The sequence below is a fragment of the Cygnus atratus genome, chromosome 3 (assembly GCF_013377495.2).
Source record: "Cygnus atratus isolate AKBS03 ecotype Queensland, Australia chromosome 3, CAtr_DNAZoo_HiC_assembly, whole genome shotgun sequence".
NCBI classification, from domain to species: Eukaryota; Metazoa; Chordata; class Aves; order Anseriformes; family Anatidae; genus Cygnus; species Cygnus atratus.
Window position 1 is genome coordinate 68,986,105 of NC_066364.1, and position 144,179 is coordinate 69,130,283.

At 42.2% G+C, this 144,179-nt stretch overlaps 2 protein-coding genes and 2 long non-coding RNA genes across 11 annotated transcripts; 1 reads left to right on the forward strand and 3 right to left on the reverse strand.

The window, feature by feature from the left end:
* The first annotated feature begins 2,837 nt into the window (after positions 1 to 2,837).
* ZC3H12D (zinc finger CCCH-type containing 12D) lies at positions 2,838 to 12,724 on the forward strand. The gene is made up of 5 exons (XM_035538760.1): positions 2,838 to 3,154; positions 7,177 to 7,316; positions 8,307 to 8,541; positions 9,816 to 9,922; positions 10,414 to 12,724. Exons 1-5 carry the CDS (start codon positions 2,853 to 2,855, stop codon positions 11,379 to 11,381), a joined length of 1,752 nt encoding a protein of 583 aa, XP_035394653.1. The 5' UTR covers positions 2,838 to 2,852; the 3' UTR covers positions 11,382 to 12,724.
* LOC118244068 (uncharacterized) lies at positions 12,724 to 18,958 on the reverse strand. Its single transcript, XR_004777442.2, has 3 exons — positions 17,574 to 18,958; positions 15,791 to 15,927; positions 12,724 to 14,201 (listed from the first exon to the last, which is right to left on the reverse strand). It is a non-coding gene; the product is annotated as an uncharacterized LOC118244068 (long non-coding RNA).
* Positions 18,959 to 22,370: 3,412 nt separating this feature from the next.
* TAB2 (TGF-beta activated kinase 1 (MAP3K7) binding protein 2) lies at positions 22,371 to 90,719 on the reverse strand. Of its 8 annotated transcripts, XM_050709532.1 has the most exons (8): positions 89,780 to 90,055; positions 82,573 to 82,715; positions 46,850 to 47,039; positions 40,765 to 42,277; positions 32,892 to 33,052; positions 32,198 to 32,291; positions 31,227 to 31,307; positions 22,371 to 29,967 (listed from the first exon to the last, which is right to left on the reverse strand). In XM_050709532.1, exons 3-8 carry the CDS (start codon positions 46,949 to 46,951, stop codon positions 29,822 to 29,824), a joined length of 2,097 nt encoding a protein of 698 aa, XP_050565489.1. In that variant the 5' UTR covers positions 46,952 to 47,039; positions 82,573 to 82,715; positions 89,780 to 90,055; the 3' UTR covers positions 22,371 to 29,821. The 8 variants fall into 8 exon arrangements, with proteins under 8 accessions (XP_050565489.1, XP_035394655.1, XP_035394659.1 ...); XM_035538762.2 differs by lacking the exons at positions 82,573 to 82,715; positions 89,780 to 90,055 and adding an exon at positions 90,308 to 90,719; XM_035538766.2 differs by lacking the exons at positions 82,573 to 82,715; positions 89,780 to 90,055 and adding an exon at positions 90,062 to 90,265.
* Positions 90,720 to 94,360: 3,641 nt separating this feature from the next.
* On the reverse strand, positions 94,361 to 99,542 carry LOC118244184 (uncharacterized). Its single transcript, XR_004777488.1, has 3 exons — positions 99,280 to 99,542; positions 97,073 to 99,158; positions 94,361 to 94,699 (listed from the first exon to the last, which is right to left on the reverse strand). It is a non-coding gene; the product is annotated as an uncharacterized LOC118244184 (long non-coding RNA).
* Positions 99,543 to 144,179: the final 44,637 nt, after the last annotated feature.

Sequence of the window (144,179 nt, forward strand, 5' to 3'; positions counted from 1 at the left end):
CTCTTGGACTTGGGCACACTCCCGATTGCTCACCGAAGTGTAAGCTAGTGATTTTATTATCCGTCAGTTCTCCCTTTCTAAGGGTGACCAAGGCTTTCATCTCAGGGTTTCAAACGTGCTGATTCTGTGGTGAAAACCCTGCAGTCACGCTATTACTCACGTTTAGTATCTGGCCAGACAGCAGCAGAAATGCAGCGGCTAACTTTGCAGAAAACCCGGTCTGGCCAGGAACGCCGTGCTGGTGAGCAGCCTTCCTTCAGCGAACGCTCGCGGGGCTGCGCGGTGCGGTGCGTGCGTGAGACAGCCGTGGTCACTGCGCCCGCTGCAGCTGCAGACCTGCCCGGGGAGGTCGTTGCCTCCTTTCTGATGGAGTCCAGGACCAACACGCAGAACACAACGTGATGCTAACGTGGGATATTGCTCTGGTGCAAACCGTACCCGTCAGGGTGCGTGGAAACACAGCTTTAAAATATAACAGTGATGGCTATTAAAATATGCCTTGAATGTGTTCTTTTTGACCTGAGGACAGATAACAATTTCAGCTTTTCATTTATGATAAATTATTCAGATAATCCAGACATCAAAACAAATGAAGTAGCACGTGTCAACTTGACAGAGTGTTCAGAGCCCCTGGCTGCGCACCTGAAAGCAGGGTTTGCTGCACTGCCAACCCAGCCGTGACAGCTTGAGCTATTTTCAGGCACAAAGTTATATTTCTGTATTTCAGCTCAGTGAGCAGTTATTTCAAGGCTGAGAAATCATTTCAGTACTGAAAAAGCAGGGAAATTCATTTTCATTGTCAGACCGGGAACTGAAAACAAGGATTAGAGGTAAAGTATGCCACATTTCTGAAGTCTACTGTAGGGAAAGCCTGTCAAGTCCACCAGCTAAAATAAACATCACTTCCTATTGTTTAGATGGAAAAGTACACGTGGTAACTGCTTTCCCCTTATGTATGTGACATAATCAAGGTATTTTCTGTTTTGCTGATGCTGCTCATCACTTTAATAGCTCAAGATTTCTTCTGCAGAAAAATACCTGACAGTTAAAATGCTATGTAGGGAAGTAAAGGTCAAAGTTGTACGAGGTATGGTTACTAACTAATTATCGGGTTTTCCTGTTTCTGGCTGAACAAATACTAATTGGTTTTAAATTAACTGAGTCCAATGCAGATTTCTCTTCCACCACCCTGGGAAGGGCTTTCAATGCCTTGGGGAGGAGCTGCGGTCACGGTCCCCTCCCATAGGCTCCTTCCTGGTGGCTCCATCTCCTCCTCGAGAGGATTTCAGCTTCTGAGCTCCCCGAGGGGGCAGGAGAAGCGGCCAGGCGAGCGCAGATCGGGCTGGGAAGGGGAGCGGATGGGGGTGCTGCGTCTGGCCAGGAAGGTACTTGTTTGGTCGGATAATTCTGGGCCATTTGCTGGCCACGACGAGGCTGTTAACCTTGGCTTTTACCATCACAGAGCAAACTGCTGATGGACCGCAGTGGCCCCGGAGCCGCGTCCTTCCCAGGGCTGAACGCCTCGCTCTCACAGCTCCAGAGTTTGCTGCATTTTCTTCCCCGTGCACTCTGCACCTGACCTGTGAGCAGCCCGCACTTGTTCTCCCATCAGTGACGGTGCTGAGAGAGCTGCAGGGAAGGGAAGACGGCCGCACTTGTGTCCTACACATGGGTGGGGGAACCGGCCATGGCTGTGATTCTGGTAGCACCAATAGCCGCAGAGGTGCGGTGAGGGAAGCGTCAGTGCAAGCACGTCAAACGTAGCTGAGAGCATTTGGCCTGGTGGATGAGTAGTCCCCATGTGTGTCCTTGTCTTGTTTTGCTCGCTAAGTTGAAGTCATTCTGGGCATGGCTGCTTATGCTGCCCATCGCTTTCGTTTACGGGGCAGAGCAGAAATGTAAATAGTGAAGTTCTGGAGAAGCTCGAGGTAGCTTTCTGCTGCATCGGCACACTCATTTCTGAAGTAGCTGCTTCTCTCGACAATAAATCTAAGTGAAATTGAAACCACTTTTCAGATTGCTTCCAACCACTGCTGATGACAGCTTTCAAAAACCAAGCTGCTTCTCCGAATGTGAATACCCTCACTGAAATAGAAAACAACAGGAAAATATTAACTCAGGTATCACTGGAACGGATGAGTGATAGGATTTCAGAAGGGTTGTCCGTGCATGCACACAGACACATACTAGGAAACACTGCCCTGTAGAGAAGTTCAGAGTTCCTGGTTACTTTGCAAATAATGTGTTTCCTTAAATCACTTGGTGAGATTTGCTGTGCATGTTAAGTTGCTATGGCATCTGAGATCATCCAACAACATTTGTTAGATTTTTATCTGCGGCTCGTTAACCACACTGAGCAAATTGAAAATCCCCGGTTACACTGCGCTTTATATCATATCCTGTCAGATAAGTCTGAAGAACAAACTTCACGCATGCAGCGTGACTGTGTACGGCAGCCTTGCAGAGCTCGTGAAGTAGGATGACACCTGTCTGACATAATGCCCGGGGACCGACAAACGTTGCGTGGAGCACGCCGCTGCTGTATAAATAGGAGCGGGACAGAAAAATGCTTAAATGTTGAGAGAAGGCTGGGATGGTTTCTTCAGAGAGAAGACAGCTGAGCAGATGGCCTCTGCTGTGTGCTAGACAACTTGCTGAGCTGGTACGTTCTTCCTTAAATCTTGTGCTTTGTTATTTCTGATCTTTCCCCTGCCTGAAGCTGATGCCTGCTGGACGAGGCTGGGAGGACGGCAGCGCTGCGTTCGAGAGGAGCATCGATGCCCGCTGGGATGGCGCTGGCCGCTTCTAGCAAGCCAGCGCCACCACGCTCCAGGAGAGTTTCTGCAGCAGGGATGGAAGTGCATCACAGCAAGCTGGACTTTTTCTGCAAGCTGGGCTACAGTAAGCAGGACATCTGCAAAGTGCTGGAGAACCTGGGCCAAGAGGCCCTGGAGGACGATGTGCTGAAAGAGCTGATTCGGATGGGGAGCAAACCCCAGGCTCTGGAGAGCCAGGCTCAGCCCTCCCTGCCAAAGCTCGTTGCCCGGGGGTCCTGTAGCACTTCTCCAGTGCCACAGTGGCTTGGGGGAGACGAAAGTGATTCCTCCAGTCACTTGAGACCCATTGTGATCGACGGCAGCAACGTCGCAATGAGGTAAGCTGTGCTTCCTAAAAGGGATCTCCCTTCCTCGGTGGCTTTTGAATTGTAAAGCTGGTGGCTTGAAGCCTGCTTTTTCCAGGTGAGAGGTGCATTGAAGTATTTGATGTATAATATATGAAGCACTGCTTGTTCCTCTTCTTTGGCTGAGGCACAGCTTACAGGGACCTTCTGTCTCTAAGCCCATAAATACATACACCTAATGCAGTCACTAGCTTTCTCTGCATTTTGACCTTTTATAAGGTAATGTCAGTGTGATTCAGCAGCTCTTTCCCTTTTAGCTCACCACTGATGTTTCTCTACCTTTTCAGATGGGTACCTAGGATTTTTAGGTGGACAGAACAGCCCCACTTACTTAGGAAGTAGAGGGAAAATTGAAGACAGGTGGCTGTGGTCCCTAACAAAATCACAGTTGTATTGTTTTCACTTGCAACTAAATCCCAATAAGGCTCCTGGCTTGTATTTTTTTTTTGGTTTGGCCACATTTTATAGAAATATCAGGAAAATGATAATTGACTTTCGTATTAAATAGTCTTATTTCTTCCTTAATTCATTCTGTTTCTGGGAAACGTGAAAGCAACGCGTCCTGGCCAGTTATATTTCCTAAGTAGCGTCCTGACACCGTAGAAGCACTCATAGTGATGCAGAGGCTGGCATTTCCATGTGGATGGGAAGTCCAGAGGCAGCAGCGGGTTGGCCTCCGTTCATTCCTCCGAGCAGTGTGAGCTGCCAGAGGCCCCAGCAGAGCCCCGATGCCCTGGCTATCCACCATTCCTTCCTATCGGCCTCCCTTTCCTCTCTGCAGGGCCAAGCCCGTCCATGCACTTTGGAACAGAGCAGAGGAGGGCTTCCTGCTTTGGTCGTCTCGGTGTGAGGTGAGATGAGACCACATCCCCTCTGGTTAGAGGGCAAAAGGGACACATCCAGAGCAGGTGATTCTGGAGGCTAAGCAAGTTGTGCCATCTTCTGGATGAAGGGAGAAATCTCTCCCGAAAGCAAGGGGATCCTCAGGGAAGCTCACAAGTAGTGAGAAATACACAACAGCTGTCCTAGGGTCTCCTGTCTGTTTGCATTTTCACCCTAGACCCACCTTAGGGTGTCCTGTCTCTGTGCGAAATAAATGAGCACCAGCTTTGACGGAGCAGCTCACCGGAGCATTCACTCTTTTGTCATTTTAGGGGCAGTGATACCTGTGGCTGGCTCAGCTCTGCCAGCACAGCCGTGTCCTTGCTGACTTCCCGGGGTTTTTAGAGCAGGCAGGGGGGGACAGAACAGAGAACAGCGCTGTCTGTAATGCGGCAGCAGCTGCAGCCTTGCCATGTTGACCGCATGCCCACCAAAATGGTTTTCCAAAAGCCACCCGTGCTTCCAGCATGTGAAACTTAAATCTTTTTAAGGATAGTTTCCAAGATGCAAGGCAGAGAGATGTTTGCCTGCCTAGATTCTTGAATGCTGGTGTTTTGCCATGGATTCCTTTTCTTTCACCTAAAAGGAATTAGAGGAATGTGCAGTAGTTTCCAGTTTCGGAAAGGCAAAGGTTTTCCAGCTCCTCTCAGGCATCCCCAGGCTCTGCCTTGACAAAGACTACTTGGCAGAATGGAGAAGACTCCTGAGCTTGTCAGCTCATACCGAACTGATGCAGACTGGAGGGAGCTGCTTTCCTGTCCTGGATGTCTTTCCAAAGTGGAGCTGGATGACATTTGCCTTTGGATAATGGGCTGGGCTTGGTGAGTGCTTTTGGTAGGCCCGTTTCAATTTTTCTGGTCTGCTGCTGTCAGAAGGAGAAGGGCTGTTTGCAGCATAGTCAGGAAAGGGGATGTTAGGTTTCCTCGCTGGAAAAACATCATCACCAACACCATCACCAAAAAAGCGCAGGAGAAGCAGCAGCTTAGGGATGGAGCTATTAAAATGTTGAGGCTTGGAGAGGGACTTGCCTCTGTGGAGAAAAACATCCTGAGCATTTGTATTCCTGTCTTGGGACTGCTGTTTCTGGAGCACTTCAGAGTTGGCTCCGAGGGCCCATTGCGGGGTGCAAGGTTTTGCAAGAGATTAACGTGCCCCAGTGTAATAAAGCAGTTGGATGATCTGACAGTCACCAGGCAGCCTATCCATACAGACTGAATGGAAAATAACCTTGCCTTCAGCCAGTCTCAAGGGTCAGACACTTCAGTACGCTTTGTATTTCCATCGGGTGCTGTTAGAAACTTTGGCACCTGCCCGCTGGTCCATGGGAGGTGCACGGGGTGGTTTAGCAAGGCTGGTGGGGGAAAATGAATTGAGTTAGGTTGGTATGAAAGGGGAACCAGTGTAACCCCGTTCACTGCACACTCAAGGGGCTACCTACCCCATGCTTGCACTAAAGTCTAGTTTTTAAGCTGCGATACGTACAAAGGCTTTCTCCTGGGCCAGCTGATTCCTGCATTAGGCTCTTAAGTTCCCTTCCTTAGGCTGTACTTGGTTTTCAGAGGTAATCAGTGCTGGATCTTGGCAAGTAATTTGAAAAAGTCACCTGAACTTCCAATTCACCTGTCCAGGTTGACTTTCAGTCTGTTCTTGGTAGACCCTAACCATGAAAACCAAACAAAGCTGTTGTTTCAGAATAGAGATTAGAAGTGTTGAGCACTACAGCTCATTTAATATAGGCTTTTTTTTTCTTTTCCTTCATAAGACTTCCTATTTCCTGGGTTTCTATTAATAGATAATCAGATCTTATCCTCCCAATTGTACCATTTTTCATTTGTGGTCACTATTTCAGCAATATAACTTTCATTAGGTGTAGAATGCAGCTTTGGCTATAAGGTTGATATAAGCAGAATCTGGACTTGAATTTCTGGGGGCCAGGGGGGAAAAAGGCTTTTAGGACTGTGGCATCTTCCTCAGCTGGTCAATTACTGCAGGTAGGTGTAGTAACTGAGTGTGAGAGTCATTTATGTCCACGTTTCACACAGGGGAAAGCAGGAGTGAGATTGTGGTGATATTATCCAGAAAGCTCAAAGTACAAGGATGAGGTTTCTGTAGATACTGCTGGGGTGTTTATCCATTTCAGGACCTTTGTGAAGAGTTTATTTTTGTTTCCTTGTGCAGAAACAATCAACAAATTGACTTCCTTTACATGTGCACTGCACTATAGTCAAATTTTAGATAACAGACAGGTAGCACGAACTTTCCACAGGGGAAAGAGACTTAGGAAGGCTATCACCCCTATCTATTTTCCTTGGGCATACTTTCTGTGTCTTGTTCTGAACACTGATAACTGTCCAGAACCCACTTTGCCTGCATCTGCTACAGTGCACATCCTGGGGGTTTCCTACCCCTCTGTGCAATGAAGACAAAAATCTACCAACTTGGGCACGACAAAGACGGGCCAGAAGCATCCTTGGCCATCCCAGCTGAGGGCTTGTCCCTTTTTGGGTGTCCTGGGTAAGATTCCCAATATTTCTGATCCTATCTCTTGCAGTTTTTCTTTCTCTGTATTTTGACGCCTGTTTCCAGAAGAGGCCAGCAGCAGAATGACCTGCAATCACACTTTAGCCACATAAAAGTCTGTATGTCACTGCTACCACAGAAGGAAATCCCCACGTTTTGTTTCATACAAGAGAGCCTCATGCATTTCTGCACGTGCTGGAAGAAACTCCATCCTCAAACCATCATCAGAGAAGGCATGTGAAGGGTCTGACACAACCTAAGGTCTTGCCGGTACTTTAGGACCCAAGTCCATCTAGATACAGATGAAAGCAACAGACTTGGTTAGCAGGCAGGTCATAGAAATCTGGGACAGAATATCTCTGTCTTAAAGCATCCAAACTTCGTCAGAAAACAAGCAGTTCTGCTGGAGGAGGTATTTGGGTCTGTCCAACCAGGATAGCCTGCTCAGGACTGGAGGGTTATTTTCTTGGAAATGGGTGAATGACACAAAAGCTGTATGTCTTGCCTTTTCGTTACTGATTCAGTTAGAGACCTCTGTATGCTTCCTGAAACTTTGCCTCACCATCCTCCTCCTATTTCTTTTTCTTTTAAAGCCATGGAAACAAAGAGGTCTTTTCCTGCTGGGGGATCCGTCTGGCGGTGGACTGGTTCCGAGAGAGGGGGCACACCTACATCAAGGTTTTTGTCCCACTCTGGAGAAAGGAGCCCCCTCGACAAGACAGTCCCATTGCAGGTAGGCCACCATCCCGGGCATAATTTGGCAACCACTAGGTGCAGTTTGGAGGCAGAGGTGCGAAGAATCCAGCCCTGTAAACACGCAGTGCAAAGTGTCTAAGGTCTCCATCACTTAAATGAGTCACTAATTTATTGCCACATGCTCTTGGCTAGGAAGTAAAACTGCAAACTGGGCTTTATTACAGTGCTTAGAAGCCTTCTGCTTCGAAAGCACCAGTTTCTGCCAGCTGAGTTAAAGAATAATGAATTAGCTCACAACAGGACTGCAGAACTTGTACGCCAGCCAGTAAACAGCGAGATTGTTTCTGAGGAGATATGTTTCACGCGTTATCCAGAAGTGTCAATGTCCAAAGCGTTCAGCATTGCACAACTGCTCTCAGTCTATCAGCTAGCCTGTTACCCTGATACAGGGGCTGCACGGGTCCCTCTCCCAGGAGAAGAAAGTGCGTCGGCTGAGGTCTGTGGTGGAGATATAGACTGTATGGAAATAGATTGGCAAGATGTGTGCCTGCAGCTTGATGTCTACAGCTGAGAAGGCTAGCAATCCATCTCCCTGCGAGGCAGGAATGGCAAGAAGTCAGTGTCCTCAGTGGCAGAGAAATTAATTTATTGATTTTATCAGGCACATTTTATCTCCCAGTGATACTCATACCAGGGCTGGTTATGAGCTTTCTAGCATCTACTGGGGTAAAAAGGGAACTACAGGGGTTCACCATCTTTTAATGGTTAAGACATAGAAGTCAAGAAAAGGCACCTCAAATTTTATGAGTAGGTGCTTCTATAAAATACTTAATTTTGTAAGCTGCCAAACTACCACTAGGTACCACTGCACCTGAAAATCACACCACTGTAAGTTGCCTGAAGTGCCGAAACATTTCTAAATTCCTGTAGGTTTCTAGCATGACTGATATCAGGTCACCATTAATTGATTTATTTATTTTTTAATTAATTTTTTCCCCCTTTCTCTTTCTGCCAACCACTCCACCAGATCAGCACATTCTTGAAGAGCTTGAGAAGCAATCGATCCTTGTGTATACCCCGTCTCGGAAGGTGAAAGGCAAGAGGGTGGTTTGCTACGATGATCGCTACATCGTGAAAGTTGCTTATGAGAAAGACGGAGTCATTGTCTCCAATGACCATTATCGGGATCTCCAGAATGAAAACCCTGAGTGGAAGTGGTTTATCGAGCAGCGGCTGCTCATGTACTCGTTTGTCAGTAACAGGTAAGGGAACATCGCTGTTTGTTGTTGAGCAATCTGTAATTTAAACATTATGGGCCAAGACAGCTCAAACATCGCTGCACCTCTGGCTAGCACTGGTGTATGTGAACCCTGTTCAGAAAGGAATTTACCGCAACTTTTCTTATCTCATTTCTTCAGTTCCTGCTCCCTCAGCTTTGGTTGTAAAAGCCCATGTCACTCCTCAGTGAACTTCTCTATTTAAATGGCAATATTAGTGACCAGCTTTGCTTCTTGCCAGTCCAAATTGAGATGTTCACCCAACACCTAGAATGTGTTTGGTTCTATTTCATAGCAGTGTAACTGAATTAAATCAGAGAGGGGAGGCTGGATAAGTATTTTTAATTCCCCTACAGGGCAGGAAAGCACTTCTTCCTGTGCTTTTACGATCATAACTTTCTAATAGAAGAGAGAGGACAAACTGGTCTCTGGCCCCTTGAGTATCCCCACTGGAGAAAGTCTTGGTTGACACACTTGTGCTGTGTTCACGAGACTCAGCTGTGTGCTCCTTGGTTTGCACAGCGAGATCTTTGTACACAGTTTTGGGAGTCCCTTAAATAAAACAGCAGCCTGAAAGTGGAGGTTTCAGTCCCATCCTGTGGATAAACAATCTCCTTGCCTCCCCCTTTCTCCCGACCCGCTTTGTGCAGTGGGAAATGTGGTGGGGTGAAGGTTCATTCTGATCAGAGATACATTATTTGGTTTTCTCCCTGAAGCAATGCGTTCAGGTGCTGACATAGATGAGTATACAGTTCATCTGAGCATTTTACAGGCCTTGTAGCACGAAGCCTTTCCTGAACCCTTGAAAAGGCTGGGCTTGTTCATTTTACGAGCTGTGTACAATGAACTGTAGCTCTGAATTAAGGAGTGGCTTCAGACCCCATTCTCCTTTAAAAAAAAAAAAAAAAGGAAAAAAAAGTGAATTTTGTGTGGAAGGGAGCTGATGGGTGGAGGGACTACAGCGGCATTTGCTGCTGCTTCAGGGGAAAAAGGAAGCGATACTGTGACATCCTGGGGCTGCTGCCAGGCCAGGGCTGTGCCAAGCCTCAGCGTCTTTCCAGTTGTTTGAAGTTATTAGGAAATGAGAAGAGCAGCTAATGTGAAGGTGAGGCACTGTTGGCTTGGCAAACGAGGGATAATGCAGCTCCTGAAGGCCAGGCCGTGAAAGCATCACAAGCCTGTCCTGCCCCGAGCTTGTGCAGCAAGCTGTGGCAGCACTCAAGGTACTTCTGTTATTCCTGTGACTTCTCCTTTTTCAGGTTTATGCCTCCTGATGACCCCCTAGGCCGGCACGGACCCACCCTTAATAATTTCCTCAGCAAAAAGCCAGCGCTTCCCGAACCAACGTGGCAACCTTGCCCCTACGGTGGGTTCCCTTACGCCCCTCCAGGGCCTTGCTTCCTCACTGTGGGGGACACATGCACTCCCTGCTTCACCCTCAGTGTGGTAGAAGATGGGGATGAGGCTGCTCAAGTGTGTGGTGCTCCCACTGCAAAACAGCTCTCCTGAAACTTGGAGGTAGATCTCTGCACCATTTTTCAAAGCCGTCCTCTGTAGCAGTAGGTTTCCCAGCCCCTCGAGTGCAGCAACCAGAACATACACGAACTTCAGACGCTACCAAAATAGAGTCTTTACGCAGAAACTTCCTTCCGCTGCTGCACCCTGCTATTTCGGTCAGCAACATGTAAATCTGGGGGTCAAAAGTATTATGTGGGAAAGTGGCACTTCCCCTCTGTGCTGCTGGAGCTCACCCCAGCCTTGTGGCCACATAGTGCTGGGGAGAAGTCCTGGGTACACGAATTGATGCTGGCACTGATAACAGTCTCCTGTTGAACTATATTTTTTTAATTCTTTCAGGTAAAAAATGCACCTATGGCAATAAATGCAAGTTCTATCACCCAGAGAGGCCACATCAAGCTCAGCTGTCGGTCGCTGATGAGCTCAGAGCCAAAATAAAGGCACCCGTAAGCCTGGGGAAGGAGGAGGAGCCATGCAACCACTCTCCATGCCGGACTGGCCGAGATCCCGTGCCTCCTGACGCTGGCACAGAAACGCTGCAGGGAGCCGGCAGCGGTGTGGGGCCCTCCTGCTACACGGCCTGGTCCCCAGGCAGCTACTGCCCACGGCTGGCTGACGCCAGGGCCATCGGCCTTGACGCTGCCCTGGAGCAGGACCAGAGGCTGCCAGACACCCTGAGGGACGGAGCCCTCGTGGAGGAGATGTCGGCGCTCTCCATCAGCGACAAGGTGTTATGTGGAGCCAGGCCAGCCCGCGCCCCCCAGGACCGAGAGGTGGCCGACAGCCCCCGGGGCTGCTGTAGCCTCAGGCACGGCCCCTTCCTGCTCCACCACCACCACCCCTCGGACTGCGCCTGGAGGCACGCGGAGCACTGCTGGCCTCAGGAGCGCCCACAGGGGCCCAGGAGCCGCTGCCTCCCCACCACGCCTCAGCACGGCCCAGCCCTACAAGCACAGCAGCAGCAGCACCTCCTGCCGCCCTCCACTGTGCCTCCAGCTGGGCCGCTGCAGGGGTACGGTGAGCAGCCGGCACTGCCCGGCTGCTGCTTCCCCAGCCAGCCCCTGCTGCTGGATGCCAGCAGCGGTCTCGGCTTCTTCCAGAAAGCCTACACTTACCCTGATGCTGCTTACTGCAGTTACTGGCCGCCCCCCGCTGCAAGACCTCCTTGTGCCCAGCAGGCGAGCGTCCACAGGGAGCTGTGCACCATGTTCTCCTGCGCTGAGGTGAACCAAGTCATGGCCTTGTACCCAGACATCAAGGACATCGCTAGTTTGACTTTACTCATTCAAAGACACAGGAACTTGTGAAAACTCCAGGGTAAGCTTCCCAGCAACTGAAGAGCTGCTGTTCTGAGGGTTATCTGAGTGTTATTACAGGGCTTTGTGAGCAGGGTTATGGCTGTTCAAGTAGCACGCATCTAAGCCTCAACCAGCTATGGTGCACGGGGTATCGAGTCAAGGCAGCTGTTGTGGTTCACAGCAGTGGGGACCTCAGTCGCCTTGCTTGGAAGAGAATAGGAGGGCTTGGGTGAACTAGCTGAGCTGTCAGCACATGAACCTCCCTGTGGCCTGTTTTTTAGGCTGAGGTAGCTCACTGTTAATTCCTTGAAACACTAGACATGTTTTCAAAGTCTTAATGTCCTGGTCAACTACCCTGGAAGAGACATTCTCCATGGGTCTCGTTAAAGGGCTCCTCACAGACCTATCATGACTAGCAGAAAAAGTAATTTGGCATATTTCCCCTAACATGTGGCTGTCCTTTCTGCTACAAGGCGTCTTCGGGTCCATGTCAGTGCCTGATGGCTTTTATCACTAAAGCAACCCTGTCCTACAGGCGCAGCCCTGCATCTGTGAGCTTTAAAAGAAGCAGCTAGTGTTTACGAACCAATGCTATGAACCCATAAGATTACTGGTAGAAGTTGTGGAGAGACTCCAAGCTCTTGGAAACAGCTGCAGGTATATTTCTCAGGGCTCACGCACAACATAAATCAAGTCAGGGAAGTCATTGTTAATATAAGTCCTGCTGTGGACTGAAGGCTCTGGACTGTTTCTTCTTATTTGAGTTAACACAGACAATAGCAAGGAGGAAAAAAACCCTAACAACTTTAAAGGGCCTCTGTTCTAGTGAACAAGAAAACTGTTGTTGAATTAACCCTTAATTACCAAATGTGGTCCCATAATGCCATTATACAGATGATTTATGATTACAAACATTTAAACTGTGTTCTGCTGGGACGTTCGATTTTCAGTAAGCTGTAAAGCTGCTAATCTCTGCATTACTCCACTGACTTCTTCAGGGTATAATTCAAATGTTAAGGTTGATCCTGAAAGTTTTTGGCATTTTACCAAAGTCTGAGTATGTCAGTATGACATGTTTTAAAAATTATTTAGCACATTATAAAATGATCACCTAGAACAGTTTGCTCTGAATATGTCTGTTTGTATGCCTTTTTTCGAAAGTATTTTTATTCCATTCCTTTTAGCACTGATGGATAATTAGGTCTAATACTCAGGTGGGATTTACAAAATTTCTGCACTCTATGTGGCCCTGCACTCTAGGTTAGGTTCTTCTCAGAAGTACAGTCAGGCCAGAATTAAACAGATCTTGCTGAATTCTCTTGTTTTTGAAAAGGTGACCAAGGAGAAGTAATTTACCCTTAGTATCACTATCAACTATCAAATGATTCATCTTGAATGTCGTGCTACTTTAACCTGTTTCCTTCTGGAAACCACCAACACCTTTTTATTTTTTTATTTGCTAAAAGACTGATCAGCAAATTAGTACAGAAATAAGCAAACTGTATCAGCTGAATTGCTTGTGGTCACATGGTGGTTGACTCTGTCAAGAAATAATTATAGCTTTTTCCTCATGTTATTTTCCACTAGTTATAGTCATTATAATAGTGATTTTTTAAAATAAGTTGCCTCATTCAGATAAACAAGTTTTGGATCATCAGAACAGTTTATCAGTTATCCACTGGAAAATGCACACAGATTAGAACTGATGTTAAACCAAAACTATGGAAAAAGTATCCTGTGAACTGCTTTGGAAAGTACTTAAGTTCTACAGCCATTGTTAGTTGCCATAAAATATGCACACACTGCTTTTAACACATCAAAGTGACCAGACAGGCTCACCGGATTGCCTCACGACCTGTACCAGAGCTTTCCAAGCTACCTGCTTGCACATCGGCACACTCAAAAAGTGCCATGCAGAGTGGAAAAATACCTTCCAAATGCTCAAACAGCAAGTTCCAAATGCCAGCATTCAGAAAATACACACACGACACGTATGGTTATAGCCTGCTGCAGTGCCAACATGTTTTTATGTCTGGAATGTAGGTAGGTTACCCATTTCAATACAGAAAGCATTTAAAACATAGAAAAAATGGCATGGTGCCTTTATATAGTGCCCTTGGCTTGCTGGCAACACGTACGTAAGCTTTTCTCCTTTTCCTTCAAGAATGCATTGGAATTTGGTGCTTGTTCAGAACCTCTCTCTTAGGTTTAATAATTTATTTTGCGTTCATTTCTGCTATAGTTACTAAGAAATCTTTCAGTAAAATACTTAGAATGTGCATTCTACTGAGAAAGCGTCTGAGAAAATAAATCAGACTTTGGTGCTAAACAGAACTTGATTTCTCTTGGCTCATCCACTCAGAGGGATTTTTCTCATGAAGTTTGTGTTTCTAGGGCAGAGCAGCAGCAGCGTTACGTCATTGAGTGCTGCAGAGGAACTCTGCCCTTGGCGAAAAGCCCACGGCAAGCAAAAACCGTTTTGTTATTTTGCCACTGAGCAAGCATGTGGGACTCAGGACCTTCTGCTGCAGTTTTTTATACTTTCCAAGACAGTAGGATTGCTTTCTGGCTTGAGAGGTAAGGGAAGAAATTGCTAACAGAAAGGCATAGGTACCTCTTGTGCAGACACGATAGATGGCTGTTGCCATTTGGTGTCTCTGCTGAGATGCATTTGAGTCCAGCTCTTGCTGCCAAGTTGAAAATGAATCCATAAATCCCAACAGCCTGAGAGTCTCAGAAAGCCCTTGATGTTCTTTGCTCTTTGGTCATCAAGACTCTTTTAGAAGACTGAAGCAGTGGGAGCAATCCTCCAGGAGCCTGGCTGCTTTCCTAAGGGAGATTTGCAAAGTTGCCAAATTTATTTTAAGACTTAAAAAACAAAACAACAACAACAAAAATCATAGAAGAAGAGCCTCTTCCCTTCTCCAAGCTCACTCTTTCCCCAAAAGCTAGGAAGCCAAAGACACCCCAGTGTGTGAGTGGCTGGGGAAGCTGGAAATGAGTATTTCACTGCAGGGTTGTGGGCATTTCCCTGGCGTGAAAAGGGCACCGGGCACAGCCCTGCCCAGCGCTGCTGCTGGAGCCCGCTGCTCCTCCCTCGGCTTCCCTAGAGCAAATGCTTCTCCACGAGCCTACAAACAGTCTGGTGAGTCTAGATGCCGTGACAATTCACACCATAGGAAGGGCTATGAAGTAGGTGATCTTGCTCTGTATTCAACACTTGGTGTATTTGCCAGTTATTCAGAGTTTTGTTACTATTTTAACTCCCTATGAAAACTGGCACAACTTATGAGCAAGTATTTAAACTGATCACAAATATTTAAGCAGGACAGGAGTCGTAGCCTCTCTCCTGCTTAAAAATGTTGGATTGCTAGGAAGGAAGGAGAAGGTAAGTACCTCAGGGAGTGCGACAGACCACCTCTGCAAGATATAAAAATATAACCCTCTGGTTATATTTTTATATAAGGTTATATAAGCCTTTAACAAGCAGACGCCTCCCTTGGCCAAAGGTACTTTATGTTCTTTATCTCTGAGACGACAATTTAGATAGTTTTTTCTTCCACCTTTTGCACGGACTTTCCCCAAGCCAGGAGCCGGCATGCCTCTGCTTCAGTCCCACGGCGCTGGTGGGAGGGGCAGGCCTCGCGCAGGCCTCGCACCCTGGAGCAGGGTGGCACGACCTGGCAGTGCCTTTTGTCACCAGCCTCAGTACAGTGTTCTGACCTGCTGCCGACCTTTAAGGGGCTTTGTGGCATTTTTGTCCCGTCTCCACTCTGGACTGCCATCGCCACCTCGACAAGGTGAGGCCCTGCAGCAGGCCGGGGGCACTGGCACCACACGAGGTCAGGCAGTGCCACCCTGCCCCTGAGCCATCATGCCCTTCACTGGGAAGGGCCCAAATCACAAAAGTTCTTTTGAACCTGGCACAGACATCTTTGGCTTGGCAGAGTCCTGACGTGCTCAAGCTGTTTTCCCATCCTGCCTTATAGCAGGCCTCCCAACAAACACTCTGTGCATGGAGACAGAGGCTGTGTTACACCCACGTTTGCTTGTGCTGACTTCATACAGCTTTCTCTAAGGACCTAATGGGTTGCTAGCAGAACCTAGCAATCATACACTCTTAACTACATTAAATCCTAAAACCCATCTATCCTTCCACTGCCACCAAAACAGTGTGTTTGAGGGAGTTACTAACAGTACTGATTTCATACAGAAGACAAATGTGTTTTACAGCACTACATGGCAGAATAAAACCATAAATTAGAAGCTGACAGCAAAGCATGGATGGCATAAAAACAGTCAATCCAGATAAATGGAAATCAATTTTCACGTAGAAGACCAAAGAGGTGTTAAATAAAATTATAGCAATGTCAGGCTGGTAGAAACAAGCACTGTATATTACACAGGGTATGATTTACCTCCAGAAGATACTGCTCTGCGAAGTAAGCCTCAAAAGGGTGGCTGACATCCATCGGCATACTTGCAGCACTCAGCAAAGTGGGTCCAGCTCTCTCCTGTGATCATCACCTTGCTGAATTTATCCACACTGCAGACACTGCAAACAAATGAGGAGACCACTAAGTACAGAGTGGTATCAGCTACAGTAGCTGCTGACAATGAGAGTGAGCTGCAATGCTGACTGTGGAAAAAAGACAAGGATACCATTAGTGCCCAGCAATTTCGTTTCCAGATTAATGGAATAATGCTATCCTCTTACTGTCATCCAAAGAGCTGCAGACGGACGAGAGCAGCCTAGGAGGACTGAAGGCCAACCAACATTTGCTAAATAGGCTAGCAGGAGAAATACAGAGGAATGAGAAGGCTTTTACCACTTTAAGTTGTAAGTGGCAAAATGTACTTCATAACTAGTACCACATTCTGCAGCTTCATGGAACCCAAATACATAAATGCCATGATAAGCTGGGCAAAAGCTATGGTCCATCTGACCATTGCTCCAAAAGCAGTGCTGAAGAAATTTTTAGCAGGGAAGCAAACTTGAATGTGATTTGTTATTGCCAAAAAATACACAGCCATTGGCAGACAATTATAAATGGTACTCAAAACTATCATCAGAATGAGAAATACTAAGTTCTCCCCACAGGAGGCCCTGTTAGGAAGAGACTGAAGGGAATACAGAAGCTTGTAAAAATGTTATTTCCAGCAGGGAAACATTCTCGGATAAGAACTTCAGCATCTGAATATCCTTTTGCTCGTAATGACTAGCTCTGTAATATATGACATGGTGGATTTGGAGCCCTGTCTTCATTTAAAAGAGCATATGGAAGATCTTTAACCCTTTAGAGCATCTTTTTAAAGTTACAAAGAACACATTTAAGACTTGTAGAGGAGGAAGAAAAGATGCAGATATCTGTCTAACCTGAAGTGAAAATAACAAGAGTACGGAAAAAGGGGCAGAGAAACAAAGTTCTATATAAGTTTAAGAAAAAGAAGGAAATAATAGTCCGCAGTGATTATTTCTGTTCATCTTCCATGCTATTGCAAACACAACTGGGGATGATACCTGGGAGATACTGCTTTAGGGCAGCATCTGCACTTAGATGTCCTGATGTTTTTATTTGTCCTATGGAGCTTAAGCAGTGCTGTTTAAAGAAAAGTATAAACAGAAGGGGGAAGCATCTAAGAAACGTCTAGCAACTAACATCTGAAACGTGTATACCAATCATCCTGCAGTAAGAAATATTTATAAAAATGTGATGGCCAGCTCCACCACAAGGTGTCAATGTGGTAGCACTAGAAACAGAGGAGTCGGCGCTCAGGGCTGACTTCCACAAGCTAGCACCTAAGTCCTGGCAGCAGCCCCATTCTTTATGGGCAAGAAGATTGCTAGCCCCAAAGGGGCACGATGCAGTCCGATTACCCACACTGTTGCTCTCAGCTCCAGGCAAGCATTAGAAATCACAGAAGGATCTCCGTGGGGATCCAACACATAGTTGGGTCAGGAGATGGCTCCTCCAAGCAGACCCCATGCTGCATCTTTACTGCGTTTTTTTTTTTTTTTTCTTTTTTTTTTGGTTTAAGCAGCCCTAAAACTGCATGCAGCAGCTCAGCCTTTGGAGCTGCTGCACCACCTCAGACCGCAGAGCGGGGAAACCCAAACGTGGGGTCATCCAAATAAAGGGTTTTGGGAACAGGGCAGGGTACACAACCCACCCTTTGCTTCCCCTTTTACTCTCCCCTCACCTGTGGCTCCAGTCGTCGCTGTGCTGGCATCCGCCAGGCGTGTTTGTCTTGGCGGGCGCCCAGGCGCCGCTGCCAGGCTTCCCTCTTCAGGCAGCAGCGCTGGAAAAGTCACGCCGGGTTAAGTTTAGAGTTCCAGGTTGGCACATTCTTAACGCAAGCCAAAAATAAGTGTGAATGGGGATCAATTCTATGAATTTGCTGAGCTGCCAATTGTATTTTAAAGCTGAAATTTGAGACTAGGTTTGCCAATTGGGTAAGTATCACTGCCAGCCCTTAGACAGAAGTTAATTAGGGAAACACTTTCTATTTGAGTCCAGAGGGCACTGCCTTACAAACTGTACCTCTACATTCTTTCTAGGTATACTTTGGATGTTATCGGTTTGGTTGAGCACAGGGGACTTTAACTAATCAAGTTTATCATCTTGCATAGACGGGAATCAAGAGTTAAGCAGGGATTTCACAAGTATTCCAGGCATGCAACTGTAAGGCCCCATTGAAGGAAAAAAAAAAAAAAAAAGCTTTTTCCAAAGAAATTCCAAGTGCCACCACTTCCTATTGCATTCCTTTTACACGTTTGCCCCTTGCATTTGGGGAGCAGGTTCACACAGCTCCTCCACGCCTGCCCGAAGCTGCCGGCTGCAGGCCGCTCCCCCGTGCCTCTTGCGCACGTCTGTCGAACGGGGAACTCTTATGCTTCGGTATTTTTAGTAAACTTCCTCTTGAGAGATCGTCGCAGGGCAAGCAGAAACCGCAAGAGGAATTCAAAAACAATGCCTCAATTATAACTGATTTCTTGAAAAATTTGGTTGAGGAACTGCTCAGCTATACAGGGTATGAAATCCCACGCCATACAGATCCACCAGGGAGCTCCCATAGCAAGTTTTTCGGAGTACTCAGGTGACATTTAGATGTATACATGCTCTGCACAAAGTCAAGCTGCATCGCACTGACACAGACCCCAAGGGATGCCCAGCCCAGGCTGCACAGGGGCTTAGCTTCAACACCCCAAGGTTGCTGCTGCTGCCTGGTCTGGAAGCGCTGCTCTCCAGCAAGCAATGTCCAAAGTGGGTCATCCGCATGGGAGGCAGCACGCCAACCACAGCCACGGTCCCTGCAGGCCGGCCCTGAATGCAGGGACGGAGCTACTTCTGTAGCTAAGTGCAATGCAGCAGGGCTCGAGGGCAGGGAATGCCCCAGGAAACCAGCTCCTTTCAACATGAGCGGTAGCTGCTGTTTGAGAGGATCACGCAGGAGTTGCTGACAGATGACTGACGACGGCCAAAACAAGCCTCTGAGCAAGCAGATTAATGCCACCTACCTCAGGCTTTTATCCACAACTTCTTCCCTGGTGTGTTTTACTCCTTGGCCTTTTGTAAGTGTGCAGAGAAATGCTTTTGCTCTCTAAAAAAAGAGAAGAAAAAAAAGAATTAGGCTACGGAAGTAACAGCAGAATCCAACTGTGTTGTAAAATGAGGCCCTCTCAGGTCTCACCTTTCTGAGACCTGGCTGAAGACATACAATTAAAATTCAGAAAATAATATATATGTATATATGTTTTAAATAAAATAAGATAAAAGTCATTTATATAATTTATAAATTTTTATTATATATATGTTTGTACATATACATACAAAATTCAACGCTTGCTAACACCTTCCTTTTGGTCTGAGAATTAAAAGCCCTTCTGCACTAGTTAGAAAGCAGCAGCTGTGACCAAACTATAGAGAATCACTAATCTCAGCATTGCCTGTCACCCCTAGAGAGGGTGTGCCATTCCGATGCCAAAACACAGGATTAATAGCTCCACAGAGAACAGAAGTATCACGAAGCACAACTCTGCAAGCTAGTAATGAGGACACTTCCAGCTGGGGTGATGCAATCCCTGCTCCAAAGCATTACTAATGCATTTTGTCTTAAAGTCTTATGAGTTTCACATGTGAAATTGAAAGATATTTAATAAGTTGAAATCATCGCATAGCAGCCTACCACCTACCGAGGCAGTTTGAGAACTAACAAAAATGTTTTCAAAAAAAGCATGGTCTCCCTGGGATGACAGACAGATGTTCAAGAGCAATGGATGCTGGTTCAAGTTTTAGCTAGAGCACTGAACGCAATTAGTGATCAACAGGTTCAATCCTGATAGCAGGATGCAGGTATTGGTCCAGGAAGAGAACAGGATGAAAAGACAGGAGATTATCAAATAAATAAAAGACAGTGAACAACAACATGAAGTAATAAATCAGGAGGTGAATATGCGTTTCATTGAAATTGATGCAAGACGTACTTTTGCACGTTACTTACCTTATATCCACATTGAACAAAGCTGGGATCTCCAGGTGGGAAGGAGGTAACAGCACTGCGTCACCTGCGAGCACGTCACACGGCACAGCTATGCCTGGCAGCTATCTTGGCTGCAATTAGAAATCAAGTGAACGCACAGCTCCACTTCTTGAAAACCTTAACGTTCAGGGACACGGATGACCCCCTTAAAGATCTGATGAACATAAAAGACATTGGAAGAGGTATCTGCCTCCAAGTGCTTCCCTGGTCGCAGGGGAATGGCTTCAGAAAGACTGCAAAATGAGGAAGGGAATCCTGCAGCCGCAGAACGGTCAGACGGGGAGCTAGGGCAGATAACCTGGGTAGCTTCCCCCAGAGCACCCTGCAGGTTTGCAGCACAGCACAGACCTGCATCCAGCCTTCAGGTTCTAGCCTCGTTCCCTGAGGATGGCACCCAACAGCTGCCTTTCAACAGGAATTGCAATTTGTAGAAATGGGCTACCAACAAATGACTCCTGCAGACAGAAGAGGTATCACATGACAATCGCTTCATAGTTGTGCTAGGTGGCTGTCAGAAGATAGTATTTTCTTTACTCGGGTCTTATATAAAGTTGAATTCTAATCCCAAAGGAGAGGGAAGGAAAAATCTCACGAGAGAAGGCAAGATGCTGCGTCACTTTAGCCCTGGTCTTCACTGTGGATACTGGGTAACTGCAGCAAAACACAGTGAACTTGTCTTGTGGGGCTGTTCAAGTCTCTCACTGAAATGGGGAGAAAGGCAAGCTGAAAAGATGAGAGGCAAAGATAGGGACAGTGAAGAATGAGGGCATAGGGGGCAGCAAAGTCTTGGATTCACATTTTGCACGCTGCTCAGGGCAGAGCCATCAAGTCACCAGAGGGGTATCTTCTAGAAAGGGGACCTGTGACTCAATAATACGGCTGAGATAAATGCTTGGCCTCAGGCTGCTGTGGTGGTGCTGGCACCTGAGGGATCTTTACGATTTTTGTTTTGTATCTTCTGTGACCCTTTGACTATTTCTCCAAGTTTTGACTCTTTCTTTAGCCAGCAGCAAACACAGCCCCTGCAACATAAGGACTAGGAGAAAACAATGTTTTTAGGATGTCTTTGCAGGTTATTGTAGTGGGTTTATGGGGCAAGGCTTTGGTGGGGGGGGGGGGCTGCAGGGGTGGCCTCTGTGAGAAGAATCCAGAAGCTGCCCCATGTTAGATAAGGGCCAGCTCCAGCCAGCTCCAAAGGGATCCACTGCAGCCCAGAGCCAAACCAATAAATGATATTATTTGTGCCTCTGTGAGAGCAGATTTAAGAGAGGGAAATAAACTGCACAACAGCAGCTGGGAGAGAGGAGTGAGAACATGTGAGAAAACCAGCCCCGCAGGCACCAAGGTCAGTGCAGCAGGAGGGCAGGGGGTGCTCCAGGCAGGCAGCAGCAGTTCCCCTGCGGCCTGAAGAGAGGCCCCTGGTGGAGCAGGCTGTCCCCCTGCAGCCCATGGATCCCACATGGAGCAGATCTCCACGCTGCAGCCCGTGGAGGAGCCCCCGGTGGAGCAGGTGGATGTGGCCTGGAGGAGGCTGCGGCCCATGGAGAGCCCCCGCAGGAGCAGGCCCCGGGCCGGAGCTGCAGCCCGTGGAGAGGAGCCCACGCAGGAGCAGGGGGGCTGGGGGGAGCTGCTGCCCGTGGGGGACCCGTGCTGGAGCAGTTTGCTCCTGGGGGATGGATGGACCCCGTGGTACGGAGCCGTGTGGGAGCAGTTCTTGAAGAGCTGCTGCCTGTGGGCAGCCCCCGCAGGCTCAGTTCGGGCAGGACGGCATCCCGTGGGAGGGACCCCACGTGGAGCAGGGGCAGGGAGTGACCGTGAGGGAGCAGGGGAGACGAAGCCTCAGGGACTGACCACAGCTCCCATTCCCTTCCAGCAGCTGGGGAAGGTGAAAAGAGGTGGAGGAGGTGAAGGCTTTTTCGGTTTCTTTCCTTTGTTTCTCATTTCTCTAGCTCGTTAGTAATAGGCAATCAATTTTATGAGTGTCCCTGCTCTGAGTATGTCTTGCCCATCATGATAATTTTCATTGCATTTTCTCCCCCCCCTTTTCCTTTGAGGAGGTGGTGCTTTTTCACCTCAGTAAAACCACCATGGTTATATATGAGACAAAGCACACAAACCCTGCAAATCCTAGAATGGTGTCAAATCTTCAGTGAAAATAAAGCTCGCGAAGCTCTGGATGCATGTTGCTGCTTCAGTTGCTGCTTCAGTTGCTGCAGAAGGTTCTTCGCCCTAAAGGTTTCTCAATTTGCTACCCCCATCTTCTCCAAGGAACAAGTCCCTTTAAGCAAACTGTTTTGGCCAAAGGCCTTGCGCAGGGCACTTCACATTTTTTCTCGACTACCCAGTAGGGCACGCAGGCTCCCAGTCAGCTCCAGCCCCAAAGTGCGCTGAGAGGGTGGGAAGGGGCACAACACAGCCCAGTTGCTTCTGCATTTTTTTTTTTTTTTTTTCCAAACGGCAGCTTCCCAGACTGGGTGACAGTAAGTCTCTGCTGCAATACTAGAAGACTAAGCAAATCACCCTGGAAATGCAACTAACACAAAAATAATCACACAAACCCTAAACAACAGAAGGAAAAAATGAGAAATTGAATGTTGGAGAAGATGATAAATTAAGAAGAGTTCGTGGGTTTCTTTGTTGTTTTTACATCTGTCCAGTTACATTATACCCCAGATAGATAAATCAAATATTAAAATAATAAAACCAGAGAAGTGCCACCCCAAATGCCAGAGACTTACAGAAATGCAGAGTTACTACCATGAGTGAAGCAACATTTGTAAATGAAGTAGTATCTTTTTCTTCTCTTTTGCTTTCTGGTTAGAGATGTTCTGTCCACACAAGCTTTTCTTATCATCTTAGATTAATATAAGCATAAAATCATTATTAAGTTACTTATTTGAAGTTTTTAGTCTGGTAATTTTCCTGATCAAGTTTTTACTCCAAACAAGCATTAAACCTCTTATCCTTTAAGATACACGTTTCCTGTCACATCAGGAAAAGGGATCAATAGTCACTAATCTCCATTTAGAGCTCACTTCTAGGCTTACTACCTTAATGAGAAACCAACACATTTGTAAGTTTGCTATTGTGGGAGGATCATAAAAAGCTAATCCATGATTAATGACGCATCAGCCTTCCTTTTGTGACCATAAAGTGTGTACTTTAAGGAAGCATCCAACCTCTGAACCTGTAGGATCAGAGTACCATCAGAGTACCCCATTTCACCTGCAGGCCACTATTCCTTACCAGCCCTACGAGGCGTTCTGGGGGCTTGCTGCCCACTAACCCATTTTTAGGAGGATCTTGTGAACCTTTCCTTGGCACATCACCAAACATGTGGAACTTGAAACCCCAGTGGGTGATGGACACTTTGCTGTCATAGCAGACATGTAACAGGGACACCTGCACGTCTGTTTGGTAACAGTAAGGAGTTTTGTGTTAAACTGGTTTTGGGTACCTCCTACCTGGACAGGGCACAATGCTGTCTCGCAAGTGGGTCTGACAAGCTGGCCATCCCTTCCTGTAAAATACATAGAAATAGAATATTCTGATGTTGCTGTTCCCTAACTTTACCATCCTCTCTTCTGCTGACCTCACTTAGCATTGTATTGTAGAAGTCTGCTAAGAAATAGAAATATTGTACATCTCTACCCAAAACGTATGTGGTCATTTTGCCCAGGAGCATTAAACACATCAATCAGCTCAATCAACCACCTTGAAAATAATGAATCCTCCTAAATGACTGGCTCCATGATGTGATAAATCCACTTACTGGTACCAACAGACTTTTGAATTATCGCCACTTCAGACCAAGCACACAAAATGACTTCACAGTCTATGTTACATGTACATACATATGTACGCTATGTACACTATATTCCCTGATTATTTACAGCCTTTTCACCTCTGAGGTTCTGGACTTATGCTTTCCACATCTGAGTTTGTGCTTTGCAGCAGGGTGCAAACACCACATATTTTCACATACGAAGAACAAAGGACACAAGATTCCTTATTCTTTTCCTCCACGTCTCCATCACCTCTTTTCTCAGCTCTGACTCTCGATTGTAAAAGAAAGTTGAATTTAGGCAAATCTTATCAGTCACAAGCAGAGTATGGTTGCTGAGTGTCAATTAAGACAATATTAAGACAAACACACATTAAAATGCTCAATATACATTTCCTCCGTTTGTTACCAAATCAACTACATCAGAATTGTATTGCCACTACGCTCCTGTAAACAGTGTGGAAAAACAGCACACAATCACAGAATATAAAACCTTTAACAGAATACACATCCATAAAAAAACAGGACTAGGTTTATACAAGCATCTCAAATTGCTTATTTGTGTAGTACAGTTAGCATATGCAAATTGATATGCTACTTTTCTCCTACAAAGTGTGCACTCACATGCAATATGGCAGTGTTTTATTATTATTTATAATGAACTTGCACACAATATGCAGTTTGAACAGAATCACACAGAACTGCAGACCGGCTAAGGTTGGCAGGAACCTCTGGAGGCCACCTGGTCCAAACCCCTGCTTAAGCAGGGACACCCAGAACAGGCTGTCCAGCACCATGTCCAGGCATCTTCTGAAGATCTCCAAGCGGAGAGACTCCACAACCTCTCTGGACAACCTGTTCCATCACTCCATCACCCACATGGTAAAGAAGTGCTTCCTGATGTTCAAAGGGAACCAACCTCTTGTGCTCCAGTTTGTGCCCATTGCCCCGTCTTGGGTCTGGGCACCACAGAAAGAGCCTGACTCTGTCCTCTTTGCATGCCACCTTCAGGTGTTTACATACACTGAAGAGATCCCCCCGAGCCTTCTCTTCTCCAGGCTGAGCAGTCCCAGCTCTCTCAGCCTGCCTCACAGGAGAGGTGCTCCAATCCCTTCATTATCCCTGTGGCCCTTTGCTGGACCCTTTCCAGTATGCCCATATTTCAAACCCATGTATATAAATCAAACATTTTGGCTTAAAGTTCCAGGTGACTACAGGCAGACACTTGCAACTTAAGATCACAGAATGGTTGAGGTTGGATGGGACTTCTGGAGACCATCTGGTCCAACCCCCCTGCCAAGTAGGATCACCTAGAGCACATTACACAGGATGGCATCCAGGCGGGTTTTAACTATCTCCAAAGAGGGAGATGTCACCTCTCTGGGCAGCCTGTTCCAGTGCTCTGTTGCCCCTACAGTAAAGAAATGTCTCCTCACATTCAGCCAGAGCCTCCTGTGTTTCAGTTTGTGCCTGTTGACTCTTGTCCCGTCGCTGGGCGCCACTGAAAAGAATCCGTCCCCATCCTCGACACCCTCCCTTCAGATACTTGTATACATTGATAAGATCCCCTCTCAGTCTTCTCCAAAATCAATGAAGAGAACAGAACTCTGGAAAGAATATTCAGCTAAGATTATGCCTGCAGCATTGTTATACTGGCCTGAGATTGTCATATTTTGATTCATTACTGCACATTTGTGTACCCACTTGCACTGCTGGCAATTAAGATGTCTAAAGTCCAGCTGGAACAAACGTTTCTGTGAGTTCTACCAGCGCTGCCCCTCAAGGTGGTAGCACCTGAGAAACTCTAGGTAACAAGCACATCACTGATGCACAATTGTTTGATCACAGAAAAACAAGAAGTATTGAGAATTGTATCACAATAAAAAAAGGCTGAAATTTAGTCAGATCACATCGTTCTTGATGCTCATCACCACTGTCAAATGTTTCTACAGCACTTAAGTTCATCATGGAGCCTGAAGCCCTCAAACATTTAATACTAACTCCTGTTCTCTCATTCTCCAGTAATTTTTAAGTAGTTTGCACAAAATATAGACCTCATGAGGCACATTGGACTACGTAAAATCAAAGACTGTCCCTAAAAACTAGGAACAAAAAACCTACTCAAGCATAGTCAAGGTTGGATAAAGGAATGCACTGCAATCATTATACTTTCTAGAATGAATCAGAAATTTAAAACTAATATTGTGTTTTCTGTTCACATTACACGGAAAGGTATTTTTTGAACAATCAATAAAAGATAAGTAAGTCAAAGCATTACCATGCTATCTGAAATTAGAACTAAATATTAGTAAGAGTTACCATGGCTTCACAAGAGTCACTAAAGATCCTGTTGATTAACTGTACTGCAAAATTTCTGCCATGATTTTAGCAATACTCCAATTTTAGAATATCAATATATACTGAAAAGGGCAGATAATAGATTTTTATATACATAAACACACCTGTTTTTTAAATACGCTTGTTCAACATCTTTAATCAACTCTTCCTTTAATTTGTATCCGGGCTCCAATGTACATACAAAGTAGAGGAATTTGATTCAAGAAATGCAGCACTAATAACGATACTTTCCTTAAAATGGAAAATGTATTCTCCCTGGGCGTCTACAATATACATTGAAGGTATGTATTTCAAGATTAAAAATAGATTCTTAAATTCACAAAAATAAAACAAATACAAACAGACAGGCACAAATATTGGTCATGCAGTTTTAAAATCATTAGGTGAGACAGATGATACCCAATCTCACAATTAATCTGAAATATCACCACACTCCTGGGCAACATAGCTCTATTGACTGGAGACTGCAGAAGAAAAATGCAGTTTCTAACTTGCCTAGAAAGCCAGCAACATGAACTGAAACCAGTTCCACAGAACTGACATGCACCAGCACCCCAGTTACCATTCTTAGTCTCAGTTTTGTTGCCTTCATTTTGAAGTTTGACCAAATGATGAATATTTCAGTCACGAAAAATAAACAGGAGCATCTATAAAAGCCAAGAAGTCTACTTTCTTTCTGCTAAAGAATTTCATCTATTTGTTTTCACAATTACAGACATCCCTGCCAAAGACATTACAGAAATGTAAAATCCTAAATCAGTATCCACGATGAACTACTGATGCTCGTGAGATGAAGATTAACCTCACTGCACCCAATCTTTCATATTTATCTTCTAGGAGGAAAAGGGGAAAATTCAGCAGTGAAATCTGGTTCTACTTCAGCCTTCGAAGCTTACACCCTTAAAATCCTACCCTTGAAAAATATAATACTGATATGTCTATATAGTGTTATCAGTTTAAGGCAAGAGCTAATGGCATACATAACATGAAATACAGAAAGCACACAAACCCCTGAGGGTGAAGGTAAGAGTCTGTGGAATAGAAGACACTGGAGATGTCATTTCTCTTGTCCCTCTATCCCAGGATCAGGTACTGAAAATGCTGCTGGATACACTCTTATACTAATGTGCTGATGGCTAGCAGAGCTAGCTGGAGTTCCAATGTAAACAGACTTTTTATTTTCCTCCCAGAAAATAAGCAGTAAGATAAGTGCAGAGAAATAATCAGTTAAGCATTTAGTAGGATGAACAGAATTCCTTTTCACCTATTTCCCAACATGCTTTTTCCACTCACAGCTGAGATTAGACTTTTGAATTTTGTTCGTTTGTTTTTTTAAATTACTGCCCTCCTCGCTCCAAGCATTATTTTACACATGGTGGATCGAGGCAATCCAGCTAATCGATTTATATTAATGAATGTTTTTGGCACAGCATCACTGTGTCTCAGGAAAGCCCACGTACCATATACCAAGTATTTGTCTAGACAGGGTCCAAGTGGGAAAGACATGTCCAGGAACACTCCACATCCACATCTGTTATAATATACATTGCAACAAAATACAGCTTAAGCATATCAATCCTTAATACACAAAGTATTTCATATATTACCTTGGACAAAGTGGTTGTTCATTCTGAATTAGAAAAATATTTTAAAAGTCATATACCCTTAAAGCGTACGGATTATCCCTCCTGCCCCCATTAAAATGGACAATACATGGGAGTCAAGATACAAGATTCAACAAATCAAAGGCTTACATAAAACCTGTGGTCATAAGAAATCAGCCTGTTTTTAATACTGCTAATACTTATTGCTCTGTTGACTTTTCTGTTACTCCACAGCATGGAATAAGTAAACAAATCACAAAAACAAACATTAGAATATAATTTTTTTTTTAATTTTTATAAATAACTTATCTGTTACAAAGACAGTTTACCCAGCTAAATCACAAAACCATCAACTCAAGATATCCAAATTAGGTTTTATTAATAAACAGGTAAAAACTGATTTGTCAATCTTCACATAGAACTGCAGATGAAGCTGAAAAACAAGGCCTCATTTTATAAACAAAATGCATTGAATGCAAGTGCTTTGGGTCTACTGCCTAATTACCTGGGATTGGCATTTTCTTCCCACATAAAAAAAATGCAAAGCCTTCAAAACAAAGGCCTTTGTGCATTCACATAGATCACTTGTAAAATTCCTAATGACAATGTCCACTGGCAAATGTTTACAGTGGGTGACAGTCTACTTTGTCTCTTGCTACATTGTTAGCACTCCCTCCAGCCTCACTCTAAGTGCTGCTACATGATGTGTGCTGTCTTTCATACACACTGCACTGTAATTCCATTTCCTTGATCTGTTAGATACATTCCTGATCACGTGAGTATTTTCCTTAAAAAAATAGATCATCAACATAAAGAGATGCTTGAGGTTGCTTCAGTGTTCAAGTCTGTTTGATTTCTCTTTTCCAGCCTTTATTTCAGTTGTCCTAAATATTGCTATCCTTGTTTTCTATAAATATGAGACTTCACCACAAAGTCGGGTTTAGAAACTGGCTGCCAAAACAGGAAAGCATTTAAAGTTCTTGAACAAAGCTGTATGATGCTGCTGCTGTTGATTTTGGCACTGTGTGTACTTCCCCAACGAATCTCTCCTCAGGAGTCTGCAAGATACCCAGCAGATGAAGCAAGCTTAACTCGGATGCTGATCTGTTGGTGGGTTGAAAAGTTTTAGTTTAAAAAGTTTCCTCATGCCAGACAAAATGCTACCTTGTGTCACCCACCGTAAAACTCAGTGTACAGAGTGAACTATATGCATAACTCTTCCAACTTTTCCTGCATTTTTACCACGCTGCATCTGCAGGTCTTCACAGATCATCAGCATTTACAAGAGCAATGTACAGAATGAGCAGAGGAAAGCTATTTTGTGCATAGTTTCTTATTAATGCTCTTATTTTAAGGCATTGCTTCTCTCAGATAAAAGCTTAAAAAAAGGGACATGATCGTGCTTAATCACTTAAAGGGAAAAAAAGTTAACAAAAAGACTATTACACTATACATACAGAAGTACAAGAAAATAATAAAGGTGAAGAAAAGAAATCACTTAAAGCAGGCTCTAGAGCTATGTACAGTAGGAAAAGCTTTGGGGTATTTCACTGTGTATTGTACAGACAACGCATGCAGTTTTTCCTTTTCATCTTTAGATGTGATTGTACTGATTTCTGGCTTCACAGAGATGTTTTCAGGGAAGACAAGGCAAAGAGTACCACTGTTTTGTGAAATTCCTCCCTTTATCAAAGGCACTATGTGGCAGCAAACAGTTTAAATAGTTAAACCTTGTTCCTTTTAGATTTCCTCTGTGCATGTAGTGTTTCACTGAAAGCTCCGAAAACAAAAAACGCTAGCACTCTGTTCCTTTCCCCTGTCAAAATTCAGTAGTGACATCGGGGCAGAGAAGAGGATGGGCAACACCCAAGCACTGAACACGGCGTGTTACCGGGATACTGGTAATACTGCACATGGTTTAGGCAGCTGGCAACCGAGTCTTTCAGCAGATTACCTTTCAGCCGATGAGTTTCAACTGCCTGTGACACAACACTGAGGTATTACTAACTCTGTGGGCTGACATTTAACATTAGCAAAACACCATCTCGTCACACCTTCAATTTTACAAAATCCTACACATATATGCTTTTTATGCCCCCCAATGACTGGATAGTTCCTTGTACGTTTGCTGTGGTTTTACAAAAGATAACGGGCCTGTTGGCTCAGAAATGCCTGGGCATTTCACACTGTTCACAACGATTTAAGGCCGGGTGATTTAAAAAAGTACAGGCAGTACAACTCCACTGAGCTCCCTCATCTTCATCTGTGTCTGGAACAGTCTTTGGTGTTTTCACAATGGACCTCTGATCTGTGACATGAAAGAGATAAGATAAGCAGTTACTAACCAAGAACAGCATGGAAAGAATTTTGAGATGATTTTTCTCAGTAACTGAGAACTATCTTGTTCCTCTGAGAACTGCACAGTTATTACTAGCGACAGAGGCAGCTTTTTACCACCCCCTTGACTACAGCTTGATTGTAAGTCAGCCAAATGGCACAACGTGAAACTACAAAAAGCAAGTTTCCCATCCCTTCACTCTGTTTTCTTCCCTTCTGGTTTCAGCTCAGAGCTGTTGCAGGAAAATGAGATGAAATTTACAAGTTCATCAGCATAGGAAACATGCAAAAGATTTTTAAGTATGAAGTCTATGGAGAAGTCCAAATTATTTTTATGATAGAAAATAAGTGCTTTGCAACCTTTTCATGTATTTAACATTTTAACCCTAGAGTGGATATTGAGAGTTCTTCCCCAAACCTGATAACCAGATACACTAAAGAAAAATCAAAGCCCAGCTCTGTCATGCTGTACAGCAATCCTCCCAAGCATAAGAGTGCATCTTTTTCCATGGCATGTTAGACAACAACCTTAAGCTATTTTAGAAGAGAAAAGATTAAAAGTGAAGAGATGAAAAAGATGAAAAGAGAGGAGTGATTCCTGAAGTTAAGGGTTCCTTGTTTATACAACTGCAGCAAAGTCTTTTAGCCAATTATTTCAACTGGAGAACCCCTCATTAGCAATCATCCAATTGCAACTTCTGCACGATGACAGAGAGCCTCCCTGAGGAAGTACAATGCTATATAGATCACAATGGTAAAAAATTATTTTTCATTTTGTGGAGAGTGATAACTCTGGTCTAAGTCTACAGTCTGCATCACACTTAGTGAAACTTAAGATAAAATGAAAATTAAATTTTATGAAGGATGAAGATGCAGTACTGATGAATTTATTACAAATTTTATTAGGATTTTATTAAGAAAAGAAGGGAAGGACAGAAGGGACTTTAGAGGCTTATAAACCAGTTAGAGTTAGCTTTGTGTTTTCAAGAGGGCTAGTACCAAGTTATTAGACATTTAAATTTGTGAGTCAATGCAAACGCTAACAACTAGTAAAAGGAAATGAAAGTTAATTTCCTTCTATGATAGGCTGGCAGATTTGTATGCTCTTGTACAAGTAATCTATTTCACAATCAACATTTAAGTTAGAATCACAAGAAAGAACTTCGCATTAGATGGAAACCAGATATTTCAGATATTTAGCATTAAATCCAAATTTTACCAATACAGTACCTTTGGGTTTTGGTGGCACCGGACCAAGAAATCCAATATTATCATAAAAATTATGAATAGCACTGGGATTAAAATGTGGTCCTAAAAATGAAAAAAGAATGTGCAATAGTTTTTAAAATAAAATTGGATAGGAAAGCATATCAATTTGTTTCAGTAATTCCAAGAGACAGTACTATGATTCACTTATCTTTTATATAAAGGTGTCAGTGCAAACCAGAATGAGATATTAGTGGTGTCAAGAATACACAGAGAAACTTACTGCCTAAAATACACAATATAAAATGAAGTCAGAAACAAAATCCAGGAGTCCTGACTTCTACTGCCCAGCTCTTCTTAGCTGACTGACCAAGCTCTTTAAATATGACTTTCTTCCCCACTCTTAAATATTTACGAACATTTTATTAGTTCGGCTGAGACTTTAATTGTAACTGTATGATCTGCTATGTAGTATATAATACAGGTTTGGATTCGATACTTAGAGGAACTCCTAACTCCAATTTGCTGTAACACAGATATAGAATCTGAAATTTGAAAGAGGAGAGCACATAGAGTTACAACAGCACTTTGGTTGCTAACTAGAGATGCTGAATACAAGACAGAAACAGAAGATGGGAAAGAAGGACATGTACGTATGGGTATATTATTTAGAAAAACTTCTTCCCCCTCTTCACTGATATTCAAGTGACCAAAGAGATTTTTTTCCAGCATTTATTATATAAACGGTATTGCAAGTCTCCCTTCTGAGCCAAGTATGAGATAGGAATGACCACGGGATTAAGAAGAATCATAAAGCCAACAAAAACAAAAGGCTTAAAACAGTTACTTTCATGGTTCCACTCAAACTAATGTGATGATTTTGCAAACAGTATGTACACCCATAATTTAACACCCACTTTTGATACATGCAGACAGTGAAAGGAGAACATAAAATCAACATTTACAGTTGCCGATGTACTAAGAGCATACTGTACCTCTTGCTTGAAAAAGATCAATCTCTTTGGTTAGGCAATCTATGTCTATCTGCAGCTGTCTGTTACAACTTCTTAACTGTTGCATTTCTTCCAGCTGAAAAAATAAATCTGCCTGTTAGACTAAGTTTTCCCATTTTATCATCAGTTATCATTCACACATAGGTAGATAGCATTTATTTAGTTGTTTTAGAAGTGAAGATAAGAGAACCTTCCCTTGCAATGACCTTTGTTCCAGTCCAATCATAACCCTACAAAAAGTTTTCAGACCCACTGAACTCTTATCAGACTTCAGAGCTGACTGTACAACTCCAGATTGTCGTTAGAACAGAGCCAGTGGTCCCCCAGATCAATGGCTGATCTTCTGGCACTAAAAGCTTTATCAGTTTCTTTTGAGACTGGGACACGCATGAAGAACAAAAAAATACTGTGCAAAAAGCAGTACGACTATTCAGTTGTAGACTGAAACCTTTTGTGACTGCCTTCAAAAGCAACCCTTCACAAAGCAGTTGAACCGAAAATGCTGATGGCTAAATAATGCATGTTTAGTTTCTAAACTGCACTGTTCACCAGCTCAGTTCTAGCTGTACTGCCTATCACTAGTATATTGTCAAGATACGAGCCACTGTTCCTTTAATTTATTATGACAGACCATGCTTGTGGTTTATGTTTATAGCCTACAGACGTTTCAACTTACTGATGGAATTTGGGAAACAGAATTCGATCTTTTCAGCCGCCTTCGTGTCAGATTATTCTCCATTTCATTGACCTCTGATTTTAGTTTATCCAACTTTTTCTTTTGAATCTCAAGTTCTCGTTGAAGTCGCTCCATCCTGGCCTTCTGGTGTACCAGTAAAGCTGCAATACATAAAGTCCCGTTTTATCTACTTTATTATCTTTCATATGACAACATCAGTTAAAGATGAAAGTTAGTATTTGGCAAAATATAGACAAACGTTTCTACAGATTGCTTTTCCATTCTCCTCACAAGAAAGTCTCTGACATAAAACATTAGATTTTTTCAAACAGCACAAATCAATTGCAGACAACGAGCAAATACAATGAGAAAGTCATACCATGTGATAGATAGATGACCATGCACAATTTAGCTGTAATCTGTAAAAGTCTTTTTCAAGAACCCAGCAAATCTACAAGAACAGCTACCAGAAACCAACAAACATTTCCTTGCATTGTGTTCTGCTCCATCACTGTAAAGGAGATGGGATGAATGAAATTCCGGAGAGAGCACTGCACGGCAGAGCACTATATATGCGAGGCAAGAACTGAGACCTTGACTTTTATTACTGTTTGGATTAGAACATAATCCAGTGTTCTTTTCATAGCAGGAGACATCAAGCGAAACCAAAACAGAAAGTACTACAAGCAATACTGCTGGTAAACATCAGTTATATTTATCACAGAGGCTGGACTGCATGCCATGTATGTACCCCCGAACTGGGGTGCAGAACCATTAGCTCAGCTTCTAATTTCTATCGCTGCTTTCTATTCATACATCAAATAACATAAGGAGGTCTAATTTAGAGACAGCAACGTTAGCATTTAAACGAAATCTTTTTAAACCTATGAAGAACATAAATAGAACATGCAATTAAATTTATACAAGAGTTTAGCTCATTAAAGATAGGTATACTGTTAAATATCACCAAATGAGCACATAACACCGCTCAAATCAATGACGACTTTCTATACAAATGAAAGAAATATTTCATTAAATAATCTCAACAATCATTTCAACTTCTGCATAGCTGTTCATCCATTAAATTAATAAATCGTGTAAATACGGACCAGCTTCGCAGACTACAGCACTGTGGAAATTATTCAGAAATAGCAACAAAAAAAGTATTAAAAAAGGTAGAAATTTGCCTCTGAAACAAAGCATTTAAACACGACTGGCTAGAACATGAGGTTTCATTCACCACAGTGTCTTTCAGGTACCAGTAAGGTCAAAGCACTAATTTGGCTGGTTAGGTTCCCTGAGTAGTAGCAGCAGAAAAAAAAGGCACATCGAAAAGATGAAACTTTCCACATCTTCAGCAGGTAGAACTGCCCTCCGTTGCAATTCCTGCCTGTTCGCTCACCCACGCACCATACTTTCTCTCTCGGGGGTTCTTCAGAGGGAGGAATCATGCCAAACTATTTTTGCATTTTTGTACAGTGTTAGAGAACTGTAAGGCCTTACTCAGATTCAGTCCAGGCTTTTAAGCCGCACGTGTTCAAAACATATTGAAATGACAGAGCTGTACTGGTTTCTACTTGTTTTTGTTCAGTTTAGAAGTGTTTATATAGATGGACAGCTTTATCTGCGGTAGCCACACGCCACGCTACAGTAGAAGGTGCAGCTGTGCTCTCCCATAGTACAAAAGCATTGCAACTGAAATCCCAAGATACAGATTTTTGTTGAAGACTGAGAATTAGCAGGTAAGTGGTCTCAAAATACAGCCTCCCCTCTCAAACAGCCTTTACAAACAACTGAGGAAAAGAACTTTGTTCTGCTGATGAACTCCAGGAGCCAGAAACATAGCTGCAATGATACAGAAAGGAAATCAAAGACTGCCTTGCCCCTACCCTACTCTTGCAGGGAGATCACAAAGCCTTTTTCCTCCTGGACTTATTTTCTACTTTTAGACAAGTCCCTTCTGCTTTCATTGCCTCGGTATTACTGGTGAACCAACTCTTCGAAGGCCAGGTTATTGGGATGTGACCCGCAGCAACACAGCTGCACTCTACCAAGCAGGCCCAGGACTCTTCAGACCTGCCAGAAGTACAGATGCAGGCTGTCGGTTAGCAGCGATTATGCTGCACGTGCAAGGCGAGAAAGAGTGCTATCAGAGTATCTCCAGGACACACGGCATGGCACGGATTCAAGAGCAAGGCTTTGAATAAGACTGCCTCTTTGGAAGACCTTTTTTTTTTTTCCTAGCTGTGCTCCTAAAGGGCAAGCAAACAACTCATTTCGATATTCTCCAACATCTGCGGTTGACAAATTCAGTTGTCATTACGGAATTGCACGGGGTGCGGAAAGCACTGATGGATGCCCACAGCATTTTCATTTTCACATCACTTTCCAGACACTATTCAATTTTTTTCTCCTAGCTGCTTTGTGACTGTTTTACCGTTTTAAATCCCCAAATATTTTGTTTTAAACACACTTATTACAAAATTACCATTATGATTAAAGAAAAATAATCATTTGCTATTGCTATGCTAAACTTCTACTAAAAATAACTTGGATAAGGAACTGACAAGACATTAGTTCAAGTGCTGGCTTTTATACAGAATTTGGCAATTTTGCATAAATCCTCATTTGGCAGCTGTAGAAAAATAACGGGGTGACAAATCCCCCCACCAGTACTTATTAACGACGAACAGCAATGTAAGTAATCGGCTCCCCCTAGTGTTGATCAGAGCTAGTGAAAATGTTAACAAAACTGCAAAGGGCATCTCTGAATTAAAGGAGATTCAGGTACTAGGTCTAGTGGAGAAACGTATTTGTCTTTTTTGATAATCCTGTGTTACTTGCAGGGATGGGATTCCACCTGTGCAGGCAGCAGAGGCACATGCCAGTTTATTCTCTATCGGCTAACTTGCAGTACAAAACAGAAAGGCTCAGGCTTGCACTTACATATTCAGACATCCTTAAAAAGAAGCTATGTACTGTCATCACCATAGCACAAGAACTACCAAGCCTGCCTCCTTGACTCACTGTTAGCGTACCACAATTTGAACAGATTTCATGGCCGTGTTTCATATTTCATTATGTGGAAATGGGGTACTGTGCACCCTCAGTGATTTCAGCTTTGCATTCTACATTCAACAGATTGGCATGAACAGCGCACTTCCATTCTCTGACAACATGCACATCAATGTCTAAGGAAACAGTGGCACTTCCCACTAAACAGCTGCAAACCATTTTAATTATAGGAAGCATGCAACCTGGGAAGACAAAAGACCTTTGCTCCTTCAGAGACCCATTCTAACAGGTATTGAATATAATGTGTTTGAAAATGTATACCTAATTGTTTTCCCAAAGCATCTGTGAATGTGAATTTTAAACAATTAATGCTTTAGATGATCTTTTGTTATTTTAAGTGTACCTAAGAAAAAAGCTAATACAGGGACACAATGATTCCACCCTACTCTATAGACCTATGAATTTTCATTCTCAAAATTTCTTAGTTGTTACAATGTGGAGAAAGGAGAATTCTGGTAATGCAACTCCTCTGTGGCAACAGGTTTGTGAAATTCTTGAGGACAAACCTCTGTTCATGCATACTTTCAAAATCTGTACCTGAAGCTCCACAAAATCCCCTTATTTAACACGCAATTTCAACACTTCATACTGATTTCTGTTATCCTCCTCTAACGCCCTTCCCACTTTTTTTTTTAATGCTTTGAACGAGAGCTCTACTGAGGGTGCATATGCCTGATATGCAGAGCCAAATATAATGCTGTATGTTTTCTTATGTCACATTATGCAATGAACTTAAGGACTCTTACAGCACGGGGCACAGCTGTATCTCAAATCTCTCTTTTTTAAGAGCATCTGTAAGGATTGGTTAGTATTTTAAGAAATTTGCTGCAGCCTTTTTCCCTTTTTGAAAACTTTAAAAAGCTCCAAGAAGTGAGAATTATGCAAAATGTTGAGTTACTAAACTAGTTTTGCAATGAATATATTGACATTAAAAACACAGTGGCAAGAGTTGCTAAGTAAACGTACATCCACATAAATACCTATACACCTGGTACAGGTGATTACGTCTGTAACTATGTATACCAACCCCTCCTGAAGTTAAAGAAAAAAATACGGAAGTGTCAGTCAAAAGCCAAACAGTATTGAACTAAGGGACTTAAGCTTTACTGTATGACAACATAAAGCTACAAATTATGTAATAATTTCTTTTCTTGATAGCACAGTTGCTTGCCCATTACAGAGGCTGAAAGCTCAGCAGAGAATGAGCAATTACTCAATAATTGGTTAGCCTCACTATTCAACATATGCCTGCAAGCATAAACATTTCCGAGCACTGAATTCTCAGCTTCTATGAGAGTATCGCTGTTTGTCATCTGTAAGGCACTTATATAACATACTGAAATCTCTGTTGAGTATATTAGTAAAGTTGTATTACACACTGAAATCTCGTAAGTAATGGGAATTGATACTCTTGTATATACAGGACACTGATACTAAATAGATCAGCATAAAAGTTTATCCTCTTCTGGCTGTCCTTTTCAGCATGCTTCCAGTATGATTTTTCTAACATTATTAATTCTTATTGACCTCACTAGTGGATGGGTGCTGTCAACATTTCCATGAGCAAGTCCCCAGGATCTCAGACTGGAATTCCAGAAAACAAGGAACATACAATTAGCAACTGCTTCTGGAAAGTCTGCCAGCAGTCACTTCCTTGGCATCAAAGTCAACTGCAGAGAGATAACCTAGTATACTGGGGTAACACGTATGTCTTAACTACATCAGTAGTATCTGAGCATTACCCTACTTGTTTTCACATCATACAGCTTCCATTTCTGGCGCTAAGCCAAACAAAAATCTGTGACAGCCTTCTGCTACCCACTGAGACTTAAGGGAGAGAAGAGCAGAGGAAACCATGGCAGAAAACCAGAATGTAATCAAGAAAAGAATAGGCTGGGGTGCCTACACAATATTAGACTTGAAATAAAGTCCCTTGGACAACTTCGGTTCTGCAATGTCTTCATTTATCTCTAGACTCACGATTTTGTAACTTGTATGAATACAGAACTACACCTTTTGTGTTTGCCTTTTTAAAATCCTCCCTAAAGAGAAATCTGGAAAGATAAACTCCATCATGGAGAACTACACTGACTTTCCTGTGGGACATCAGAGCAAGTTAACTGGCGGTTATGGACAAGCTCCCAGGCAGACAAGCCCTATGCTTTACCAGAGAGCCCCACGTCTATCCGCTGGCAGAAGAACGGCGTTCGTGACCTGCTCCAGGTTCTGAGTGAGCCCAGTACTCTCTAGTGGCCAGAGGCCATTCTGCTCTTAGCTGGTGAGACTTGAGGTCTTTTTATCCTGTTACTGCCCACCTGAAATCCTTGTCCCACACTATTCTGCTCTCTTCGGGAAGACTGTTTCATCCTGCCCTTTTGATAACAAGCTCCAGTCCTCATATTTAGGTATTCTAGTCAGGGCCGTACTTCTGTCTGAACAGAAACAAAGATGCCAGAATAAAGAAAAGAGAACTCCTGCCATCAGTTCCCTCTGCTTTTCACCAAAACAACTATGCTTACAGGCAGCGCTTGTCTGTAAGAAGGTCCAACACCTTCTATTCTCCTGGGCTGGACCATGCTTATGAATCTGTTTCACTGGAACAAAGTGAAAGAGATCTCCTTGATTTGACACCAAATCAACTCTGCTTTCCACATTCCTTCTACCCCAAGCCAGTTTTAGTTCTCCCTGCCAAGATACGGAGCTTTCTGGGCTGAAATGGAAAAGCTGATGAAAATACATTTTTCTCTAATCAGAGCCAGAGAAACTACTCATCTGTTTTGGCTAAAATTAAAGTGAGACACGCACCTGGTATGGATGGATTCTGCACAACCTTGCTAAACTACATATAGCCTAGAACATGGCCTCACAATGGAAAGCACCAAGTAACTTAAATCACATTTAGTATGTACAGAAAACACAAAAACAAAGCCAACCACCTCTAAGAAAAAGATCCATCTCTAGAAGTAGTAATTAGGACTTCCAGATAATACAGTCATACCAGTAAAGTCAGTCATAAACATCTCAACTTTCGAAAGATTAAATCGTAACAAAAAGAAAAAATACTGCACTTATTACAGCAGAAATGGAGCTACATATGCCAGAAGTCCCAAGCACTTCTGAACTTGGGAAACATGAGCGTGCTTTATGCAAACTAGTGAAGGACACAAAAGGAAGGTATTTCTCCAATGTCAGCACTGAAACAAAAGCTACACCAGCCCACAACATGCATCTACACTACTAGAAACTGTGTCTACGCCTTGGCTTCAGGAACAACTGGGCCCCACATGAGCCAGTCAAAACTTCCGAACGCAAGGCTGCACGGCAGAATTGGGCTTCATGAACTTGCCTCAGCTTGGTAAAGTAGATGCTGATGCCCACTGCTTGTAGAGACAACAGCAAGTCTGTCTAGAGCAGCCATTGCTATTGGGGGAACAAGAGATGAAGAGCTGGACCTGGCAGAAGTCAGTCCCCCAGTCAGAAAAGGGGAACAGGAGAGAGGACACCCTTCCCCAACAAACAGCTCAAATGCAGGGTGCCTGTGAGGTAAGAGCGTTTACAGTAGTAAGGATGAGATTCCTCTTGCTTCATTTCTGCGTACCTTAAGTTACCTAGAACTAAAGTAGGCAGGAAAGAGTAAGGAAAGGGGAATACCACTTCTAGAGGGCATTTGTTTCACTTATCTACATATGAACCCCATTCCTAAGTTCTTTAATTCTTCACACATTGTAAAACACTGCCTAGGATGATTTAGTTTCATTTAGTTTCGACACCTAACCTTTAGATACTTGAGTTAGGATGGGCCATTCTCTCACCAACAATATAATTGCCTCCAGAAGTAGTGCATAAGCTAAAATCACTTTCAATTCACTTAATTACTACAGTACTGCAGATGTGCACCAGCCTTAGTGTCCTGATCACTGTACTTACACAATGTCTAATCTGAAGCGTATTTAGAGTAGTCATGGAACAAAACAGCTTTTTAATGCCAAATTATTTGCTGAGTCCAAAAAGAACCAATAAGTTGAGAAATGATTTTGACAATCCATTCCGAGTACTGCAGAGATATCCTAAGACTCATTCAACGTCTTCACCCAAAAGGCCCACAGTAGCTTAATAAACCATCAAGATGGTAACAAAAGCACGTAAAAAATATTAAAACAGAAGAAAAAGATTAACAGATTGGGTTGCTGTATCACATTACGTTTTACTCTCCTTTCACACCACTGATCCTTTCCAATAGCTTTCTTTGGTGCGGTGCTCCATCTCAGTTTACAACGTAACAGAAGTATCAAGGCTTTAAGCATTTTATTGCTGGGCACACATTAGGAAACAGAGGCATTAGGTCCCACTAATTGCTTCTGAAGCCTGCTTTTCTTAAGTAACATTTGCAAAAACAAATTGTAATTTTTATCCAATGGAAACAGTATCTCAACTGATCCAAAAATCTGCCAGTAGACTTGTAACTTTAAATCATCAGGACAAATTGAACAAGCTTAGACATTTCCTTCAGAACAACAAAGAAACAAAGACACTATGACTCCACTTCATTAAACAGATAACGTATCTACTTAAGACAAACAGAAGAATTATCTCCAAATATTCAGTTGCATGTCTTTGCCATAAAAAGAAATCTACGACTCGCTTATAGACCTTTTATTTATTTAGGAAACGCTCAAGAATGCTAAAATTGAAGATAACATTAACATCACAAAGGTTATCAACTGCTTCACGTTCTGTAATCTACATACTGAATTGACAATGTGGTTGAAATCTCTACTATTTATATTAAGAATATTACCTTGCGTGTAGGCAGCATCATCAGATCCCATACTCAATTTCCGTGCATCACTGATCCTATCCACATGTGCTAAAACAGGGTCAGTAAGATGCTGGATACCCTCTGGTTCAACATAGTGATCGGGAAGGTTTAGAAGGTTTGTAGGTTCAAAGGTTGGGGAGACTACCCCTGGGGAAACTGCAGGGGGCTTATTTGGAGAAACTGTAATTTTAAAAGTATATTTTGTGTTAGGCTGCGTAACCACCACTCGAGGAGAGGTTGCAGTGGTGCTGTTGCCCACTGCTCGACTCTTGGGTGGATGGTGATGAATAAATGCAGGACCCATGCTTACTTGACCAGACATATTCCTAGAAGTGGCAGATACTCCAGGATTTGTCGATATGAAAAGCGTGGGCTGGTTCCGTACAACTTGATCATCTCCTGCTGTGGCATTTGCTGAAATGTAGACCTTAGGCTGACCACGTGTGATCACTTCATCAGTATTTGGAGGACTGGCCGATATGTAAACAGTGGGCTGACTTCTACTTAATGTCTGGCTGTTGAGGGAAGAGGGAGTAGTGGAGGTGCGAGGGCCAGTTGAGCGCAACTTAGAGGAACTGTTTCTTTGCGGTGGTTCAAGTTTGATTTCAATTTGGTTTTTGCGAGGTCCTGTGGATATATTCTGAATGTTGTATTGGCTATGAGCAGAAGACTGAGAGCTACCAGATGAATGAATCATAGGTGCTTGTGGAGTAGTAGGAGAACTGATAGGCATATAGACATGAGAAGTCTGGTGGCCTTGCTGGTTTGGCTGCGTTGAGTGTTGCGATGAGGTATGTGGCGTAGAACTGGATGTAGGAAGAGTAGTCCAAGGACTTGGCTGCGAAGGCTGGTAGACTTGCTGAGGGTGCATAGGATTAAACTGAGATGCCCAGCCTGGCTGCTGCTGCGTCTGTCGAGTTGTACCACTAGGAGCTGTGATATAAGGCCTAATATAGATAGAATTTCCCTGTGGACTGTTAAGTACGGGAGGAGGTACACCATGTATGTGCAAAGACGTAGGGGTATTGCGGCCAGGCTGAATGTTTGGGGCTAAAGTTACCATAATGGGGTTGAATCTGGGTGTTTGTTGAGACAAGTTAGATACTCCTTTGCTGCCTAGGTGAAATCCGAGGTGTTGCCCTGGATTAGAAGCACTAACTGTATTAGCCATTCCAAAGACATTAAATCCTTGTGGAACCTGCGCAGGTGCCGTCTGTGGTTCCTGCTGAAATAGTTCATTGCTGGGCTGACTGGTTTGAAGGTGTCCATCGCTAACGCTGTGAGCTAGAGTCCTACTTCCATTCATTCTACTTCCGTCTCTTACATGGTGATACACATTCTGTGACTGCAAATCCAAATTAAGAGAAGTCATGTGATTTCGTAGTCCAGGAATCCCAGAATCATCCGAAAAACCTAGGTCTCCTTCACCGTAGAGATACTTTGTGCTCTCCTGAGACAGAACTGCACAACAGGCATCCAAATTATTGTTATTCTATAAAAGACAGATGAAAGTTTAACATTACTGATAAAATACCATCATGGTTGGATATATATTTATATATGCATGAAATCATCACTGAAAAGTTAACAATGTAGCATCATATAGAAAGCTTTAGGTAGTTGGCCAGCATAGCTACTACACATGCACAAGGGGTCTGCATGTGAAGCTTACTAGTTTGAGAACAGCAACTCCATCACTGGCATCAAGGGCAGAGATCTGCATTGCTGCTGAAGCAATGACACTGACATCTTGGGTCTTGACAAGCTAACATGATACAGTATAATACACCTTGGATGAATACTTTTGCTATTCCTTCCCAATTTCAGAACAATCTGCAGCAATGACAAGTCTCCGGCTTGAGAAGAAAGTGACAGAAGGCAATTCACATTACCTGCATATTTCTGGTAAATAACTTAAAACCAAGATAAAAACACACATTTATTTTAAACATTCTTGCAAAAACTTCAGTACCCGTTATGCACTACCTCCTGCTGAAAATGAAAAGTGAATCTTGCGCAGAGAAGAAACATGCAGACCAAAGAAGTTGTACAGGAGTACATGACTTCAGAAGCAACGTAAAAAATTCAATTTATGCACATACAGCACATGATTACCCTTTTGCAAGATGAAACTATTAATGAAAACCCAGGGGACATTTATATTTTAAACCACTGTTTACAAAAAATTTTAAGTACTTGTATTTGTATAAAGTTTCTTTATAAAACTGGTAATAAGATGACTTGGAACAAAAACCACAACCTCGTTATTTTGCTTTTAAAGAACAGTTCAGAAGCAAATTAAGAGTTAATCCTGCTTCTGTATTTCCACAAATTCAATAACATTGTACTCATATCTCCACAATAGTTTCCCCACATAAGGGCTTTTAGAAGAGTGAACATGCACTGGTGGCATAACTTCAGAACACTGTGCTCTGTCCATATTACATTTTCTTAGACCACCCCGTGCCCTCCCCTTGCCCCCCACCTGAAGAAATAAAGGTTAATACTTTAAGCCAGAAGAGCACCTGTTAAGGCCCAGATGTTATTAAAATTAAATAGGTGTCAAATTTATCCAAACACACAGAACACCAGTTACCAGAAAGAATATAAACGATCAAGGCAAAAAATGCACATGCCAAGTAGTAACATTATCAATTAGTTAAAGAATACACAAGCAAGAAAGTGATTCACACTACATGCTTTCCAAACAGCTATTTTTGTTAAACTAGCACATAGTAGCTCTCATCTTTAAGCAAGATAAGAGCTTAGAGAGATGTGCAGACACAGCAAGAATGTATCAGGAAAAAAAGAAAAAAATGAAAGGACATAACAGAAGTGGGAGGACAAGCCTGAACTCCACCCACAAAACCAAAACTATGTGTTGATACAGGCCAGATGCAGTTCTGAATTCTTAAAGAAAAACACCAAAACCAAACATCAAAAAGACACCTTTAAAAAAAAGGAAAAAAACATGATTCCCTAAAGGCTGTCTAACTAGCCAGTCAAATAAAAGAATTGTTGCAGAAAAGTCTTGAGAGCGATTAAAATGGGCCAAATGATTTTTATGTATAATGGCTCTAGCTTGGAGTAAGGACAAAGTAATGAAATGAAGTTAGTAGTGAAGAAAGGAATCACACTAAGACAGAACAGTGGGTAAGAAAATATAACAACAATAGCCTTGTACTCATTGCAGAGAACAAAAGGGAGCCAGAAAAGGGACAAAGATAGGATGCCACAGAAAAACAAGCTAGAAATCTTAAAGGCAGATTTTGCATGAACTTAAGTGAATTAAAATTATTAACAGAAAGGCCAAAAATACCAAACCAAAAAGGAACAGGCCAGGCTTGCAAGGCCCTTACATTCAACTTGAATGCATTTCTTTGGACAATTTTTGTTTTCTTTTTTTTAAAGACTGCATCCAATCAATTCCAAAATTTCAGTGACGTCAATGAGCAAATTGGAGAACTCAAGGGGGAAACGGGGGCACATGGAGCCCCTGTCATCTTCTGGCTGGCAGAGGCAGAGTTTCAACCGCTTCTAGCTCTTTATAGATCAGAGAACCGGTTGATGGCAGAATTGAGCATATTCCAGCAAAACAATACCCCTCATCTTAGCTCTGCCCATGTCCCAACTGAGTTTAAAATGTTGGCACCCTGAAAGAGAAAGAAAAAAAAAGAAAGAATAAGAATGTTGGAGGGAAATGAGGAAGCAAGGAGAGGATGTAGACTTGAGGAGCAGGTGGTTATAAAATGCCCCGGCCAAAAAAAAAAAAGAACAAAAGGGGACAATGTCCACAGAGAGGGGAAGTTGCAGCAACTCCTTTAAGTGAGGAGAAGGGAACAGTTGAATGCGGGAAGCTTGCTGGGAAGAATGGAGGGATGCAAAACTTTTCAGGAACACTCAATGCAGTCAGCCCACGAAAGCAGTAAGATTGTCAACTCCCTAGATTACACAGGTTTACATTTCACCTATTAGATTTTGCTTGGTCCCCTGGTTTCAGGATACTAGATATTGCTTGGCTACTTTAACAGTGGGCAAAGAACAGCATTGAGGTATCTGTATAGTATTCCTGCACAATTTATAGTCTTCTGACGAAACTTTTGTTGTAATGAAAACCTCTTGTCACTTTTAACTGCATAAGTGCTTAACTTCTTTTGGGTTCTCTCATGTGGAACATTATACTTCCTGGTTTAGAAATAGCTTACCTCTGACACATCAAGTACTGGGGGGGGCAAGGCAAATCGCAGCATTTCTTATAACCAAGAATGTACTTACTATACTACATATTTCTGTTACCACATTTATCAGAAATTCCTTTCACCATGCTCAGCTATTAGAAGGCAGAACATGGGATGCAGACACTGTTCCAGAAGTACTGCAAATACATGTAAAAGTACCCTCAAACTCTGCTTTTCAATCTTTACCACCACCTCAAGTACAAAGTTTCTCAGATTGAAAAGGTTATTATTATATTTTTTTTTAAAAGAGGGCTATCTTAGAGTAGCATAACTAGAAGATGTTTCAAAGGAATCAGAGCTCATGAATTTCAAAGAAACACAAACCTGACAGAATTGTTGGTGAGTCTTAGAAACTCTCAGCTCTTGCATAAACAACTATTAACAAAAAAAAGTTAACTTTCCAGTGTACTGAATTAGTGTAATAGTATTGCACATATCACCTTATATGATTTCTAAGGCTCCTTTTTACATTAAAAAATCACTACTCAGTGTTACGAAGACTGAGTCTCCGAAGAGACATACACTAGCTTTTAAAGAATCAAGAATTACACCCAAATGGTGAATATTGTTGCATTCACTGTCTACTCCATTGACCTTGCTCAACAAGCAATTCTCGTTTGAATAAAAAAACCTTATACTATAAAAACTAGATGAGTCCTACAGAGAGCTAATACAAAAATGGTGAGGTACTATCCTGAGAATGAATACAGGCTATCTATAGTCCGGTTCAATTTCCCCTTCAACTAAATAATGAAAGAGAAAAGGTTAGGGCAAGCCTGAAACCTCACAAACCCTCTTGCAAATCGAAAACAATTCTCTCAAGACCTGCAGTTTTCACAAATTTTTACTCTATTTCAAACAGAGTTATGATGAGGTAATGAAAATACAAGCATTCAATTGACACAGTCACACTTCTACTCCCAACAGTACAAACAGGCACAGCACTGCGTTTGTATGCATGTATGGGTGACTATATATACTTATATATGAAGTATATACATATATGTATTTTACATGTTAAAATACATATAAAAGTAAGACAATCAGCATTCTTTATATCATAATTGTATCATAGCCACAGATGTCATAGCCATAGTCCAGAGACAACCAGCTTCTGGGAAGTCATGGCCATCTTTCTCCCAATCAAGTTGTGTATACTGTTGATCATGAGTATGCACACAATCCTCTATTATCCAGAGTACTCAGAGGCTGAATACTTTAGATAATGACAAAATCCAATCAGCATGGGTACTTTGGGATAACCAGAAATGCAAAGCAAACACATTTAAGCAAAACAGTTAAGCCTATCAGCATTTGTTAGCTCTGGGCATTCAGGTGTCCCCGTGTCCTGCTTCCTCAGGCTTTGGTCAGGCTTATTAAGTCATCTGCCAAAGTAACTAATGTGATGTTATACAGCAGAAGTGACATAAAATACAGGCATATGCAATGTTGCATTTGTGCAGCACTGCCTTAAATTACCCCTGCTGGACTCAAGTTGGCTTTGCATCTCTCTTTTTGCCACAATCGGCTTTGGCTCTTGAGATGGCCAAAAGGCAGGAGCATACTGATTGGAAGAGAGGTAGTGTCCATGCACACGCTGCTTTGGTTTACCTTGGGCCACCCCTGACTAGACACGGAAGAAGAGAGGCCAATTTAACACTTAGCTCACTAGGCAAAATAAACAAATTGGCTGTGTATATTTGTCTCACTCAAAGAGGAAAACAGAATGAAAAAAACTGCTTTCAGTGCAGACACCCACACATGATTAGTTAATATTTAAAGTAAGTATCATCACTTACTCATACGGTCTTTAACAGAACACTGACCTGTAACATGCATCTGGATACAACACCTTCAGGTACCTCAGGAAACTTCTGTCGCAGGTCATGTAAAACCTGAATATCAATTTGCTGGCTTCCTTGGGCCATTCGTATATTGCCTGGTCAGGATTGTTTTTCAACAGGCAGTTTTAGGCCTTAGTAAAGGGAGTACTCATCTCTTCTGTCCCAGCATTTTCTGAAAGAGAAAGGAAAAAATTAGGGCACTGAAAACACGCACTTCTGATATAAAAAACACCAAAAAAATGAAACACAAAAATTCCTCTGCGATTATTAATCTGTATTTTATGTCAGTGTTCTCCCACACCACATCTCTGGCTAACAAATTGCCCTTCAGACACTCAAAACCTTACGAATTGCTCATTTATAGTACATCTCTTGATCAGCTTCCTTTTTTTTTTTTAAATGTTGAACTTATAAAATATATTAGGAATAAGAGACACTTGATTAATCAAAGTATTAAAATTCATGGTTTTAAGATCAGCATTTACTTATTTAAAACATGAATAGAAGCAAAGAAGTTTACACCAAAAAAAGGGAGAAAGTCTTAATTCAGCTTGAGTGTACTTACAGTTACTTTTATCTTCACCATTACTGTTTATTACCAGAAAATTGTGGCTAGAAGCTCAGTGTTTTGTAAATTTCAAAATTTATTAGCAATATCCTACTCTTTTTTACCCAACATACCTCTGAGATTAGGACTACAAGAAAATAACCTTGTAACAATTTATGTTTCTTCAACTAATTGTTTCTTTTTTAAAAGAAATTATGAAGATTATATCACAATCAGCCAATCAACACATTTATACAAAGTATCTGTCCTGAGCTTATGGTATCCACATGTTATTACCAAGAACAGTCTCTAGCAATTAAGTCTGGAAGAACACACTTGTGCATTAAGCAAAGAAATCCTATTTGTTTTTTTTTTTAATGGTCATATTTACTTGTAATATTAGTTTATATGAAGTAGTCAACTCCAACATTGTTTTGGTTTTGGCTGGGGTAGAGTTAATTTTCTTACTAGTAGCTGGCACAGTGCAGTGTTTCGGGTTTCAGATGAGAATAATGCTGACAACACAGGGATGTTTCAGCTGTTACAGAGAAGGACTCTGCACACAGAGCCCAGGACTCTTCTGCTCCTGGCACTGCCCTGCCAGCAAGGAGTCTCGGGGTGCACCAGGAGCTGGGGGGGGGGACACGGCCAGGACAGCTGGCCCAAACTGCTCAGAGGGATGTCCCATGCCATGGGGCATCATGCTGAGCAATAAAACTGGTGGAGCTGCCTGAGCATGTGTGCAGCCACTGCTCGGGGTCCAGTTGGGCATCGGTCACTGGATGCTGAGCAATGGCATTGTGCATCATTTGCTTTGTGTATTATTATCCCTTCCTTTTTTGTCTTAATAAACTGTCCTTAACCCACAAGTTCTATTCCCCAACCCCCCCAATTCTTTAATTCTTTCCCCCATCCCACTGCAGGGGGAGTGAGCAAACACCTGTGTGGTGCTGAGCTGCCTGCTGGGTTAAGCCACAAACATTCGTTTACATCTTAGGTTCACAAATCTTCGAACATTTCTGTCAACGTATTCACTTTTTCCTTCCCTTTTCTGCCTGCTTTTCTTTCTCTTTTTCTCCCCTCGTATCTTGCCTCACACCCAACAGGCACCACTACTCCACCGCTGTCACTTACACACACAGCCTTCACCGAGCACTACACCAGCTCTTTTCCTCTGCAACATGTACGCTGCTACAAGCAACATCTTTAGTCCAGGAGAAGTACTCTAAAAATTAAATTGGTTTGGAGACATTTGAATTGTTGCCTCTTCCTTAACAGACTCTTCTTTCTGTTAAATATCTCACACACGGCTAAAGAAGTAATTTAAGATATGCTCAAATCAAAAGAAAAGAGTTCTCACAAAGCAAAGCCCACACTAAAAAAACAGATTTAGTTTTGGTGTTGATTTTATGCTTTTTTTTTTTGAAGGTAGGTAAAGAATAGGGGATGAACTAATTTTTTTTTTGTAAAAACAATGGATAAAAAATAAACACTGGTTATGTGACAGATTATTAACTTGTTTTGCTCCCTTGAGTACCTTATTTTTGTGCCATAAACGCTGTCTGGATGCACGCCCTTTTGTACAGTGTCTCTTTAAGAATACGGGTACAGATTCTTATCTCTAACGATTTCCCCTGATACTACTTTAGACCAATTATTTCCTCTCATATTTTGTCCTCATTTGGCTTTCACTTTGCTCTTTCTTCACTAGAAATTATTAGGCTAACATTCAACACAGCACAGGTTTCTTCTATGCTTAAGGTGGGTGTATTTTTATTTTTTTTTTTAAATTTTCCTTTACTTTTAGTCAGTGCTTATGAACTCTAAATGTAACAAGGACCTTCTCTTGCTGCAATGCGCTCACTCAGTGTCTATCTTTTGAGACAATTTAATTCTTTTGAGATTTAAAACACCATAAATTCCACACCAGTCTACCCCATATATTCACTGAAACTATCTTCCTCTACAAAAGCAACCAATGAGTCAAACCTGAATACGGGAACTGGCTTTTATTATTTTTCTTGAAGCAGTATTAGTATTTTGAGGTCTTGCTGAGTCCAGTGAAAAAAAAACAAACAGCATTTCCAGTTACGAAGACTAGTAGCTACTGGAAAAAACTGATGCATGCGACTGGAGCCCCAAACATAACAGACACTCCTCACCCCCTCAACATTTGCACCCCCAGTGGAGCTTCCCTCTTCATACCCCTTCCCCCTCTCCATCTCTGCCAAGGATTTCTCCTACCTGTCCAAGTAAGCTCTAACTGATGTGCTAAAGTGCGCAACTGCTGGCTGCAGGAGCTGCCCCCGCAGGCTGTCCCTGAATCCATCAGCCCAAGCTCTTCCCAACAATCCCACTGGCACACTCCCTTTGTGATATGCCTACATGCTTGTTTTCCTGTACCTCTTGTACCTCTAGGCCCTAAAAGTGGACTACTAGCGAGTTAATTGGGGAGCATTCATCCTCGTTTTCTCATTTTCCAGCGCATTAACGCTAACACCGCATTAAGCATAATGTATTGCAATGCCACGGCTTTTCTAAGACTGGAAAGATAGAGACAAAGTGCAAAGAACTGATGATGAAGCAGGAAGCACATGATTTCCAGCAGGGATCACAAGACAGGCATAAAGCCCTTCCAGGATGGAAGGCCTGAATCACTCCATTATAAGACTTCTCCAACTCTTCTGCCTTCTCTGGTCTGAACTGGTAAAGTTACCAGTCAACTGGTCATCGGCCTGCACCAGAACGCTTCCAATAATAGCTGAGCGTGGTGAAACAGCAACGCGTTACCCTTCAACTTTCTGCCAACAATTCAAGAATAGCTCTGGGGAAGAAAAAAACCCATCAAAATATATGTTACTCTGAGGACTGTCTACATGCACTACGCTTGGAAAAAAACCTCATTAGCTAATAAAATAGCTAAGGCTGAAGGTCCTAAGAATATTCCAGGAAACATCTGCTCATTATTTCAGTCCAATAAATCCCATCCTCTATGATACAATCACAATACATATTTAATTAAAAGTACGGGAAAGGACAGGAATTTTCGTTGGAATACTCAGAGATGCTTTGAGAAAACAGACCACAATCCTACCCACAGTTTTTAGTACACAACAATGCGATATTCTACTACTGAAAGCAATACAACTTCAAAAGGCCTTAACACACGATAAGTATCAACCAAGACTGTGAGAACTGGGAACTCAGATTATGCAATTCCTCCCCAGAACACACTTTCTGTTTATCTGACTATGCAAGGTCAGCTTCCCTCCTCTTCATGCACTTCATTAATGGAGACAGAGCAGCACAACTCTTTGAGATCTGGTTCCAATCAGACCTGTGCAATTAAAAAACCTCTGTGGAAACAGACAATATGAAGATGTGGGAAAAGAGTGTGCAAGGTGGTTCTGGGGTTCTTGGTCCTACACAAGTCAACTAGAAGCAGAAGCACACTTTCAACACTACCAGCCACAGAACAACTAGCTCATCTAGGACAGACACACCTGCACTAACCCTGCACAAATTTACTCTGTGTAACCCAAGAGTGCCACCTCACAGCCACAGAGAAACACTTGAGGAGACTGCTACTACACAAGGCACCCTATGGCAGCTGCCACCAGTCCTTAAGACCAACAACTTAAAGGTAGCATGGATATTCCAAACAAGCAGTGCACATACCTCAGACTGAAATTTTGATGCACCTACGAGGCCTCAGAAGCTGTAACACTGGACAAGCAGAAGATCAAAATATTCTGAACTCAAACTATACATTTGAAAAGCAACTGTGTTCACAAGTGAACTGAGGCAGCAAATCTTGGCTTACACAATTAAGGGAATTCATCCTGGGCGGAGAGGAACAGCAGCAAGTATCTAATCTGAAACCAAAACTAGTATTTTTTATTTTTTAAACAGAAAAGAGTTTTGCTGTCTAATGTTATGGAACAAATCTACATATTAAACACAACATTTACATAAGCACTGTTAAAAAAGAAGGCTAAGAATTGCAATGGTTAAAATGAAGTCAGGAAACAGTCTTTTTACACAAGCCCAAGTATCGGAGTTCCCTTTCTCTTCTTCCCCTTCATGCAGCTGGGGAAAAGCCTGGTACGCACAGCTTATAATAGACTGAATCAATGCCTCACTGAGACATTCATGTTATTTCTTCAATGGTTTGGAGTGGTAATCAGCTCTGAGTGGTGACAAAAGCAATACTATTGATACACTTTCTTTAAGGAACTGTTAAGAAAAATACTAATCTGCAGAGAGAAACAAAAAGCAACTGAAGTATTCCATTGTAATCAGCTATAACTGCATTGCAGTGCTTCTCTAATTAAAAGCCAAAGCTGGCAAAATCACAGCAAGTCCAGAACAATGCAGAATTTTGTTCAAAAGAAGGAAATTGATTTAACTTGTTCAATACCAAGTGGCATTTTTTCCATCACTCCTTGACGGAGTAATCCATTAAACTGCAGAAGAAACAGTTAAAGAAACCCTCACACGCATCCTCCTAAAACCTCTTAATTTCCCCCCCCAATTTCTCTAACCTATGTAAAACTAACCCATACCACAATACACTGCATCATTATCTGTAACTTCTATACTTCTCATTCCCTTTGTGAAGTACTAAAAAAAAATTGTGTCTACTATTTATATATAATTTCCATCTTTTGCCTGATGAATCAGATTGGCAAAACAGCATTTTCTGCTGTCTTCAAAAAGATTAATACACACTTTTCCAGCTCTTACCACAAAAACTGCATGGAAAAAAAAAAGTCATGCATCAACTGCTTTCATGAAAAACTTTTTTTTTTTGTTTATCTAGAACCTTTAAAACCAGAAGAACAAATTATTTTGTATTCTAGCTCATTTTTCAGTGTCTGGAGTCTTGATAGAATGCCCAACATCCACTATTTCCACATTTAGTACTCAGAAACAGCATTATGAACATACTTTAACAATTACCTTACATTCCAAAGAAGTGCTGCCTTTAAAGAAAACTTCCTGCACCTTCAAGAGGTGTAAGATGACCGATGGGCACCATTTAATGTTTGCAAAATGCAACTATTTGATGGTAGGATTTGGTATTTGGGAGATGTCTTATTTTATTATTATACTTTTAAGTCCCAGATGCTTACCACCAAGAAGTTGCACGCAGTTAGTGCAGGAAGAGCGAGAATCAACACCTACTCTGTAATTTTACTAAAATTACTACGATTTTTTTGGTATGCACACATCAAATTTGTCAATGTGGTGGAATATGATTATATTTGCTACAGTACAGGAGAAAATAAATGCAATAGCTCCCTCCCACTATCTTCATTTACAGATAAAGATACTCAAAGTTCTGTAGTTAATATATTCACATTCACAAAACGTTTTTTTTTTTCCTTTTCATTTTCAGCAACGACAAGGAACTCATATGGCTTCACTGGCAGTTTAGCGTACAAAAAGTGCACTTGCATCATATGAGCATTAACGCCCTACTCCAATCCTTACCTGAAGGAAAACCTACTGCCTAACAAGTACTTAGAGATTATTAGTAAGCAACACCGTGTATTGACCATCTGAATGGGCCAAAATTTCAAAAGTAAACTGGAAAATCTATTCAAGAAATTATCAGTAGAAACAGCAGAAAGGAATATATATATGGCTTTATATTTCAGCTATATCCAAGTAAATTGCTCATGCTACCCTGTAGCTTTAATCTGATCACATACGATCTGTGTTTTACTGGGTTCTAAAAGATGACTAATTGCTCCGAATCACATTGTATTACTCACACAGCTAAAAATGCTGGAAAAATAAGCATTTTAAAAGCTTATTTTGGGAACCTGGCTGTAAATATTTATTAAGAGGGTGCTATGAATGCAAGAACAAGAGCACACTTCCTTGCATTAAGGATGCAGATTACAGATCCACACGTAGGAGACCACTCTAATGACAGCAAATTCGACGCGCCAAGCTGCAATGTGAGACCAGTAGAGGTTGCTAAAGTGCCTGTTGAGACAGCAGCCAAGGGACTTTGGGCATTTCTTTTCATGGGTCTAGGAGGTGCAGAAAGACAGCAGAAATAGATAAGCAATCGTAAAGACAACAAAGAAAAACAACCCTCTACCTCCAGTTCCTTCAGTAGGACCAGCAAGCCCCCCAATTCTCCCAAACTATTCACCTACCCAATGGCTACCTCAAAAAAGGAAAGCCAGCTTCTTCCCTGTGCACCACCTCCACGCCTTCTTGAGCAGTACCTTCCCCCACATACTTCGTTTGCTTTTTTCCTGTTATCTCAACTGAACATCTATCCAAGCACCAGGTCAATAACAAATATAAAAAAACAGTCTGTTAACTCTGCATTTTAGCCAGACCCCAATTCTGATGCATCACTCCAAGTTGCTAGTTCAATTGCAGACCAACTGGAGCCCACTTTTCATCAAGGACTTCCTTACACCAAATGGCAGGAATCAAAGTAGGGCAGATATAGATATTGCTATCATTTCTTTCAGCTTTCTTTCAGGAAAATAGAGAGGTCTCTGGTCTATGCTTAGAACTGGTAATCACATCATAAACTTAGGAATCTCTACCCACAAAACACCCCTAAATGGGATCTCATTCCCCTGGCAGTAATGAACAGCGTAAGTTAATTACCAGTGTACAATTGTTATGCATTAGTACTTTCCCCATGAATTACATTTTTGTATCCTCATTGCCTGAAAAAAAAATCAGGTAAGTGCCACAACTTAAGTGCTTGCAACTTGCCTCCCCAGCCTCTTACATGACGACTTCCACACTTATTTTTCCTTTCTTTTCTTTCTCATCTCGTCCTGCAAGTCCTTGTCAAATGGAAGACTAGAAATTCCTGCCACGTGTGCCAAGAAAATGGGAAAAGAGAAAAAAAGAAATCGGGGGAAATCACTGCTTGTAAGGACACCTTACATTAAAGACAGCCTCCTAGCTCCAGGGAGGACTACGTTAGTTTTATAGTTAAAACAACAACATGCATTGGGTGTGGGGGCATTAGCAAGCCAATTCCAAGAAGAGTAGGACCAAAACTGCATGAATCTTTGAGAGATTGCAGTATAAAATACATCTACAAATTTAACAAGAAATAATGAAGTAATCTTTTCCCCCCATGTAACCCCAATACACTTTTTCTGAATGGTGATGTGGAGTCAAAAGGCAGGCTGCCCGGACATGCATTTTCTTTTCTTAAAATTGAGAGAAATTGGGTAATGGAGAAAATTTTGAAACAAGAAAATTCCACCATAGACTCCCATATTTTGTCTGCAGAAGGGATTATGTGGAACAACAGAATATAAGAGCTTACACTAACATCACTTCAAATACATATATTTAAAGAAAGAGCCCTGTGGGAAAGGATATGGGAGTTCCGACTGACAAGAAGTTGAACATGAGCCAGCAGTGGGCCCTGGCAGCCAAAAGGGTCACCCCTGTCCTGGGGCACACCAGACACGGCACTGCTAGCTGGCTGAGGGAAGGAAGTGCTGCGTGTGGTTTTGGGCACCACAATGTAAGACGGATACAAAGCTGTTAGCAAGTGTCCAAAGGATGGGTTCCAAGATGGTGAAGGGCCTAGAGGGCAAGACGTATGAGGAGCAGCTGAGGTCCCTTGGTTTGCTCAGCCCAGAGCAGAGCCGGCTGAGGGGAGGCCTCATGGCGGCCTGCAGCTCCCTCACGAGGGGAGCGGAGGGGCAGGCGCTGAGCTCTGCTCTCTGGGGACAGCGACAGGACCCGAGGGAACGGCATGGAGCTGGGACAGGGGAGGGTCAGGCTGGGTGTTAGGGAAAGGTTCTGCACCCAGAGGGTGGTCGGGCACTGGGACAGGCTCCTCAGGGCAGTGGTCGTGGCACCGAGCCTGACAGAGTTCAAGAAGCATTAGGACAATGCTCTCAGACATGGTGTTTGGTTTTTGGGTGGTCCTGTGTGGAGCCAGGAGTTGAGTCAATGATCCTGGTGGGTCCCTTCCAGCTCAGGATATCCTACAATTCTGTGAATTTCATTTTCATAAATACATTATTCAGCCTTTCTGTGGTTATTTAAGTCATTTCAACAGTCTTTATAGCATCTCTACTTGAAACAGCTTGCATTTTGGATAGGAAAATTATTCTATCTTCCACTCATTACCATTCACCTCCTAATCAAAGACAAAAAATCAGCTTATCACAATTACAGTTTCAGGTCCTATCCCCAACCTACTAAGCAGTGACACTTCTATTCAGTTATTTACTGAATGTCTACTCTGCACTATTCTCAAGCCAAACAAGGAGTACGATACAGAATACGAAACTGATTCAGCCACGTGGTCATAAAACTTAAAAATTGAAAAATCAGAGTTACAAACACAGCATGGCTAAGAGTTCACCTCCACGTGCAGTACTGGATTTAACAGTACAGCAGGCATGTATCAAATAATGATGAGTATGATCAGAGGAAGACGGAGAACTCTGCAACAGTTCAAAGAGAATCTGTTCCTTTGGAAAAAACTATTTAAAGTGACCACAGTTGGAAGAGAAGCACAAGTTGGTATTTTTCCCCCCAAAAATCATTATTAATACCCACTCCCAGAAATAAATATTTAACACATTTCATAATGTCTTTTTAACTCCTATTCTGAATAACAATCTGCTATAATAAGTCCTGCTGCAAGAATTTATATGTGAACATATAAAATACTTAGAGGTTTAATCTGTCAGGTATTTCCTTGGAAACTATGAGCACTTGGTATAATTACCAATTATTTTTCAAGGAAAATTAGTTAGTTGGGGTTGTACTTATGTTAGTCAAATAAAAATTACTTTTTAAAAAAAATGAATTCTTTTAATTTTTGCCATGTCGGCCTCGGTACTATGCACATTAAGGGTTTCTATTAATGGATTTTACAACAACTTTATAAACATATTTTTGAGGGTGGATGCCTATACAGCTAATTGAAAACGAGGGCACTTTACTGAGGGTCATTCTGTGTATTCTAACAAAGTACAGCTAACTTTTTTCATAGCTCAGCAATATTAATAAACCTTACCCACAAGCACCTTAGAAATGAGGTTTCTCAGATAAATACAACTAATTCCTCAGGACTACAGCTTCATTTCAGAAAAATCTTTCACAACAGTTATCAAGTTTGCTTTAACCTATTGTTACAGGTGACAGGTTGAAAACTGATCTGTATTTTCCATGCAATATATTAAACAAAAATCTGGATCTGAAAATTCTGAAATTTGTAAAATAAAAAAAGTTTCTATTTTTTTTTTACTGTAGACATAGATGTGAAGAAAGAAAAGCATCTCAAAGAGGGCTGAGAAGGTATTTAAAATTCTTTCTGCAATTACTCTCAAGGATATACCCATCGATTTAAGAGCAGTACTTTGCATTTGCTGTTCTCTCTGCTCTGTTCTTCCAAAACCATTAGAAGCTTTGCACTGCAACAAATACTGAACACCATATGTATCTTAAATAAAGTACTTAACGGAAAGTCGCATAAGTTTACCTCGGTGAAACATTTTCTCTACCTCAGAAGAAACCACGTGCTTTGCCTATGCCTTGCAGCACGTGTAACATGGCAAATGTAGGCTGTCATATGGAAGTGAAGTAGACAAGGTAAGAATTGCATTACATAACCCCAAACAGTGTATTTTTGTGAATTAACAACTCTAAATGCTGCCTGCATTAAGATTTCAAATCTTAGCATCCTTCAAGTCAGTTCTACACAGCTAATCAATTATCTTCACCTCTGATCAAATTTATTCCCCTTTTTATGCATCCATATATTTGCATCCATTCCTTAGCTTCCCTATGCACAAAAAAATCTTTCATTGATTCAGGAGAAGTTCAAGCAGCAAGTACTAACCTCTATATCCTTAACTGTGGTTTTTATCGGGTTTCTTTTACAGATTAACAGTATGAGAAAGCTACAAAGTGTATTCCACATTTTTTTCCTTCACAGAGTTTTCTGTATGACCAGAGCACAGCTTTCATAAAGAAAATCCTATACAAATTCACAGGATTCTACTGTCACGTGCAGGTATCAATATTTTGAAGACTACCTATTATTCCTAGCAATGTGATTTAAAAGGAGAAAAGAAAAGATGAAAGAATACCACTGTGTGCAAAAACGGAGAATCAGAGAAAGAAGCAGGAAAACACACCTACATGATTTATTTTTGTTTCAGATAGTCTGAAAACAATGACAGCCTACACACAAGCAATATTTGGTTAATTAAGCATGTTTTCCTCTCCAACTCACTTCACTAGATTTCCTTTAAAATCCTAGTTTTTGATTGATGCTTCAGAAATGAAAAATTCAAAAGCTTCCTAAAATGAAGTAATGATTTTAAACAACAAGTTTAAAATGGAATTAGACGCTATAGTCTCTTACAGATTCTCTGGTCCCAGTGCACACTAATGTAACAACATAAGAAATATTCCCATGAGCCAGACAGTCATTTTAGCCCAGTGCTGTCTCCCAACAGTGGCAACAAAAAGCAGGAAAAAGCCTGAGCCTTTTTGCTACATTGCTCTCATATCCAACAAGTATACACAACTGTTCGATTAAGGAAATTAGAGAACAAACCCCTGTCTATTCCCTTTACAGACCTGTTGACCAGTATTTCCTCCCTCAGACACATGGACCATAGCAGGACCATAGCACCCAGTACTCAAGAGGTTCACCAGGGCTTTACGCAAGAGAAAGACAACATTGCTCAAGTCCTTACTGATGATGCCCAACACCTCTGTAGGCTTTTCTGGCTGCTGCTGAACACTGAGTCGATCATGATTACAGGATCTCTGTCCCAAACTGTAATGCCAGTTCTGAACATAGTGCCTGTAAGCATCACCAGACCTGCTGCATACCACAGAACTACATGCTGCAACTTTAATCCCCCATCGCTGCTACTCCTTCCCACTTACAATTTTTTTTTTTTTTTTACACCTCAAGGTCAGAAAAAAGTGTTAAGTTTGTGGTGCAAAGCCTGTTGCACATGCTGTTTATGATCACAGTAATGAGTAGGGTAACAAGCATGGAAGCGGTGTTTGGTTTACTTTTATCCTCTTGCTTTCATAAATTTTAAATCATTACACACAGAACACTTCTAAAAGGCACTGGCTCCAGAGCAGTGTGTAAGATTTTTAGTTTTTATACCTGACCTCATTCCAAATCACATCAATGTTTTCCTTGAACAAGTTGCCCCCTAAAATGATGCAGATATTTGGGGAAGTTGCCAGTAATCTACTGCCAACAGCAGCTACAAAGTGGACGCGAATGGCAAGTTCATTCAACAGCTTCAGGAACCTCTACAATAGTTGACTGTGGGCCAAATGGGCCTACCCTGCAGCTCAAGTGCACAGAAGCACATCTCAAAATCTCTTGGCTCCAAACACACTCAATATCATGAAACCACACTCCCATTATAGCCGGAACTGCGCAGATTTCAGACTGCTGGCTCCACCACCGAAAACTGCAGCCTGGCATGACTGGCTGCTTCGGAGCTGTCAGCCTCAACCCTAGAGTCACCAGTCCCATCATGATTTCTTACCAGGTAAGATTCAGCTTACACTTGCTAAGGCCACGCAATCTTTTCTTTAAAACTCTTTTGCTACATGAAGCAGCCATCTGATAAAGCAAGAATCCGACTTCTAGGACATCGTATCTCTAGACATTTCCCAATACTTTTTGTAGCAATTTCCCAGTTTAAAAACTCAAGACCAAACCCAAACTAGTTTTCAAACCTTTAACAAGGGACAGAGGCACGTGATTAATATCAGAGGAGTCACCAAGGGACATCACCATGTGGAAGGAAGGACAAAGATGCGTGATGCTTTTTGCTTTTAAAAGCTACCTGGAATATCTTAGGCTCTCTCAATGTAAAGAAAACCCTCTTCAAAATTATACATAAACTGTTTGTTTTATAAGACAGATATATGATTTATCAGAAATAAACTTAGATGCAAATAGTTTATATTTACAACAACACAACTAAGAGAATCAAATCCACACTGACATACTCAGCTGAAAAACAATTGCTGGGTTTCAGCTGAGGAGCTGACAGGTTTTGTGAAACTATGCATTTATGCCTTACCATACAACCCTTGCAGAGATGACCCTTTACTCAAGCATTGCTGTGAAGTTTCTCACCGATCACTTACGCGCAGTTTGCTCCAACTTAGCACATCCCAGCTTTCACTCTAAATAGAGCAGCAAGACCTGTCATCGATTCAGAAGTAAATAAAAGCACTTTTTTCAGCATTCTAGTGGGAAGGCTGTCAGAGAGGCACTTTAAACCTAAGTGGTGTATTGTTGAAGTAACCGTCAAGATTTATCCATGAAAGTTTTTGAAAAAAAGTCTACAGTTTCATCACTGAAAGTACATCACTGTTTTTCCTATATCTCCAATTCAAAGACGGAAGTACACAAAAAACTGAAGTGCTAACTTACACGCATCACGTATGATTTTGCTCTCCTTTACAGTGACCTACAACTGTTGAATGTAAAATTATCCCACTGTCACATTTCCAGAATTCAACAGGAAGTCCGACAATGAACTTTATGCCCTTTTCAATTTGTTCCCATTTACAGTCATCATCATATTTCTTCAAAATTAAGATGTGAACATAAACAAGACAAGAACAGTTGTACCATATTTTCACTGCTTGGCAGGTATTTCCATTTCTGATGTGTATTTTGAATTCTTCAGTTCACAGCAGGAAGCTCTGGAGTGTCTCAGTACCCAGGCAAATATTTAACTGCAGCAGTTCAATACAGAAGCCAGCAACAGCACTACAGATCTCACAGCTCCCATTGTGAAACCCAGCCTTAGCACTGACAACTAGGAGGGCAATTGCAAGCCCCCTTGCTGTGTTTCACACTGATACTAAAGCAAGTACTCCCAGAAGTGAAGCAAATCAGAGATCAAGAGACGTGACAGCATTTTAGGTGCAACATTTCAGAATCAAAGCACATCTCTTGGCATTTGCCAATACATATAGGTGAACACCTCAAGAATGAGGTCTTTTCTTGTATTCTGAATTTTCAGGATAGCTACCCTATTCACAAGGAGAGACTAATGTTAGTCAGGGAGGGAAAGGAATAAACGTGGCGTAGCAGAAGTATCGCTTATCTTTACACTTTCTCTACATTTCCATTTAACTCACAAACTGAAAGATAACCCCATTAAACAAGATGACTGGACTCTAAGTCTTACTAGCTGAAGTTGGTTCTCAGTGACAACTGTGACAATTAACAATTCAGCCCTTCTTCCAAGATTTAGTCTTAAACAAAAAGTCACTCCTAAAAACTACAGCAATATCACAAAACCTAAGTATTCAGTGGTCAAAACTACTTCCCAATAGCACATCACTGACTTCCAAATCAAGTAACCATAAGCCTTAAGTACTAGGAAGTTAAGTAAAAATTAACATTTAAATTAAGCCACATGACATGTGATTGCACATGCATCACTAAACTCCTGTCCAACATCATGCAGTAACTTCACAAAAATGCCAGGAACAGAACTGCACTCTGATTTTAACACAGTGGAACAAAACCACTGAGACGATTTCTCTCTTTATACCATACTCTAGCTCATTCATCACCATTAATTGGTATTTCACTGGGCAAAACACTATACTTCAGAACAGTGACGTCTTGCAAACAGTCTTACCAACACGGACTCTTTGGTGATCTCATTTTACAGAATGGCAGCAATTCTAACTTGTGAAACAACACCTTTCCCAAGTCACAGAGACAAAACCTCTGATACCCCACAACCTAAGCAAGCGGAGAAGAACAGTAATACACTGCAAAATTTTCTAGCAAGGGCTCTCAAATCCGTTGTGGTCATACCAGTGCTAACAGCTTCTGGCTGTATACAATGTGCACAAAACCCTCCCACACGAATTGAGCTTGCACAAGTTATGGTTATGTACCCTTCACTGTGATTCAGAGACTACCTTGAGAACGCCTGGTTTATAGAAAACACCACCCAAAAGGAGAGTGTTGGAAGTGAAACCAAGTATCTGACCAGTTCAAGTATCAAACCAAGTTCTGACCAGTATCACTGGCTTTAGAGGAGTTTCCATCTGCTTGCAGAAAAGCCCAAAGCCACAAAGGATAGCTTAAGTGATACCATTTTGAGCAAGCCTGCAAGCTGTAACAAGTGAAGAACTGTATGATTTAAGAGCAAAATAAACTCCTCATATATCATCTTTCATGTTCTTTCCTAGGCAATATAAAAATTCAGTTACCTGAATGTAAAAACATACATTCAATGCCACGTACAAGTGTGCTTTGAAATTCCAGTGGTGGAATTTGTGATCCTGTTTACATGAAAGCCATTAATCAAGGCATTAAAATGGATCATCAGCAACCCTTGCCTGCGTGTTGAACTGTCAGCACACTGCATGAGAAGAGTTAAAGAACAAGCTGTTTTACTTCCTCCTAGCTGTCATAGCTATACTCTTCCTCGCTACACGTTCTGCTTTTTAAGACATTGGAGTCCCATCCAAAGTATAAGTGTTCAGTACCACAAGCCAAATCCTTCCACTCACATCTCAAAGCAGATGTAAACAAAAGTTTAAACTGCTTGGCTTTCATTTGTAGCTCAGTACTGCTAATTAACCTGTCAATTAAGATAACTCTATAGAACTATCACTCCCTGTATTTCAAAAGTTTCAGTATGAGACAGCAGCGAATGACAAAGTCATTCATATGTGTAATTTAAGTGGATTTATACCAGACTTGGTGTCAAGGTTAGGACGAGTGGTGTTTAGGACAGTCTAAGGTCCATTTTCTCTCGCGGGTAAGATCCCAGTTTTCTCTCCTGGACTAGGCAATACCACTTTCTCCCTTGTACAAGCACACTTGTGTGAAGTATGAAGTTAAATTACTTATGAAAAATAGATCTTAGTCTACTTTGTAACACCCTCTTTTTTTTCTTTTTTGGCTACGTTAATTTTAACCTAGATCAGTTTCCCAGTTTTGTTCATCACTCTGCCAGTCAAATGCTTGTGCCAACAAGAGCAATCTGGGCTGGCAGAAGCAGTGTCAGCTAAAACCCTTCTCAGAACCACAACGTGAAGATGAAAAACTACTTTCCAGAATACTAATGCTTGCCCTGTTCCCTGATGTTCTTCGCTAAAGAAAAAATACATATATTATTTGATGCCAAAGAAAAAAAGCTTGTGGAATGCTTTTTCAAAAGTACATCTAGCAAGACAGGTACTTTATTCTCACTTACAAACCAAATGGAAGGAACACAAAATTTAGCACTTCAAGAGCGTTCAGCTAGTGTTTTCAACCTTACCTGCAGTGTAAATTTTGTGCAGAGATCAGCCAATCATTTTTAAAGTGTTCCATTTACAGAGAAACCGGTGCCTTTCTTTAACTTTAAAGGGCTAAAACTACTTCCAACAACAGCAAACAAGCAGTTCTATTCTACTTCACATATACCAGACCAGAGAGTATTCAAAAGAGTTGCTAAAAAGCAGCAGGCTATGGGTATCGCTTCAGATTTTAATGTTTCACTGACCGTATGCTAGAGAGAATTTTGCAAAATCAAAGTAATTTTTCAAAGCAACTATTTAGCCAGATTTCAAGTATAGTTTGAAAACTTACTGACCAGACACTACTGCAGTTAAAGCAAACACCAATGCTATTAGCATCACAAGTAGCATGGATCTGTATTTCAATAGTTCAGAGCAAAAGAATATATAACCAAATAAAAGTGAAAGCTTTTAGATTTTGGCAGTGTGCTTTTCCCTTATGGACAGAACAAGCTGTCCCCACAAAACTAGTATTTACCAAACGTGGCTCGATCAAATTACACCTTCTCTGGCATTCACCAAGTAGCGAATGCATATGTCACAAAAAGCCACAAAGAATCCAAAAAGTTTATAGTAACTCTAAAGTACTCCCTCTACTTTCCACACACTCCTTTCAGAAAGCACTCTCAATTCCCCACTCCACGTGCAGAAAGCAAGTCACTTATTTTACGCATTCATATTTCAAGAACAAATCTTTTCAATCAGATTAAAAAATTAATGCAAATCATCTGCCCAGTATGGTAATGACACTGATTTTAATGTGTCAAGGAAGCAGGACTTCTCTTTCAATTCAGATTGCCAAACCAAGAGAATGATTTATGTCAAAAATGTACGTGGAAGAAGAAAAAAAGTAGTTGCTAAAGTCAGAGTTGTGCTTACCCGGATTAAAGACTCCACAGGTAACATTCATTCCTAAAGATTCATAGCTTTCTTGTTCTTCATTAATGAAATAATGACATATTTCTAGGTATTAAACTCAAGTTTTTACCAAAACAAATTATTTTTAAGGTCTTTCGTTAATTCCTACCCTTCCCCCCCGACATACTGCTACAACATGTTTTAGTTAAAATGTACTGGCTTTGACACAAACGAAAGCTGACTAGTCAACCTCCTAACGTTTTCTGATCTTCAACTCTTGAAAGTAATTTCAGAATTAACAATCTAGCTTACTTTGCTTCTGTGGAAGGAGCAGAGGAAATCTGCTGAATGGTATAGGCCCAAAAGCTCCAAGAACCTTTTCAAAACAAGTCCAGAATGCCCTCGTGGTTGTAGGTGCAAACAACGAAGCTCCAGCACCGACATTACTAGGTTTGTCAGCTGCCTCCTTTTGAGCCACAAGTCCAGAGCGCAAGGTACCTTAACCAGGAAAGGACAGAACCATCTTTAGGCGATTTTGCTCTTTCTAGCTTCAATTTCCAGACCACTTACGAGGAATCCTCAAGCCCACCATCGTAATGCACTGCAAAGATGAGACGGGCTTTCCTCTATAGAGATGGAGACTTATGAGATGGACTTTCCTCCAAGAAAAGACTTGTCTCTTATGATGTATGAGATCTGCACTGTGAGTTAGTCGCCTGGCAGTAATAGCCAACTTTGCACACTCCTTTACTAATGAAGCGCTTAGAGACTTCCGATGAAACTACACGAGAAGGTCAAGACAACTGAAAGCTTCAGCAAGAGAACATCTCTTTCCTTCTTTCTCCATCCTGCTCTCAGACATTGCAATTCCATTGTCTCTCTTGCTCCAGCCACGATACTTGCTGGCCTCTTCCATGATGAACCGATTCGAAGACAATACCCTTCTTTTGCTGGATTATTCTTTACGCTTCAGCAGCAGCGAGCTACTGCATAAGCTCAAAATGTCTTGGGTACATTTGCCTTTATCACATCCAGCAGATACTAGGGCACAGTGGAAGATCCTGGCACGCAAAAAGCCTCCCTAAGTGCATTATCCTGAAATGAAAGATGTGACCGCTAAACTAAGAGACTGACATACATTATAACTACTTTCCAAGACTCATTAAGAATTTGAATTAGAGACCCTGTAAGCCTGGCTAGACCAAAAGCTGAATACAAATAGTGAGTTATGAGCCATACGTTATATTATCTTAGCAGCTGACATTGGATCAGTGGTAATGACTGCATCATATGTATATTCCACCTCTTATCTCCACTGGGGATTGCATCTTAAACCAATTCTGCAACTAGAACAGCTCCCTAAGAGCAGTGACTGCCTAAAACAAAACAAACAAACCCCACCTACAAACTCCCAACTTCTAAGAAACATTTGAAAACATACTCTAGGAAGATCTAGCCTTGATCTACACAGTCTCAGACAGACTGGATCGATACAATCTCGGGCTGCTTTGTCTCAAGCTACCTCCAACATCATCCCTGATGACACAGTATTGATCTGGAACGTTTTCTAAATGAACACATTAGGATGGAAGGGATTTCAGGAGATCAACTGATCCAAACATCCATTCCAAGCAAGGCTAACCTGAAGTTTAAATCAGGTGCACAGCACCTTGGTGATTCCAATTCTGGAAATCCCTAAGGATGGAGATTCTACTAGTTCTCTGGGAAACTTCCTCTAGTATTTAACCACTGTCACTGAGAAATTTTTTTTCCTTATATGTAACTGGGATTTCTCTTGTTGCAATCTATGACAGCTCTTGTCCTTCTGCTCACCACCTCTGAGAAGGGTATGGCCCCCATCTTCCCTGTAATTCCTATTACGTTATCTTAACACTACACATAAACCTTTAGCCCTCTCTTCCCCACACTTAAGAGACTGAATTCCCCCAGCTTCTCCTCACATCTCACTAACCGTCTTACCGACCTTTGACTGAATTTGCTCTGGTTTGTCAGCATCTCTTGCAAAGGCAGGCTAAAGACAGACTTTCAGAAGCATCTTCAAATACTGGACAAAAGGAATAATCACATTCTACAACGTGCTGGATGTGCTCTTGGGCATGTAAAGTCCGCAAAGCCCTTTTTGCCTATGCTCTGAGAAGACTGACACATTGGGAGGTACTTTGAAGGCAATTTAGGTTCACGGCAACTGCTTGAAATATGCCTTTTTATAAGGTTAAGTAACTTGAGGCTTCTACTTGAGGCTCTCGCATCAGCAACTGTATCCTAAACAAAGTAAAAATAGTCATCTGAAGAACTATAATAATTAGTATAGAAATACCGTTCTCTACTTTTGTGTGTGCAATACTTTCAACACTTGAATCCATTTCTGATTATTTTGGGAACACACAGACAACCTGCAGAACCTGGAGAAAAGCTTTCAGTTTCACAGTTGCATACTTCAGAACCTGAAATGGGAATAAACACACAGAAAAATGAAAGTTGTGGGACTGAGTATGCTATGGGGAAAAGCTATAGGAAAAGTTATGGGCCTGGGTGTGTTTTGTGACACTGTGCCCAGATTCAATCCAAACCTCTGTGCCAAGTATTTATCTGCTACTGTTGAGCTGTATGCAGATCCTTAATAAGTAACTTATGTGAACCCCAACTATTTTTTTCTCCCAAGACCTTTAGATCCCTCTCCATTGGCATGGCATGTTTCAGTGGAATTTAGTTCCATTTGAATAAGACCGATTTCTTTCTAGCCCAGACAAATGTCCTCTGTAGACATCACAGAGAACCCATTTAAATATTTGAAATTCAAATTTAAAAAATGCTGAACTTCTTAATGCCAAAAATCAAAGCCATTTCTAACAATGTTTTTCACAGTAGGAAAGTTTTAGATGCCAGTATAGACAGTGGAAAAACCTTTTTTCAATGTCATATATTTAAGTTCAGAGAAACTATCAAGACCATCAGCGTGGGAGCCACAACTTCCCAGGTCATAGCAGCCAGCTGATCTTGCTCTGCCTTTGTGAATAAAGGCAGGATGGCCATCTATTAGTTAAGAGAACAGTAAACCTCATAAGAGAAGGAACATTTAGGTATCAAAAGGGCTACTAGGAGTTGTTACTGGCACCAGCTGAAACTAAGAAAAGACAAAACAGTTTCAGATGGGCTTTTTAACTTCACCCCCCAGCCCCTGACCGCCTTGAAAAGCAGCTTCTTTCCAATAAGGAATGGAAACTGCTATACTTTCCGTGAAATAAAAGTTACCACCATGTTGCAAATGAATAGTTGGTTATTTTAAATGAGGTGGTATAGTTAATTCCTTATGTGGAAAAAAACGATTAAAAACATTTTGAAATGCTGTGGCTTCCTCTTATCCTACAGACTCCAGAAAGCCTACTGATTAGTCTTGAAACAAATAGACACGCAATCGCTTTTGGTCATCACATGAGAAATCCTCAGAGCAAAAGCCTATGAAGCGAAATTGGAAGAATCTATTTCCTTTGAGCTTTGATGGTTTTCTACCTTACTCTTACAGCTATGTTCAGCAGCAAAAAACAGCACCCTGTCCACGTGTGGAATCAATGGAAATGTCACCTCCTCCTCGTTCCGATACAGTCAGGGTACACTGCACGCTTTTAAAAGTAGTAACAGTCCTAATGATTAGGTCCTAGAGGGAATCAAACAGCAGAAAATTCAAGGCACCTCTGAAATCTTGCTCAGTCTGCAGATGATCAGGGTTCTCACCCTCCCTTATTATACAAGGGCATTAATGACACTGACCAAGACTTCTTAACCATTTTATTGGGAGCCACCGGGGACCAATACAGCTGCTTGATTTTTTTTCCTTTTTATTTACTTTTTAAATTAGCTTGAAATAAGATTCCATAAATAGCAGGAAGCAGCAACTCCTGCACATTAGCTGAGTTAACAGTAAGGGAGAAAATCACATCTGGAGAAATTTTCAAGGCATTGCAGCATGAATTTTGACCACACTGCACCCGTTTGTGTCAATGAGAGCTAGAGCTATATAGGTTTAAAACATGACTGATTTTATTCCCTAAAATAGAGGCTTAGTGACAGTGGCCACAGGCAGCATTCAAGGAAGCAAGTGAAATGCAAAGCAAGCCTTCCACAGAATCCACTGGATTTATCATAACGCAACACAACTTATCACAAATAAAATTAACAGACCTAAAGACATTCAATTCAACAATATTAAAACACATTCTGAAACACTCACACTTGTTTCACTGTTTCAGTTACAGTAAATTCAAGCCCTTTTTACCATCAGTGAGTCACAACAGGATCGATTGCTCCAGCCAAATCAAAAATAAATGCCAGTAACGCCACCAACCTGAGAGGCAAGCTGCAGACCCACACCTTTCGGGAGCAAAACAAAGCAACGTACTCAAGAACAACAAAAATCTATCGTGAATAAAGCCATTTCAGTTATATAAATTTAGAATGAAGAACTACGAAATGCTTCTAGGCCTGGATTAATACTGAAATTAATAAGCAGAACAGTCTATTAATTTATACCAGAAGAGAGACAAAAGCCAGTTCTTATTAACTGTTAAAACTCTATAAAGACGACTCTCTTCCAAACAACAGTGGAATTTAGAAACATTATTATAGATTCAAGATGCCTTTTTTCCAACTTCAAAAGAAATTCTGCTTGAGTTTTCTTTATAGCTTTTGAACTATTGCATAACTTTCTCAAATATCAGTGATTTTAGCAATTTCACTCTTGTGCAGATCAGTAAGCTTACCCACATATTAAAATTTTGCTTCAGTGCTTAGGAAAGCTACAAAGAATCAGCAAAAACACTGCCTACAAAGAACAGATTTGTATTTCCTCTCCAAGCCACAAAACGTAGAAGGTTAGAAGCTGCTTTTTTCCCCTCCATTTTAACGAAACCTTAAACTTTGTATAATTAGAAAAAGCTCTTTCCAGTTGCTGCCATAGGATAATAAACTCTTAAAGGAATATGCAAAGCACAGATTTCTACTATAATACTAACTTGTATTTCCCAATTGATTTGTAAAAAGAAATTGTTCAATTTTAACATAACGTGATTATAATTAACATTTTATAGAAGTATTTAGAATAATAGTTTGTTTCAAAAACTAAGATTTCTCGCTGTCATAAGTATTAGAGCCTGTTCCATACCAATAACTGGAAACAAAATTGGGCAGAAAGCATTCCAAAAACTAATTACCAAATGAGATCAATAAGACTGTGTTACAGCCACATGTGAGCTTAAATATTTATCAACTTAAGAGAATAAAACAGATGAAATACTGTATTTACAGGATAACAAGCCAATTTATTACACAATTAGTCAAATATGGTTGAAGCCAGCAACTATATAGCCACCTTTGTAAATGCTTAGTGACAACAACTTAAGTCTTAAGAAAACCCCTATTATCTCCTGAAATCTCAAACCTCTCCTTCAGAGGTTTGAGATTCTTATCGTATCTACTCAAGAACTGCAACACTCATTTCTTTTAAGATTTTCTGTTCCCCTCACCTTCAAAAATAAGGATTGTTACTATCTTTCATCATCTGGAAAAGTAACAATGCAGTCAAAGACAGAAGCAACTATTTCAATGTTAGATGTATTCCAAGTAGGCAACACAGAGAAGCAAATAAAAAACCTAAGCCTTGACATAGTTCTGTCATCTCCTGAAAATCCACAGTAGCTCAAATCAGTTCACATGACGCACATTCAGAATTGACATTTTCTGAAGTGCTGTATACATAGTTTGACAACATAGAAGAATGAGAAAAAAGCAAAAAAGCACAATTATCCTTTTCTCCATGCCACAATCAAAATAAACTGTACCGATGAAAGCTGCATCTGTATGAGGAGTATTTTGCCAATGTAGTCTAACTGTACTAGACAAACAGCTAGGAAACAGATTAAGCCATAGGCTGTAGTTTCACAAGCACTTTTTTTCCCCTGCAGTACCAGCTTAAGCAGTCCTCACCCCTCAGCTGTGCTGGCACAACTGTTTGTGCAGCTGAGCAGTGAGACCGGTCAGGGAATCGATCCAGGTTAAAAATAATATTTTTCTGATGGTAAATTCCACAATCTGCTTTGCTGCACAGCCACCTGCAACAGTTACCCTAGTGCAACGGAGGGGCAAGGCAGGAATAAGCAGCTAAGGTCAGGGCAGCTCACGCCAGTGTTGACATGGAAAGAAATGCTCATGAAACTACATTCTTGGTCTTCAAATGTTTTGGCATTCCCCGAGTAAGCGCATTATCCAAACATTATCCAAAGGAGAAGAATACCACCTCACAAACGTATAAAAAATGGCAGGAGGCTTCCACCTACTTTTCAGGAAATACTGTTTAGGGGGTTGGGAATTCTCATAGAAGCTATAATTTTTCAAAAATAGAAGTCAAAAACAACAAATCACAACAAAAGAGGAAAATCAGCTGTAAGCTAAGACAATAACATCAATTTCCAGGACCTTTACATGTAAGCACAGTTTTGTGCTATAAATAAAGTAACAGGAAGACTAAAAATAACCCAATTATTCTCTCAATATTAGGTACCCTGTTTACAATAAGGGCTATACCTTATCCCCTCATTAAGGCTTTACCTTCAGCAACAGTAGGACAAGTCTTTCTTTTAGTAATCTGCACCATTTCTCAAGTTTTGCAGTCCAAAGGAGCTACTGGACAAACTCAAGGCCACAACAACAAGGTATGAATCCCTGCTGGCTGTGCACCACTGAGATGATTTCAACTCTGGGGGACAGCCTGGAAGACAACCTACTCAGGTTCACCAATGTATGAAGAAGTCTTCTAGACAGAAGCAGCTTTATATCACGTTAGCACAGCATGCGAGTCACAGTGAGCACATGCCTGTGTCTCAACCACGTCCAAAAGGAGCATCCCTGGCAGGAGCTCTTTTTCCTCCTCCTGTTTACAGCACACAGATTTTTGAAAGGATTGCAGTTAATACCTGAAAGCAAACGCTTGCTTTTGTTTAAAAGAAAAAAATACAGATTTTTGGGAACAGTCATTCGTATCTTATTCACGCACACGCTTCACACACTCAGGCAAGTTTCCCAACACCTCTCACAAAAATTATTCACTCAAATTAAAGAAAGCTTAGTGACATGGTTTAATGGTAGACTTGGCAGTGCTAGGTTAAAGGTTGGACTAGATGATCTTAGAGGTCTTTTCCAACCTAAATGCTTCTATGATCCTATAAACGTGCCTTTTCAAACAACATTGATGCATTTTCAATTTGAGAATTCAAACAGCCAAGTCAGGCTTTTATGACTTCTCTCACTGAATTTGTGTCACAGCATTCATGGGATACTTTAATGCTATCTACTCAGAGAATCAGGGAATGAATGCATTTTTTCACCTGTTAAGTTCAGATGTTTATAATCAAATTTAATTCAAACTACAATGTAGAATTTCAAGACAGGTATACCAAAATTAGTGTTACAAAAATTATTTGAAATCAGTAATTGCCAGAAAAAGATTGCACTTTCTCTTCGTCACTGGACAGTGGCAATTCCTCAAGATGGATCATGTGCAACCGATCTTGTTCGGCAGCAGATCAGGTAATAATCATGAATTTTGATGTGGCCAAATACTCAACACAAGTGCTATCTGTTTATGCACACACATCATCTAAAAATGGGCATTTCCTCTTATGTAAGTCCTACCGCCTTATTATGGTGACCTAGATGCACATAAGTTTATACGCCTTCTCAGAAGATCATACAAGGAGTTGAGCAAACAGCTCACTGTCACTTGCAGGGATTCCTTCCCAAATACCTTTACAGAGCTCTTTTGCTAAATGTCGTCAGGTTCAGTGTCCTGCATCACAACAGGTTTGTAGGCAGAGTTTTGTTACACATTGTTTAACAGTACATCATTCATTAAAAGCCAAAAAATTATCCCAAGTGAAGTTTCTTCATCTGTTTATCACACACCTGTCCCAGACAATTCAACCCAGTTCAACAGGTTGCTGCTGCCACCTATCGGAAGAGGTCATCTTCTTTCTCTTCCACGCCACCTTTTCTCTGCTTTGCCCACTCACAGGATGCTTTAGAGAGGCAATTGCATTTGCTAGTAGAGCAGAAAGCTGTTCTTTGGGGTGGGCTCTATCAGTGTCTAGGAAATTTAACTGTCTAGAAAAGGGACTAGGAAGTGTCACAATACAAGCACACATGTAGGGGGAGAGCACAGGTTGGGAATGCATTTCCCTTGTTAAAAGGAGGGAACTGTTAGGTTGGCACTCATTTCTGATCATACGCACAGGAAAAGTCACAGACCACTAGAGTTAGCAGTCAAATAACATGTTGCTAGTTATAAATGAAGTGACCACTTCTACTGCTATCTTCAACAAGTATCTTACCATACCATTTCTGCTTAAATAAACTGTGAACAAAGTTGGTTTCTCAAGCCTACTGCTTTTATATATACACACTTAAAGACACTTAAGCCTTTAAAAACAAACATTTAACTGACTTTTGGCACCTTTTGTAATTCTTGGTTTCGCATCATTTTTGATTAAGATGTCCTGTTCAACATCCTCGTAAGTTTGCAAATGACACAAACCTGGGGGGAAGTGGCAGATTCACCTGAGGCTCCTGCTGCCATCCACAGGGACAGCAGGTTGGAGTAGTGGGCTGAAAACAAACCCATAAATTTCAACGAGGAAAAGTCCTGTATCTGGGGAGGAACAACCTCAGGCACTTGTACATGCTGGGGGCCACCCAGTTGGAAAACAGCTTTGCAGAAAAGTACCCAGGAGTCCTGGTGGACACCAAGTTGAACACACATCATCAGCAGGGCGCCCCTGCACAAAGGCAGCCAATGGCTAACAGCATTCCCAGCTGCATCAGGCAAAGTATGGCCAGCAGATGGAGAGGTGATCCTTCCCCTCCACACAGCACTGGGGAGGCCACACCTGGAGTTCTGCGTCCAGTTCTGGGACCCCAGCACAAGGGAGGCATGGACATACTGGGAAGAGCCCAACGTAGGTCTGCAGGGATAATGAAGGGACTGGGGCACCTCTCCTGCAAGGAAGGCTGTGAGAACTGGGACTGCTCAGCCCGGAGAAGAGGGGGCTCGGCAGGGATCTCAGTGTACGTAAATACGTGACGGCAGGGTGCAAAGAGGACGGAGCCAGGCTCTTTTCTGTGGTGCCCAGAGCCAGGGAAGAGGCAATGGGCACAAACTGGAACGCAGGAGGTTCCCTCTGAGCATCAGGAAGCACTGCTGTGCTGTGCTGGTGGCTGAGCACTGGCACAGGTTGCCCAGAGAGGCCGTGGGGTCTCCCTCCTTGGAGATCTTCAAAAGCTGCCTGGAAAGTGGTCCCGGGCAACCGGTTGTAGGTGGCCCTGCTTGAGTAGGGGGTTGGACCAGATGACCTCTAGAGGACCCTTCCAACCTCAACCACTCTGTGATTCGTAGTTCCATTAATCTTCCCAAAACCTGAATTAAATCCCCTAAAGTTGCAGGTGAACCTAAGATGAAGACACTGAGATCAAGTTGGCCCAAACACTAGATATTCCATGAACACATCCACAGAATAGTTCTACCCCAGCATGGGGGAAAATAAATAAATATCCACATCAAGAAGCAAGTACAAAGCATAAAGTAATCTGAATTGTATGGTTAGATGGTAATTTACAGCAAGAGCAGTCTCAAGCATGGCACCAGAAACGCAACCATGACACTTCTGCTTAGATTGGTATTTTACCGCTCAGTTATGAAAACCCTTCGGAATAATAATTTTTCACCTAGATGGTTGCACAATTGTAATTTTACAACTACAACTTTACAAATTACAGTTAATCCAAAGTCATCATCAGAATGAAGCTGACCAGAAGCGTTTGCAATTTCAGATTTAAAAGTATGAAACTGTAGCAAAAAAAAAAAAACCCGATTGCTGTGAAAACAGAAATGAGCCTTGTTTTTCCGAAAAGCTTCAGACAAGAAAAAGAGTGAAGAAATTCTCATCAGTATCATTCCTTCTTCTCTCTCATTCAAAACAAGCAGCAGTTACGCTCTTTAATGGAGCGGATAAAGCATAAGAGTCAAAGTTTTGAGAAATTCTACGGTATACAGCAAGAGCCTAGGCTCTACACAGCCTCTGCCTGACAGCATGAAAGGAAGAGAGTAAAACCACTCTAGAAGCAGTTGAGAACTCAGACTTTCAGTTTTACATTCAGCCATAACATTAGTCTACCTATTCTGACAATTTTGTCAGACGAAGACTTGGAAGGGAAGGAACCTGTCTTACTCTAGCTGCCCTGTCCTAATTTCTCGTTTGCTTTTCCCTTTCATTTCTGTCACCCAGACTGCATCCATTCCAAAGATTAAAAAAAGAAAGACCTTCAGCATCTTCTGATTCTTATAACAAAAAAGAACCACCTCAATCCAAATTTATAACCTTGAATTATATGAGCAGACTTTGCTCTTTTGCCTGGAAAGACAGAATTTTGTGTTTTAAGAACAATCAGATTCTGAGGTGGTGATCCGACTTCAGGAGCCAAAGCTCCATGAACACCAAGCATTGTGCAAATCACTGAGAAACAACTCGACTTGGCTCTGTTTCCTTTGCTACTTGTTCCTCTCATCTCTTCACACATATCCTACTAGTGAGCAAGAATACACTGAGAATAATCACAGAATAAACATATTCAGAAACCAACACTTCAATTACCCTACATCCCTTTTTCTCCACTCACTCATCTACTAAACAGTAACCACAAGTAGAAATTTCACTTTCAGATCTTCACAGATTTCAACAAGTTCCACTTGCTGCAATCAGCAAAACAAAACCAGCTACAGATGTACTCTGAAATAGAGCTGTCACTATAGGCTGGAGGAAAAGGTTAAAAAACGCGTGCAGAAAGATTAAAGTACATATTCCCTTGTAGGATACCCAAAAAAATGAACAGAGGAGAAAGGCCCTCAGAAACAGCCACTAACAAGAGCGATGAAATCTGCACAGTGCCTGGAAGTTCCTGTTGTCAGCCTGGAACAGTACTACTTACAAACACAAAGTCCTCCATACAGACAGTTCTTCTGTGTGCCTACATGACTTGTTGATCCAGTTCTCCTCGGAAACTGCATCTGCTCTTGAAAGATAATTTTACTGGCTTCTCTGCTAAAACTCTTATCTACATCAAAACATAAGACATCAGAATGACTTTAAGACCCAAAACCCGGTCTCTCGTACTTTAATTCCAGCAGCCTACAACATACTACATTTTATTCTCTCAGCTCAGGAAAGAGGTGACTGAGATACAAGAAGAAAACTAAAAAAAAAAAAGCGAACATGATCATAACCGAGAAAAGAAGAGGCCAGAGCTCAGAACAGATTATCAGAGAAGACCTTCCCAGCACCCCTGGTCACAAAGCCTGATGTCCCTACTTGCCATTTGCTCAAATACCAACAAAAGCAGGTATCTGTTCGACATGAATGACATTAAATGTAAAAACAAACATGTCTGGAGAAACCAAATAATTTATGTTATCAACATATTTATCTAATTATATAGGAAATATCTGAAAACTATCATCGCAATCCCTTAACAGAACACAGATACTTAGAGCATCACTGCCCCTAACTGCTAAAGATAAAGGGAAGAAATTTAAAAAGTTCTCTCTTACAAACATCTGTAATCCTAGGCTTCTTTTTTAAAAAGATATTGATGATAAAAAACCAATTCCTTTCCCTCACTTAAAAAGTGAAGGAAGAACCTGGATTCAGAACTGTCATGAGATCTGAATCTAATCTCTTAAAGAAGAAGAAATTAAACGAGCAGTTCAAACCTAGAGCAAAAACTCATTTGCTCTGGGCTCGAAATTAGGATCTCCAGCTTTTCAAGGAAAGCACCCTCCTTCCTTCACACCTTTCACAAGCAGCACATTTCTTACTACTTGAAAAGAGCTTCAGTTAAAATGCTCCATCACAGAAAACACCATTTCTTCAAAACAGAAAATAAACATTCTCAGTATAAAGTGTTTCACGTATCTATTAAAGTATACTGTACGAAATAATTATATTACAGACTAATGCCCTATCAAACAGAAGAGCAGAAATCAGTGAAAAACATTTCTTTTCAAAACGTAAAGTGCTTTTTTTCTTAACATAGGAAGTGTTTTTTTTAAAGTTTAAGGATGACTAGCTAAAGTAATCAGTTCTAAGTTTCTCTTATTACAGTTAAGTGAAAGCAGAATTGCTCTAATGAGAGCAAACATTCTTGGTTATTTTAAGCATTTGGAGAAAGTTTTCATGCATTTACTCAAAGACATCATATTTTCAGAACAGCAGACTTAGATATAATGTAATAATGAAACGTAAGATTAAGAGTTATTAAGAGTTAAGCCCAAAGATCTAATAATAGAACACATCTTCAGTTTTGTGCTTTGCTGTCCTTTATTTTACCCATACTTTCCTGAGAAAAAGACTGCCATTACTACAGAAAAATGCTTGACGTTACCTTGCTAGGCTTATAGGCTTCCAGGCAGTATCTAAACAATTCTCTCGCTCTCTCTTCAGGCATGACCAGCGATACCTTGTCCTGCAGGCTCCACAGTGGTGAAGTCTCTCACGGTTAACTCCCTTTCCATAGTGATTTGATCAGCTGAGAGGTGGGTAGGCAGAAGGAGGCTAATGAGCAAGGAAAAAAAATCCACCCACTGCTTGTAAGTGCATTTTCAAAACACTTCCACCTTTCGTAATAAATGACAGTATCATTTATCACTACTGAATAGTAAGAAGAGTAAAACGTGTGATCATCGTAGGACACTTTGGTATCAACAAGAATGTCCCATGCCCTGTTTCCCACAGAAATAGACGCATGCAGAAGGAAAGGTCTGAAGCAACTGCACCAGTGGGCATGGAATCAGATAACTAAGCAACTTCTGCTCCCTTCTCATTGACCCTAGAGACCCACCTTGAGCATCGTCTTGGTTTCTTCCACGGACTTGGAGGTTTCTTTTCCCAACAACCCCTTACACCGTTCTCTCCCGGTCAAGGAGTACAAAGGATAACCTCACAAACACATTTTTACTTCCGGGCTGCTACGGTTGGTTGAATGTTTTCTCCTCCGTTTTCTTTTTCCCTCTTTACAAAACTAAATCATTTCTTTAGTTGATGGGAGAAGCGTCACTTGGAAATCCAGCATTTGCGTAGAAACTTACTGAAAGCCAGACTTCAGCAAACTACTTTCTGCATCTTAATAAACCAGCCAAGTCCCTGACTAATCCACCATTTTCTCGTGATGTTTCAGTGACAGGAAGGCTAGATACTCCAGCCACTCCTAAGAACACAGCTCCAAAACAACTCAGTATTGCTACCGTCATTCCCCCTGCTCCCAAGCAAGCATATCCCCTCTCCCTCCTGTGATCTGAGCCAACGCTGGCACGCATCTGATCCTGCAGCAAGCCAGTTCAGGGAGCAAAACCAGAGGGAAAAAAAAGTAGGGTTAATTTTCTGCTAGATTAGCTTTGACTCAGACAAATGCCAGTGCCAATGCAGGGAAAGGGGCTGAGCCAACTCGGATCTATAAATCACACCCTTTGGTTTTCCTGAGGGTAATCTTGGAGGAGGGAGAAAAAGCCCTCTGTAAGCATTGTATAGTGTTGTACTCAACACTAGAAGAGACTTCTCTGATTTTACACTGCCTTACCACTAGAACAAGCATTTAGGAAGTAAGACATCTAGTACAGCTACACAAGACTGGCTGTGTCTTAACTGCTGTGTTAGAAGACAGCACAGAAAGCAGAAGCAGGTGGAGAAGCCTCACGAAGACTGGCATGACACCTTCAAGAGGGAAGCTCCAAGGGGTAGGGAAGAAAGCTCTTCAGCTACTAAACACGGCACCACAAAGAAAAGTACAGACACACGGGTCCGCTCTTGCGTCTCTCCTCTTCTCTAGGAGAGGAATTAAAGCCCTTGGGTAGGAAGGGAGCTTATACCAGGAAAAGGCCTACATCCAGGCTGCCGCAGCTCTGGGCTAACAGAGCTCAAGCTGTATTCATGCACGGCCAGCTTCACCTGCACGACTACGCTGGCAGCAGGTCCTCGGGTAGCAGAAGACTTCTTTCACAGAACAGCTGCCAGGGACAAGGGGAGAGAAGGACAGAAAGGTGGTCATCAAAACTGCAAATTGTTTTCACTTTCTCCTCTGTTAGTTCCCAAGCTAACACATAGAAGGACAAAACCAAGGACCCCATTGCACCACTTTGGAGGAAGCTCCTATTTTCCACTTCTTTTCTGCCAATTTCTTAGGAGTTGGTCAAAAACTATCAAAACCCCATTAACGTGGGGGGGGGGGGGGAGGGGGGGCGCGCAGGGAACAATGACAAAAAAAACAAACAAAACCCAATCTTATACAAGATGAGATAACAGTCACTAGCAAGGAAACATCAAATAGAAATATTCATGTCTGTGCCAACACAACTAAATCTTTCCTGTTGCACTTCTTCAGGGAGCATATTTTACGCACAAAAAGGTAAAGGCAACAGACATCTCCAAACAGTTGTACCTCTAGCACCCACTTACTTTTCCATATTTACCTTCTTTAGAGAATTAAATACAGATCTCCTACCCAGGAACTGATAATACATCACTTTAAAACTCGCCCCTCTGCCCCAAGCATTTTCCATGCTTCATTACAAACTTTCTTCAAAGAAGAGAAAGATGCCACTTTTCCTCCAAGCATCTCTAAAAGAAAGGTGTGATCACTGTGCTTCCTGCTATGTAAGGGACTAACAACAATGATTTTTTTTCTGTACCTCATTGCGTACAGGATTTGGGAAGGGGAGATTAACAAGGGATGAGGAAATGTATGTTGGGAAGAGCAGAAATGCCTCCAGTATTCCAGGCCTCCCAATAGGTATTGTTTTCCTGCTGCTACAACTTAACAGATGGCCACCAATCCTTTCACAAATTAACCCATTTTCCACTTTTTTCTACCTTCAACAGTACCTACTCACAAAAGGTCCTGACACCAGATACAGACCAACAAGGAAAATAGATGAAAATATCCTGCTCTGAAAAAGGACGATAAGTAATAGAAGAAAGAATAGAAAAGACGCCTTGGTGCAGGGCAAGAAAAGAGCTTCTAACCTTTTAAAGTCCTCCACTTTGTCATGCTGTATGTGAAGAAAAACTCCTGCAACAGAGGCAAGATTTAAAGATTACCCCCTCAACAAAAAAAGATAAAACACCAAACGACTGAAAAAACCCACAAACCAAAACAGGGGACATGGGGCTGAGGGAAAGCATAGAGATAAACCCTTATTTAAGAAGCCAGAAATCAAGATTACACTATCATCTAGCAGCAAAAATAAAAGAAGAGCTGCTTCCTGAAACTGACAAACATGTACTATTAAACTATGAAATCTAACCAACATTTTTAATTATAGAAACAATTTTTGTACATATTAACATCTGCCAAAAGTGGAAAAAAATAATGTTTAACAGATTATTAAAGTGTTATGTTATTAATTTGTCAATAATTCTGAAAATGAATTTCCCACTCCCTTTATTAACCACTTATTCTCCCACTCAGATTTGATGTTGGTGTTTTCTAGATATACCACTGTGTAGCCCTTAACCAAGAAATTAGCTCCATCTCTTTACAACTGAGTTAAACACTGAAAATATCAAAGCGCACACAAGTAAGAACTTCCAATCTATTAAGCTGCGGTGCCTAAGTGTATTCTTCTGACCACAGATACAATCAGATACCAGGTGCTTTCAGGAAACTAGAGCGCCAAGATCCCATTTTATAAAGATATATTAAACAACTGCATGGGGGAAAAAACTAAGGCTGTATGGATAGCTATTCACAACACAAAAGTAACAATACATTTATTTCATTTGTAACAAAGATAAGAAGCCCGCTAATAGAGCTAGACCAACTTCTGAAAGATGAGATTAACAAATGCAGACAGAGTGGTAAAGGATTTGTTACTATTATACTTAGCTTTGTATTTGAGGAGAATTCAATTTTTCACCCATTCCAATTTTCTAATATTTGTCCTGCAAAAATACTAAGCTGTGGGCTACAGGCAGGGATAATTTAGAAACACAGATGTAGACTTTTCACAAGAGCTGGCAAGAAGAAAGGTATGAAGAAAACCTCTGAACTTTAATTTTGTGATAAAAGTGCATCTTTTCCCCATAGATGAATAGCAAGATAAGTACTATTCCTTCTAATTACATACAGTTACAGATTCAGAAATGAGGCAGCGACAACAAATTCTTGAATTCAGAAGGTGCACAAAGCCATGCTGCCAGGCTCCTACTAAATCAATTTCAAACCTTTGCTAGTCGATGCATTTACATCAGAAAACAAAACTAAAAAGTCAGGAACACGAGGTGCAACGATGAAATGTGAAATGAGAACGTGCTTCTGAAACCAGTGAATTTTGACGGCCTGAGAAGCCGCTGCACACATTCTGCAACATTCACTGACACGACAGCGTAAGGTGATGACTTGCCCTTATCACACACAGGCAACAGCTTGAAGTCGCACATACGAGCTGAAATACTATTTTGCTGTAATACTCCTAAAAACTCCAAACCAGAGTTTTTTGTTTAAATTAACAAAATCTCATGCTAGCGTAACGCTGCCTCTTTTTTTTAGCTGAAGCATTCTTTTCCAGCATGAACTATATTATGTTGAGTCAGGCTGCAGGTCTCAAGATCTCATTTGCGTTGGCAAGAAGCTCCCTGCTCATTGATGGGGAGTGGAAAAAACATTCCGCAGAGCTGCCATTGGCTCCGCACTGCAGAAACACAAGCTACAGTTTGGCCTGGTCTTTTGGCCAGTTTCAACAGGAAGGAAGCCTGTAGCTCCATCAACTCTGCTAACACCATTAGGTGGTACTTGGACTTTCAGATACTCTCCGTCACTGGGAATTTACTTGAAACTCAAGTCCACAACAAAAATTTAATCAAAAGCAAAATAATAAAAATCAAACAACAAAGAGGTGATGGCAAACTTCAGCACCTAAGTAAGGCTTAAATACTTGTGGTTCATACAGCATTTTGTACGCAGGTGGACATTAACAGTAAACTTTAGCTTCAAAAAGTTGTTCAGTATCTGCCAGCCCGAAATCTGAACACACAGGCCATATAGGTAACTACTCTATGATGTTCCAAAGTCCACCCAAAATCTGCAACTTAAAGAAAGAGAACATCTACACACTGATTTTAATTTACTGATCTTCAACTGAGGTTTTACATTTTTACATTCACTAGTACAGCTGAATAGCAGACTGTAATTTAATAGGTTCACCAGTTTCCTCTCATAACCATTAGAGATCACACAAGGCTCTAACTCAAACCCAGCTCAAATAAGACTCCTCTGTAGTATGCTGGTGAAACAGGACTATATTTACAAAACATCTGTTTTGCTATCCCATTTTAACCAGGTCTTTCCTCAAGTGTCAACAACATTGCATCTCTTTTCTAAGTGACTCTCCATCCTTCTTTCCCTCCATACCTCACTGCAGTTAGGCTTAGCCATTTGCCACGCTTTCACCAGCTTCAGTGGGACCTGCACATCCTACCACGTTGCAACACCAGGCTGCAACATTTCCAGACTAAACGCTTTAGAAAAAGCCAGCCATCCTCACTAAGAAAGAGAAGACTGCTATGATTCTTATAGGCACCACCACTCAAAGCTAATTAAAACATGCCTGTTTAAAGCATTTGAGATTCTTTGATTACCTCCAGATAACTCGAAAAAAATTACTGCTACCATCTGTCACCCACGCAGGCCGCTGGTGAAGATTTCACTGTCAGAACCCACACGCCCGTTCTGTTGGTGAAGTCAGTTCAAGCAGTTCCTGTCCCACTTTTTCCAATGGCTAGCTTTTAATCTGCATTATTTCTGTGATTCTGTTGGGGAGCATGTAAACACGAGCACGGCCACAGGCTGGCAGAGGTGACTTCTTGAACTGACCTTACTGCTTGGCTATCACCACTCTTAGGACTGCAGTTTCATGAGAGGCTTTCTTCATCAGCAACGCAAGCTTAAAGAACTCTTTATCCCTTCCTCCTTGCCTCAGCTGTGCAGAAAAAGTTATTTGTGGGATCAAACTACAAACCACATCAGTGAACTATGGGGAAAGGACAGCAAATCCATATGCTAGAACTGCTGACGCGAGAAACATCACCCTCAGCATAAAGTTACAGGACACTGCTGAACTGATCTAGTGGCTCTCCAGCACCAAGGAGGAGGTCTGCTTCCACGAGACCACCTAAGAAAGGTGAATAGCAATCCACTTTTTCTCGTTCATTTTCTAACTCCTTATTCATAGACTGACCTGGCTCACAGACAGCTGAAACCGATACCAAAGACCAGCCACTTGTGCCAGGGAAAGAAATTTTCACCTCTCAGTCACAGCAAACTATCAGACCGGCCCAGATGCTCACCACCATTTGCATTTTTACATTTTTCTTTCTTTAAAAGTGCTACCTCAAGGGCACCTCTACGTATACCCTAAGAGTACTCATTTACATAGAAATACTGACAAGAGTTAGAGCACCCCGTGGGGGCAGGAAAGCCATATTTCACATCAATAAGACTACTCACCCCAGCGAAGGGGGTTCTACCACCATTTTGCCTGTATAACTGCACTGCACTGGCAATCTCTGCAAACATACAACTACATTATGGAAGGATCTCACACTTGCATGCAACAAAAATAATGCAAATATGTTGGTATTGTTCACAGCCTCGACAAGACCTATTTTCACCAAAAGCGTGAAGATAATAGATTAGCATATTGATATTTTTCCCCTCTGCAGTATGTGTATGAAAGCACTACTGGGAGAACTGATATTTTCCCTTCAGCCTGGAAACCACAGGGGTTTTCAACGCTTTGTAGAGGAAAAAGAAACAAATAATGGGTATTTTCTCTGAACCATGCTGCTCAACACATTACCTGCTTGAAACAAGAGGCTGGAGAAAACAGAAAATTCCCCAATCCAAAGGACAGTTGCTCTCCTGCTGCTTACAGTTCATTTTTTTCATCTTTCACCAGATACTGTGGAAGAGGAACCCCAGAAGTGATGTACTTCTTCAGGGCTGGGAAAGGAAGATTGAAACATACTTCTTGTAGAAGAGCTGGAACTAATTCTTTATCAACCCCTTTTATACATACCTTCACGTTAAGTCCTAACTCAAATACAGCATAAGTTACATTGCTTAAAAATTTGTTAGTTGTCAAATTTCTACTTGTATTCAACCCATTTAACAAAAGTTTTCTCATTCTGACTGGATCCCTCAGTGCAGTACCACAAACGCAAGCCAGTGTCACAACTAGAGCAGCATTCCCAGCTCTGATACACCTACCTCTGCCCTAAGCAGCCACCACCAAACACAGGCTGGTGAAGTTCCGACTTAAGTAATTTCATAACTTTTGCATGAATCATTCAGACAAATCTTAAAAGTCTTGTGTCAAAGCAGCTAAATGAATTACTGCTATTGAAGACAATACCGCAGCATGCAGGCAATTTTAACTTTTTTTTTTCCTTTAAGATAGGCACTGCTTAAAATCACTGAAAAACTAACAACAGGCATGTAACAAATGAAAGCTAACATGAACACTTTGCTAAACGTCTTTGTCTAATCCAATATATGTATCTTAGTAAACATTTTATTATTCATGGGACTGCAAACTCTTCTGGGACTGACTTAATAAATATTTATACAGTGCTCTGCACAATAGAGCCTAATCCAAGTCAAGTTCTTTAGCCAATACCAAAGCATAAATAAAATACAATAATCTAGTATTGGCAATTATTCCAGCAAAACAGTTTAAACTACACAGTCTCAGACCAAAAAAATAAAAATAAAAAAAACACTCATTTACCACAGACCTGACAAATATACTTTTTTTTTTTTTAAAAAAGGGAGAACAAGGCACCATTTTTTTTAAAAAATGGAAGCAGCTTTTTCATAAGCAAACGTGAAACACACTGCTTCCAGAACGAGCACCTTTCATTAAATCCATTCAACTAGTAGTTATCAACCTAAAATGCCTTTTAAGCTCACTTATGCTGAGCTCATGGAGATTCCCACTGTTGTTCACGACCGGCTTAAACCTGTTAGATTAAAGAAGGCCCTAACAAAAGTAACCTACCATTCCCTTTCAAAAAAATGTTTTGTCCAACAAAGGGAAAGCAGCAATTTGAAGCAGATGAATGAATTGAAAGAAATCCAAGCACAGAGTTCATGACACTTTCTTTGTCTCTCAGGAGAGCCTGACCAGAGCAAGGGCAAACAGCAACAGATACTCTGAAGAGGAAACAGAATTGAAAAGGGAATGACAAGTGCTGCACTGTTTTCTTAAGAAGGAAGATGAGTTTCCGAGAAGAACGGTTAGAACAGGTGAGGAAAAAACGCCGAAGTAGTAAAAACAAACATAAACAAGAGGGCACTAACATCTGAATTGTGAAGTATATACCATGTATTTGCAAAGGGAAAGGGAAAGCGAAGAAAGGATACGAACAAAGAGATCTACTCTTTTCCAGGTCACCTACAATTATGAAAGGATGGCAATAAAAAGGTGGTTAGAGGAGATAAATTCTGTATTCTGTAAAATCTATATCTGCATAGACAGATTTTTAAAACGTCAAGAAAAAATAGAATGTTGCGAAGACAGCACAGTACTGTAAAAATAAACACCTAGCACAGCAAGAGTACAGCCTTTCTGAAGGGTTTGAAGACAACCTGAATTGACAAAGGATGCAATTACATGCCACACCATACAACTTCATTTCTTTGAAGTGTGGATTTTTTTTTTCCTACAAAGGTGAAACTGTTCATAATTTTTTCCACCTGAGGAAATCAGACCTAGGACTTGCGCAGGAAAAGTATTTTCTGTATTTCTAACCTTCAGTATGAAGTAGAAGCCCCCCCCCCCTTTTTTTTTTCCTAAATAGCTTTAGGAAAATAGATGACCTATCTGGATGTACACTTTACTTATAGTTCCTGAAACATCAGAAACATCAGATCAGTAACAAGGACAATGTCTGATGTGGTGGTTAGGTTTTGAAGCCCATGGAATTTTTTTCCAGTTACACTGCTGAAAAAGTAAAACATTCTGAAAACACAGTGATCAACAAATTATTATCATTATTTTCTTTAACAATACAACAAAAAAAATGCATTCTAAAGCCCTAAGTTTGACAGCTTTCAAGAATTCTCCTAACAATTACTCCTTGGACATATATTTACGCTTGATCTTTGTACCAGTCACCTGCGAAAACAGCAAAGCCTCTTCTTGCCCAATAATTAAAGAACATACATTGGAGCAAATAGAATCGAAAGTGTGCCGTTAAGTGTGTTTCACCTGCCTGCCAGCGAGTTCTCTTCCATTTTGGCTAGCATCATTTGTACAACAGAGGTCTACCAAATAAATACTTATGTCAAGATTCAATGAACTAGATCGGAATCTTCACTTGGAACTGTAATAACAAGTAAATTATTTCAGACATTAAAAACAGTTTGATGCTACCGTGGCTCATCTTCACAGGTGAACCTATTAGACCTGGGAGCACGTTAACTACGCCGCTGCATGCAACAGCCCACATAGGTGTGACTGAATTATACTACCATGAGGCAGTTAGTCAGGTCATTCAAACTTTGAAATGAGATGTAACAATGAAATAATGCTTTGGCTGTAAAGTATTTTGAGAGGAACACGTATTTCTTATGCAGCTGAAGCAACTGCTCCCTCACGCGCATTCTTGCCCCGTGCTGCTGCGTGCCGGAATAGGCATAAGCACAGCCCTGCAGTGAGCCAGACCCACACAGACAGACACGCGGGCACAGAAGAGGTTTCACGTGTGGAAGCAACGGCACCACCAAACACCCAACAGGCACCTCACCCTCAGCGTTTTTATCACTGCAACACCACCACCTCAGCAGCACGGCAGTCCACCTAGCTACCCTATGTACCGCACCTCTTCTCCCCCTTCAGTCTTCATCTTCTTAAGAATCCTTTGTAGCATGAATTTTATTTAGTAAACCGAAACTGGCAGCTGCTGCTCTCCGAGGAACTGTCCCACGAACTGCAGAGCTAGCACAGCCTCATTTCCCACAGGTATGCGCTGCTCCGACCGTGCTCCCAAGTTCCAAGGAATCGCCTTCCACCTCTATCCCAGATGCCCTTTATCCTGCCCCCTGTTCCAAACACTACCCACAATGTACCTAACCTCTCCTGCCCTCTAACTACCGGCTGAGAGGAGGAGTACTGCCCGTCATAGCTAGGTCTTACCCCAAAGACAACTGTTGGTTGGCCAACCGGCATGCTCAACACAGGTAAGCGCTACGCTCATGCAAGACTTTCCCCTGAAGAGATCCTGTACTCAACGAAGCCATCCGTTTTAGGAAAGCTTGTTAAATAATATTAAAATGCAACATCTCTGAGACCTTGCCTCTTGGCTAATTGTGTCTTTGATGAAGTTAGCCGATGAGTTCAAAATTTACTGAAGCACGGGATTAAAGAAAACAATCGCTCGAGACTTGTGTCTTCAGAAAGGCAAATTACAGATGGTTATATGCTACACAAACAGAAGACCAAGGTGTCAAAGACCTGTCTGGAGCAACACTTAAACATTTCAGACAATCCTCAAAAACACCAATTCTATTCAATTTTTAGGTCCGCGTGTAAAAACCTGTGAACAAAACTCAAGTCCAACCTCTTCAAAGGTAACTATTTCTTTAAAAAAAGTTGTGCAGAAAATATATTCATCCCAGCATCTCATCCACATGAGATCAGTTGATTCTGAATTTCCAAGTTCCAAAATTTATTTTCTACTATGTATAATTAAGGTTTCTTAAACTGCATTTACATGTTCCTTTTAATAACTATTTGCATCCTTTGACCATTTCAAACGTGTTTTCAGGCGGTGTAAAAGTCTCAAAGATTAAAAAAAGGCCTCTGCAAGTTTTGTGAAGACTGACGGCTATGCAGAGAAAAGCACCTCAAATCAGAGCCTTCAATGAGGGGGAAAAGCAGGTGGAAATCTGCCTTCTCTGCCGGCAGCGCCAGCACGCCGAGCAGTCATCATGCACATAACACCAGATTTCATTAGATCTGACACAAGCTTAAATACTTAAACAACACCCAAATACTAACTTAAGAAAATCATAAATATCTCGTAGCTTTGTCTTTTTTCTTTCTGGAAATTCTAGCAAGCCTAACCATATCATGATTAATGGGTGTACACTTAAGAATGTTTTTAAAAAAGTACATGCAACCTTCAGATATGCTGTTTTTTTATTTTTTAAACCATTTCACACTGCTAAGTCAACACTTCTCTAAATATTAAAGGCAGCACAAGTTTTACATCCCTTCTGAAATGCTAACAATTAAATAAAGGAAAAACTAGATTCTGCTCATAGTACAACCAGGATCTGAATGAGTTTTAAACCACTCATCATTAAACAGAGTGAAATTTGATCTTCATCTCTGTTCAGTATAGTAATGAGCTATACATTTTTCATACTGCCACAAAAATTGATTATACATGTATTATATTCTTAGCAAAATGCTTTATTTTTAACAAAAAATATATATTTTTTTTTTACTGAAGTTCTGTGGCCAGATATTGAACAAAACTATTCAGCACACTACCGTAGGTAATGCTCAACTTCTTGCCACCAAAATATACCTAAGACATTCTAAAGAGAATAACTATTTAACTCCACACCTTGGCTGCACCTATGACAACAAGATCATCTTTAGTGATGCCTTTCATTCAACAACCAACATTCTCCAATTATATCAGGATATCACATACACACAACACCAAACTCTCAACCTTAATTATGTGCAACTATTCCACTTGGCTTCACTAGAACCAGATTACTAACTGAGGAACACCAAAATCCAATGGCAGTGTAACACAAAGCTAGAAAGAATGCAGTGATGATCTGTATACTCTCTGGAATACGTTGAGCTTGCTGATCAGTTCAATAAAATAAATTCTTCATTTTACTATAATCATACAAAAACGGTCTAAAAAGCCTTGTGTCAGGGACAGCATTAATATTGTCACAGTGATTCTTCTGGCAGGCATTTTTATGAGAAGGTGAAACTGAAACGACTGTTATACTGTAACCTCTAACTGCAATTAACAGTTTACCAAAAATTTTTATCCAACTGTGAAACTGACAGCTTTCTCGCTCTCCCAGCTGCATTTATATATGTGGAATCCAATCGAGATCAGTTTGCTAATCATGGTTCCAGATGTTTTAGAGCATCCACCAGCATTTTTCCTGTTTGAAATACAGAGTATATACTTTTAGAGTTGACATAACCTACTACGCAACTGAGGAGGAAAAAAATGCAAAACTCAAATCATTGTACGCATTAGTGGAAAAAAGTTAACTTTTGCTTCAATCATTTAAATATTTGAGTTTTGAGTATAGCTTTAAAAATCCAGTTCTGAATCACTGGAATTTTTGTTCTATTTCCTGTAAAAGCACCAACAGCAACATCATTCGGCATTCCACTTGCAACAGTTCAGAAAAGATCAGCCTGATCCCTCAGTCCTAAATTTACAGTCACTCCATAAACTCGAGGTCATATCTGACCAACTTATTTCTTCCACTGTTTCCAACCAAGAAGATCACAGTAAGAGGGAGGAACTTGCAATAGGATGAAGAGCAATCTAGTTTTATGTTTCAAAGTACTTACTCTCAAAGAAAGTTTGCCAAAAGCACTTTAAGCTCCCTAGCAAAAAAAATTTAAGTTTGCTGAAAATAATCTCTTCAACAGATGACAGGTTTAATTCTACAATGCTTAAAAAGCATACCAGTTATTCATAAAACTAAAGACCATTATGAAACAACACAACCTCAGCCTTCAAAGCAATGCAACGGTGAGAAAAACTACTGCTTTCTTTCATCGTGTCACTGGATGAGAAGGTTCTACCAGGACAGCATCATAGGAAGAGTGCCCATTTTCAAGAAATCTATTTTCATACCAACAAATTTAAAGGAAGAACCCATTGACTTCTCTTGATGTTTAGACGAAAATGGTTTACATTTCACAAAGATTTTGAGAGCTGGTATGCACGAGGGCAGCATATCAAGAAGACGGCACTGCCCACATAGATAATGGTATGGAGGATGCTTTATCAAACATCTCTCAGTAGCAACACCTCCTCCAACAGCTCCACCCACTCCCCTCTGGAGGCTCTCCTGCAAAGCAGCAAGAGGAGCAATGACCCAGGTCCTCCCAGGTCTTAAAAGAAACTGACAGCCAGCTCAGTGATCCTTCTGCTACAGCGCAAGTCAATGTACAATCTGCAAATGAGCCTCTATAAGTCCAATAGATAAGTAACTTCAATGACCTCAGAAGTGACTGAAGCTTTCTTTTAAATTGAGGGCAGAACTTACTGAAGCTGATGACATATAGGTCTCCTAATCTGTCAGGGGAACTTCCCTCTTGCCAAGAGACATATACAAGATAAGAACTGTGAGTTTTGACAAAACCTAATTACAACAATACAGATAAAGAACAAAATTGAAATATTTAGATGAAATGCAAAAGCCTAGCTATCTGGTAAATCGCTGGCTAAACTGAAAATTATTCTTGATTTCAGCAAATCATGGCTAATCATGGCCATGCTACTGCCACAGAGCCGCTAACCCGCCTTACAGCAGTGCACACGCAGTACAATTTTAGCGTCTATGGTTATAATGGAAAACAATTTCAGCAGTTGAAGAGAAAGACTTTTAGCGATTATCTTCCCAATACCTATATAAGTCAGAGAACTGAAATTATATGCAATGCCATCTTCAGCACTCTATAGATGAAAAAAGTGGTTTCTGAATTTCAACCTGTATCGATACCTTAAACTAAAGGTGACAAGAAAAGCACACCTGAAACCTACTCCTTGCAAAGAAGTGTTTTTTGGGATTACTTTTTTTTTTTTTTTTTGAAAGCCTGTACTTACTGCCACTAGTATGGAAGTACCTACAGGTCTTGGGCACAGACCAGGGACTGCTGCGCTACCAAGTAAAGGACAAAGCACACGAGGCCGCTGCGCTGAAGGCCTTGCAGCAGCTCAGGGGACCAGGCGTTCAGACTTTCAACGCAAGCCTTTCAATGAATGAGACAAAGTACTACACACCTCTCCACAGCGTTCCCAGGTCTCTCAGGGGGGCAAAACTGAAAAAGAAACACAAAAAAACCCAACCCCGACTACACCCATCTCCTGCCTTCCCAACCCCTCTCATCAGCACCATTTCAAGACCTTCTTCCCAACGCCCAAACCGCCTCGAATAATGGTAACGGGCGCCCCAAACATACTATATATGGCCTCGACGCCGGCCAGCCCCCGCCGGGAAGCCACCGGGCGCCCGGGACCGCACCTCGGCCCCAAATGGCGGAGCCTCGCCCGGCGGCCGCACACCTGTCACCTGCCGGACCCCGGCGGATACCGGGGCCGGGCTGGGGCTGGGAGCGCTGGAGGAGGCGAAGAAGCTTCCCCCTCCCGCCTCCGCCGCCCCGGGGGCTGCTCCCCGTCGCCGCGCCGAGGCCTCCCCCTGCCCTCGTCGCCGGGCAGCGCCCCCGCCCCTCCGCCAGGCCCCGGGATGGGAGCGGAGCAGCCCGGCCCGGGGAGCCGCCGCCAGGCCCGCCTCGGCGGGGTGAGCCTTACCCTGCTGCTGCCGCTTCTCCTCCTCCTCCTTCCTCCTCCTCCTCCTCCTCCGCCTCCTCCTCCGCCGCCGCCACTACCGCCACCAGCGCCGCCGCCCGGCAGGGGGGACCCCGCCGCCCCGAGCCGCTCCGCAGCCTCCCGCCGCCGCCGTCCCGCTCCGGGGGGGAAGGAGGAGGAGGAGGAGGAGGAGGGAGAGAAGGGGGGTCCGTGCTGCTGCCGCGGCGGGCGGGAGAAGCGGGGCGGCCGGGCTGTGGCTGGGTGGGTGCTGGGTGGCTGCGGCGCCGCTGCCGTCCTCCGCTGGCACCGCCGCGGCTCCGCGTCGCGCCCGGCCCGGCCCCCCCTCCCCCCGCGGCTGCTGCGCTCCGAATCAAAATAGTGTCACAACATGGCGGCGGCCGCCCAGCATCGCGAGAGCCGGCCCCGGGTGCTAACGGGAGCGGGAGCAGCCGGAGGAGGAGCAGGAGCAGGAGGAGGAGGAGGAGGAGGAGGAGGAAGGGGGCGGGCGCGCCAATGGGGGACGGAGGGAAGGGGAAGGGGGCGGGGCCCACGGGAGCGGCGCTGTGCCCGCCCCCGTCCCGCCACCTCCCCTCTCCACCTCTCGCCCCGCAGTGCCGACGAAAGACGGGTTAAAAAGAAACCAGGCACACGCGGAACACCCCAGTATCTCGAAGCAGTTGTTTTGGGAGGGGGTTTCTGTCAGAAATACTGGTGCGGTCTCTGAATACCGTCGTGCTTTATACAGGGTGCCCGATTCCCATCACTGCTCCCGTCATCGCTCACCAAAATCCTCTTTATGAAATGCTGATCGGCAAGAGCGAGTCTGCATGCAGGCTGGCAGAGCCCTCTTCCATGCCCTGCTCAAAGCCCTCTTCCATGCCCAGCTCAGTGGTCGCCAGCACCCACAGAAGGGACCCCAGACCTGGCCTGGAGCCCCACTGGCCTTCGAGCAGCAGGCCCCATAGGTCCTCTTGCAGAATTCAAAATGGATCAAATCCCTCCTCTGACAGAAAGACAGGCATCCTTCATTTTAGTGGGACATTCAAGTCAGTCCTTATATTTCATCTTAAAACAACTTTCAGATGAGTTTATAAAATCATCCCGGTTCACAGTTGTTTTTTTTTGTGGAGAAGTGTTATGTTACACTGCTGACTCTTCCACTCTTGCTTTATTTCCTTTCTTCCTGCTTCCTTGGTCTGTTCATCCTCACTGCTCTTAGCAGGTGCTGACCTAGCAGTGGACAGTCTGTACGTTCGTTCTTGCATAATCCTAGTCTGCAAAGTACAGCTAGAAACAGAAATGCTGTAGAATGAATCTTCATCACTGGTAGCAGAATGAAACTCTATGACTCCCAGCTTTCAGACACGACTATACGACTGTGTGACTATAAACTATAGGACTCTACGACTTTCAGATTTCACTGTACAACAGTGGTACTGTGCAGAAATCATTTAAGAGAAACTTTTTTTTTTTCCCCAACCTTAACTCTCAAAGGCACCAGAGGTTTCCAGTGCCTTCCAGCATATGAAAGGAACCACAAAACTGCTAGGCTGTAGTCATTCTAAAACCCTAAAAAGTTGCAATATCCTTCACAGTGGTGCAATGAGAGAAGGCTCTAGTTTCTTCACCGGACATCAGCTGAGAGATTGGCCAATTGACACTTGTGATATAAAATGACATAAGCTAACAAAAAACGAACATACATTAGGAAGGAATTAAATTATTTGTGACATAATTTAGGCTAAGTGTCCTGTTATAAGAAATTAAGTTTTCTGACATCACAACAATGGATATTTTCAGAAATGGTTAAAAAATATTTTCCAAATGAAAGTACTAACTTGTAAAAAAACCCAACCCTCTGAACCACATTCAAATTGTCAGAGTAAGCAATAGCTGAGACTAGTTTTGTTTGGAGTAGGCAGGGAGAGAGAAAACACAACACCAACGTGCCTGATAGTGAGATGTTATGTTGGGAGATGTTATGTTGGGAGGGAAAAAAAAGGGGGAAAAAGGAAATTTTTTCCCCCCTCTAAAATATAGAAATATAGGCGTGTATATACATTCCAGTAAGAATTAGTCATTTTCATATGCTGCAACAGAGAAGTTTGCAGTTCTGCACATCAGCAGTATGGCACATGAAGTGCACGTGCCCAAAGTTTATTACCCAGCTTGTCTTGAGTCAAGGTTATAGAGGGCTGAGAATCTGCTGGAATTTGTTTATTAGTTGTAAATAGAATAGTATCTCCCCCAAAGAAGCCAGGAATGAAGACAGTCTCTTGCAAAAATGGGCACTGGGGCATCTAGAAAGAAGACGCAATGGAAACATCAGATCACAGAGAGCCATACTTGGGTTGGCCCACTGTAATCGTGCAGATGAATTAATCAAATCTTCTTCTTTTGCAACCTGTGCTGTAGACAATTCATGATCTACCCAAGTCATCTGCCCAAATGCACTGCTGTTCAACTCTTCCAGCACAACTGTTTCAAATGTCGCTAAGCAGTACCTGACCTTTCAGACAGATGTGACAGTATACTTAAATGAATACATCTTGTGCATTAGAAACCGAGTTTATTTTGTTAAGTTAAATACCAAGTTAAATATTTGACTCTTTTTGCCTGCAGTTGCTAAAACAGGGATTTGCCACAGGAAAGTGAAAGCCCATCTCTCACTGCTCCATCAGCAATATTTACTGCAGTACTTAAGCACCAGGACATGGGACCGAGCTGCTCGGTTCTTTTCCTCCTCTTTCCAGGCTCTGTTCACACTGCACCTGTGTCTGAGCCTGTTCCTAAAATTGCCCTTGTCTCCTCTATAGCAGCTAATGTGAAATCATTTTTAACACCTTCCCAAAGTCAAAGACTGCTGTATTTAAGAACATTGTTCTGTATACTGATATTCAGAAAAGAACTATTTTCCTATGTATCTGTAACAAGAAGTAGGAGGATATATCTAATATTAAAATCTGGGTGTAACTCCTGAGATGATGCAAATCAAGGCTTCAGTCATCACCGAGGCACAGGCAGCTGCCTGCCCAGCAGTCCAGTAGATTCAGAGCCTTACCTCTTTTGCTGCAGATTTTAAATATTACCTTTTTTTTCTGGCCTTACAGGTTACAAGTTCATGTTTTTCAAGCCTTCACCAGACTTCATATTCTTCATAGCTAGGGAGTGAAATTATAAGTTAGATTGGGGAATTATTCTGAATATTTTGTACAGGAAAACTGTTTCTGCAAAGTATAGTGAATTCTGTGAGCCCAATACTGACATTTCTGATGCTCAAATCTCCTGAGAAAGCTTTTTACAAAAGAAAAGAGAACCAGTGCAGTTAAAACCAATGCACAACAATTGTCATAATTATGTCTGAAATTGAGTTTAAAATTGGTTTTCTGCAATGGAAAACGGTGGCATTCACAGCTTTAAAAACACCACTTTTCACTTAAAGAGTCACCTGGCAATTTCTTTTCCATTCTTGTAGGCAGAAAGTCTGTCAATCTTCAGACTGACAAAAAGAGAAGAACAACAAAGCCTTTGAAAGCTCCCAGTCTGAGCTTACACCCACAGCTTCCTCTGTAAAAACAATTAGATTTTTTTTTTTTTATTAATAATGTGACAAGGGAATACAGAAATTCACCTTATTTCACAGAACTCATGCGTTGTGCTTTTCCTGTTCTACCTAGCAGTTATCAGCCATGTGCCGCAGTACAAGAACTTGCCCGGACTAATGTACAGAAGCGGACATTGCTGGATTTGAGAGAAAATTCAGCTGCGGAGCATCAGCACAAAGCCAAAACTGTGATCAATACACAGCACAGGTTTGCTGAAGGGAAGGTTCTCAGAGCTTGTCCTTCCCACTCCCCCTTTGGGTGCTTATTCTGTGTAGTAGCTTAAAAAACACACACCTTTTCTCTTTGCAGTATTGCACTAGTCCAGTTATTGATGTTTATTTGGAAGACTGTGTTGGAAACTGTAGTGTCAATAGTCTACTTTCTTCTCCTTCTGTTATAAATGTCAGAGTAATCCCAAGTCTGGTTTAGAAACAAAACAAAACAAAAACCAAACCCAAAACACTTTATTCTTTAATCAGAAACAGTTCTAGGAGCTCAGAATTTATGAACAACCCTAAAATAACAAACAGGTATAATCACTCAAGTAGGAGAAAATGTTTTGGTAAAGAAATGGGTTTCAGCTGAAGTTATTCAAAGATTATTTTGAACTCTGGATGCTTGGGTTGCACACATGAGCAGTTGGAAAAGGCTGTTGTGCCCTGACATTTTCCTTGTTGATGCACAGCACACGAACAGCTGCACTATCGCTGTTGAGACTCCCCTGGTTTTCCAGGTTGCTCCCTTCCTTTCTTCAAGATAGCACCAGCTTTTTTACTTCCTCGCAGCTCATCTGTTTAGGAGTAGAGAGCAAACATGACATTCGAGATAAGGATGTGATTAAGAGGTGCCTTAGTGGTTCATGAGTTCTAGCAGCCTCACAAGATTTGGATAAGGCATAAGGTAAATCCACTGAGAGAGGCAGTCTACCTTGGCATTTCAATTTTAGGGCTTAGTGGTGTGGTGCAGTGAAGCATTATTGTAGGCTGTGTATTAATCTGACATACAAACATAAAACAATAGCAGTTTTGGAGACTTGGTAAGGCTTTTCTTTCTTTTTTCTTTTTTCTTTTTTCTTTTTTCTTTTTTCTTTTTTCTTTTTTCTTTTTTCTTTTTTCTTTTTTCTTTTTTCTTTTTTTTTTCTATCTATTTATCTATCTATCTATTTATTTATTTATTTAGCAGTAGCTTGAAATAAAAGCATTCATTTATATTGATCATGAGTGTCTTAGAAGAATGTTTACACTTAAAGGAAAATAACTAAGCCTGGCCAAAGCAATTTTGAAGTTTCTTAAAACTGTTGTTTTAAAACTGGGAAAGAGTGCAGTATTAAATCAATCTTTTGACTAAGCTGGAAAAAGTGCATCATTGATACAGTCAACAATTTACAGATCTTTCAGTGCTCCAAATAAGAGAGTACAAAATGAATAAAAGGCCATCTACGTTCACATGACATATGGCTGAGACAGTACCTACTGGTGGGACACATTTAGTATTATTTGATGATACCATGTGATCTTTTATGAAAATATTTTTTGATAACTCACATAAAATATAGAAAGCCAAGATCATCTAAGGCTCTGAGGCACTTAAGAATTTCTTCTGCCAGTTATTTTTCATGCTAAGCCCACCATTTCCTATGATTTGTGGGAAGTTCAGTAGAAAGTAATGATAAAAATACATTTCTGCTTTTCTTTAGGGTCTTGGTTCAGCAAAACACCTAGTCTCTTGCTATGGTCCATCTTTATTCAGGATACCCCTCAACCACTTGCTTAAATTTTACACTGTGTTGAAACCTGAGGCAAAGAACGGGCTTAAGTGTTTTTCTGGACAGGTATAACTTGCTGGTCTGTGACAGGAAACCTACTTTGAAGTCCAAACAAATAACTTTCCTGTTCCAGATTCAAATCAGTCATGAATGTTTTTGTAGGAAAAACATGTGCAGAATGCCTTACAGCTCTTTCATCTCCCAGCTACTGATTTTAACCTCTTCTGTCTGATCGACTTCAGCCAAATCCTTCTCCTTTAAATGCTTTGTAAATGCGAGCACCAGAGTGCAAGCTGCAATATGCTTAATCTTATTGTAAATGTCAACATACAAGGTGCAATAATTATATTGTGTATAAATTCCCCCAGGAGGGGGTCATTGGTGGGTGGTTAGTATATTTTAAAAAATAACCTGCAGTACTCTCTAAACCTAAATGGTTGCTGGTATTAGATTTCTCCATCATCTTCTGGCCTCCTGCCCCACTGCTGTAATTACCTTAACTCCTCACCCAATAATAAAACTCTCCAAGCAAATCCTGTGCCTGTTATTAAGTGAAATTAAAGCTTAGAGGAGATTCCCTGCATTCTTTCTTCTGTTCAGCTGTGGTGCTTGACAACTTGCATGGTACAGATGAAACGCACAAAGCCTTTAAGCCATCCTGTATTAAAAGAAAAAGTAACTTGGAGCTTTCTAATGCTGATATGCATTAGAAACAGTTAATGTTGATGTAGAGCGGTACTGGATTCACCATTATGGTGGAAAACTCACCAGTGTAACGAAACAGAATCAGTCATGTAAGCTTATATACACACTGTACCGGTTTGTTTCATCCCAGATCTGCAAGCCCTTGTAAGGAGAAGGCAGCTCAGATTGCAGGTCCACTCTGTCCTAGGTCTGCCCGAGATTGCCAGCAGGAGTGAAAATTGCTGGAATACATTTCACTGTGTAACCAGCCACCCTCTGCTCACCGCATCACTGTCACCAGATTCCTCTTTGACCTGTGTGACTTTCAAGTTCCAAGTTGAGCTATGTTTCAGTCATCATCTCCCAAGCTTCTGCCTTTCTTGTAGGAAAAGATCACTTGTATGTATTCACAGTTAAAAACCTTTTGGTATCACGGGGCAAGATACTAAGAAATACTGAAGTTCTAACTCCTTAGCTCACTAGAAATAAGGAAGGTCATTCCTTCTTCAAACTAAAACACTCAATACAGGTAGAAAAAACAATACAGAAAATAAGGCTTTCTACCTGTGAAAGTATCAGGAGGAATTCCTGAGGTGGCTGGTCATTCATGAAAACAGTCAGCTAGTGCGTCAGCTGTGTTCAGCTACTACAATATCACATAGAGGTTGAAGAGGAGAGTTGTGAGAATTTTCTTAGGAAAATTGCATAACTTACATATTTAAAAGAATGCATTGAAGTCCAAAAATTTTCAGCATTTCCTTGTTGGTTCATTTTTCTTCGCAAGATCCTCTGATAAATAGCAAAATACCTTAAAAAGTCATGACAGTCTGTTTTTCCATCAGGAGGTCACCCATTCTAAGCACACAATCCTCAAGAACCTAACCCAGAAACTATAGCCCCAGCTAGGCCAAAGACAAAGTTGTGCTTAAATTTAGGCATAGGAACAGTTCTCTTGGCTTTCCTCGCATGCTTAAAATTAAGCATGTGTTTTAACACTTTACTGGATTAAGGCCCATGTCAGCAAAATAAATTTCTTGGGGAGAAGTAATAAAAACGTAGCTTGCAGTGAGGGACAGCAGAGCTATTCACAGCTACAGGAGCTTTAAAACACTGGCTGGTATTTATATATTTAAAGAAGAAATCAGGCGTTAAAAAAAACATTTATTTTAGATAGCTATCTAATTAGCCTGCTACAGAAACACCTTCATTTTTCTTAATTTAATGAAAAACATTTTTTGCATCTTTGCATCCCTAAAAGCAAATTAAACTCCACATCAAGGAAGAAATGCTTTCCAAGCATGAGCTTCAAAAGCAATTATCCCAATGCTTCATAACAGCCTGGCTGCTCCAGAGATACCTCTGCATTCCCCAGAGAGGGAGAGAGACAGACAGGAGGCCAAGCTTTCTAAACACTGAGCTTCGTTACAGGCATGCACCTGAATGCACATTCAAAAGATTTACGCAACAAATAAATCATATAATCGCATATATACAATAAATGTCAGCTAACTAATTCTCTTGTATGGATTGTGCACTGATGCATATTTATTTTTAACGTTAAGCACCTCTCTAAATGTTTGGTATTGTACGCCTAGCCGTTAAAGAGAACTTACATCATCTGCAGAAACAGAAGGCATACAACTCTCCTAGACGGTGCCTATGTTGATTTTATTGTTTTCCAGCAAAAACTTTCTGTTGCTAACAACAGTGCGGCAAAGTATGAATTCTAGCACACTTAGGGCTCCTTTGGGGTTTGAAGCGCAGTGCTATCTGGCCCCATTCGGGACAGACCTGACTTAGGCGATGGCACAGCAGCTTGCTCTGCAGTAGCGCGTCGGCTGCTCCCAGCAGCAGGGGAGCTGCACCCATGGGCATCCTCTTGCTGACGTCCCTACACAGAAGATGTGCTGAACTTGCACAGTAACAGCTCCATTTATTCCTCTCGCACTACTTTGCACCCGTATCGCCAGGCAATGGATGCATACTGCATTTTCTGCATTTTCAAAAGGAAAAACCTTTCAAAAGACAAGACACACTCATTTGTTTTCAAGTCAGATCTCCTCTTCAGAAGCGTTCTTGTTGCAGACAGTTCTCCGAAGGGAATGAGGCTGCTGAGTGCCCAGCCACATGCATGCGCTCATCCATCCTTCTCAGCCGCAGCTTCTGAACCCAATGGATGGTTCCAGGCAGCCACATTTGCAATGCACAAATTTTTCAGAAAGTAAGTTCCTGGGTTGCAGAGAGTGATAGTAGTGTCTTTACAAAAGGAAAGAATAAAGACCAGGCTTCACTCACCCATGTTGCACAGGAGGGAATCCACAGGGAACCCCAGCCTGGAGGCACCAGAGTATAGTAAAACATGTTTTGTGACTCCACTATTGGCAAAGTCCTGATTTCACCACGACTGAAAGCTCAGGATCCTCTTTTCATGCCTTATTTGCACAGCCTACTGCTCAGTGAAGACCGGTTCAAGGTCCCAATGCCCCACAACACAAATAAACATTAAACAGTACTTTTTTCAGCTCTGTAAGACTTCTGAGATCACAGGTGGGATGAAAAATGGCTCTAAGAGAGCTTTTCCTCTGGTAATCCTTATGGATTATTCTCTAATTAGCAGGACTGGTCAAAAAATGCCCCTCCTCTTCTTACCATGGAAATGAGCACCATGGATCCCATACCAGTCATGTCTCACTTCTGAATTATGCCTGTCTACTGCTGCTGGTGGGCAGAAGGGTACAGAAAGGCCAGAAGAATGGGTCAGATTCACCAACAGTTAACTCTGTGCCATGCTTCTAAATAGCTGTAGTAATGAGACCATAAAAACTCCCATCAGGTCGAGGTTTCCAGCTTGGGAGCTTTCTCCCATCATACTACATATTTTAGAGCTTAATCATCAGCCCTTCTCCAAGCAAAACTCCTACCTGTTTCAGTTAATCTTTGTCAGAATCAATCCCGGTGCTGGATAACAGGCTGCATTTGGTAAAAAAAAATAAAGTTAAAAAGAAGTTTCTAATCACGGAAATGAAGTACTGAAATAGTCTTCCAGCAGTGATGGGGAGTGAAAACCAGTTTCAAAATGCAATAAAAAAAAATGCTATTGCAGCTTCATAGAATTATGTTCAATGAACCAGAGAATTCTCATCCGGTTCAATTTCCCAGCTGCGAAAATGCAGTATCTGGCAGTCATCTGAAATCCGTACAGGCATTGAGCTGCAACTGATTAAAATAATTGTCACTGATCTTTTATGATAGTGAGACTATCACCCTCAGAAAACCAGAAGTTGTAAACTCCTGTTAACAACAAGTTGCTTTTTTGTTTGTTTGTTTGTTTGTTTGTTTTGCTTCTTTATAACAAGCCACTTTTCAGCTTGCTTGTAAATATTTGATGCCCTACAGCATGGACAGACTTTGTTTTTAATTCGGAGAATTCCAGTTTTATTTTTAGGAGTAACACTTCTATCCAGAAATGTTATACATTTTCAGAAAACATACACTATTCTTTAAAGACACTAAAATATTTTATGTTGTATTTTAAGGAAATACATTAATACATAAATTGTTTGCGTTATAATCATTCAGTACATCAATGACTAGTCTACAGAATCGGTAGCTTGGATTAGATAAGGTGGAGAATATGCTCCTAAGGAATAACTAGAAAGGGATTCATGTTTCTTTAGACTCTTCTATTTTTAGCTGCTAAAGAAATCACTTTCTTCTACCTACATAGCACTAACATATGTGTAGCAGTTACAGCACTGTGCACACATTTTTGCTCCAGATAATGAAGCTCTAGTAAGGCAATGCATATGTTAAATTACAGAAACACCTGTACATTCCCAAGGCAATAAATATTTATGCAGTAAGAGTGTTTTAAGTATGATTAGTGCTCTTAGGAAATCTTGGGTTAAAATCTGCATTTTTAAGTCTTAAGTAGTTTCCACCCATCAGCTTATATAAGAGGGAGGAAAAAAAATGTACAAAAAAGGACCCATACATGGAAGTTAGATTTTGGTTGTTATTTCTATTATAGATTCCCTAACCATGAAAAAAAAAATAAATCCAACACAACAAACCAAAGGAAGATAATAATGAAAGAAAAACAAATGTGAAAAACAATTAGGACACAATTTTACATTACTGTGACTCATAAGGTACCTGCATAAAGACCAAGTAGCGTGGCATGTTGCACAAGAGGAGGATAGAGGTGATTTTTAGTGTCTAAGTCAAGATGAGATACCCCAAAGAATAGCTTTTCTTTCTGCTGCTCACCTGTGATACTTGTTAATTTGATCTATCCAACTTTTAGCTTAGGAGTGTATAAACCGTTAATTTGGTGCCACGATCCTGTTTACCTGAACGTACAGCCATAATTTCTCATACCTGTGTCACAAGTGTAGGTTTGCAGTTTGCAATTTCAGTAATGCGTGGTCAAAAAATGAATACTGTCGACTGCACGGCCGTGTAACCAGGCAGTATAGCTGCAGCCGCTTTCTGTTTCTTTTAGAGGTATGGTGACTCGTACAGGAAAATTATGTCTATGCAGTCACTCTGAAGCAATGTGATGATGAAAAACCAGCATCCGGTATCATTTTAGAATGGAATCAAATGGAAATGTTGTAAAAGGGAGGGGAGAAATGTTGCAGTACAGTGTGTAATTTTGTGCTTAAATGAAAGGATGCGCTGTCACAGATGATGCAATAAAATAATAGCGTACAACATTAAAACAATGCCCTGCAATAAGGGAGTTGGCTAGCAGATAGTACACCTATGTTTCTTGTAAGGTGTTTCATATTGCAATTGGTTCATCAAAATGAAGAACTCTTTCACGGGCATCTTTGGACAAATGCTGACTTTTATTTGCATTGCTTTGTAACAATTCCTGGACTGCTGGAAGCCACGTTGAAGGAGCAGGAGGAACCCATCCTGCAGAAGCAGCAGGCACGGCCCCCCCAGCTGGCTCTGCAGCCTGTCCCCAAACAGGCCCCTTGCTTACCACGTCTGTTGTACTGGCAGAGGTCTCTCACGGCACTGTACCTGAGCCATACATGCCCTAAAGATGCCCTGCTGGGGAGCGTGTCAGCAACAGGCACTGAAAGCATCGTGGTGTGTGTTTCAGTCACATTGCATGGTGCAGGTTGCTCTGAAGCAACCGCTGCTGATGCTGCCACCCCTGCACAGTACACCTATGGGGAGCGGAGGTGCTGCTGTTTTATTACTGAGAGGGGAAAGACAGAGAGTAAGAAGTGAGCACGAGGTTCCCATCTGGAGTAATGCCTGAAACAGTGTTAATAAAGACATATTTTGAGCACTGTGATTTTAACATTTTAATTCTGTAGATTTCACCTGTGAAATACTAGATGGTCATCTGTGAAATACTTATTTCCTCCTTTGGTAAGAAAAAAACCCCACACAAATAGTGTGCCATCCACCTAACTCTGGAGACATTACGAGTGTCTTAATTAAAAGGCAGGCATGTAGGACAGCACAGCAACAGATTTGTAACGACCAAATCTGCATGTAGGAAAAGCTCTCCATAAACCAAAGAGCAGCACAACTACCTGGGCGAAGGATCAGTCCTTCCCATTAGTGCAAAGCAGGTCCCTTGGCATGTGGTAAGGAACCCCAGGCTGAAGGGATGCGCACCAAGAGCGTGGAGTCACTGCCACTTGGCATGCATATGACACCAAGCAACCTGGAAACACAGAAACCCCCCACCCCAGAAACCCCCACCCTGCCAGTAACAAAAGCTGGGAAAGAGATCAAATGCATCAACTGAATTATTTCAAAATACAGAAAAGTTCCATTACATGAACATTTTTTCTCTTCCACGATACGATCAACGGTTCTGTCTTGTATTAGATAAAAGTCTAACTATTAGAATTCCTTTAGCTTCCAACGTACTTAAAACAAAAGAAGTTAAAACCTTCACTGATGTTTCATTTCTGCCAGTGTATTTTCCCTTAGTAAAGTTCTACAATTCTTATATTTAAAATTATTAAAAAGCAACTTTCCTTGTTATTTATGCTTCTGTTTCCTTTTAAAAATGAAAACATATGCCTTTTAATTATGCAATGGTTTTTTTTTTTCTTCTTATTTATGGCTTATTAAAAGCATTTCTACTGAGATCCAGCTCTTGGTCATCATTCACGCTATCTTGCTTCAGTTCTTCTTTTTTGAAAGTGCCTGGCTGATGTGTCCTCACCTTCACTAGATGACCTTCTCTTAGAAACCAGGAAGAACTTCCGGGTAAACAATGTCATATTAGGCTTTATAAACAAGTGCAAAGTCAGCAAGATGCAGAGAGTAATCTTGCCCTGCTCAGCACTGGGCTTCACAGGTCAGGGTGGATTTAGATCAGTTTTACTGAAACCAGAGAAAAGCAACAAGGAAGGATTAGAAGTGAAAAAAAAGCAACCTATGAGAAAAAGACTGAAAGAACTGGAACTCTTTGATCAAGGGAAGAAAAGGCTGAAGGCAGATAAAATAACAAACTTCAAATATGGGACAATTGCTTAAAAAACAAACAAACACAAAAAAAATACCACCAAAACCAAACACCTTCATTTGCTGTGAGGTTTGTGGTTAGACCTTAAGGAAGCTTTCTAGCAGCGGGTGCAACAGAAGTACTGCAGTGCTGGGGAAGTTCACACAAGTCCACCTCTGGAGATGTCTACAAACAGGTTAACACACAAATGTCGGGCAAGAATGCTGTAGGGTACAGTCAGTCCCAAAGGGAATGGATTACATTACTTGTTTAAGGCCCTCCCCAGGTCTATTTCTATTATACACTATTCTGTATGTATATATATATATATATATATGTAGAGAGAGAGAGAGTTTGTTTTGTTTATATATAAACAAACATATGTTTATATATAAACAATATATATATGTATATATGTATATATATAAAAACATATGTTTATATATAAACAAAAGAAAATAAACTACCACCACCACCAAAAAAAACCTATAATTAAGATGCAACTATTTCTGTTAGCTTATCACAATATTTTACTGTTGTGATCAACTCCTGTATCAATCTAAACCACTACCATGTTAGATACATGCAAAAAAGTGTTGTTCAATGTAAACATAAAAAATATGTTTTTACAAATTCTTACTGTTCACAAAATAACTCTCTCCTTTACCTCTTCCCTCAGACTAGCAAGTGATGAAAGAACAAGTCATTTTATTCTTTAATGCAATCTGAAATGATCATCTTGTGCATTATCAGTAAGAAGTCTGGCCCTTAAGCATTCCAGCTCCTGTATTCCAAATTATATACAAAAGATTAGAAAGGGTCTCCTGGGTCATCAAGCCCAGGTCCCTGCTATCAGTCAGCCCTGTAGTCTGTAATTTATCAAGATCGAATTTGTTTGCAGAGTTCTGTCTCGAAACACTGCTTTCATTATGCTCACTGGATGGCTGTTCCAGACCACAATCCTCTGATGTTTCAAAACTTCTTAAGTTTTCAATGTAAGTTTAGTTAGGGCGGTTTATACTACTTTGCTCTTGTGCCAGCACTGATTTTTATCTTATATATCTCTTCTCTGTGACAGCAAAGCTATGCCCTCTTGATTTGGGGGTTAAAATTTTTTGTTTCTTCTTTAGCTGGTCCCTTCACCACCTTCTGTTTTCTCCTACTAATTTTCGTCTTTGCGACATTAACTCTTGTTTTCCCTGATGTGTTTCGTTGACATCCAGATGGCTTGGATTTGCTGCTTTCCTCCTCAGCAAGATCGGCTGGTAAAGGCATGTACCTTATTAGTATGGCATAATCTACTCTCGAAGTACATGTTGCATTTTATCTTATCTTTCGTTTTCCTCAATGCATGCAGTTATGTTTCCTTCAATATATGAAAGCTTTGCATAGGGCTGAGATATGAGCAGTGGATCCAACTGCTCATGTTGTATCTCAATATCTCAGTCATAGACACGGTATTTGCTATATATGCCCTTCCCTCACTATCTGACCTAGTGTCAGCTATTTATTCAAGTCTTCAATTTTGGATTCCATTTCAAGTGCTAGTTCTTTCAATATGCTGCTTATTTTAATGTATATTTCCATCATCAGCCTTTCAATCTCAGGTAGGTCATTCTTCAAATGATTGTTGGTTCTTATTTAAACCAGGGGACCTCAGTCAATAGTCTCACCCACTACATTTGTGTGGTAGTCCTACAGCACCCTCCAGAAAGGAGGCAACTAGGACGTGGAGTCCCCCTCAGCAGAAGAGGGCCCAAGCCAAGTTACAGAATCACAGAATCACAGAATCATCTAGGTTGGAAGAGACCTCCAAGATCACCGAGTCCAACCTCTGACCTAACACTAACAAGTCCTCCACTAAACCATATCACTAAGGACTACATCTAAATGTCTCTTAAAGACCTCCAGGGATGGTGACTCAACCACTTCCCTGGGCAGCCTATTCCAATGCCTAACAACCCTTTCAGTAAAGAAGTTCTTCCTAATATCCAACCTAAGCCTCCCCTGGCGCAACTTTAGCCCATTCCCCCTCGTCCTGTCACCAGGCACGTGGGAGAATAGACCAACCCCTACCACGCTGCAGCCTCCTTTAAGGTACCTGTAGAGCGTGATAAGGTCGCCCCTGAGCCTCCTCTTCTCCAGGCTGAACAACCCCAGCTCCCTCAGCCACTCCTCATAAGACTTGTTGTCCAGGCCCCTCACCAGCTTCGTTGCCCTTCTCTGGACTCGCTTGAGCACCTTGATGTCCTTCTTGTAGCGAGGGGCACAAAACTGAACACAGTACTCGAGGTGCAGCCTCACCAGAGCCAAGTGTATCTGCTCACCAACCCCCTACAGGCAATTCCTTTGCAGGACCTTCCTCGTCCCATCTGTTAGGCTAAGTTATGGTATAGTTCAAACAAAAAACGTTGGGGGACCACAAGTGGGAGGAGGAAGACAGAGCTTGTGCCTGTAGCCCAGTGTCAGAGATTGGGGCACAGTCCTGAGGTGAGGTGCCCAGGCTGTGGATGCATTTCACTCAAATGTGATTAGCGAAAAACTCAACACCACCTGTCCGTGTGCCAGGTACAGAGAGGTAGGAGCTCCAAGATGGTATTCTCAACAAAAGCAGCCTGAGTAAATGCTGTATTTCACTCATGTTTCAGTATGTACTGATGGTGTGGGAGAGAGAAACCTGCTGCTGTGGTGTGAACTGCCGTGACTTGGGATGGGGAGGCAGGCAAGGAAGTAGGCTGGGTCTTTTGTAGGCTACAGTTAGGCGCCTAAATTCCACTTCAAACAAAATGTGAGTGTTTCAGTACCTACAAAGTAACCTGTTGATCAACAGTCTGCTGACAAAACCTGAGTCCAACCCCAGTTAAAGGAAAGCTTTATGGCTGTGGCTTACCTGACTTTTCTGACCACTTCAAGCTTCCTAACCTCTGCAGCTTGCCCGTCTCAGGAGGAGCAGGAACACCCTAGCAGAGTTTATGTAACTGCTACTCAATATTGCTTTAAGCTTCCTCCATCTGACATGTAAAACTTCCACCTGCTCAGTCACCCAAGTCCTGACTTGAACTAATGACTCTTGATACTACAGTGCTATATTTGCTCCCAGCAGGCTGATAACAAAGTATATGGAGGAGCGCCTGATCCAGTTTATGCTATAGCCTGAGACAATAATTGCTTTGCACTGGTTGTTATCACCTAGCAGCGGGATCAGTTTAAGTTTGTTGCTCTCGAGGGAACAAGGAAACTGCAAATATGGTGAGAAATCCGTGTGCCATGCTGCCTTAAAATGCCAGAGAGCCACTACTATATCATTAACTATAATTTTAACCTTTGACAATGCTGTTGATGAGCCTTGGTATTTTGTCATTGCTGTACTATTTGTAAAAAAATGTTTCTCTCCATTGGTTTCTTCTTTCATCTCTGTGGTTGGCAGCCTTGATATTTGTTTTTCTGTATAATGGAAATTCTAGAACTGCTGGTAGAAAATGAAGTGTTGCTATGAAAAACACATGATTTCTCCCCTCCCTTTAAATACCTCTTTCTTTCTCTCTGTTTAAAAAGGAATACTTTACAATGTAAATGAATACTGTTTCCTCCCCCTCCCAATTTGTTCCGAAGGCAGCAGGAACTTTTTAAAAGCAGTTTCTCTCTAAACTTACCAGTGAGATAATTCTGAGTCACTGTGAAAAGCTTGTTTCTGTCCACCCCCTTCTCTTTTGCACAGAGGGATTTTCACAAATCTGTTATCAGACAGTGCTGAGAGCAGAGCAACTGTGGAGTCTCCAAAATGCCAGCGAAGATGATCAAGTTTCCAGTGATAAAATGCAGGAATAAACAAAGCATTGTAGCATGCCTAGCTCTTCACTTGAGCATTTCCTTTGCCTCATTGACACAAAATAAATGTAAAAAAGGGCAGCAAGTACAAAATAAGCCTCTGTTCTACACTATAGCAGAATAAAGCAGCTCACAGGTTTTCTGTTTAAGCAACTTTATAAAGTTCTGGTTATCAGCGAAGTTTCCTCACTTCTAAATCTGGCAATTTTTGTTACTCCCTTTATGCTCAGTGAGAGGTCTCCGCTCTCCAGTCCTCTGCCCCTTATCCCTGCTCTGCTCTTGCTGCTGTGTGCAGAATGAGCTTTCTGGATGCTCCTCCACAGAATACAGCACAGCTCAAGTTCCCACCTCTAAATAGCTGCATCTACTCCAAAACCATTTATTTGTCTAAATAAAAGCAAAGAGAGAAAATCCATTCACCTTGCTGGGACATGGCCACTGGCAGTGCTTGGTTCCTCTCCATAACACTCTGGGAAATTAATTTAATGAAATAGCTGGGCATTCCCTACCCACATTTCCTTAGATAACATAGGCTTTATGGTCACCTTCTTTCCCTGCCTGTCTGGTCATATTAAGACAGGAAATGGGAGTCCAAAGGATTTACATGCAGTGTAGGCAGGGCAGAGGTGCATTAACATACAGGAGGTACATGTTTAGGGCTCTTGTGTTGATGAAGAAAACTTCTCATGTTCTTTCATTCCTGGTAGAGATCAGTTTTGGCACTGTACTAGACACTTTCCTGGCCACACACAAGAAGATTAATGAGAAATATTTACCATGGCACTGGTGTGCTGAATTCAATGTACCCCTGTGGAAACAAGCCCCTTGGATGACCAGAGACACCTTGCTGGTAAATTTGTGGTGGGGTTGGGTGGAGATAGAGTTGGAGATGCTCAGTGGCATCAAGGATCCACTGTCCTGAGCATGTGGCAGCAGAACTTCAGGGGTGTATGGAGAACTAGAAATGCCTAGGGCTCTTAGGTGCTAGAAAGCAAGGTGTGTTTTGTGGATGGCTCATTAAATTTCTTTTTAGCAATGTTTTAGATTTTTTTTTCCTGTGTACATAATTCTGAATTTTTTTTTTCTGTCTGATCCCAAGGAGCAGTCATTTTCACAGCCTGGGAACTGCAGGAAAGAGGTGAGGTAGCACTACTCTGCCTTCTCCTGCCTCGCAGGTGGTTTGCTGCCATGTGCTCCAGGGGTGCTTAGCTACAGGGAGTGCCACAAGAGTAGCAGCCCGCTCCCCAGTGGATACCCTGAACTCAGCTCTTCCAGTGCGCAACTTGATACTCCAGTTCTAACCCACAGCTAAATCAATAGCCAGCAACATGCACAGAAATCATGCAGGTTGTTTTAAGCCTGTCCTAGGGACTTTGGTGTAAACATTGCCATGGATGCACCAACTTGAGCAGAATACATCAAGATGCCTCAGGGAGGTCAGGAGACATCTCAGACATAGCGCCTCTGCTTCTCGCTGAGTCCTAATAAGCTTCTGGGTGTGATTAAACATGAGGGTTTAAAAATTTCTGTGAGGGCCATGAAAGCAAATGCTGAGCCTTTTGATGTATCCAGTTCACCACCGGGCAGCCAAAAATCACCCACAGAAGAAGACAACCCTACCTCTTTCATGGTGGAGGTGATGAGGGATGCATATGCAAAGTGAGGTGTGAAAAATGTCCAAGAAAATTCAGAAGTTCAGGAAAATTCAGGAGGCACCATGCAGAAAATGACACACACTCACATACCCGTGTGCTGGATTTCATCTCTAGAAGCCCAGTTTAGGTTCCTGGACTGCTGGTATCTGAGGGAACCAGGTAACTTTCTGTTCCAAAAGTTCTTATGCCCCACTTCTTAGGAAGCAAACAAAGAACTGGCAGATAGGATTAAAACAAGTAATGTGATGAAATGCCACCTTATGCTGTTGATGCTGGCAAGGACTACCTGAAGAATGTTTTTATCTTGTTAGATCAGTTTTGTGTCCAAATTACTTCTAAACTCTGACATGTATCCATATCACAAACTAAGTGTATGAGACCAGAGGATGGAATGAGTATTTGGGAGAGAAAAAAAGATGCAGCAGTGTGATAAAAGGGATTGAGGAATGAGTTTGTTTTCCAATTCTAGAGGCACAATGAAACTAAGTGTTTTGCATGAACTATACCATCAATGGCTTAAAAAGACTAAGAAAGCATGTGTACTTTGTGTGCATAACCTTTTCAGCTGCATGGCAAATAAAATAAATTAAGAGAATAGACCAGATCCAGCGGTGGGTTTACATTTAAATACAAAGTTTACATTTAGGTTTCTAGGAGAAGAGTTGGAACAATTTGGAGTAAGTTTGGATCTTCACATTCTCTTAATATCGAATTGCATAGTATTTTTAGATTTTAATACTGTACATGTTTTGACCCAAAATGCAGTTAAAGACTTCTTTTGTCCTGGGTCTATTGTGAAATATTAGCACTTGACATGCTATAAACTAGGGCTAGCATAGACTTTCATAGACATAACCCCCAAATCGGTGTGTGTTTTTTTTTTTTTTCTTTTTCCTTCTTTCTTTCTTTCTAGTAAACACAGATTTACAATGTGCCAAAAACTCTACAGTTCCCCTCAATCAGAAGTCAGGAGGGAGGCTTTCAAAACATTCTGGGCTTTTTTATTTGAGCCACCTCATGGCTTTTTTTGCAGGCATTCCTTCCCAGCAAATAGCACAAGAGCTAGCATGCTGAACAAATAAATATACAAAGGTTACTGAATGTATAACTCTTTCCCTCCAAGGGACCTCCTTTCACCTTGCATGCTCACAGTGCACGCTTAAGTTGAAAACATATTTTTTTTCCCTCTCTCAAGAGGAAAAAAAAAATTGTGTTCAAGCTTTCTGAAGGTCAAAAACCTCCAAAAGTAATTTCTTTTTGTTGAAACATTTGTCTAGACCTCCTCTTAATGTTCACTGGGGGCTCCCATATTTTCCTATCCCTCCACAAAGCAAGACTTGAAGATTGTCAGTGAGACACACCAAGTTCACGTTCTTGTTGATCAAGTTTCTAATAATGAAATCTAGCCTTTACGGCATCTCGTTTAGTGCTATGGCTAGGCACATAGGGTGAACACAACTCAGTATGGCAAACTGCCCCAGTCCAGTAAGGTAAATTTTTTTTTACTCTTAATCTTAATCTTAATCTTAATCTGTATATAGGGCAGATTTTGGCTCATTAAAAGTGAAAGCTTACAGTTTTACAAATCTGTGCCTCTCACAACCTCAAAAACAGGCTACTTGTTTCCTAACTAGCCTGCTCTGAAGCAGCTAGAAATGTCAAAGGAATTCAACTCACCGGCCAGTTACCTGAAGTGGGCTGTCTCACTCCATTCAAAAGGTGAAGTTTTGAGCAATATGAATTATATACTTTTGGGCTCCCATGGAACACAGACAAACAAACAAATGAAAAAATGGGGACAGCAGGGTCTTGCACAGGAAGGGAGGCAAGCAGGTGAAGCTGCCCTCTCCAGTGCTGCTCTTCAGGGCATATGGAAGCTGAGCATCACGAGGTTTTATGTCAGATCTTGGCTTCTTCTTTTTTTTTTTTTTTTTTTTTTAATAGTCACTTGGTCTAGGTCCTTTTGAAAGATCTTCTTCACAAGCAGGATTACATCTTTGGAAACACTGTTTTTATAGGGCTTAACACATACATGGTTAGAAGAACCTGACCCAGAATTTAATGTTTCTTGGGTAACAGATAAACACAGAGTCTTTCTGCCTTTTCTTCCCTCTATTAAAGTGTCATTAAGGAAGCATTAGATGTGAAGAACATTCACCAGCCCATTTTCGTCTAGGGAGGGCAGTACCCTTCCCTCCCTATATCCATGTGTTGGGATGCTGGACACCACTGGCAGGGCAGCATGACAGGCAGCAGAAATCCTGTTACAGCCATCGCCCTGTGCTATAGCAGCGACCAGCAACGCACCCAGTGGTTGCCTGTGGGGAGGATGGGTGTATCCACAGGAAATCCTTCACGTTTAGGGTTTGTCATTACATTTGGTTCCCATGAAACTGGAACTGAAAGAAGGCCACATTATCAGGAACCTTTTTAAGTTGACCTTATGATCTAACTCAGAGTGTTTCCCTGGTACTTAAAAAGCATTAGTAATGTGTCAGAAAATGTGGGTGAATAAATCAAACCTACACTTGCACTTGTCTCTATATTCACACTCATACCTCAAAGTTTTCAGAGTGAAAACTGGCAGGGGCCTGCCATAACATAGAGACAGCCATTTAGAAAAAAGCAGTAGCATTGGTTAAGGGTTATAAGAGTATAAAATCTGAGCCACTTGTCACCTGCCAGTTAAAAGAAAATATTGCACGAGCATCTTGGGACATCTCCTTTGACGCATTTGTATTGTTCAGTGACTTTTCCAAGCACTTTCTTTACAGAGGCTTTCAGTTCATTTATTCTTTCACCATGCCCACTTCCCAAGGTTTGTTCTTCCTTGGAAGGAAGCATTCATTTTATTTTAATTTTCCCTTCCCTCCCCGCTCGTCTTCTCTTCACAGCCTGCTTTCCCTCCTCCTGCTTTCCCCCCTCCACAGAGGGTGGCTGTGGCCTGCCGGGGCCCTCTCAGGCCTTGGGAGCACCCAAGGGCCCTGCTCGTTCAGGCTGTGACCTACGGGGCCTGTTGCTGACGGGGTGCTCAGGCATGGCCCCGCGCTTTGTAGCTCGGTGTAAATACAGCCCGACTCGGGGCAAGGCCGGATCCGGCCCTCAGCCAGGTGCAGGGCACGGTAGTGCCGCTAAGTATAGCAGCGGCTTCGCGTACAGTACGGTGACCCAATAATTACGCAAGATAATACTGTATGCAGCTTGCTCGCCTTGCCATTCAGAGCACTTGCCAATAATACACACGCACACTTCATTATCTCCTTTCCTAACTGGTGGCTCTTTATAAGCGGTCTGTTTTCTCCCTAGATCACTGGAGCTATGGCACGGAGGGCTGTCTAGGTATATTTAACCCTGCGGGTCATTCCAACGTGCTGCTTTAAAAGAAGATCATATTGTTTTTCCTGCTTTCCATTTTTGAAAGGCTAGGCTTTGGCCAGAGGGCACTCTACATATCTGGCTGCAAATAGACTGCTCAGAGCCAAGCAATGCGGTGCCTTGACTAATTTCAGCATTCACTTAAGCTAAATTATTTATGATACTCTCCACACAGGCCTTTCTCTGTTGTTGTTGTTTTAATGTTGTAATCTTTGCCAGAATAAAGGGATAATTTGCATGCATTTTCAGCTACTGCAGTAGCTAACACATGGCTCTGCAGATCGAAGCCAACTACAATATATTCAAAGTTTGAACTGAGTGGCCAGAAGAGGGAAATTTTGACGCGTCAGTAAATCACATCCCTAATGGTGAGAAAGCTTAGCATTTTTACATAAGCAGCTGAAACAACATCAGAAACATTTTCCAATGATACAGTTATTCACTTGTATCACAAGCTCATCGCCTTTGCTGCAGGAACGTAAATCAGGGAGATGTTAGGCTGAGTAGGGTCTATTTTCACCTCCAAGCTGATATTATGAGTCCAAGTTCATCGTCAGTGGAGCGTGGCTCTGTCTTTATGAGAATATCAAACAGAGGGAAGAAATACAATGGCGTTTTTAAGGAGCCTTCTCGTTCCCAGCAGACGCAAGGTACAAGAGATAAGAAACCAAATAAAAGCTGGAAGGGAATGCAAAACAGAGAGGTACCCCCTGCTTCACCAGCTGCTGGCTTGCCAAAGAAAACAACAGAAATGGGGATTAGAGCTTGCAATGTGCACATTAGCGCAGGACTACCTATTCCCTGCCTTTTCTCCTCTAAAAAGCTGCCATGTGAGGAGAAACATTCCTTTTATTATTTATGGGGACAGCCACTCTTGTTTATTATGCTCATGTTACTATGCTCCATGCCAAGTACAAGCCCTCTTTTTCACGGAGAGGTTTTTCTTTGTATGAAGGGGGGGAAAAAAAGAAAAAAAGAAAAAAAAAAAACAAACCGTTTGCAGGATTAGTGAGGAAATTAAAGCCACGGCAGAGAAAGGAGGTCTTTCTGCAGAGCTTGGAGCAGTAGGAGCAGTGTGCCGCAGCACCCAGCACCAGGGTGCTCGAGGTCAGCTTGCCCTGGCCTTCCCCAGGCACCCAAATGCCTGAGCAGCACCAGGAGCCCCAAGTTCAGGGCAGAAAAAAGATGAAACAGCCAACAATGTGAACAGTAGTGGCTGGGCAGTTTGTGGGAGAGGGATATTTCCCTCGCCCCCGAGCCCCCTGGGTTTGGAACAACACTGACAGGATGGAAAGGAAAACAAGTTTATTCCCCCCTCCTCCTTTTTGTTGTTGTTGTTGCAAGGCAGCTGAAGGACAGCTGACCTATTTTCTGAGTTCTGCAGCACTGGAGGCTCCACAGCACCTGACGGCTTCTTTGTGCCTGTCCCCTGAAGCATGCTTAATGCTCAAAGGCCTTGCCCTGGTCAGGGACTGCAAAGAAGGAAACTCTGGACTGCTCTTGGATCACATCCTGAATGCGGGCAAGGGTTTGAAACACATAGCCAAATACAAAGAAAGTCCAAAGGCGAATGGGAGGGAAACCAGGCAGCAGCTTTTTCTGTGGTGGATGGCAGTAGATTTACTGCCTGGTTCACAAACTGCCTACAGCTGGGGGAAATTGCTAGTTCAATTCTCCCATGTTTAATGTGATTACTGGTACTAGTTCACAGGCTTAATTTCATTCCCTTGAATTCCTCTCCACTAACAAAAAACAATCAAACAGAAAAAGGCACAATAAAAATCCCTTCCAAACGCACAGAATACAGAATGCATTTTTCAAAGGAGGAACTTTCACTCATTCTGTCTTCAGAAGAGATTTTTCTTTTCTTTTTAAGTAAATTTTAGAGAGAAGGGGTTTACTTTGGAAGATGGGTATGCCATGTTGTATGGAAAGAAGAGAACTCTTTCTCCTTTCTCTCTGGAGTTTTTAAAGACTCTGACCAAAGACCCTTGCGAACATAATCTAGGAATTACATATTTGGATATGGGAGAAAGTAGAAAGAACACAGGTTTGCAGAGTCCACATCAAACACCTCACTGGATGGTGAGAGGGTGCAGCTCTCCCCAGCTGGGAGAGTGCATGAATCATAGAATCATTAAGGTAGGAAAAGACCTCCAAGATCATCTGGTCCAACTGTCCCACAATCACCAATATTACCCAGTAAACCATGTCTACATCCAACCTTTCCTTAAACACCCCCAGGAATGATGACCCTTGGGCAACCCATTCCAATGCCTGACTGCTCTTTCTGAGAAGAAATGTCTCCTCATTTCCAACCTCAACCTCCCCTGGCACAACTTGAGGCCATTCCCTCTAGTCCTATCACTAGTTACCTGCGAGAAGAGGCTGACTCCCAGCTCCCCACAACTTCCTTTCAGGTAGTTGTAGGGAGCAATAAGGTCTCCCCTGAGCCTCCTCTTCTCCAGACCAAACAACCCCAGCTCCCTCAGCCGCTCCTCACAGGACTTGTGTGCCAGACCCCTCACCAGCTTCGTAGCCCTGCTCTGGACATGCTCCAGGGCCTCCATGTCCTTCTTGTAGCGAGGGGCCCAAAGCTGAACACAGCACTCGAGGTGCGGCCTCACCAAAGCAGAGTACAGGGGGACGATCACCTCCCTGGTCCTGCTGGCCGTGCTACTCCTGATACAAACCAGGATGCCGTTGGCCTTCTAGACCACCTGGGCACACTGCCAGCTCATGTTCAGGTGAGCATTGACCAACATTCCCAGGTCCTTTTCCTCTGCACAGCTTTCCAGCCACTCTGCCCCAAGCCTGTAACGCTGCTTGGGGTCATTGTGGCCAAAGTGCAGGGCCTGGCACTTGGCCATGTTGAACCTCATCCCATTGGCCTCTGCCCATCGAGCCATCCTGTCCAGGTCCCTCTGCAGGGCCTTCCTACACTCTGGCAGATCAACACTTCCTCCCAGCTTGGTGTCGCCCACAAATTTACTCCTATCCTGTAAGGACTACTATCTTATATGTCATTTTTCAGATTTTACCCTTAAAATACAGGCTACAGCAACTGAGTTCTGGTTCAGAAACCACTTATTGCTTCATGATGGCCTTACAACAAGATGTGGAGCAAATGTTTTCCTGTTTATCAGCAATACAAATGCCATATGACAGCAATACTTCAGGCAGAGTCTTTTTTTCTTTATTGGCATGAACAGAGTTACAGCACAATTCCCAATAATGAAACAAAGCATACCATAACAAATTGTATTCCAACAAACTGTATTTTTCTCTGTATGAGGTTGCTAATATGAATACTGCAAGCAAATTATATGTTTGACATGCCATTTCACCCTTCTTTCCTATAAATTGCTGAGCTTACCTGTATTTCATCCTCAACATAGCATTAGGGGTTGTTGCAAATACTGTATTTACTACATTCCCAAGGCAGGTATCTCCAGATTATTGCCTCAGAATGACTGATAACTTTCCATGCTCTTTCAGACTTGCCTGGGTAAATTTTGCAGGCATGGTTTCTGTAATGGATTGCCTATGGATGTTTTATTTTACATTTTTCTCATAAAGAGGCAGAAATAATGGCCACCTTATAAACAGAACGCCTGATATAGTGCGCTGAAATAGTGCTCTCATTGTGCCTGTGCTATCCAATGTACTGCGCACAGCACAATACATTTCTGTGTGCTGATTTTACTACCTGTTAAACATATCTTCTCTGTCAGTGAGACTGTCCATTTAATTTAATATACATCTGCTCTGCAACTGCTACATTATTTAAACATTTACAGTCTTGTTTGCCAGTGATTGTCTCAGTGTCTAACTTGTTAATTAACGTTTATTGTGTATCTGATTATATTTTACTCATTGTTCCCTTAATTTCCACTGAATAAGCCATAAACAGTTCTTATTAGTTATTATCAGTTTAGCTCGGCACAGGATTAACGTTATGCCATTGTTGACATAAAGCTGCAGTTAATAATTCACTTCCTTCCCTTCAGCCGAGGCAGGCAGAGAGTTATTTTCTGGCTGTTTGCATCCCCAGCCGCGTGCCCCTGCCTGAGTCAGATACTGTCCAGCAGATGTAGGGATGAACTATGCTCCAGAGCTCTCTCTTGCATCACTGTCCTCATCTTCTTTCATCCCCTCTCTGTCCTCACCTCAGGAAAGTCAAACTGAATCCATTAGCTTCAAGGGAATTATTTTTATTTACAGTGCTGGCTGGGTGAGCACTGCCCTGCTGCTGCATCCCCACATCCCTGTCTCACCCCGGTGCCCTACCAGCCTCATTTTCCTCAGCCCTTCATCTCCTCCTCTGAGAAAGTGCTAAAAATTACCAGCTTCCCCTTGGGGCCCGGTGGCACAGGTAACTCCCAAATTTTCCTGCCTGGGGTGAAGTCAGCACTTTATAAGCACTGGCGTGCCCTCCCCCTTGTGGTTCCCCACCAAGAGGAACATGATCTTTTGTTGATGTACCCATCCTTGGGAGCTTTGCAGTTAGCAGCTCTTCCCAACAGTGCTTGGGGACTGGTCTCTGGCATTACACCCAACTAAGAGAAGCTGTGGATGCCCTATCCCTGGAATTGTTTAAGGCCAGGCTGGATGGGGCTTTATCAGCCTGACCTAGTGGGAGGTGTCCCTCAACATGGCAGGGGGGTTGGAGCTGGATGGTCTTTAAGGTCCCTTCCAGCCCCAACCACTCTATGATTATACGCAGCATGGATATACCTGTATCCCTGGCAGGTAGATATGAATCTCCCAAACTACCTTTGGCTGCAGTTGTTCAGAGTCCTCTCTTGGACATACCGAGACGCATGTCTTGCTCACAAGGCACACCAGAGCTTGAATGTGTTTTTGTTGTATCGCTCTTCCTGGCTCCACGTGGGCTGGCTGTGTGCTGAGAGTGTCAGGTCTCTGTGGGAGAACTGCTGTCAGCTCGTCTCTTTGTAAATCATGCTGCAAAGTGCAGGCAGGATGGTTGCGGGGGCTCTGGGCACCACTACAGTACTAATAAATGCTCAGTAATAATAAAAGTAAAGGAAAAAAAACTAAAAACAAATAGCAGCAGCAGGAGCTGGCAAGAACCAAGAAACCGGAATGTTTTCATTTCTTTGACCTTTTATTAAAGCTAGTCAAAAATGTGTATCTGAGAAGTCTTTTCCAGGAGAAAATCTCTCTTACTCTTTCTCCAAAGTGAAAAGTTACCAACAGTTTTATTTTTTCACAGAAGCTTCTACAACGTTATAGTCAAATTTACTGAAACTACCCACAGATGTGTCAATTTACTGAAACAAACCATCTTAGACAAATGCAAAACATTTGACAGGAGTTCAAAGAGGACTCTTTAAAAGCTGTTTAATAAAAATGCTAGAAAAGCTGAAGAATCACAGAAAGAGAATAATTTTGAATACTGTTACACAGATCTAGTTACACAATTTCTGGTATAAAAAATTGGAACTCTTTGAATATATTGAATACAAAATTGTGTATGTATGTATCCTGATATATCTATGTAAGTATCATTTATATTTATTGTTTATATTTATTATTAATTTATGTTAGCACATACAAACGCCTATATATGCTTAACTGTTTCATGGCCTTAGAAAATATCCTGGCCCTTTTAGGTGCTGACTGTCACTGCTATACAGGGGCGCTGGAGCAAAGTCTGGAAAGACACCCACACTCTGTGGCTATCAAGGGGTTTGCAGAACCCAAATAGGCCATCATTTATCAAAAGTTCATCTGTCTTGAAATGGAAATAGGAAGTGCTTAGATACATAGAGACAAAAGCTACCGATTTTCACTCTATTTCACAACGTGCCTCAGTCTCCATTGCTGAGGAGCTCTTCTTGCAGCACAGTGCTGTCAGGGCCACCTAGCAGACAGTCTCTGAGGGGTGATTTTGCTCTTGAACTGCAAAGGGTCACTGGCTTTAAAAAGCTTCACATTCCCACCCTGAGTGGAGCAATAACTTTTCTTTTTTTTTTATAAATAATGTCATTGTAATTTGTGTGCAAATTAAGGACCCTGATGATTAGTTTCTAATATTTGTTCTGCACTCCCAGAGGAAAAAAAGAACCTGGCAAGGAAAACAGGTATCCAATGAATCACTCTTCTGTTGATTGAATGAGGTTACTATTATTTCTAGAGACTTGAAAAAACATGACCTGTTCTTCTGTATTTAATTTTATTATTACTGACACTTCTGGTCAACTTAATGCAATGTTAAGGCCTGCTGGTTCAGAAAACTTAGCTCTTATAAATAATATCCATTGTCTGGTTGCATTGCGGAGTGTTGCCCAGATCACATCCCGGGTGCAGACCTGGACAGTATGAGCACCTGTACCAGTCAGTCTGACCCAGCATCCTATTTCTGACCGTGGTTAAAGACAGAACAGCAGTAGCGTGGATGAAGTGATGCCTTCTCTGGTACACCCTTCCAGCTTCCAGCCATCAGCAGGTAGGGGATTTCCAGATCAGGAGATAGCATCTGGATGGTTGCATCATTAGGTGTTGATTGAGCTATTCCCTGTAAATTGTTTAGTGTTTTCTTAAGACTTAATTTACTTTTTTGGCTGCCACGGCATCCCGTGGGAATGAATTATACAGCATAATTGTGCTCTGTGTGTATTGATTTAAACCTGATGCTTGATCATTCTACTTTTTCTGACACAGGACATAATGAGTAAGTGCTTCCTATCTATCTTCCCCCCTGCTGGCTTGGTTTTATAGCTACCACATCTCCTCACAATTATCTCTTTTTCAGGCTAAAAAATTGCAGCCTCTCTATTTTCCCCTCACATTCCATACCTCTGAGCATCCTGCTGCTTTCCCCGACCTCTCTCTCACTCAACCAGCCCTGTCTGAGGTAGGGCAGCAGAACTGCCTGCAGTAACTGCAGTGTAGGTGGATGATAAATTTACCCAGTGAAACCATGATGTCTTCTGTTTCACTCTCTTTTTCTTTCTCGGAGACTTTTCAACTTTTCTCTGAGCCTTGTGCAACCATTTTTCTGTGTGTTAGCCACAGTGACTTAAAGGTCCTTTTCCCAAGCAGCAAGTGGTTTAGTTCCCAGCATTCTGCACACGCAGCTCAGTTTCTCTTATTCCCTGTGCCCCTGGTTTGTGTTTCTCATCACTGAATTTCATTTGCCAACTTATCCACGTCTTTTAGGGCACTCCATACATGAAAGAGTTGATCCTGAATACAGGGAATGGGAAAGATCAAACGTTACATTCATTTCTGATGCACACATGCATGAATCTTGACTTTTGATTATTTCTCTCTCTGTTTGAACAACATACTCCCCTCTTGCTAACAAAGCTATGCTGATCTTTCACTGACACCCCCAAATCAGAAGCTATTGCTTTATTTTGTAGCAGCTTAGACTGCACAGTGAATCACAAGCTCCATTATGAACACCTTGTTTTTTATTCTCTCTTGAAAGTAACCTGTTTGAATATCTTTACTGATATTTTATTGGCAGGACGGAAAATGTCTAATACATTCTGATTAACATTGCTCAGTTAATTTTCAATAAATATTTTACATATGAAACAAATGAGACTTGGTCAAGTTATCATAGCCAAATAATGTACAATCTTATCACCATCCTAGAGTTACAAAACCTATATCATGACAATCTGTTTTTTATTCTGTGTTTTTAAAACTTTAGTGCCAGATACCTGTTCCACGCCATGTCACACAAGAATGGTAATTCTTTATTGGGAATTGACCAATGGAACAAGCGGGCATGAACTTCCCACATTCAGTGTGAGTGCTTTCCCCACAGTCAATTGTCAGCATGTAAATCTTAAAGCAGCCTTAGGTGAGTACTTTAGCTTGGCTCTCAGCCTTGTCTGGAAGTTCTTCTCAAAAAAAAAAAAAAAAAAAAAAAGACCACCTGACCAATTTTCTGTTGCCAGTTATGTATTGTTAGATATACCATGTTTTCTGCCAAGGCACTCTTTCTAGTATTATTCTACCTTTGTCTTTCCTTCATGTGTCCTCCCCTTAACTCGCTTTCATTCAGAATTCTGCACATCAGGAAAAAAAGTTACAAAATCAAAAGAGGAAACATTAAATTTGCAAGGCAGCAAAAACAGAAGTCCAACCAAAGAAGAGTAAAATTTTAAGAGAAGAAAATAATAATAATTCACTCAAATAAATTGCCTCCTAATTACTTTCCTTCTTTTATTACACCAGATTGTTCTTTTGGTGAATCTGTCAAGCTGATGAAGGTCTCTACCATGATCTTCAGCTGAGTTTCATCTCAAAAAAACCAGGTCTTCAAGTCTGAAGGATCTTTAGGAATCCCTGAGACTGGAGGACTCTCCTGGCATAACTGTGTATGTCTGTGTTAGGTGCGTTGCCTCCCCAGCCCCTTAACCACACACCCGTTAGAGCTATGCTGGAAGGGATGCTCACAGGTATGGCTCCTTCTGCTTCCTTAATGCCCATTCATAACACCTGACCATTTTTGGCACAGCTACAGTGAAATGACACGTTTCCTACTGCAGTCATGCCTCCTGCGTCACATCTAGGTTTTGGCCCTTGCATAGGATAAGGCCTCTGTGAGGAAAGAAGTGGGATCTTGGCAGCCAGCACTGCACGATTTGGGGGACAAGAGAACATGATGTGGAAAACTGATTACAAAAAACATCTCCCTCTTTGCTATACATTACGAAAATACAAATGAAATACAAATATACAAAAAAAGAAAAAACACACAAAAGCCAAAACAAACAGCTCCCCTTCCCCAGAACTAGTGACTACGGATATCTTGCAAGCTGAGATGACTTTGGGAGGCCCGGGGAGCTGGAGGTGTACGCAAAGTGACAGTGTCTGATGGGTGGTATCCCCAAGTGCTGAGTTTTGGGAAAGTCCCTCCTGCAGACACAGAGAAACTCTTCCTTAGCAGTTAGCAAGCAGCAGAAATGACTTTTGCTTAGGGAAACCAGGTTGCCACATGTTCTAAACGTGTATTATAAGGGGGCTTTTTAATGATATACCTTTTCTTGAATAGTTAATGCATAAGACTAAAGAGTAAGTAACAAAAAAGTTACATGTGAAAGAAAAGCTAAGTTTCATAGCCATGATTATCATACATGGGACCTAGAGGACACCTAGGCCAAAGGTACTACAGAGTGGATGTGGCCAGCCTGCTCCAGGGCAGACAAACCCTGAGCAGTGTGAATTTGAGTTGGTCTTTATCACTAGGCTGTGGATTTATAACCTGGAATTATGGTTTTTACACTATTTGTACATAACAAGAAGAAATGTTTCGCATCTTTACAGCCTTTGAGGAAAGGCTCTCAAGGCGATTTATGAGCATTGAGTTTCCAGAGAGCCCAGTGAAATTCCTGTTAGGAATTGCTTAGTTGTGGAGATGAATGAAGCAACGTGCCGTAAGTTTAAAGCACTCATTCATCATCACACAAGCTTTTTAGCAGCAGAAGCCCCAAACCCAGAAGCCTTTCTGATGCGTGGTGAGCCCTTCACATGTGTCATGCTATGACAAAGGGCTCCTGAGGTGGAGGCCTGCGGCTGATAAGGCAAGAGCTGCCTTCCTGCCCTGCATCTTGTGCTTGCTCCAACCTGGTCGCTTGGCAGCATTCTTTCCAGTGAAAGGAATACCGTGGGAATCTTCTTCCCTTCCTCCTGCAGGCCAGGCTCTGTTTCTGGGCAGATCACAAGGATTTACCTTATCAGGAGAAATTCCTGTGCCGTGCAGCCTGAGGAACAGCTCAGCTGCGTGCTACGTGCACCCCAGTGCTGCAGCAAGAGCGAAGGCCGGTGGACGCTGCACCCCTGTGCACCATCCTGGGGACAGATAATACTGCAGTGACAATATAACTGAGTCTGAGTGGTCTGGGAGCTTTATTGGGTTGTAAGGGAGCTCTGCCCTTTGTGTGACATAGTGGCAGAGCTTGCATGGTCTGCAGAGTTCAGAGCAATCCCCAGCACCTCAGCCTGCTCCAGGCAAAAAGCACAAGTTCTAGTGAGAGGACAGGAAGCCTCTCACCAGCGGAAGCACAGCCTGTGATGGGGGGACCTGCGGGCAGTGCTGCTGTACCCGCCTGCTGCCTCCTCACCCGGGGCAGTTTGGTTAGCAGCTAGGGGACTGGCGCTACAGGCAGCTGTCCAGGCCGTCTGGCATCCTGGCTGGAAATGTCCTTGGGGGAATAAGGGAGTAAGGGAGCCTCGAGGCTCTGCTTCTCCTCTGCCGTCACAGGTGAAGCCCTGCAGGATCCAAACATGTGCTGGCAAGGCAGCCTGGGGAAGCTTCTCTCACAGTTACACTTGCCACATATGTCCTGAGGATGCCCAAAGGGTTTCAGTCTCCCTCTGGCTCCTTGAATAAACATCACTTCCAATGCAAACAATTTAAAACAAAAAAAAAAAAATTGGAGTACAGGCTCAGTTTACTGGGGAAGAACAGCAGGGTCAAACTGCAAGGGAGTCCTGGGCTGCACTCAGCATGCAGCGGATCCAGCTGGTTTGGTTAATCTCATTCTAGCCGTAAGAGATGAGAGAAGAAATGCTCCTGCCTGAAGCTCTGTTTCAGCTTCTTTACGGGATTAGTGCTGGAAGGACCCTCGCCTGCGTCACGCTGCATTGCAGAGTTGCCAACATCTCCCCATCCTGTATCCAAAGAAGTCCCTGTACCACCTACTGTGTCCCAGTCAGAAAGGAAGGATGTTTCAGCGAGATGCATGGATCTTTTTCTATTTTTTTCCCCGAGTTCACATCTGCAGGAAGGGACTAACTTGTTGTCTATACTTGAGACCGTGTGAAGATGGGAGTTGCTTTCAGCAAGGGTCTTTGGATTCGTGTGACACTGGTAATAAATAGTTAGGCACATTGGGTAAATAACAACAATTTCTCTTTCAGTTGCAGAATGGTATCTGGCAGGCAGACAGCAACTTTTTTGAATGTAAAGTACTTAGTCTACAGGTGGGACGCTCTGTCCAAACAGTGACAACTGCATATTCCTAGTACCTTTTGCAGAAGTCTGCAATATCATCTGTTAAAAAGTGTCTGGAAAATCCACCTTAAAAAAACCACACCAATGAAATGGCCTGCCAAGATGCAGCTTCCTGATCCTTCCATTATAAAGAAATTTGCTTATGGTGCAATTTATGTAGGCTCCATATTCCAGCAAAAATACATCAAGTGGTATCAGGTTACCAGAATCAGTCCTAAAGCAACTGTTTCCTAGAGGGGGAGGTAGAAAAGCAGCAACAGCTTGCTTCATGTTCAGTAAGTGGTTGTGACATAGGGAAGTAACAGGAACATGAGAAACAAGATTTTTTTTTTTTTTCCCTTTTTGAAAACCTAATATGGTAACTAAAAGCAGAGGAAGTGCCTATTTTTCAAACTGAACCTTAATCAATTTTCCAGCAAGGACAGTGTCTCCAGACAGTGGTCTATCTGCTGCAACAAAACAACGACCATAATGATACCCCTCCCTCTTCTTTGAGAAATTTCCTGGAAAAAATATTGCTATCATCTCTAAATCTTCAAACATTGTAAAATATCCTGTGTGGGGTCAAAGAGGCTTCCTGAAAGAAGGTCTAACAACACAACCTCCCACTCGCTATAGATAAGCTTGTGTTCTATCTTCCAGCAGAAACTCGCGTTTCAAAGACATGATTTGAAATAAAAATAAAGAAAAGGGTTTTAAGGGTTTTCATCTTTTGCTGAACTGCTTAGGTTTTTCTGTTAGGGAAGCAAATATTAGCAGAAGCCAGTGCAGCTGCTACAGAGCTTTTTTTTTTTTTTTTTTTTTTTTTTTAAAGAAGCTACATAGATGCGTGAAACAAAACTAAACCACATGTTCAATCAGTGGAAGTTAGAATAATTTCACTAGAATCCACAGTCATATATTCATCAGCTGGAAACACCCATTTTTTAAACAGCAATTATTTCCTTACGTTTTCCCATTTATCTGGAGCAGATGCAGCAAGCCCAGAAGCATGCTCGAGCCCAGACCGTTCCCTGTTACAGAAACCAACCTGAGTGCTAGAGAAGCGAGTTCACACGGAGTGGAAGTGACCTATTTCATGACTGTGACTCACTTTCCTCTCTCTTTAGGCTGGCAGTTAGCTGCTGTGTCTCTGCTGTGTCTCTGCTCCCCTCACCCCATGTAGAAGGGATCTGGTTTTGCTGAGTGCATCTGTGTAACCTTAACTGTGAAGCACATAGGCTCTGGAGACGATGGTGAGCCTGAAGTACCTGCAAAACTTCAGCTTTACAGGAGTCTTATTTTGGCAAGCAGTAACCCTGCAGTTACATAGCTGGGTATTATATTGTCTTACAAGGTAAATCCAGGCAGGCACATGCTTGTTTACAACATTTTAAAAAATCAGATCTGCAGAAGATACTGGCTTGTCTACTTTCTCAGCTGATGTGATTACCTGCTCCCATTGCTGGACTTCCTGATCTATAAGAACAAGGTGATCTTGAAGAGGTGACACCCATACGAGGTATTTCGTTTACATACTGGCAGTGGCAACTGAACTTTTAGAATTGATGTTGCATTTTGAGTTTGGGTACATGGGAGCAAGAATATAACACTGAGTACTTGATCTTCAAGGTATTTGATCTTCTTTATGGAAAATGTGAACAAGGCCGCACATTGCTTGTGCTATCCAACCTTGCCTGCAGCTTCTATTCACATAGCCATGAGATCCTAAACATGCCATTTAGTTTCAGGGCACTTCACAGTAATCCTGTCATGAATAGTCACTATGCGTGCAGAGGAACAGATTAAAACCCGAATGGTTGACTCATGCCAATCCAAAGACTGGCACGCTGTGGGCTCATCAGGGAGCTGCTCTCAGAGCTTCCTACGCACGTAGCTGCGATGTGACACTGGCCTCTCTGGGACTTCAAACTGCTACTGTGATGAACAGGCTGGGGACTCTCCCTTTGCACCCAGATCATCCCCTGTCATAAACTGCCAGCAGCCTACTGTCTCCATAGCGTGACCAGGTCTCTGTCTCACCACCACAGCCCTGGTGGTGCGGCATCTACTCTGGCAGATGCACAGCCACAGATCTGCTACTGCTGAGGACTGTGGGTTGGGCTGGGGCTCTTTTTGCACGGCTGCCTGAGGCCCAGGGTGCAGTGACTACAATGTCTGCACCATTTTCTACGCGGACAGTCCTTTCAAAAGCAAAAGAAAGGAAAGTTATTAGTACAGTTTTATCTCTCTGGCTAAAAGCAATACAATTTTTAAATTAGAATAATGTCATATTTAAATATGAAAAATACTGTTTCCACATTCTGCAGTAGCAAGGAACATGTACAGCAAACAAATGAGACTTTAGATCTATGTGTTCAAAATAACATTAAGTTTAGAGTGAGTCTGCACTTTATTAGAATCTTCACTGTCCTAAGACCTCTCTCTGCTGAGGAAACACCGTACAGGTTCTCCTAACCTGGTTTGTTACACTTACTGAGCATGGACTGCAGGTCTGTATAGAAGCTACTTGATTTTGATGTTTCTTCAGCTACATCAAAATCGAGTAGATGTCATGAAAATATTTCTGCACACCTCTGGTTTATGTGCTACAGTGGAACTCTGTTGCAGTGGTTTTATTATATTTAGTTTCTGAAATTTTTCCATTAAAAAAACTCATTGTTCTTAACCAGAGGGATAAGGCTGTAAAGTGGAGTCCTGTATCAGACCACGGTCAGGCGATTGCTCTATTCACTTAGTTTTCCATTAGAAATAGATGCAGTTACAAAATAAGTTGATTTTTATCCTGTCTATCCTAAAAAACAACATTCTGTGTTGGTTACAGCATGGGTAGGGACAGAACAAAAATTTGTTGCATGTTCATTACTCCTGTGTCCTGAATCAGTAGGCTCTGCTCTTGTCAAATACCCACTGCCTTTAGTGATCAGCTGAGGTGGATGCTCTTAGTGCACCTGTCAATTAATTTCCAGACTGTCAATTAAACATCTGAGGTAAAGGGTGCAGCTGGAGTAGGGAACCTGCCATAGGAAGACAGTAGTCTGCTGAAACAGTCTGGGAACCATCACTTTAACAGTTACTATTTTGATAGTCTAGTTTCACAACTCCAAATTAAGAATGGGTAAGAGCAAAAATTTCGTACCTGGGGGCTAGAACAGCCTTATGCCAAACAGTGGCATTAGACGACATAAAAGTGAATGAACAAAGTCTTCCAACACCACCTGTATTTGATTTTTTTTAACATTAAAAAGTGCCTGTGAGAAAAGTTACATTCTTATGCTAACGTGTACTTACCAGAAAATTTCTTTCCTACATGCAAATCACCTTTCTTGAAGAGTCCGTGTGCAATATAGATTGAAATTTCTTTCCGTATTTTCAATGTTACTACAAAACAAACTTATCATTTAAGATCATCTCTCTTCATTCAAGTTTCTCTTTCTGACAATGCTTTATGCTTCTGTACCTCTTGTAGCTTTTCTTACCTTGTGCCCTCTAGCCCCTTCTGAAGAGCTTCATTATTTTGTCCTTTTCTGACAGCCATACCGATCTTCTCTGCCAGCCAGTTCTTCCAGTAATGCCGCATGCAATTTATATGGGATTAAGCACTAAAGCTAAAGAAAAAAACAACAAAGAAATCAACCCCAAAGACTTGGCCAGAGACTTTTCTTCATGGTGTTCTTTCACCACATACATTTGGTGCCAAGCTCGTCTTAAAATGAACTTCCTCTGACAGTTTACATCTTTTAACACCTTCTCCCCTCACCCACCAGATATCTCCCCTCTTATCAGCCTCTTTCATTTTTCAGGTGAATTTTTTAGATAGTGTGTAATCTAAGAATCCAATTAAAGAGCAATCAAATTAAAATAACGAATCACCGAGTAACATGTGGAAGAACTCACACTGAGACTATGAGGAGAAATCAGCAGGCACAGAGCCTGCATCATAGGCAAAGACTGGCAAACTGCTGAGAAGAGCAGCCACACAGCCAGGCCTCAGAGCCTTGATGGGGCAAAAGATATTTCCTAGAGTCTCAGAGATCTTCTCAGAGGAGTTTTTGTTGCAAGACAGAAAGTTCCCGAGCTGCTGAACTGAGGAAGCCTGAAAAAAAGGACCTTTTCTGCCAGGACATAGTGGGCAAGAAGGAATTCGGTTTCTAAATGCTTTTTCTTCTGTTTTGTCTCACGCTAAGTTTTATCTGTTTAAAAAGCTACAGGATCTAGTTTCTGTTATAATAAAATGGGTTTGAGTTTAAAAGCTCTTTTGCTGTCTTGGGAGTGCCCAACTTAAGAAGAAAAAATTTGGCAGAACTACTGCAAAGTTCTAGTCAACTTGGAGTCCCATCATAGCCTTCAAAGATCTGCACATTATGTTTAGTTGGGGAAGAGATGTTTGCTTCTTCCAGTGAAATAAATGACAGAATCTGTCTCAAAACCTTCAGAATTACCAAGAACAATACTGTACAAAGCATGTATCAACCTCTTTTCTTCATTTACTTGCATGACTCTTGCTAATCTTTGCTGCCAGATGAGATTTGCCTTCTTTGCTTTCCTCAGGAGCGCAGAATTTATGATCTCATAGTCACAGTAGTGTTAAGCTTGATGTAAAGGCAGGTTGTCAGGTAAGCAGCAGAACAGTCAGAATATCAGCCTGCTTAATGACGAAATAATTTCAAGACTGTCCTTTATCATGCAAATACAAAGCTCAGGTAAAAATGTTACTATGGTGTGAGGCCAAATGAGATGGCAGTGAGATGGTAGTGTATATCTACCTATTATTTGTCACTCTAGTTTTCCCTTGCAAGTTTTACCCAGCAATGAAATAGTTAACAACACTAAACTGTATTTTGCTGCTTGACTTTAGTAATAACATGCCATTAAGATGAATGGCAAAAGTTCAGATCTTTGAAGATCTTGCTCTGCCTGCCTGTGGACTCACGCAGACACCTTTGAATTGCTTATCTTTGGCTTACGTTTTCAAAACCATCACTACAACCATTTGAGAGCCAGCAGGATGTTTGTAAAATACTAAAGCCATGGGATAGAGCACAAAGTGGCATCCACTCCGAGACAGACTCATCTTATGCTGCCTGTGAGCCAGCTCAAACTGCCCACACAGTATGCGTCTTCATGATTTGTATCCCTCTCTTGGGTGATATCCTCCCTTGCACCTCACTGTGTCTTCAGCCTTAAGAACCCTTTGTGCAGAGCAGCAGAAAAGCAACACTTAGAACGGACAGGGAATTATCTCACTTGTAAAAATAAACATGCACGTGTATGTATGTGCATGCATGTACGCTTGTATGTGTATACACACTAAAATTTAGTTTAGTGATTCATGTTGTTTTTCTGCCTCTTCATTCCTGTCCTGTTGATGTCCAGAAAGAAGTTGCCATTGACAATAGTTTGGAAACTAGTGAGCATGAATTTGTGAACAGAATTTCATTACTGTGCTATTTTGTCAGTCATTAGTACTTCATTTTACATGCCATCCATAACATCCCCAAACCAGAATCTGATTGACTGAATATACTTTGGCTTTCGCTAATAATAACTCTTCTGTTTTAGAGGCATAAACCATTGCTGATAGAGTGTGGTCCTAATGAGGAGTTTGTGTTAAAGGAAATCAAGGTCTTGATTTGACCCTGGTCGGGACTTGCAGCCAAAATACTTTTAATCCTTCCTTCAGTCTGCCAAACAAGGTGTTGCTGTGTTTAGGCAGCCAGGCAAAGGAACCTCTAGCATTTCAAGTTACTTCCAATGCAAATACCACATGTAAAGCACAATTTAAATATTATGATGTGGTAAATAAAAGCAGAAGAAATTCCCAATAGAATGAGCATCCTGAAAAACACTGAGTTCAGCCTTTGAGGCTTGCTCTCAAAATGGATGAAAAGTGGTCTGTCAAGCAGCAGCTTAGTAGGCTGCCAGCTCCTTTTCTGTCTCTTCAGACTGTGGTTGAGAGCTTCAAAGTTTTCCAGCCACTTGACTCTTGTTTGAATAGCTTTTGGTGTCTTCTGTCAAGGTGAGGCAGGTCTCTTTAGAGTTCTTGTTACCTGGGGCTCCCTTCTTCATTTTTTCTTTCACTTGCTGTATTTATCACAACAGCATCCAGGTTAGTTAGCATAGAGCACTCTGAATATGCAAATACAGACTCTCCTCCTTCTCTCATCCAGCCTGTGATCAATAGTGCTGCTCCTGCGCCCTTTCTGAGTCCCACAGTAGTCATGGGTGGCTTGAAAGACCTGACTTCAATGAGGTGTCAGCTGCCCCACAACCCACCTCTGTCAGTGCAATAATCAGGACCTGCTCTGCTCCTAGCATCTCACAAAATACTTCATCTCTATCGCCAGCTCTCATCAGCAGCATTGCTTGGAGTATAAGCTTTCAAGTCTATTATTGTAATACAATCCTTTTAGCAATTGCTATTGCTTTTAAAACCAATTTGTTCCGCACTCACAGGCCTCTAAGCTCCCATAATATTAAGATCGGTGATTGGTGCCTGCACACTAGACTCTGCTTGCTAACAGAGGTCTCAGAAAACTCTCTGGTTACACAACAGGCTAGTGTGGAGACAGTGGAGAGAGAAAGGGAAAAAAGAGCACTTTAACTACACTTACTAGTCTCTTTTCCAGAACTGCAAAATTCCCTCTGTTGTAAATTGCTGATGAACAGTTTCCCACATACCTGTGCAGAGTAATGGCTGTTTGGACGCTCTTTGTTAGCATAACACAGTGTAAAATGCAGATCTTGTGCAGCAGGTCTGAGAACAGAAGGCAGTAGGGTATTTCAGGAAGATACTTCATCATTTTTGGCTTCACAATGTACTGTTGTAAAACTGTTGCTTCAAAATGTTTTAAAATGCATTCAATATACTATTACAAGTGTTGCTGGATTCATTTGAACTAAACAATTAAGGAGGTATAATAACTCCACTCCCTAGCACTTTAATTTCACTTAACAGTGCAAGAGCTCTGAGGAACAAGGGCTTACACAAAGCCCATCTGTTAGCCCATTTCCCTGTTAGTTGGTTTCAACTATGTTTGAGAGAGCACCAGCCTCTTAAAGATAATTTCACAAACTTGTCAGGAGGGGTGGGGGGGTGAGATGATGTGTGTGTGTGTGTCAAAGTGGTGGATATTTGAGTCTGCACAGTGGTTACAACAAGCCAGCGGACAATAACCCAGAAACAACATAGTGTGCTTAATTTTGCTCTAGAGGCTAGGGTAAGAACATGAATTGAGGATGGCTTGCTGCAAGGGTTGGAACTGCATTCTGTTGTTCACCCTATTGTTGTTGTTTTGTATTTACCCTTTAAAAATATACTGGGAAGGACAGGGCTAGCATCTTGATAGCCTTAAGACTTTCTCAACTGAATCTTAGTTAAGAAAAAAAATAAAGTTAGATTCAAAGTTCCAATGTGCCAAAAATATTTCAAAATAAACATATGCAATTATTTTTTATTGAACTTAGACCTGCAAAGATGTATATTATATTAGGCAAAGCAGACAGGTGTGTCTTCTTGGGATTGCTTTTCCACTGCAATTAATTCTGGCGTCTACTGAAAGGATAAGAATTATATTAGTACTATGAGAGTGACTATGCCAGCCAGCTGATGATATGAAAGCAGCTAGGTTAAAGCATTTGCTAGGCCACTGAGCATTCCCAGCGTGAGCTCAAGAAACATGAGCAAATTCAGGCTGAGCAAATTGCTGATTCAGTTACTAAAACTGCGGTGCCTCCTTGTCAGCCAAATTCAGTGCTGAGCAGAGTGTTCACCATCTGCCCCCTGTGCAATGCTCATAAATGTTGCAATCAATATACAATTTGGGATGTATGGGCAATGCTGGAAGGTAAAAATATATTTTCCTTGCCAGATATATGTTAATTGGTTGTTTCATTTTGCACATATGGGACAGTAAAATGTATTTGTTTTCTTGCCAATAAAGGAACATTTTCCTAACACTCCTTAGTCACATCATATCTACAAAAGGAGAAGGCTCGGATGTTTCCTGTTGGGTTTATGGTTTACATTACAATTCATACACAAATGTTTTTTGGCACTCTAAATCCTGAGCTAGAAGTATTTTTAAAATTATGTCCTGAAATAGGAACTTCAGAACACTGTGTCGGCATCTGGCAGATATCTCAAGAGTGTCATGAACTGTTACTACTTGAGGAACTTGGCAGGCACTGCATGGGCCTTGTGTACCTTACAAGTGTGTAGGAGTCCACTAACAGCTTAATTTTTGAGCATCTGTATTGCTGGTCTCTGCAATAGGCTGTGTCCACCCACCAACCTCAGAAACACACGGTGATCCAGGAAGATTTCATGGGATGTATCTGGGCTCCTGAACAGTGACAGGCCGCTCAAACACAAGTGACAGCAGCCTGCCATTTCATGAAGGCAAGCATTTCCTCCTCAGGACAAACCTTTAACTGCTAATCAGTCTCACTGCTCGAAGGGCTTGGCACGTGTGTTCCCATCCCCGTGTGTTTTACAAAGTGCTGATCTGCATGCTGAGGCTGAAGGCACTTTATAAAGTGTTTGGGTTCTCATGTACAATAGCATTTCCTGGTAGGAGAGCAGAGGGAGCGCTGCTGGGGCCCTCGGTGAGAGGCAGTGGTGAAGCCAGAAGGCCCCAGAGCATGAGCGCATGGCTGGCGACGACTACGGCTCTCCCATCCAGCAGACCTCTTGCTCCAGGACAGAAAACCCATCCATTCGTGATTAAAAGTGGTGCCACGTTGGGACCGAGAGGTTGCTGGGTCTTTTTGTGGGCCTTGGCCCCCAGCCTAATTGGCATTGTAGCCATGCGTTGTGACTGCTCAGGAGCAGCCGCAGCTGTGCTTGTAGACTGGAGTTTGCCTGGAAAACCAATTTCATGTCCATCTCTCTAGCTGGGCCTTTGCAGAGGCCTTTTGGTGGGAGTTGTCTACACGTTGTACTTCACAACATCTCTGGTCTGCAAATACGTGTGTTCTGGACAAACTCTTGCTCCTTTAAGAAGACACACATATGCCATACACTTCCACATGGTTAAAGACAAGGCAAGACTTTTGCCATTTTTTAGGGTCTTCATGGAAAAAGTTACATAAATTTACACAAAAATGTTAGTATTTTTTCATGGTTTACTCACGATTCTGGCACAGGAATCACATAACTCCAGCACAAAAAACAATGGTTTTGGCACTGTCTGAGCCATGGAACTAAGTGCTGGCAACCCAGGAGCCCTTCTGGGATGAGCAGCAATGCCAGGGACCTTGGAAAGGAAATGGAGACAGATCGCCGTTTTCAACCTAGGTATGTACACTACAACGAAGTCTGAGGCAGCTTTTCCCAGTTGTCTTGGTGACACTGAATTCCTTTGCCTCCCATTTCTTAGTAGAGCAGAGAAATCCCCCAAACTGGGAAGAGTAGAGAGAGAGATGCAAAGACCAAAGTGAAGAATATGCAGTAAGTCAGTCCCACGATACACCTCCAGCAAGAAGCAGTAGGGAAATGAGAAAACAGGAGTGCCAGAAGAGCAGGCGCCTAGGTGAGAACAAGCGTTCCTTTAGGGCCTATGTCATGTGTGCCTTTTTACGACACCAGCTTTCCTAGAGCTGAGTGCCTTCTAAACCCTGCTCTCGCCAACAGGAGCTGGGATCTGCCCTTGGGCTGTTAAATTTTTACAATAGTTGAAACAAACCAGAGTGCTCCTGCTGTCTATCTCTGGGCCTGAGCTACTGGGACCAGGCAGGAGGACTCGTCCCCTTAAGCCCTTGGCTCTAGTATTTATTGCTTCTTACCATGCAGTTTGGACAGTTGTAGAATGTGTTGCAAGACAGAACTTTTAACTTTGGCCTTTATTTAATTTGACACAGGGTGGGGCCTTTATTCTACATCTTTCTTTAGAGGATAGAAATGTGTTTGGTCTATATTAATTTTCTGTTCTGTACCAATGGTTGGCATCGATTGGTTTTGGGTTTTTCTTTTGCACTATAAATGTTAAAATAAACATACCAAGGTCCCAAGTGGTGGTCAGGGATTTTGCCAGACCATGGGAAGTAGTGGGCCCCAAGAGGCTCTGAAAACCACCCAGAGAAATAGAGTACAGAAGATCTGCACCAAGCAGGGATAATAATCCATTCCAGAAGCTAGAAAATATTTTCCAGGAGACTTGGCAATTGTGGCTGGAGATGGAGAGAGAAAGCGAGAAAGAGAGAAAAAGAGAGAGAAAGAGAGAGACAGACAGTAAGAGAGAAACTGTCCTTTTTCCAGGAAAAATTGAAATGTCTGAGAAAAGAAAAGCCCCTGCTATTGCAGGGTACATAGCTACAAGGAGAGATTCACCCAGCAGAGGATTTGCATCTCCAGACATGCAGAAAAAGTTCTTCACCTACTGTAGAGCCCCAACAGGTGATAGCTGCAGGAAGTGGTTGATTATGAGAGAGATGACAAATAAGGCTGGTAGATAAGAAAAAAATTAAACTAACCCATATGAGTCTCCTAGACCCACAGTATAAGGGTCAGAGAGACCAGCAACTCCTCTGGTCTGAGCCTCCTGAACCCAGTTTCAGTCCTTAGTATAGCTATTAGGTTTTAGACAGTTATTCTCATAAGGAGACCAATGGCTTGTCTAACAGAAGCTTGTCATTTAGAAAGGCCTGGAGCTCTGATGTGATGATAGCTTGACATGAAGAACCCACCACTTTCTTTGACAATTTGTTTTAATGCTTACTCTCACTGTTAAACATTTCTGATTATTTTCTTATTTGAAATTTTCAGGCTTCCGCTTTCAGCTGTTGGCTTTTGTTGCACGTTTCTCTGCTAGATTAAGAGCTCTTTAGTTCATGATAATTTCCCTCAGGAGGGAGACATCCTCTGTAATCGAGTCACTACTCATTTTTTACAAGTCTCTATTACACTCAACCAACTGACTTCTCCAAGTCTCTGCTATGGCATTTTCCTCTAGACCTTGCATAATTTTTTGTGGCTGTTTTCTGCACCCATTCTGGTATTTCAACAACCTTCTGAAACTGTGGGCATTGAAACAATCTCCCTAATACTGTACACAGGGATAAAAGCACATCCCTGCTCAAACTGGATGGGGGTAGTAAACTGCTTTTACCATCTTACTGTGATTTTTTTTTTTTAATTTCCATCCCTGTCAGAAGCTGACCTGGTTTACAGTTGATAATGAGGTCGTACTCCCTTCAGTGCTTTGCTGGTGTCTCTTGCTCACATGCTCAAAGTCACACTGGTCATGTCTTGGCTTCATAAGGTCAAATTGTCAAAGACCTTTGTGAAGTTTTCACCTCTTTCTACAGCATAGATCAGTCATGCATTTCTAACCTGAGCAGTTCCTTGCCAATGTGGCAAGATCAATGCTCCCTCAGTCTTACCTGTGACCCACATCTGATGACGGAGACACTGTGGTCTAACTACCATCTTGTTGGCTCAGTCTGGTCATACCTAAGCAACACTGAATAGCCTGCTGCATGTGGATGGCCATCCGAAGGGAACCATCTAATGAGCTCTTTGTTGTGGCTTCAAGCCCTGTGTTAATCCCTTTGGAAGGAACTACACAGACATTGTATATCATTAGTCTTACAAGAATGCTATGTTGTAAAACAGTGTAGACTTCTAGTGACTGTTTCCATCTAACTTCATTAACAAGTCATTTTTCTGCTTGTTATCCCATTTTTTGGCCTAGGATCCCTTGTCAGGCAAACTAAGTTGCAGTGCTGTCAAGCGTCCTTGTGACCCACTGGGATGTTGGCTGAACGCTGTGCATTGTTCTTGGGTCTTTCCAGTGTTTCAAGACTCACTGAAAATGAGTATTTCTAGGCCAGGATCTTCTCTACCATCTCTGTAGGTCTCTTGACTGCAAGTTATCTAGGCCTGCTGATTTTCAAAATACTCATTCCAAGTCAGAGTGGTCAAATACAGTCATTTTTTGTTGTGAGTGGAAAGAAGGCATATATGCACATCACCTTCTGCCTTCCAAATACAAATAAAAACAGAGTAAGTCTATCTTTTCTATGTGACTATTGATCATCTTATCCTCTTCATCTGTCATGCATCTATTTCCTTTTCTAGTACTCTTTTAAGCGTGTCAAAGTAGTCATATTATTGCTTATGACATAAATCAAGCTGCCCCCTTCTTATCCATCTCCTGCTGCTTTTTACATAGGTTCCCTGTTATTAAAGCTCCATGCTTTTCTCTTTCTCTTATTGGTGCATAGCTAATTTCATTTGAATATTGCTCTTGATGACTGGAAGCAATTTTCTGAGAGACACTAAAATACAGTCTAATGTCTGGCATCTGAGCCATTCTCTAGAAGAATCTATCTCCTTCAGTAGGGAATTCAGGCTCTTTCGTGATGTAATTTCACCTAATATTGAAAACTTGAATGAGGGTGAGTGTTGCAACTTTGGGGTCACTTTAAATACATTTTTGGTCCTGGTTTACTTCTTTTTAATTCAAGTACTCTTTCTCTCTTCAGTTGTACCAAATTAACAAATCAGTTTTACATAACTATCAAATATATTTGTTTCTAAGTAAATTTCTAAGTTTCTAAGTAATAAGAATTATAATCTAAGTTAATAATCATTCTTCTAACTACTTTTTTTCCCCTTCTCTCTGTTCCACAATTATTTTTTTTTTGAAAATACGTTCAACTTGTCAGCAGTGTCTTCCATTTGCCCCTACTGAACGTCATGCTGCTACAAGCAGTCTACTATGAAGTTTCAGGCCAGTGACTAATTATCTTTATCTAGCATAAGGAAAACCAAAAGATTTACCTCTGTGGGTACAATACACTTTTGTTGAAAATTCTTTTCAGACAAGGATTATCTTGCAAAGGAATCATACCTTTAGATTTTTTAAAAAATTAAGCAATTTGTCATACCTGCCCCTCCCCAGCCCTCCCAAAGTCTCCATCTGAGGCCTTATGCTGGAAACAAAAGCAAAATGGGAGGACGGGTAGAGGGAAAGAGTAAGGCTAACTGAGAGGTAGATAAATCAGTGAACTTAACTTCACAGACAAATTTCCAACTATTTCCGCATATATTTCCACTATATTAAGCAGTATACTCCATTTTGATCTCTGGAAAGCCTCCGCCTATTTTCTGCTTAATAAGACAATTAGCCAATATTTGTACTTACTGTAAGCCCTCTTAGATTAATACACTATGTTAGCAAAACTCAAAGCAGTATTGCCTAGACCATTTTCAGTGTTGACACTATTTCTTCCAGTGTACAAACCTCTGATACTAGTGCAATTGGACACCATGTGGGATGCAGTGCTCTGATTATACCCCCCCCCCTTTATTTCAACATGTGTAGATTCTTTGGCATTTTTCTTTTTTTCCTGCAACAATATATTCTTGTCAGAGGTACACAGGGAGAGCTAGCATGAAAGAAAGGTGCTGTATGCTTGTGTTTAAGTCCCCGTTCTGGAAAGCACAAGAACTGGGAAATGTTGTGTGGTGGCAAAAAAAATGACAAACGTGGTTCATCCAGTTTTGTGTGTGAACAGAGCAAGCTGTTTAGTGATGCCTCTGGCTGAATAGTTTTCTTAGTTTGTGTTGAAACTGAACATAAAACTGTCTCCTGTACCTTGTGTATCAATATTTTTTATACCATGGTGATGATAGTTAGGGAGTTGTTAAATTCAGAACAGGAAGATAACTGCATAAATAAACCTAAGGGATCCCAGCCCATGGAGAATTGGTATCCAGGTATTCAGCCAACCAAAACCGAGTGTGTTTATGTAAGAAAAGGACTTGTATTTCCTGTTCTGTGCCAGGCTCCTTGGTAATTAACGTCCCGATACAAAACTGTTCATTCACTGACGCCATGCACATGTCGTGTGGAGCTCTTTCAAAGTTCCTGAGCAGTCCCAAGCTCAGTAACAAGCACTGCCGTGGGCCTGTCCAGGTTCACCTGGAGCCAGAAGCAGAAGTGGGTAGGTAGTAGAAAGGGGAAGGCAGACAGCTCTGTTTGTACAATTTGGGTATGAGTTAGCTGAGAGCAAAAAGCCTATAGCAAACCCTAAGCAACAAATAACCTTAAAGCCCAGTGCAGGTCATTTCCCAAGGAGCGGCTGCATCCCACACACTTGCTGATTAGTGGCTCGCACTGAAATAACCAGGCAGGCCCACTCAGACACTCACACTCAGACAACGGGCTGGCAGACAGGATTCCACAAAGGAGGAATCAAAGCCAGAAATCCCTCCAAAATGCCAATTTCAGATGTGCATCTTCATTCCTCCCCCAGCCTCCTTCCTAAACCCTGAAGACAGCAAGTAGGATGGACATTTGATGCCAGAAAGCACTGTCTGGGATGTTTATTTTATTGCTGAAAAACTGAACAGTATTTTGAAGTACAGATTTTGTTTTGGGCTAGCCAAAACTGAAGGCACAGAGGAGACTTGTCAGAGCCAAGGAAACTCTGTCACAATCCCTTACGCCAAGCATTTTGCACTTCCAAAGTAATCACGGAGCTATATCCGTAAACACATATGGAGTGTGTGCAGGACCTTGTACCAGGAATAAGGAAGGAAAGGAAAGTTACTACCTCTGTGACCAGCAGTGTGTACTGTCTGGCAGATATGGTCTAAAACAAGTCTGGAATTGAGAAATGTATCTGTTGTGCCTTTTTTTGTTATTGTTGTTGTTTTAAGAAACTTTTGCCAGGGAAGATGCCACGTTACCAGGAAATGGCTTTCTGATGTGATACCGTATTTTCTGCTGAGTTGTTCCGGACAAGTGACTGGACTGAATGCCCAGCTCCAGGAAAACAATTGAGATCAGGCCTCCAGATACAAAGGAGCTGCTTTCCACCAACGCAGACTGCTTTTACAAAATATTTCTGAAGGTGCACACGGTTAGATCTAGAGTGCCTGTGCAGGGAGGCCATGCGACCGCTCTCAGTGTCACTTGTTTGCTTCCACTGTGCGCGGGTGAGTTGGCCAACCTGGTGTGCTTGTGGGGACAGTGGCACACTGGGGACACGGATGGGACCTAGACTGTGCTGAAGTGACTGTGGTGAGAAACTGCACCGTGGACACCACCTCAGCCTCCCGCTGCCTTCGCAGTGGCTGAATCCCAAAAGCGCCTACTGATCCCCTGACTGACGGGCCAGACCCAGCCACTCCTGTGAGAACACGGCCCGCCTGCAAGCTGCCATCCACAGGGAGGGAAGGACATTTGCCCTGTAAAAAACAGAGTGAAAAATATGTTTGTCTCCCCTTTAAAGATAAAGCAGTGACTCTTATTAGAAAAGAATATGTAAGTGGATTATGTATTGATGAGCACAGGTTCACTGCTTCACGAAACGTGAACTGGGTTTTTCTTGGTAACAATTCTCATAGGATCCATTTGGGGCATGTTTATCAAATTTTCAAGAAGTTATTAAAGACCCAGAGGCTGATTCTTGATTCTGATCTAGGGTGCTTCCCATAGCTCAGCCTATGGACAAAACCGTAAAAGTCTTTGTTCAAGATCAGTGCAGTCATTACGTCCATCGGGGGAGCAACAAGGGGAAAGCTTTAAGGAGATGGGAGGTTTAACTGACACATACTGAGAGTAACACTGACCGTGGTTGTGTCCTCTCTTTTCTATCTTATTTGCAGTGAAAGAAGAGTTATTTGAGTGCTTTCCTGTGTTTCGCCATAACTTCATAGGTTTTGAAGTAGAAAGAGATGGCTAGATTTGAGCTGCTTCATCAAGAGTCAGCTATTTCTGGAAACTTTCTTTGGATAGCTTGCTCCAGTGGCTTATTTGGCTCGCTACAATAAATGAACGTTTACACATGAACTTGGCAAATGTCAATTGCTCCCATTTCAGTTTGGGAGGCCTTACCGCACTCTCTTGAGAAGAGTGACAGTCGTGCAGATGAGGACTTCTCAGTCCCATTGGCCGCGCAGAAGGGGCTAAATTTGCCATTACAAAAAGTGTCAAATTTCATAATTCTTAGAAGCAAATCTATTGCTCAATCTTGCAGGCATGTCCAGGAAGCCCTGCTGGGCTATTATTTACAGATTCTGAGATAATAGCTTTGAGGAGATTTTCTGGGAGGCACTGGATAGTGAGCGAGAAAAGGGTGCGCTGGGCGGGGAGGGACTGACACCTCCCTCTGCTCAGCGGGGAGATCCTGTGAAGATGACCATGGGCTGCTCTCAGTCTGTGTCCTCCAGGATGCTAACTGTGTCAAACATGGTGCTGGAGGGCAGGTGGAGTCCCTGGAGCAATGGAAAGTAAAGCTTCTCCAGAACTTAGAAGTAAACATCCAACCATTGTGCACAGTGAGATTTTTTTCTGATACTAATTCAATAACTCAGCAAACATAAAGCCACTGAGCAGGTGAGATATGCTGAATTTCCTAGACTAATTAGAAATTAAACTCAGGCATGATGTCTGCTGGGCAGGGATCAGCCCTGTCCTGTAGCAGCTGCTGCAATTACTGTTTAGAGGGGCTCCAACCAAGACCCTGCTCCATCACACCTGCACTGACTGACATGTCCGAGATGTCCCAACTATTACAGCAGCGAAGAGCTCACTGGCCAGATACTAGGCCCAGGACTGCTTCTAACTTCCAGCAATTCCTTGTTTTTGATGGAAGTCATGTGAATGGGAGCCAGAGCAGCAATACAAAACGTTGTGGCTCCGAGAATGAGAAAAATGTTCACACAGCAATGGTAGAAAAATATTTTGGATTCCAACAACAACTATGAGAATTAATACGAGTTTCGTAGGGTCATGCATTTGTTAGTCCTCTAGGCTAATTATAGCACCATAAAATACGGTGATAAAAAATTACTGATTGAATTGCTTGAGATGGAGCATGGAGAGGGAGGAAGGCGAGAGAGGTATTGCTAATAAATCATTGTCCTGTCCAGCGGGCTTCCATTATTTGGAGAGAAGGGCAATTACCAAGGCATACTGCTGCCCTGCTTTCAAAGTTTAACATTGCTGTTTGATATCTGATCCAGCAAACAGTGTTAGGAGGTATCCAAGCAGCACGCACAGCACTTTAAACAGTTAAGAGAGCAGGGGTGCTTGAACATGTTGGCCTTCTCGGCCATGGAGCTCTGGTAATTAATGACACGCACACATAGGCATCTCCTTAGAGGCTTATTGGTACAGCCCAGATTTGATTTTGATGACAATGGGGGACCATGTTCGAGGCTCAGCCTCACCAGTACATGGTCTGAGGCTCCTGTATTCTTGAAAGAGGTGGGCTTACGCTGCCCAAATCAGAACCTGCCTCGACTTTGCCTTCTAAAGCACAGGCTGTGCTCCAGCTGGACCCCAGCTCTTCGCTTCCAGAGAAAGGTCAATGGAGAGCTGGCAAGATCGGGTGGGCAGCTCAGACACAGCCACCTTGATGCCACCCCAAATAACAGGCTGTTTGGCTTCAGATACATGTGGATGTAGTGCTCAGTGACATGGTTTAATGGTGGCTTGCCATAACTTTGCTGCCACCTTCCACAATGTTCCCAGTCATCTCTGAAAAACTGGAGAATGCTGCACCATGGGCTGGGGTATTAATTTTTTCCAGGGGCCCCTCTCACTGACCTGCTGTGTGAGCCTGGCCCCCCACCTTCTCTCTGAAGCCCAGGTGCAGAATAGGGCCAATGAGGCTGATCTGTCTCACCGTGTGTGTGTGTATGAACAGGAGGCTACAGACTGAACGAGATGCTGTTACTACAGCAGCAACAGTGGAGTTAACATCTAGTGTTGTACACTGGAAAATGAGAGATGAGTTAGATGGGCTAAACAAGGCAAATTTTTATTGATATCCTGCAGAGTCCAACTGAGTATACAGCCTAGTGTACAGCCCACTGGGTGTTGAAACATCAGTTTGGCTTGCCTGACCTTCGCCTTGCATTATTTATGATTTGAACCACGCTCTCCTCCCCTGAGCACAGCCAGGATTTAACCATTTGAAAGAAGTCAGCACTCGGAGTAGCTCTAGCAGTGACAGGGTAAGGATAAAAGCCAGGAAAGGACTGCAGGGAGAGGTACTTACTGTGCATATTTCCCTTTGCCTTTGAATCACATTTCAACTTTCTCTGCCACTCCTGTGTCTCTTATCAAGCCTCTTCTGGGTTCAAAACTAATTCACAGAGCAGGGAGGGAGCTTACTGGAGCCAGCAGCTCTACACTGCAGGTCAAACTCCGTTGTTTTCGCTCCGCTCAGCCAGCCAGAAACATGGCCCTCCCCTTGCTGATGTGCTGTGCCAGGAAAATTGGGAAGAAACTTGCAGATGGATAGGCAGGGTTTCAGCCTGCTAGTCCTCAACTAGTTAAAGCTGACGTATGCCTTTCATAGTACTTCACAGCAGCTTGGGTTGTCAAGCTCATGGCCGTCATTTGTCTCCGACCAAAATACTTATTTCACCCAGATAGTAGGGCTTCTTATGGATTTTGGGGAGGACCCAAGGAAAAGCCTCTTTCTGCTGGAAAGATCCACTGATCTACATGACCTGTGTTGGTTCCCCTTAGCCTGTCTGTTATGGCTCTCCTCTCCTCAATGTTGTAGTCCAAGGAAGCATGGGGCTGGCTCCGTTCCTGCTGATACAGATGTTGGCAGCCTGTAACTCCAGGGACCGCACAGCCCTGCATGAGTGTCTGCTGTGCCCTGGTACAACTGAGTCTCCACCTTCCTTCAGCTGCCAGGCCAGCGGCTGCTTACTGAAAGCGATGTTCCCAAACGGGCAGGTGTCCTGGCACCGTTAGCTCCTTCGCCTGCGTCACATTTGCTCTGTAAGTCTCTAGGTGTTGGTCTTGGTCTCAGCTGTTATCATCTCACTGCTTGTAATGTTCTGGCGTGCAGAAGAGTGATACTTTCATTTTCAGCAGTGAAAGAATACACTCTAGCACGGCAAACAACTCTTTACAATGAAAAGAAAGTCTCAAGTCCTGTTCGTAACACTGCCACCTCTGAGCTGCATCAGCAGGCCTTGCAAATGTGATTCTTCACTTCTCTCCATTTAATTTTTCCCTCCTGCCTCAAGCAGCATTTCGTTACAAGCAGATGTGAAAGGTTTTTGAAAAATGCCAGTCCAACTTGCTGGACTTGCCTGCACTCCCCAGGAGGCTGGGGAGCATTCTGGAGCAAGGGGCAAAGTCTTACTCCCATCAGCAAAATACAAGGGGGAGATCAGTGGACCATGGGAAAGTACTGACACGCAGCACCTGGAGGTAAGGGATTCATGTTCCTAGACGCAAAGCCATGGGTGCAGTGTCTTATATCCAGATTGGTGTGCAGTCTAACCCAAAGTGGTATCAGTACCACTGTTGCTGCCATGAGGCGCACAGTGCAGCAGCTGAAGGCCTCATCTATGCTGCTAGAAACTGTAGCTGTTCAGGGCCTGGGAGCTCGCTTGCCAGGGCACGCTGCTGTGACCTGGCCACTGAATCAGCTGAGACAGAACCAGGTGTATTGTAACAGAGGGCAGGCTGTTCAAGCTCTTAAGTTAACCTCTTTCTTTTGTGCCCCCGGGAAAAAGTGCTGGTTTCTATCTCGTTTTCTCCAGTCAAAGAACTTGCTCTGCAAGCTAGCCTCTGTGTGTTTATGTTTTAACCACTGCTGACTCCAAGCCCCAGAGTATTCACTCAGTGGTTACTTGAAATGCTTAAGTGAGCTGCACCTGGAAGGAATGCAGGTACAGGAACTTTTTTCCGGGCTACAGAATATTAACTGGTGTTACCCAACTGACTGGCATTTCAGTTTACATCATTCAACATCTTTGCCTCGGAAGAACAAAAACACAAATTGAATTTTGGCAATGTGAGCAAGCTCCATTCCAGAAGATGTTTATTAGCTGTCTTACCAGTCAGGGAGCAGAGAGGGGAGAGAGGCAAGCTCCTCAGAGGGGCTGCATCGTGTGCTCTTGAGCAATCCTAGAGTCATTATCTCAGGATCTCACATTTCAAATACTGTAAGAAATGGAAGCATTTATTAAGAAACTGGTAGGCCACGGTCACCTTCTAATTTCTCTGTTAGGACTCTTAGAGTGGGCAAGCTTAGGGAGTCCCAGATTTGGGTGGGGGAACATTTTCCCACATCTGTAATAGATCCATTGTGACAGTGAAGACATGTCTGGACTGCCAGTATTTTCTTGGAAATATAAGCTGAATATTTTCCTTATAGAAGTGAAGAATTCTCTGTTGAGATTTACAGTCTTCCCTCTCTAATATCCTGGAGGCCGGACTCCCACACTCCACCTTTAACATGGCTGGCACCTTACCTTCCCACAGACCTGTGAAGACCACCACCTGACCAGAGTTTACCACGCAGTCAGGCTAATTTGAGACCCTTCCTTCTTCTTCTCCCCGCTGTTTACAAGCTGTGCATGTACAAGACATCAGAGGAAGGAAATTGGTAAAGTCGGAGAGAGAAGAAAGGAAATTAAAATCTTCAGATCCCCCCAGGCTAAATCCTTTCTTGCTGACAGAGGCTGGTCTGCTGCAGGACCTGGTGGGAGCTGCTGTAAGGTGGGATGATGTGAGACTGAGTTACCTCTGGTGGAGGAGCAAGGAAAAATGGCTCAGGAGCAGGGTGAGAGTGCACTTCTGGTGGATCACTCCAGAGAGACATGGGGAGGAGGGAGAGCCTGTAGGACAAAAGCAGTGCCCCAAACGTACTGCTCTTGTTAGAGATGTGCTGGTGAACCTGAAACCTGAGAGAAACGTCTGGATCTGTCTACCTGCAATGAGTACTTATCCTCGGACCTGTGCAGGTGGATCCCATTTGTCTACATAGCAGCATAAACTACTGGGAAAAACCAGCTGTTCACCACAGCACTTTCTCAGCCTTTTAGATCTGATCTGCCACAGGCACTGAACAGCTTTGTTACGCCACTGCTAGCCACTGCCACCCCATCTGGGCACGTTACAAATTGGTTTTGATGTAAAAATTGTTGTGCTTAATCCCTCCTTATTGTTCCCATCCAAGCCTATGCCCACACCATGTCTTTCCTCATCAGCTTTGGGAGAAAACGTGATCATAAGGAAGGCAAGAAAGAGCAGCGGGAGCAGAAGTCCTGGCTCCTTGATTGCTGCTCTGCCACAGCTCCTGCGCCAGGGATAGCAGCAGGCTGAGGGCACAGAAGAAGGCAACGGGAGCTGCCACCACGCTGCTTCATTTTCAGCCGAGGAGCTCTCCTCCTCAGGGCTAGCACAGTGATCTCTTTGTTTCCAGAGTAGGTGCAGAAGTCATCATATTTTCTTAGCACTGATTTTTCATAAAGAAAGGACTTTATGGAAACCACATGTGATTGACTTAAAGACTGATGCTACCAACACCTGCCATTCCTATTTATGTCTATTTTTAGTATCTCTTCACACGATGCTGATGCAGCACAATCTCCATTCTATAATATCCTTCCTAAAAGCTGAACTTTGCCAAGAAATTTCACACAACCATATGTAGCAATAGCCAGATAAATATCCAGCAGAAATGGATGAATCCTTCTGTGTATGTTTG

Excerpts from the sequence above, each read along its gene's own strand:
- ZC3H12D (XM_035538760.1), top strand. The coding sequence starts at position 2,853 with ATGGAAGTGCATCACAGCAAGCTGGACTTTTTCTGCAAGCTGGGCTAC. Across the intron at positions 8,542-9,815 it reads TACTCGTTTGTCAGTAACAG|GTTTATGCCTCCTGATGACC; the intron begins GTAAGGGAACAT and ends CTCCTTTTTCAG. Across the intron at positions 9,923-10,413 it reads GTGGCAACCTTGCCCCTACG|GTAAAAAATGCACCTATGGC; the intron begins GTGGGTTCCCTT and ends TAATTCTTTCAG.
- TAB2 (XM_035538762.2), bottom strand. The coding sequence starts at position 46,951 with ATGGCCCAAGGAAGCCAGCAAATTGATATTCAGGTTTTACATGACCTG. Across the intron at positions 42,278-46,849 it reads TATCCAGATGCATGTTACAG|AATAACAATAATTTGGATGC; the intron begins GTCAGTGTTCTG and ends TGTCTTTTATAG. Across the intron at positions 32,292-32,891 it reads CTGTTTCCCAAATTCCATCA|CTGGAAGAAATGCAACAGTT; the intron begins GTAAGTTGAAAC and ends TTATTTTTTCAG.